This window comes from Bos mutus, chromosome 2 (assembly GCF_027580195.1).
Source record: "Bos mutus isolate GX-2022 chromosome 2, NWIPB_WYAK_1.1, whole genome shotgun sequence".
Taxonomy (NCBI): domain Eukaryota; kingdom Metazoa; phylum Chordata; class Mammalia; order Artiodactyla; family Bovidae; genus Bos; species Bos mutus.
Window position 1 is genome coordinate 20,151,272 of NC_091618.1, and position 144,179 is coordinate 20,295,450.

General features: G+C 39.3%; 1 protein-coding gene across 5 annotated transcripts; it reads right to left on the minus strand.

Moving 5' to 3' along the window:
* Positions 1-10,749: 10,749 nt before the first annotated feature.
* AGFG1 (ArfGAP with FG repeats 1) lies at positions 10,750-91,980 on the minus strand. Of its 5 annotated transcripts, none has more exons than XM_070385621.1 (15): positions 91,533-91,980; positions 68,977-69,070; positions 43,966-44,081; positions 40,389-40,551; positions 39,076-39,229; positions 33,748-33,867; positions 33,027-33,098; positions 31,700-31,909; positions 30,448-30,565; positions 27,760-27,839; positions 27,450-27,542; positions 22,002-22,049; positions 20,001-20,159; positions 19,043-19,134; positions 10,750-18,171 (listed from the first exon to the last, which is right to left on the minus strand). In XM_070385621.1, the coding sequence occupies exons 1-15, from the start codon at positions 91,697-91,699 to the stop codon at positions 18,112-18,114; spliced, it is 1,746 nt and encodes a 581-aa protein (XP_070241722.1). In that variant the 5' UTR covers positions 91,700-91,980; the 3' UTR covers positions 10,750-18,111. The 5 variants fall into 5 exon arrangements, with proteins under 5 accessions (XP_070241722.1, XP_070241716.1, XP_070241727.1 ...); XM_070385615.1 differs by having other exon boundaries at positions 30,448-30,628; XM_070385626.1 differs by lacking the exon at positions 33,027-33,098 and having other exon boundaries at positions 30,448-30,628; positions 91,533-91,978.
* Positions 91,981-144,179: the final 52,199 nt, after the last annotated feature.

Genomic DNA, 144,179 nt, shown 5'->3' on the forward strand with positions numbered 1-144,179 from the left:
AGAGTGGGTTGCCATTTCCTTCTCCAATGTGTGAAAAGTGAAAGTGAAAGTGAGGTCGTGTCCGACTCTTCTCGACCCCATGGACTGCAGCCTACCAGGCTCCTCTATCCAAGGGATTTTCTAGGCAAGAGTACTGGAGTGGCTTGCCATTGCCTTCTCCGCAACCATTTTTCCCCCCTTGTAATCACTGAGCTCAGACCCTCCCAAGGGTCCTTCCAGCTCTTAATTCATCAATGAGTTTAATAATACAGAATGATCCATTAAAACTAAAAGGTATTCTGTAACTATATGCTCACAAAGGGAATTACTGATTTATCTAAAGAGGGCAGAAGTGATTTTTATTTGATGTGGATTGAAAGTTTCATTTTTTAAACTTGTATACAACTAATTGTGAGATTTCAGTCAAATTTATTTACACGATGAGAGGTTAAACAGATAATGCTAGAACTGTGATTTAAATTAATACAAGCACATAAGCCCACATTTTCTTAAAAATTAAGCCTCATCTAAAGAAATTTAGACTCTGAACAAAAACTAGAAAATAAAACCCATGATGCTAATAAAGAAGATACAATAATTGTCACCACTTACAGAGGGCATACTGCCATCAGTCTAACTTAATTCTGGTGGTCAATACCTTGAACCACCTTTTCAAAGGGAAAAGTGAATGTTTCTCAGAAAGCTGCCCATGGTGCAAGGCTTTCTAAGATGTGGAGCTGGAGTCCGAATCCAGATTTGAGAGCTTCAACAGGTGGCTGCTAGACAAACTAGGGCAAATCACGACCAGATGCCTTCATGTATCTTAGCAGTAACTGCCAGCAGTGTTCTCTCTGGACAAACAATTTATCGGGATAACTAAATTCTTTCTTGATGTGAGCTGTGCCAAATGCCCTATCACATTAAAAGCAGCAGAGAAACCTAAATATCAGGTTCTTTCCAAGCTGAGGACAGGATGATTTTCCCTTTGTACCTTGGCCAGTCCAGCACTTGCTTTTCTCACCCACTCATAGCTTCTCTTTCACCTCCCATGCTGCCTTAACCCACAAGGGGCCTGGTAAAAGTCATCAGATTATTTCATCACAGACACAATCCACCTCATGTCTTCATCCATGTTATCATAGCATCCTATAAGAAATCTGAAAATACCCATCAATAAAGCGTGGAAACAATTATGACCAGACTGCTCATCACATCACTTGAGTAAGTGGATAATATTTGCTAAGTGGCTGATGGCAAAAATCATTCCAGGAAGGGAAGCAGTGGAACCACCAGCCACATCATTAGCAGGAAATGAGACACAGAGATACATTTCATCACTCCTGGGACATGAGTCAAAAGAATACAATTTAGGATGACATATGTACTTAGTTCACTTGTTGAACTGCTCCAAAAAAAGAAAAAAAAACACAAAATCCTACCACTTGCTAGCACCAGTGGTTTGGTGTGAGAGATTCAAAGGAAATCCCCATAGTCCAATTAGGAGAGAGTAAATTTTTGAATAACTCATGCATACAGTCCTTTTATTCTCGCATTTTCAATTGTGATGTCATTCACATAAACTATACATTTTTCCTTCTGTCATTCAATAATTTTTGGTATATTCACAAAATTCTCTATTGTAGAACATTTTTTTCACATCCCAAAGAAACCCTATGCCCATTAGCAGTCACTCACTCTTCCTCCATCCCAAGCCCTGGGAACCACTCTTCTGTCTCAGTGGATTTGCCTGTTTTGAACACTTCATATAAATGGAATCATACATATATGGTCTTTCGTATCTGGCTTATTTCATTTAGCATGTTTGCAAGGTTCATCCATGTTACAGCATGCATCTGTACTTCCCGTTTAATGGCTGAAAATTGCTCCTTTGTACACTCATACCACATTTGATTCATCCATCTACCAGTTGATGGACATTTGGGTTGTTTCCACTTTTCATCTATTATGGAAATGCTGAAACGAACATTTATGCACAAGTTTTTGTGTAGACATGTTTTTATTTCTCTTGGGTATATACTGAGCAGTAAAATTGCTGAGTCATATGGTAACTCTATGTTGAACTTTTTAAGGAACTGCCAAAGTGTTTTCCAAAGCAACTGTATCATTTTAAATTCATACCAGCAACATTATGAGGGTTCCAACTACATCCTCACTAACACTTGTTTTTGTCTGCCTTTTTTCTGTAGCCATCCCAGTAGGTGGAAAATGATACCCACTGCCTTTTTGATTTATCCTTAATGACTAGTGATGCTGAACATTTTTCATTTGTTTACTGGCCATTTGTAAACTGTTTAATAGAAAAATGTCTATTCAGATCTTTTGCACACTTTCTGGTTGGGTCATTTGTCTTTTTATTACTTAGATAAGAATTGCTTCAAATAGTTAAAACTACAAAAAGGAATGTATTACACTCATGTTTTACCAAATTTGAAATACATGTTTAAACAAATTCAAATGTAGTCATATTTTGCTTGCAATTTAAGTAATTTTTATGAATATTTAGAAAATTAAGCTCTATTGTTATAATAAAAAAGGAAAATGTAAGAAATACCAAAAGCTCTACCAACTCTTAAACAGACAGTAACAAAAAGTACCAAGTAAATTTAATTTTATTATAGGAAAATAATTTCAATACTTGATATATTAATATTATTAACTCACATATTAAGCTCTTCTTTTGTAGACTGGCCACATAATTTTTTCCAATGACAAGAAAAATTACCAATGGTTGCTAGATGTCCATCAATAATTGATTACTGTCTTCATGTAATTTGAACCACAGACTTGTTCAAAGTCAAATTAGTAACATTTTGTTATGTCAAGATTCAAAGAGAAATGTCATATTTCTTACCATTAAAATGTCTCCTCAGGAATGTGACAATTCCTAAAAAGATAGAAAATCTTCCTTGCATATAATTTTCAACCTTTTAATATTTCAGAGATCGTCCTATCTTGGAATCTTAGCGGAAATCATTTCAAAGTTTTAAGATGGTACTTCTTTCTCAAGCACCTCAAAGAGTATTTTTAAATATTTTATTCTATAGATAATTCCTAATTCCCCATTATGGTTGAGTTTTATGCATCATATCCACTATCCAGGTCCTGGTTTCCAAGTGAGTCCAGACAAAATATAAGGCAGAGGCTACCCACTGGGTGAACACAGCGATTCTTTTCAGGGTCCAGTCAGATGGGACAAGAATTTGCTCCAAGAGTCCTTGGAGATGCACTAAACCAAAGACAACACATCTGGAAGGAAGCCAAGATCAAAGCCAAAACAGAACGCACGGTGTGCCCAACTAAAAGCGTCAGGTGAAGACGGAAAGTGGATGGAAAGCTTCACTCTCACTAGCATAAACTCCAGGAACACAGGGCTCTTACTTTTCATCTACCTCCACACGTACCATCATGTAGGCACGCTGCAAATAATCTGTTATTTGCTAAACTTATGAATGAAAGTAAGGTTTGGAGCTTTATGTTCAGGGGCTGAAAGAACACTGAGTTCTCCCCTGTGTGTGCTGAGGGCCCTGGGGAGGAGTGGCCAAGAGCCCAGTCCACAGGTGCTGAGATCAGTGCAAGCAAGAACACCAAAATGAGTGGGGAATAAACAGTTCATCAATGAACATGAATCTACATCTCAAAGAACTGCCAGTCCTCCTCTGGTTGACATGCTGTCGACATTTCTCAAGTACAGGTCAAATTTTCCTACTTCTTTATGTGTATCAGGGGTTGGCAAGCTATGAGCCGCTAGTCAGATCTGGGAGGTAGTCTGTTTAATCAAGTTGTATAGGAATATAACAAGTTGTATAGGAATATGTGTACAGTTTGCATATTATCCATGGCTGTTTTCATAATACAAGGGCTGCCCTCATCAGCCTTGCACATACATAGTTGAATCAGATATATAAATATTTTTAAAACTAAGTTTGAGTTGCCCACCATGAAATCAACTGGAGCCTGCACACAGGCAAAAAGCTATAAAGCAGGAAATTCAGTGTTCCCTTCTTCTCATTGTCAACTCCTCAGTATAGCAGTTTCTGCCTGCTATTGGTTGCTCTCCAATGCCTTCAGATCACTATATCCAATATTTTTCCAGAATCCATAATTATTTCTGAGTTGGTCACACAGGAATTATTGAAAGATGGAAGTTCTTTCCTACATTTCTTCTAAATGCTATGAATGTTCAGACTCAAGGCTGTATCTCCAGCTGAGACCTTTCACTTCAGTCTCTGAAACAACCTATAGGTTTTATCTGTGTATTGAACTCTCAGTTTATATAAACTGACCTCAACAACTTTTCTTCCAACTACTTCAGCAAATGTCACTCCCATTCATCCAACTGTCTGAGCCAGAACAATCATTTGGGTTGTTCTCTTACCCCTAGAATTTTACACCATCTCCCCATTATACTGGCTCAGGTCACTATCACTTGTCACATAAATTACTAAAAACCTTTTAATTGTCTCCCTACTTCTACTTCCATCTCTTCAGTAAATTCATTCTTCACACTGCCAGGCCAAGCCATATTTCTAAGCAAGTCTGATCACATCAATCATTTCCTTAAATCTCTTAACATCTAAACACTCTTGTCCACAACTTCTAAAGTCAAAACCCCTAAGATGGCATGTTAGGTGTCTGCATGCTCAGTTGTGACCCCGTGGACTGCAGCCCACCAGTCTCTTCTCTCCATAGGATTTTCCAGGCAAGAATGCTGGAGGGAATTGGCTTCCTCCTCCACGGGATCTTCCCAACCCAGGGATCCAACCATCTCCTGTGCCTCCTGCATTAGAAGGCGGATTCTTTATTACTGAATCACCAGGGAAGCCCATCTAAAATGGCAGCAGTCCTTCAAGACCTGGCTTCTGTCTTTGCAATCTGAGCTCTCATCATTTTGACTCGTCTCTGTACTCCCTTTGAGATTCTCTAGCATTTCCCCAGATTGTTTGCACTAGATTATCTCAGTGCCTGCATTTCTCTAGGCAACAAGCTAGATGATTCTTCCTCCCTCTTCAAGTCTCAGTGGGTTATTTTCATAGAAAACCTTTCTCAGTGCTCTAGTTTGTTAGGTGTTTCTCCTATAACCACAGCACCTGACTATCCTACTTATTTTATTGAGCACTTGTGTCTACATCCCCCACTGCACTGTAACTTATATTACACTGTAATTCTAAGTTTCCCTCTAAACTTCAGAACAGGTACTGTTCCTTCCTGTTTAATCCCAGTATTTTACTTGGTTCCTGGTTCATAGTCCATACTTTATATGTGTTGATGAATCCTCAAAAGGTATGGAGTGGAATTTTTTAAAGGGATTATTATCTTACCAGTGCCAACTCTTATTTTCTCAGAAGTTGATCCAAGAAACCCTCATTCATCCAAGCAACATTTATTGAATGCTTCGCATGTGCCCAGCCCAGCGGTGGTTACAGTTATTCAGAGGTAACTGAGACAGCTATTGCTAGCGAACGGTTCACTGCCTAGTGGGGCTGCAAGTGAATAAAGGAGTGATGAATACCACGCTAGAGCAGAAGCATACGTTAGACACGTGAGAAACCCTGCTGATGGTAAGAGAGAGACGTCAGGAATCAGCTTTTGGAGAATGGTTTCCAAATAGCTAAAAAGTTGCATTTACTAACCAATTAAGAAACAGGCTAAGGACACCTCTAGGCAACCTCCTCCGGGCACAACCCCTCCCTCCTGGCTGCAACGCCAAAACACTAAGTAGACCAAGCAAATAACTCCTGGGGAAAGAGCCTGCTTCTGTGGCAAGTTAACTATTTAAAATGCAGAAAATGAGATACTGTCTTTTTGCTTATAATAATGCCTAAGACTTCTTACAAGTCCCACATCAGTAAGGATCAAGCAAAATAAACATTCACATCCTGCTGATGGGAGTATGAACTTGGTAAAATCTCTTCAGAAGGCAATTTGGCAATGTAAATACTTAGAAAAGACCAATCGCCAAAAACCTACTCCTGGAAATTAAGCTTTGAAATAGTAACATTATATAGCATGCATACAGATGTATGGGTAAGAATGTTAAAAATACTATTTGCAGTAATACCAATGGAGTGTTGGGGCATTACTTCAGCCTGCGGCACACCAGGCTTCCCTGTCCTTCCCAATCTCCTGGAGTTTGCTCAAGCTCATGTCCTTCGAGTCAGGCAAGGGTGTAAGAAGACAATTTTAAACACGAGTTCTTTAAAATCACCATACATTATCCCTCTTCAGTCAGTTTCCTGCAACCTGGGCCATAACTCAGCCAGCAAGGAATGTAACATGCACGCATCTTCCTCCTCTGAGCCACCATCCTTCTGAGTCACACACTCAATCCCAAGTGGACTGGCACAGTTCAATTACTGGCACCAAGAGATAATTCTGGTGTCCCTGGGTGGTTCTGTTCTGTCTGCAGAGCTGCCTCTTCTCCAGTGACTGGTTTCATGGTGACAGTGAAACCTGTGCTCTTCAAATTCATCCTTCATCTTATAGCATCAACCAATGCCTTATGTGCTATGAGATTAATACTGGTATGTTTCTTTACTAATCCTTCTTCATGAATAGCCTCCACACTGACTCCTAACTCCTAAAAACATTTAACCTGAACATTCTTAAGGAACTTAATTCAGAAGTGCTTCTACATAATTTCTTTTGATGGGCTTTTAGTGTACCTTTTAAGATTCTTTAGAGCAATTTTTCCAAAACAGATGGACTTTTACAAAGATTTAAAAAGCTAAAACAAAAATGACTTATCTAACATAGCGTGCTGTGGTTCATGGGGTCACAGAGTTGGACATGACTGAGCAACTGGACTGACCATAGTACCTACACCAGTGCTTCTCGATCTTGAATATGCTTACAATTTACCTGAGACTCATTAAAATGCAGCCTGTGATTACTATCCTGGGATGAGAATTGACATGACTAACAAGAGTCCAGGCAATGTCCAGGCTGCAGCTCCTCAGACCAAACTTTGAGTAGCAAGTGACCATAATCATCTTTAATGGAAAAGCTGAAATATATATGCTTTAGAGGATTCCAAACTAATACTATTTTACAATAACTTTAAATACAGTTACTGTTATTGACTCCTACTCTGCTTTCCGTGTTCTTTCTGCCCTAAGAACCTGGAAGTATTTGCAACAAGTATTCTTACACACAAACACACACAATATTCGTTATTCAAATGTTGAGGACAAACCTGTACAAAATACTGCAAATAGCTGCTTCTCCAATACGGAGTCCCCACAACACATGCTTAAGAACTGTGGTGCTGGAGAAGACTCCTGAGAGTCCCTTGGACAGCAAGGAGATCAAAGCAGTCAATCCTAAAGGAAATCAACCCTGAATATTGACTGGAAGGACTGATGCTGAAGCTGAAGCTCCAATACTTTGGCCACCTGATGCAAAGAGCCGACTCACTGGAAAAGATCCAGATGCTGGGAAAGATTGAGGGCAGGAGAAGGGGGTGAGAGAGGATGAGGTGGTTGAATGGCATCACCGACTTGATAGACATGAGCTTGAGCAAGCTCCAGGAGATTGGAGGAAGACTGGTGTGCTGCAGTGCATGGGGTTGCAAAGAGTCAGACATGACTGACTAACCATTCAGGTATAACCTAAATCAAATCCCTTATGATTACAGAATGGAAGTGACCAACAGATTCGAAGGATTAGATCTGATAGAGTGCATGAATAACTATGGACAGAGGTTTGTACCACTGTATAGGAGGCAGTGACCAAAACCATTAGAAAGAAAAAGAAATGCAAGAAGGCAAAATGGTTGTCTGAGGAGGCCTTACAAATGGCTAAGAAAAAGAGAGATGTGAAAGGCAAAGAAGAAACAAACAGATCCAACTGAATGTAAAGTTCCAGAGAATAGCAAAGAGAGATAAGAAAGCCTTAAGTGAACAATGCAAAGAAATATTAGAGGAAAACAACAGAATGGGAAAGACTAGAGATCTCATGAAGAAAATCAGAGATACCAAGGGAACATTTCATGCAAAGATGGGCACAATGAAGGACAGAAACAGTAAAAGGACCTAACAGAAGCAGAAGAAATTAAGAAGAGGTGGCAAGAATACACAGAAGAAGTGTACAAAATAACACCTAAATGGCCCAGATAACCACAATGGTGTGGTCACTCACCTAGAGCCAGACATCTGGACTGTGCAGTCACTTGGGCCTTAGGAAGCATTACTACAAACAAAGCTAAATGGATGTGATGGAATTCCAGTTGAGCTATTTCAGTCCTAAAAGATGATGCTGTGAAAGTGCTGCACTCAATATGCCAGCAAATTAGGAAAACTCAGCAGTGGCCACAGGACTGGAAAAGGTCAGTTTTCACACCAATCCTAAAGGAAAGCAATGCCAAAGATGTTCAAACTACCATAAAATTGTGCCCATTTAACATGCTACCAAGGTAATGCTCAAAATTCTTCAAGCCAGGCTTCAATAGTATGTAAATTAAGAACATTCAGATTCTCAAGCTGGACTTAGAAAAGGCAGAGGAACCAGAGATCAAATTACCAACATCCACTGGATCACAGAACAAGCAAGAGAACTTTAGAAAAACATCTACTTCTGCTTTATTGACTACACTAAAGCCTTTGACTGTGTGGATCACAATAAACTGGAAAATTCTTAGAGATGGGTATACCAGACCACTTTATTTGCCTCTTGAGAAACCTGTATGAAGGTAAAGAAGAAACAGTTAAAACCGGACAAAGAACAATGGACTGGTGTAAAATTGGGAAAGGAGAAAGTCAAGGCTGCATACTGTCACCTTGCTTATTTAACTTACAACTTGGCCACCTGATGTGAAAAGCCTACTCACTGGAAAAGACCCTGATGCTGGGAAAGATTGAGGGCAAGAGAAGGGGACGACAGAGGATGAGATGGTTGGGTGGCATCACCGACTCAATGGATGTGAGTTTGAGCAAACTCCAGAAGATAGTGAAGGACAGGAAAGCCTGGTGTTCTGCAGTCCACGGGGTCGCAAAGAGTCGGATAAAACTTAGCAACTAAACAACACATAAAAGCAGGTCAGACAGCACAGTGGTAAAGATCCGCCTGCCAATCAAGAGACAAGATCCAATCCCTGGGTCAGAAGATCTCCTGGAGAAGGAAATGGCAACCACTCCAGTATTCTTGCCTTGAAAATTTCACGGACAGAGGAGACTGGTGGGCTATGGTCCATGGGGTCGCAAAGAATCAACACTACTAAGCTTCTGAATACTCACAGAACACATAAACTCCTCTCCCTCCCATTTCAGTTCAGGCTTAGTCCTCAGTCTTACATTTTATTCCTTCAAGACTGACACTCCTTTATCAGTCTGTTGTACACAGGACTGAGATCTCTCCTAGTCTCCAGAGCCCTTTTCTCTGCTCTTGATTTGCAGGGATCACCCTTCCCCCATCAGTTGCTCCAAGGAACTGGGGTGGAGTGGTTCTGAATGTCTGCTTTGACAGCTGGGTTTAAAGCTCAGTCCTGCTGCTTAAATTCCTTGAGCCAAGTAAACCACCACCTAGTCTGTTTCATCTGGTAAAATAAAGTCATTCCTACATATAAGGTTACGAGAATAACAGGAAATGTTTAAAAAATATTCAGCAATGTGACACCAAAGTAATACAGATTAAATGGAAGATACTACGACACTGATATACAGCATTTAGCACAATTTCCTTCACCTGAGAAATCCTCGACCATTACTTAAAAAGTCAAAATTTTCTGCATTTAAAAAGATAGCTCTGAATAAAAGAAACTGAAAATAGTGGCCATAATATGAAACTATATGGTGGTGGTGTTACCTGTACTTTCAAACTAGAAAATACAATAGTTTATGCTCAACCTAACAGCTATTATTATGAAATGTCTAATTCCAATTTCCAAAGCTAATTATTCTCTAAACATATATTCCAAATGGCTGATGGGAATCATGTTTTACCATTTGGAAGATATTTCTCTTTAAAGCTGGGGAACTGGCATCTAAATTACCTGCTCATTGAATGCCGGTTAACGCAGAATTTAAAACTGAAACACAGGAAACTTGACTCTGGGTCAGTACCTTTCAATCCTCAAGTTCAGTTTTAATTTTAAAAACGTTAGCATACGACTTAAAAAAAAAATTTTGAGTCTTTCTTCACCTAATAAGACTAAACTAAACTTTAGTCTCCCTCTAGATGGAGGGGAGGGGGTGGGGAGAATAGTGGTAGTTGAGTGAAATTATTGATTCAGAGGAAAATAAATTTTCTTCTGGGTTTTGATGATTAATGAAAGTAATTTAAACAACAAAAATGTACAGAATTGGGACACAAAAAATAATGGCTACTACCAGGAAATAAGATTAGACATATGAAGAACCAAAGATAGTTTACTATGTGCCTTTTAAATTTCAGTCCGTAGTAGAGAAATTAAAATCTAATTACAAAAACCACTGTCTTAAAAATCAAGCTAGAACAATATGAATTTCAAGAAAAAATGTCATCCTTTGGGGATCGGGAATCAGTACTGGAAATTCAGTAATAAATACGTGCCTTTAAAAAGCAGATGCTTTGTAATTTAAAAATCAAAGAGAAAGTGACAAAAGTTGCTATTAATGCACAACTAATGGAACAAAGAAAGTAAGGCTGGAAGCAGATGCATCGTGTGCTTGGCAGGAACAAACGTGCACGACAAAAGGGAAATACATTACTCTTCAGTGTTCCAGATGTCTTGTTATGTTCTGTGACCATCAAAGGAAAAAGGCTACTACTTTCAAATGGTACATAAATTCAGGAGTCTTTATTTTGAAAAAATTATTCCAACAATGTTTCACAATGAACAATAAATCAAATATATCTACCATATATTTGAAATGAAAATTGAAATCAACCTGTTTTTGCCTAATACCTAAGACCACCTCTTGCAATTAAGACTGGTCTTCATAAATCTTGTCATATCAAAACATCTTCCAAGATATGCCCTGCTGACTAAAACGGCCTCGCTCTTTCTTTCAGATTTCTCAGTTATCTCATTCCCTATTCTTAGCCTTAAGTGCTGATATTATTTCTCATAAACGATTCCAGAAACCAAGACTTGTCCTTGACTAATGATAAACACAAATAAAGAAATTCTTGACTCTATAATCTTGTGAGGAATGAGAACTGGAACTTTCAGTTATTACCCAAGTCTTTTCTAAGGCAAAGGGAGTTAATTTTGGAGAAGTAATAAATAAAACATGTGGTTGTGCCAAAAGATTTTGCCAAATTAAATTCTATGTTCTCATCTCAAAAATAAGTTATATTCTAAGCTAATGTAGATAAGGAAAGGCATAATACCAACAAGTAGTAATAGAAAATAGTCCCAAACCTTGAACGTTTAGAAATGTCAAGGGTCACGGAAAAATTAAAATTAAGGTGCTAAATAGATGTGAACTTGCACAATTTTCAGTGAACTAACTGAAGGCCTTCACAGTTCAATTAAAAAGTATGAGATTTTTCAAACATCTTAAGACAGTCATACAGAATCTGCAGGTGAGATTCAAAATTGAATGACGTCTATTTTATTGAGTTTAGAGTCAGGCAGATTCATGACTAACCTTCATATATGCATAAGGATATTCTCATTTTAACAATGTTTTTTAAGTAGAAAAACTCTATAAACAAATATTCTTCAAAAGGGGCGTCCATATAATGAAATCTTGGAGCTCCAAAGAGATAATGAATTAGAGCTGGATGTGGTAATATGGAAAAATAACCAAGTTAAACAGAGAATCAAGTTATAAAACCATACATTTAGAACAACAGAGGACAGCAAGTGGCATATATATAGAGAGAAAGAAGTATATAATAAATGATAACATTTCTGAAAGACTATACAAAAACACAAGTAACTGTATTTCCCTGGGATGTGGGAAGAGAGTCACAGGAAGGAGACACACTTTTCCACTTTATACCCCTTTGTATATTGCGTAATTTTTAAACATCATAAACATGTCTTATATTTTGGTAACATATAAAAAACCTTTAAAGTCTTTAAAAAACCTGATTGTACCCACAGCATTCTATGAAACACTGGGTAACATTAATTCACAATCCTTTCATGCCTTTTACTTAACGATTATTTAGTCAAAATTAGAAGGCTTCTGGGTTGTTTGCTTTCTCTGTCCCTCAAGATTGAGGAAAAGGTGAGAATTCAAGTTTTAAGTCTCACTGGTTAAACTGTAATTTGGATAATATCTATTTAAGATTCCAGAGAACCAATTAAGAAACTAACCAATGAACATCTGAATCACCAATTAAAATATTTTATCTAGGATCACTTTTCCTGGTTACAAAAGCCTGAATCTTTAAACTCCAAAGCCCTGTGAGTTCAACGACCCTAGATTTCAAAAATATAGTTAAGCATGTTGAATCTTCCTCCATTAGCATAAAATAAGCAAAATACATAGAGGCTATCGAGTTTGAAAGGAAATACATTTTTGGCAAGTCTTCACCAGAAAATAGCATCATAAATTCAAATCCTACAGAACTGACTCCAAAATCAGAACAGTTAACAGCTGGCATAAGAGGATCCCTTTTATGTCTACTCAGAATTTGCCAATTCAAAGGCCTTAAAACGTTTTTGAACGTTTGAGGCTCAGAAAATTTATAGTAGTAGGCTAGTGGCCACCTTGAGAGTACGAACACCCTTCAAACTACACAAAATTCAAGTTTTTAAAACACGGTGATGGTCAAACAAAACACAACTGCAGAGAGAATTCAGAGTAAATGCCATAAATGTGCAACCTCTACATTAGAACAATAATTGGACTTTTTAAACCAGGGTTTTCACAACACTTGGGGGTCTTTCCAGATTAAATACTTCAGTGCCCACTACACTTCTAGAAGTAATTAATTACTATGTTTAGTCGTTCAGTTGTGTCCAACTCTTTGTGATCCCATGGACTGTGGATGGCCAGACTCCTCTATCCACGGGATTCTCTAGGCAAGAATGCTGGAGTGGGTTGCCATGCCCTTCTCCCACGTTGCGGGCAGACTCTTTACTGTCTGAGCCACCAGGAAAGCCCTAAGTAAACTAGTGTTCAAATGCTTACTGAATTAACAACACAGAAAGCTCTTCAAATACTACATACAATCACCTAATAACCAATAAATTTAATGAACTGGGTTGTGGAATTACCCATCTGTGCCCTGCTGGAGCTGGCCTGCAAAGTGAGGCTGATGTGTCTAACTCCAAGTTTAATTTAATTAACATCAGACTGGTAGCTGAAATCAGCCATGGTGAGAGTATTAATATCACATGTATCAGTAAGCACTACAGAACAGGACACTTTTTCATGAGAGAGAAGCATTCACCAGCACAACATATGACCAGCACATCTTGGTCGTATATTCAATTGTTCAAATATACCACATAAAATTTTTAATGAATGACATGTTTTAAAATATACAAGGCAAAAGTTAACTAATGAATATAAATTCAATACAATAACACATTTTAGTAACAGCACCCTTTCAAAAGTAATTTTACTACTGTTTAGGGCACAGACTTAATAGTTGGAATGTTTCTCAAAACAGGAGTTATTGTGATACTTCAAATGTCTCTTAATTTTAAAACCTGACCCACTATTTACCCCCATGAATTTACTTGTAAAGTTTAAATAAAACCCTAGAGAATAAACTACTGATTTCAGCAAATTATGAATGGAATCAAAATTAAAAATGATTTTTATTAGGTATATAAGATATAGAAAGAGATTCTCTTATAATTTCATACGATTTTTAAAAAATCTGCTTACACATAAATGTGAGAGCATCTTAATCCAGCAATAAAACACCTGCTCCCCAGAGCAAAAGCCCTGTCATTAGCCAAATGCCTTGCTTCTTTCACCCTTAGTATGAGCCCACTTTACGGACCATATGAGATAATACATGAAAAGCATTTAGCAAGTTTCTGATACACTAAAAGAGCTTAATAAACCACACTCTGTAATACCGTCACCATTATTACTTTCAAGTCATATCTTTAAACAAATATATCTTTATAAGGTCCCGTAGAGATTAACTTTCTGATATAAATCTGAGACTGCAAGTGGAGGCCAAAGATGAGGTGAGTCACTCTGAATGTGAGTTTGGAGCAGGAGCACAAACATGAACAAAGAGGCCCAAGAAGCAAGGCACAGGCCGGCCTGAGGACAGCAGAATGTTTTACTGTATGCCAACCACAGCAGCAAGAGGTGACTGACTATGTATCATAAACTACCTTTTACAAAGTCACAATGTCTTCAAAAGAATTTAAAAACATTCTGTTTAAATGAGAAACAACAAGTGTTCTTTCTAAAAATGGACAAGTATAAAAAACCACTGGGGGAAAAACCCAGAGCAAACTTCTTTCTTAAGTAAATACATCATTCCTTTAACTGTAGCCGACGTCTTGGAAGGTAATGATTTTTGTTAGAGAAATCCTATTTTCATTCCTATATATGTATATATATACACACACATACATACACAAAGTTAAAATTCTTTGTTAACTATAAACACAGTAGAGATAAGAAATTATTCTTCATTTTTGAACTTTCTTTAGCAAGGTGTAATTTTAAAATAGCTATCTGACACTCTACCAAAAGAATACCACAATTTCAAAGTGGTCAAAAGAATAAATAATTCTAATATAAGTACTAATATCCAAGAGCCAGAACTTGGAATATTCCTTTTAAAAATGAGATATTCACCAATTTCATTATTACTGAAATACATTCAAATAAAAATCAAAGGAAGAAAATCCAGAAAACAACATTTAAAAAGTTTGCCATTTCAACTGAAATTTAAATTTTTCTCATCAAGCCAACAAAAACACTCAGAAGTTCAGGGAGAAGTATATTTACACTACAACTAAACATCGTTGTCACAGAAAATACAAATTTAAAGTGTTGTGCAGTGGTTCTCAAACCACTGTAGTCTGAGAAACCCCGCGGGTCCCCCGCAAAACCCCAAGTCAAAACCATTTTCAGCATACTAAAATGTGTCTGCTTCACTCGTGGCTTCCCAAGTGCGTGGTGGAGTTTCCCAGTGCCTACACACTGTGTCACCTAAAAGAGCTGCAATGTGAAAGCAGTGTGAGAATCCCACTGCTTCTGTTGGGCCAGATTTTTAAAGAGATGTGCAAAATGTAAACAATGGTCTTCTGTTTGTGGAAAACAGTTATTTGCCATCAAAAACGGTATTTATGTTAATGTGTAATGAGTTTATTATTGTTACATTTAAATGAATAAATATGTTTTAAAACTATCTCAGTACTAATTTCTAATACACCAAATACTGAGCAATACAAGCTACATAAACAAAAGCTTTTTGGAGATCTTCAATAACTAAAAACAGTTAATAGTCCTGAGGCCAAAATGTTTGGAAAGCAGCCAGTTAAGTTATTCTCTTCATTTTACCAACTTACAGGAACTGTACCAACGAGGATATATGTTGGGAGGTGGGGCAACTCAGAAGTAAAGCAAGCACTGATGTGCTTCTTCAAATTTACAGAAAGAATTATTCTGCGGAAGCAAGTGACTACTTGATCTCTATCTTCACAAAAATAAGAGTAAAATATACCTTTAAAGTAATCAATAAAGCTTGTCACCCTAAAAGAAAATTTTCTTTCCTGAGCAAACACAAAAGGAGAGAAGATGACTCAACCAGTACAGTAAGTTAGGAAACTGCGTCTTCATGTTGCTACCACTGAGTATTTTCTCCTCTTCACTGTTCAACACAGTTCTGATAGTCCATGTAAAACCAGAAGCAAATCTGAATATGAAAGTCTGAGGATTCAAATCCACATTAAAGTTGGATCACTTCTTACACTAAGCATTTTGATTTTATAGCATTCAAAGTCAACAGGAGTTTCCACTTAATTACAAACCTCAAGGTTTACCCAGAAAAAAATAGTCTCTAAAATAATTTTAATAACAACTGTTTAATTTACTTATTTCTTAGATGGAAAGCCTGGTAGGTTAACTGGGTAATGGCCTTCAATGGTATAGCATAACTTGGTACAAGAGTTGACTGGGACCCAATACAATCTAAAACATAGGAATTCAAAGACATCTCTTAAGTATTCCCTCCATGAGGGGGCTGGAAGGTGACTCCAAAAATTTGGAGAGATTTCAAGTATACACCGACATACACCCAGACCTTTGCAGCATTCATTTAATTCTAAGAGAAGAGGCATACTGTTCAGAAAGGGGGCAGAGACTTCCCAGTCTGATCAAAGTAGTTCAGACAACTATACATTCAGCTAGATAATGCACTGGACAGCAATGCTTCAAGAAGTTTAAAACTCAACACAGATTTTAATATACTATGAAAACAACTCCTGTAGTCACCATTTGAAAAGGTATTCAGCACGAATAATGTTTGAGGAAACTGATGTTCACCTCTTTTAATACCAAAGCTTTAAAAACAATTTTAAGTATTGTAAGAAAACTTTTCAAATATGTATTACATATTTACATATGTAATTTCACCTTTTCTTGATGACACAGAGTCACAGTAATAGGCAATTTTCAGAAGATGGTGTATATAGTGATGCCCTCTTAACGCCTGGCTGTCCCTACACTAACTAGTCTTAGACAGTGTATGCTTGTCATACATTCTATCTCCTTCGTTTCAAGCCATAACTTCTGAACTGTTAATATGCCACGGTCTGGGAAATCTAATAATCAAAATTTCACATAAAAACATGAGCTCTAACATATGGACTGTGTGACTTCTGTGGGCTGCTCAAAGGCATTAAAAAAAAAACAAAAACTATTACAAGTTTTTCAGTTGTGTTCTGTTTTGATGAGATTGCCAGATTATCACTGGATGAATCAGGCATTATATAAATATTTAATCAAGTTCACTTGAATATTAACATAAAGATATAACTAAACATTAGTATCGTTGCCTTTTTAAACAAAGTATTCTATAACTTTAAGGTAACACTGGGTTCCAGTTTCTTTCCCCTAGAAATGAACATAAACAAATGTCCTATTAATATCAGTTTGTCCAAAGAAAAAAAACTGAGGTGCAATCATGTCACAGTTAATGCATGTCTGCTTCCAATACATTCAAAGACAATATTTTTTTTAAAAAATCAATAGTTAAAATAAGCCTTTTGCAGTCTGAGAATTCAAGATACTTAAAAAAATTTGTAAATACACATACATGCAAATTCTTCATATATACAAATTTTCACAAAATTAAGAAGTTGCAAAGAAATTAGAAGGATTACAGTGAATCTAACAAGCTACATTAAATGCTTTACCACTGACATATTCCTAAACATAGCAGTCATAGTAGTTTTAATAAATTTTCTACATGGCCTTTTTATAAAATTTGCTTTTAGACATAAAAGTTAGTCACTAGAAGTCTTCTGAAACTCTAATTTAAGAATTCAAGATGTTCTCAATTCACTACTGATATTTAAGGCCACTTTGGTAAAGGCATTGCAGCAAGAACACAAAACAATAGCATATTTTCTAGTATTTATTTTTTTCACCTGCAAACTGTTGCAAAACATGATCAGCTTTATTATGCAGACAGGTATCCCTCTACATTTTTAAAGAATTTAGGCATGTATAAACAGAAGAGCTCTTCAGAAAGGAAAAATTCAAGAATGACTAAAACCTTCCAATTTTGACTTTGTAACTTTCCAGTAGCAATGGTTAAAGTGATTTTAGGTCATTCATTTCCCAATTTAAGACAGCACCTTAAAAGTGGCTGATCTATTTCCCCAGTAACATTTCTCACATAACAATGTGTTAAAGTTACAAATACTGATATGCACAAATAGCTAATTTCTAAGAAAAATATGTACAGTACTGCAGCATAATGAATGTGGTATCTGCAATAACTTAATATTAGCCAATTTTTAATATACATGATACCGCTACTTTTTTTTTTTTTTTGCCAATTCACAGGTTAAAAGTTGTTACTGGAGCCCTCTGTTTCGCACATATTACCTGGTGTTTAATACACAATGCAGGCTTTTTAAAGACTTCTCTTGTGTTTAAAGCTAAGATCAGTGAAACAAGACAACAGTGCAAGAGGCGGAGAGATGTAATGTGACCATGTAAAAGTTCGTTCCAGTAAAGTGTCTATATAAGGCTATAAGAAAGGATTGGTTGATGAGCTTCCTGTTGGAAATTGTCCTGTTGGTGCACCAGTCTAAAGGAAAACATAAGACAAAATAAATAGACAGACAAGAGTGTGTGGGAAAATAATAATATTTTTTTAATTAATAGTATTTAGATTAAGTATTATTAAGTGAAATCTCTCAGTCATGTCTGACTCTTTGCAACCCCATGGACTGTAGCCTACTAGGCTCCTCCATCCATGGGATTTTCCAGGCAAGAGTAGTGGAGTGGGTTGCCGTTTCCTTCTCCAATTCAGATTAGGGTTTTATAATTACTGGCAACCATATTTATTCATTCCTATTATTAAGAAAGGAGAAGGAGGCAACAAAGGATGGGATGGTTGGATGGCATCACCGACTCAATGGATAGGAGTCTGAGCAAACTCCGAGAGACCATGAAGGTCAGGAAGCCTGACACGCTGCAGTCAGTGGGGTCATAAAGAGTCAGAACACGACTTAGTGACTGAACAACAATTACTGTTCTTAGCAACATACTGTAACACAACTATAGGTTACCAGGCACTGTGTTGTGTCTTTTATATCCATTACCTCACATAATTCTGTTAACAGATTCCAAGAAGGGATTGGTCCTAAAAAATACATTTACCACACAAACCAAATGACTGCAGGATTCCTTTTTCACATTGGTCACTAAATCGGCAGCCTCTCATAAAGCAGAATTTTGATAAGAAAGCACAGAAGTTTCATGTCTACAATAGTTTACTGTCAACGTTTTGCTTTCCAGCTGATTAATGTGTTTTCTTAAATCAACAAAGATTGTGCACAATGGCTGCCTCGATTCGTACAATCTTGCATCTGGGAGGAATTCACATCCTGCTTTTCCCACTCTGAAAACAACGCAACGACTTACTTACAAAGTGCTTAAAACTGCATCTCACTTACCATAAAAGGATTACTAGACACTCCAGCAGCTCCAACTTGACCAAAAGGGGTTACCACTGGCTTTGTTTGTCCAAATGCTGCAAAACCTGCACCTTGTTTAAAAAAAAAAAAAAAAAAAAACCAACAATTATAACCTATACCTCTGAGCGACAATCAAGGAGTTTCAGAAAAATCCCCACCAGAGCAACAATAATTAAAAAAATCAATGTTAACTTGTTGAGTCTCATGTTCTTCAAAGTAAGTTAAAAATTTCAGTGGCATGTCTTAAAGAGACATGTCGATTCCCCAGAAATGGTTAATTCCAGTCTGTCCCAGCTATGTAAGTTGCTGACAAAGGATTTAATCAAAAGATGAGTTTGTTGACTATTTAAGAGGGGATGTGACCCAAGGATTTCAAACTTCAGCAAATGAACGGCCAAAAAATAAACAAAATCCACCCAAAACAAACAAAAAAGACTACAACAACAAAAACAGAAACAAAACCTGAAAACTTTCTCTAGTGAATCTTCCTAAAAAAAGTAACAAACTCGAATTACAATACAGTTACCTTTAGTCTATGTCACCACCACCACCAACAAACAACAAAATATATACAATAAATGCAACAAAATCAACAATTCTCCAATGCAAAGCAAACACTCTAGGTCTATCAAGTTTCCTTTTAAAATCAAGAAGCATATTATAACACAGAACATACAAGAAAGATACTGGAGATCCTGAGAAAGAAGAGGTACTCTTTAGTTTCAGATTACTCCCAAATCTATAATCTGGTCACAAAAACTTACTAAATCACTCAATTTTCTGAGGCCTAACTCACCAAAGGTTTCTATATCTGTGTAATAAACAATCAGTACATAACACTAGAGCATTCTTTAGATAAATCCTTTTGTCCAAACATTCAAATTATGATAAAGGATACATGCCATGAACTTGGCACCAGCCAAATGTTAACTCTTACCATTGGGCTGTTGAGAAAAAGCTGTCTGTTGAGGAAAAGCTGCTTGGGCTGGGAAGGCTGGCTGCTGGAAGCTGCCACTAAAGCTGGTGGGAAGACTATAGGGAGCGGGAGTCCCGAAGCCCGCAGGCATGCTCATGGATGCAGTGCCAAAGGTCGCCGCTGGTGGGAGAAGGAAAGGCTGATCACTTACAAACAAAAACGGAGGTTGTCTATACTCATACTCAACAATGTAAAATAGACATCATTTACCTTCAAAATAGAAAGATGTATTTTAAATCCCCAAACTCCAACAAACTTAATAGCAAGTTTTAGTGCCATACAGTTGAATGTAAGCTATAAAGCTATCATTTGAAATCAAAAGTAAACCTCCCAAAGTAATTATATAAATGAGTCTAAATAGCAGTCTACTTTTAAAGTCCATCATCATGCAATTCACATGTATACTAGTATATATATTTTTAAGTTTTGCTTTGTTATACATAGTAAAATAGTCAAACATTTATATCTAGTGAACTGTCTGCTATAATGTAGTATATGTATTCCTGGAAAAACCTCTGCAAAATAGTTCACTTAAAAATAAAACTTACAGGAGAAATAGGGTCTGCAGCAGGCCACTCAAAACCTATGCAGCTTTGTAACCATAGTCAAAAAATGGATGGGGGATAATCCTAATAAAAACATTAACACAATTAAACTATATAGACTCTCATTCCTTTTTTGAAAAGTATAAATAAACCAAGATTTCTTTGCATAAGGGGTATAAGGAAGATAATATTAGGACCAATGAGTTATAGAAACTGGGGCAAAGTACACAAAAACTGAACAGAAAATGAAACAGGCCTTCTTAAAAGAGGCAAAGAATGTAGGGATTAATGACACTGTACCCAATAACTACCATGGCCTGCCATATCTACTCACTATAACTTCATGGAATGAAGCACTCATTCACAGGTTGGGGAAATCTGTGTGTGAACTACAGCTACACACACACACACACACACACACACGGTATGCTGCCATCACCCCCCACTTACAATGAGTTATAAATTCACATTATTATATTACTCATATAAAAACACACATAGTAACAGAACGATATATTACTTTTTCCTAATGATTCAAAACAGAAGCTTTCAACTATATGTTCTAGGAAAGAAGAGCCAACAATGTTGCTTTTAATACAGAACACTAGCAATTACATAGTAAAGCATTTTCAGCACTATGTTATCAAACAAGATAATTCACTGCATTTTCTGATTCTAAGAAAAAAAAATTACCAACTTGAATGCTGACTTAAGGCACTGAAATTAATACTACACGTGCTATATAGAATTATCTTTTATTAAAAAATTAAAAATCTGTTATGGATGTTGCTCAAAGTAATTCTCATAATCCTTATATTTGTAACAGTGCAATTCTCCTCAGTGAACCTAATTAAGATGGTAAAATTTTAAATATTACTTTTTATTATTCATAAGAAAAAGGAAACTAAGCCACTGGGAAGCAAGTGAATTAAAGAATAATAAGCACACTGCAAGGGAAACAGAAGGGTTTCAGAACAGACAACAATACACTGACATAACTTTGACAGCTCACTTTTTAAGAAAGCAGTATAAAGCAAAAGTTGGCTACAGTTAAGCAAAGCCAAACTCCATGGAATAATGTGGTAAAATGGTTTGGTACATAGAAAAGGTGTGTCACTCAAAGTACTATGAATTCAAACTTAAGAAAAATAATCAAAAAAGCTATTAACATTCTATTGTGACCATGGAGGTAAGCAATATGCTTTTCAATATTAAAACATAAATTACCACAGAAGATTTTCATGTAACTATAAAGTAAATATAAGTTATTCCCAATGCCACACATCCATGCCCACTCCATTTTAAAACATGGAAAAAACTTAACTTCACATGCAGGGATCCAGAACACTAGCAGAAGCTTCCACAAGCAGGTAGACAAATTGCCACACAAACCTAGATATTAGCTGTGGCCACCTACCAAAATGAGCGTGAGGAAACACTTGAGAATGCATTGCTCCAGAAAGGCCTTATGGAAAGCCATAAAGAGACCAGTGTCAATTAACTTATGAGTAACTATTGTCGAAATAAAAGTAAATTTATTTCATTAAAAAATTCTAAAATTAGAATACACTTACAAAGGAGATAGCATAAGAATAAACATAAAAACGCACCCAGAGTCTTTACTTCAACTATATTCATGATACTAGTATTTACAGTGTTTGAAACAAAGAGATTAGAATAATACCAGAAAAACAAATATCAAACAAAGAAACATTTATGAAATACAACTTTTAAATAAACACTAACATTTTTTTTCATGTGAAGATGCAACAATATACATAAAATGATTTTCTAGGCCTCAGCAGTTACTCCCAAAAATGCTATTCATAGAATCACCTAAAATGATCTAGTATCTACCTTTTAGCATTTAAAAAGTCAAATCTCAGAGAAAGCACCTGAATAATGTTTGTTTTATTTTCAACTCTACATTAACTAGAAACTAGTAAAGACAACTCAAGGGAACAAATTATTCAGGGAAAATTAGTCAGTGGACTCCATAAGAAAGGTGAGCAGCACTTTCAGTTTAAAATATGATGGCTAAAAAGAGAGAGAAAAGAGAAATTCATCCCATGCAGATCTTAACCTGCATGACTGAGGTCAGACAGGTTATACGTAAAGAAAAGTTCTCAACAGAAATCAAATTTAGGTTAAGTACTAGAACCACTGTTTGAACTATACCGAGTGGGACTGTTTCTAAAAATACATGTCCACACATTTTAAAGAAGCACACTTAACTAACTAAATTTGGGGAAAAACAACAACTGAGATACGAAAGTGGTTCTGAGTCTTGGGTCTGTTGTTTTCTAATTATAGGACACTACAACTTCTTTAAGCCTCAGTATCCTCATTTGAAAACAAGGGATGGAGAGGCAGATACAGTAATACCTAATTTACAAAGCTGCTGTGATTAAAAGTACTAAAGAGTAAATATTCAATGAATCTGTTCTTTTTTCTTGCTAACTTAAAAGATGCTGTTTATAGCTTCTTATACATTCAACAAAAGGTTGACTGAGGTAGAAGGGTTCTGTGATAAACAGGCTTGGTCACTTTATGTTTATCTCCTTTCTTAGAGCATGTTACAAGCTCTGAGAAATCGTGCATTAATAATACTGGTTCAACTTTGTGTTATTAACTCAGCACTTCCCATATGCTTTTGGGCACAGAACCCCTTTCCACGAAGCACTGTGATAACATCACCTCAGGAGACGTGTTCTACATAATACGCTTTGGCAAAACCTGACTTTTAGTCAACAATGATTGTTAACTAGTAGTAATTGCAATACTCAATCTGTAACACTGATGCCTAGTTCTGGGCTGCTATCAAAATATTTTAGACTTGTTTTTAACAAGCTTTTTGAGATATAATTCATGTATCATACAATTTGTCAACTTAAAGGGTAAAATTCAGTGTTTTGTTCTTTTTAAAAAACACATTCACCAGGTGTACAACCATCATCACAATTTAATTTTAGAACATTTTCACACACCTCTCACTAAAAGAAATTTCACACCTATCAGCTCTCCATTTTGCCCCATCTCCTTTCTGTCTCTATAGGTTTGTCCATTATTCTGGACAGGTTATAAATAGAATCACACATTATATGACATTTTGTGACTAGCATCCTTTATTTTCCCTGCTGTTTTCTAGATGCATCAATGCTGTACCATGTATCAGTACATATCATTACTTTTCACTTTTTATTATCAAAAAAACTCCACTGTACAGCTATACACATTTGCTTTATCCATTCATCAGTGGATGTTCACCTGGGATGTTTCCGTGTTCAGTTGTGTCCAACTCTTTTGAGACCCCATGAACTGGAGCCTGCTAGGCTTCTCTGTCCATGGGATTTCTCAGACAAGAATACTGGAGTGGGTTGCCATTTCCAACTCCAGGGGATCTTCCTGACCCAGGGATCAAATCCCCATCTCCTGCACTGCAGGCGGATTACCACTGAGCCACCTCAGTTGAGCCAAGACCATTTCCACCTTTGACTACTAGGAATAATGCTGCTGTAAATACTTGTAATACAAGTTCTTGTGTGGACATATATTTCATTTACTTTCCTGTAAGTGAAATGAGTGGCACCAGTGGAAATAGTGCTGATTTAGATAGAAGCACTCTGGGACTAATACTGCTGCTGCTGCTAAGTCGCTTCAGTCGTGTCCGACTCTATGTGACCCCACAGACGGCATCCCACCAGGCTCCCATGTCCCTGGGATTCTCCAGGCAAGAACACTGGAGTGGGTTGCCATTTCCTTCTCCAATGCATGAAAGTGAAAAGTGAAAGTGAAGTAGCTCAGTCGTGTCCGACTCTTAGCAACCGCATGGACTGCAGCCCACCAGGCTCCTCCATCCATGGGATTTTCCAGGCAAGAGTACTGGAGTGGGGTGCCACTGACTAATTAATACTAGTCATTGGTTAATCAGGCAAATCCATCTAATTGGCCTCCACCTAAATAATAAAATGGCGATGCTTGGCTAGATGCTACCATGGTTCTTTTGGTTCTACATTTCTACAAGTTTATTTCTTGGGGCAGGGGGTGGTAAATGAGACACTTTTAAAATCATTCATTCATTCAATGAATATCAGAAAATAAAGGGTACTCATTCAGGGGCAAAGGAGAGATTTAAGAGTTTTAAGAGAATGTCCTAATAACTGAAAACTATAAAATTATATTAACTTTATTAATTAAAGGGTTCAAGGGCTCTAGAAAAAATAGAATGCTAAATATTATAGAATCCTAAAAAAAAAAAAAGCCTTAGGCCACATTGGCCAGCCTTTTGAAGGTTTCTATATAATGTGGTAAAAGAAGGCCCAAAAGCTATTAAATGCAGGAAAAAAAATTATTGTTAAGATGTGCATTTTAACAAAGAAATGTATCAGCAAAACTTTCTAAATAGTTTGCATAGAACTATTATTTAATACCTCTTTCAAAAGCTACCTCAAATGGAATTTAACAATACTAATATATGAGAACAACAAAACATATTTCCTAAAGAACTAATATTAAGTTTGATGATATAGAACACTGAAAGTACTTAAGCATAGTGTATTTGTCAAACTGTTGTTTATATTTCAGCTTCAACAGAAACACATTACATAGTTAACACTTGCTTTGACTCAGTCAATTCAATAAGATGACCAATGTGATAAATCAAAATGGTTTACAAGAGAAAAGATATTTTACCTTGAAATAAAAATTTGTGGACATACTAGATTCACCTTTCAATAAATTTTGCTTAGACTAATATTAAAACTACTTTATATTATCTGAACAAGCTTTTTAAGATATAATTTGTACACTTTACATTATTTCACATCTTATATAGAACCTTAACTTTAAGGACTTTTGTACTCTAAATAACAGCGGGTGTGGGGGTGATAATCCTCAACTCTAATAAACAGAACCAGTCTGGAGGTACAATCACAAAAGAAAAATAACAGGAATGATTTACCAAGTACATGGGCTTCCCAAGTGGCACTAGTGGTAAAGAACCTGCCTGCCAATGCAAGAGATGTAAGAAACGCAGCTTCAATTCCTGGGTTGGGAAGATCCCTTGGAAGAGGCCACGACAACTATAGTATTCTTGCCTGGAGAATTCCATTGACAGAGGAGCCTGGCAGGCTACAGTCCATAGGGTCAAAAAGAGTCAGACACAATTGAGTGACTAAACACACACACATACACCCCAACTATATACAGTAACGCAAAGACGATGCAAGGTGATCTGCATCATCTAATTCTCACAATATCCCTGACAGAGAATACTGTTCACATTCTATAGAAAAAGACAATAAAGTTCAGAGGAGTTAGATCAGCATGATCAAGGTATAATATGTTTCCATCCTTCAGTTGTCAAATGGGGTTATAATAGCTATAAACATCTCAACAGTTATTATTATTACTGCAAATAATGTATTTTCCTATCACTTTTTCTCCATTCATTAAGAAAATAATATACAGAAAGCATTTTTAGAGTAAATGCTAAACCAGGATTTGAACACAGATCTGGCTCTATCCAAAACATATACACTTAACTTCCCTGAGCCTCAGTCATCTCAGCTGTAAGAGTGATTAAAACATCTGATGAGAGTTAAGAGGACTAAATGAGACAATGTACAAAATACCATATCATTAGACATTTTAAAAATTCATTCCATGAAGTCAAAATAATATGCTCAGAAACAGAAATATTATATACATCATTAGTGATGAATAGTATATTTTGTCCAAAACACAACAGAAATCTGAAATAATCACTGATTATGTTTAAGCATAGTGTATTTATATGTATTTGAATGAAAATAAATCATTACAAATTACGTGCAAAATTCAAATACTTATATAACATACATTCTGTGAGATAGCAACAGATTATGAATGAAGACATTATATGAAAATGGAAGTTATGGTTCAAACTTCCAATATTACAGTTCTCAACCTTGCCAATGACAAAAAGATGTGCTAGTAATTAGTAATTCTTAATGGTGCAAATTTATTGTGATGTAAAGCACCTTACTCTCTCAAAATATCCCATCAACATATGCTATAAGTCAACCTTAAGGCTTTAGTTCTAAAGTTATCTAAATCTAAAAATGGACAAATTCAGCTTAATGGGTACTGGGTCATACCACATGCACCTGCCAACATTCCAAGGTACTGGCAAATATCTCTGGTGTTCAGGGTAATAAGACAAAAATCAAAGAGGCAAAATATAAGAAATACGTGGCTAGCTTACAATATGAATCAAATAGAAAAAAGAGGGGGAAGGATAAAGAGGATTTTTAAAAAAAATTATAAAAAGAAAATATTCAAATTATTATATCCCAAATTAAACCAGTTTCAACAACCCCCTCAAAAATGTTAATAACCCTAAAAGAGATACACACTGGAAAAATTCCTCGTTATCAAGATCTCATATATCAATAATAAAATCCATCCATTCCTTGCAATCCCAAGCAAAGGAAAAAAACTGACACATTTTTTCAATTGAGTTATAATCAATAATTGTGAAACCTAGTCAACAAATAAGTCAGAATTATAATGTTCAAGTACCACCTCTGTCATGAACTGGCAGTGTGAAGTCAAGGCTTTAACTCTCATCTCTATGCTTGATTCCACACCTAAAAAGTAAAATCTTTCAGTGGTGGGTGCTAGGTAACTTCCATGGTCCATTTTCAACTATTAGGTTATAGGATTCTATAAACTTTCAGCTAGCATATGTTTTCATAGACGAAACTAATCCACTTCACAGTCACTTCGGTAAGAAAGGAACCTTATTTTCTAACGTTCTTCACATAGTGTCTTTGCGATATACACCTTTCCCAAAGTTTAGTGTTCTGTAATTTACATTTCTTACCTGTCGCTCCTCTGGCATTGGTCTGAAATGGATTTGTAGAAGATGCCACAGAAGGACCAGCAGCAGCAACAAATGGATTTGTGGAAGGTGTAGCTTTAAAAAATTATAAGATACACTATAAAATCCTAATGCATTTGTATTCAATTACTTAAAGTATTTGTTCATATATTTATGAAGATAGAAAATTAGAGCTTTCTGATAATAAACTGGTGCTTTGATCATCTTCTGGTATCCCTAAGAAAATGCAATACAATGTATACATATATTTGGACTCCATATAAAAACCAATATGTATACCAGAAACACATACCTCCAAATGGAGCAGGCACACTTGAAGACGCAGGCTGTGTCTGTGCAGAAGCACCCACTGGCACTGTTCCAAAAACATTACTGAAAACAAGTATTGAAAGAATTCATATTTTGAGAGGGGAAAAGAGCAAAGGTAATCTAATAACAGGGTTGCCATAAAATATGGAAAAAATAATATTGAACATATCATGTATCACATCAGCTCTCAACCTTTTTGTTTTGTTTTTTTTTATTCAGCTCTCAAACTTTTAAGTCTTAGAATTCATTTATATTCTAAAAAAAATGAGAACCCCAAAGAGCTTCAAGATGCTATAACTACCAATATATAGTACACCAATTAAAACAGAAATTTAAGAATTTTTAATTCATTTGAAAATAACAATAAAGCCATTCGTATCTGATACTTTTACAAATGTCTTTAATGGCTGGCTTAATAGATGATCAATCTGTTGTGATACGTTGTTTAGCTTGGTGCATTATGAAGAGAAAACTGGCCTCACGTGGCATCACGGTTGAACAAAACAGGAGAATTTTAACACCTTTTCCAGATAACTATGTATATCTTGCTTGATATCATTCCAAAAACAACAGTTACAGTTTCCTAAAGGTTAGCTGCAATATGGTCCAACTCTCATATCTGTACAGAGGAGAAGGGAAGGACAGAGGATGAGATGGTTGGATAGCATCATCAGCACAATGGACATGAGTTTGAGCAAACTCCTGGAGACAGGTGAAGGACACGGAAGCCTGGCATGCTGCAGTACATGCGGTTTCAAAGTTGGACATAACTTCGCGACTTGACAACAGCTGTGATATGGAATCTGAAACCCTATCAATGAACTTTGATGTACTCTCTTAAAGTAACATCCAGTAGTCTATCTTACACTTTAAATGAATCTTTTACTACTTTTGTATCATTTGGAAAATACTTGATGCCAATCTTCAAAATGTCAATATATTTCCTTATGCAAAATAAAAAAACAACAATCCTTAATATCACCATCCATCTCATCAGAAAAGCAATAGGAAGATTAATATTAAGCTCATGGTGGCTAATGAATTTTCCAAAATTCTACTTAGTTGCTTGAGAGAGTGTGTATTTTAGCCATTGTTTTCCCTAAATTGACAGACTTAAAATTTTATTTTTGAAAAAATGTCTAACAAATATCCAAATCTGAATAACCATGGTTTGTTTAGCAATCATACTTTCAAGAAAAAAATGGTGTTCCATAAAACAAGTAGCTGGTTCATTCCACAACTCAAAAAACCATACAAGTTGATTTTCCTCAAGACAGCTTTATACTTCAGTATACAGCAGAACTACTTGATGCATACCATACTTCAATACACAGCAAATTAAGACATGTTTAAGGGTCTAGACTTAATAAAATCAAATTCCTTTACACTGCTTCATCAAGCATATTCATAATAAAAACTGAATCAAAAATATTCCTAATTAAAACTGAATGTGTGGTAGCAAGGAATGACTATTAGATGACTGCTTGTACAGCTTGGCACTGGAGCCATAATTCAATGCTAAGTCACCATCAAGTCTTACCTATTAAGAGTTTCTATACCATCAATACAAACGTCAATTAATGAAAACACAAACAACCACTCCGAATTATTCTGAATTTAGTTTTAACCTCACAGACCTTTGGAATGGGTCTTAGCTACTTCAAATATTCCATGTGTTATACTCTGGGGACCACTTATGATTATAATGTAATACCAATAAACCATTTCATTACATATACCTGTGTTTCCAGACTTTATGGCCACCTCGCTATAGTTCACTATTTTTTATGTCTAATGTAGTCAATATTAGTAAAGCAAATATACAGAAACACTCTGAATTTTATTCTTTGGATTCAATTTTTCCCATCTGCCACACAGAAAATTTGTTCCTGGAGAATAAGCCCAACTAACTAGTGTTGCAATTCTATCATTTTTTTCTGGAAAAGGTGCTAAAAGGGAAAAAAAAGTTACTCGGATAAAAGAGACAATCTATAGGAATGGAAAATCAAGGGTAAGACATTGTACAGATAAGTTACCTATACTTCTGGGTCTGCTTCCTTGACCCAAAAAGAAGTCAAAAAACTAGAGTTTTTAAAGATCAAATGTTTTTAAAATGTGGTAGACTCTCTTCTGCCAAGAACTCCCTACACCAGACATATACAAACACTGTAACAGACACACCTATTTATAAATACCAGTAAGACAGAAAAGATATAGGACTAATTTTGGGTTCTGGTGCAAATCTTTCTAAAACTTTACTTACAACTCAGGCTACAACATGTTACTTTCAGTGTTTAATCTTCATGACTAAGAACTGTACCTTAAAAGTAAGTAATTCTGTAAATGGATTCTCTGAGTGTAATTAAATTTGTATTTAACAATTTACCACATCCATTTCAAGATGTGTATATACTCTAAATTACATTTCAGCATTCAAGGAGAAAAGGTGCTTTTGATTAAATAAAAAATATAAAACGATGGTAAATCCCCTATGGTAATTACTCAAGAAGTATATTTTAATTAAAAAATGTAAACTTGTAACTTTCTTCAAACTTAGGAAAATATTCAAGAATCTTTTAGATTAAGCCCCAAATAGTGATTACTTAACAACACTATTATTCAAAGTTGAAAAAAAGTTTCAAATACAAAACACAAGACAATGACAAGCTACCTGCTAGCATTACTTGTGGAAGTATATGCGTTACTGGAGGTGGCAGCAGAGCTGAAAACACTGTCCAGTTCTGCCAGGGCTGCATACTTGTCTGAAGATGCACTTGACTGACTGGGAACTGAAACCACAGAACCAACAGGAGCTTTACCTGTGGTCCCAAACCCACTACCCTGATCACCACCTATGAACAAACAAAAACAAATTAAATCAAAGACTTTAACTTACGCTTATCCTTTCAACTTACCAACAGCATTTGCCATGATGTGTGAATTTAAAACTGATTTGGAGCTTAGCAAATAAATGGACATGATTCTAGAGTCTTACCTAATAAATACTCCATAAAATACTGGACAAGTTTAGTGTTATACATTCCGCTCTGTAAAAAATTAAGTACTCTGTCTGAAATAAAAACTAAGACCCAGTACCAATGACATGTCTAGGTTATATTAAGGAAATTCTCAAAGTGCTACATTAAATCTGCAAGATGGGGACAACTCAATCAAGCACACATATACACTCATTTAATGCTGGATCTATGTGAACTCAATCTATTAACAATATCATCTTCCCAGGGTTGTTTACAAAAAAATTAAGAGATAGTACTAAGATAAGTAAGAGTAATAAGTAATAAGTGACACTTACTATGCGCCAGACGCTGTTCTAAATACCACTCATGCAGTAACACATACGACACAACTTTTTAAGTCGAATGCTATTTCTATTACTCTTGGAGGGGAGATGAGAAATCATGCTCAGAGATCAGGATGCAGAATCCAGTCTGAAAGCAGACCCCAGCTGTTCTTCTTACTACACTATGCACTTTGAGAGGCAAAAATACTAGCCTTACGACCATAACTGGGTATAAAAATACACTGCATTTAGTATTTAGTATTTAAATAAATACTAAAATAGTCATAGAAAATAGTTCACAATTAATACATCATAGAAACCACCAAATAATCCTCTAGTCATCTCTTGGCCTTTTTGGCCTTTAGAACAATAAAGCATGCTAAGACAAAATTAAATTTTTGTCGATTATTTTCTTTTAAATCTAGAAGTTTACAAACTAGTTTCTAGGCTTTCTACCGTATGGTTATTTCAGATGCAAAATGTGCTAAATAGTCACGAACATTTAATGTAGATAAAACCTATACACAATGAAGAAAAGCATCCTCATAATTTAATAAATACAACCAAATGTAGAAGACAGCTTAATACACAAATTTGTATTCTTTTCTTTAAAGCTTGATACCTTGCCCAGCACTGAAGATATTGTCTAAATTAGCAAGTGCCGCATATTTGTCTGTAGTCTGTAGACCAGCTTTGTTTGCTGAAACTTTACTAACAGCTGAAGCTGTTTGATGACTCTGGGAAGTATTGAAGGTTCCAAAATCAGCACTGGAGGATTTGGGGAAGTTATCAAAATGAGCAAAATTAGCATTTACTGATCCAGCACTTCCACCTGTAATAAAATAGACAGAAAACTTGAAACTGCTAGACTTGCCCAATATCCTTTGATAGATTATATGATCATTTCTTCCTAAACTAAGTTTCCTATAAGCAATCCTAAAATCTTAAAAGTAAAAACTGGCAAATGGCATTCAACTTGAATCATCTACACAGGACTATTCACAATGTGCAAAACTAGATTTTCAAAGGTCCTGACAACATACAGGTCAACAAGTTCCTATGTGTAATTGTGTAATTACCTATCCCGGAAAGAACACAATAATTCACAGGAGAGTCTCCATGCTACTCAGTTTTATTGTACTTGAAGAGCTACTACTCAATTCCACATAATAATTTAATGTACACACAACACTACAAATTAAATTACAAGTAAAATTATGCTAACATATATTTCAAGGAAAAAATAAGAGCACATAATTATAAATAATATAAATATTACATTTTATCATACTAAGATTTTAAAGACTGTTCTATATTCTAAATCTTCCCTAACATACTACCAAAATACTAAAAAAACAGTATATATTCATTCTATGCTTCTGATGCTATACTTTTGATGTTTGTTCTTTATACCTACACATTAGTTTCAGTAATCAAGATAGTAGATATATATGCAGTAACATGTATATGCAGTTATAGATTAAACTGAGAGCAACACGCACTTAAAGGCATTTCAGAAACAGAAAGATTACACCTTATTAAAAAAAAAAAAAAGCAACAACACTTTCCATCAATTAGTTGTTTATACATTCTAAAACAAATACATGTCTTACAGAAATTAAACTCTATTTGTTTTTGATTAAAACTAAATAATGTCTGTTTTTAAAAGACTGTGATCTGTTAAAAGGAACTGGTGAACAAAGCACATACTAAGTTTTTAAAATCTGTATGAAGAAAGTTACTTCAAATTAATAAAAACAATTATTAAAGCAACTGTTACTGTACACTATTGTGTTCTCCGAGTTTAGCAATAGTGAGGAGAGTAAAAGTGTGAATTTATGGAGAATTATCATGAAAAGATGATTAAAATGCTATAACTGAAAAACCTATAAAATATACCATTAAACATACAAATTAGTAAAAGATGCCTACTTGACAACAGAACTTACTGTTGGAAGCCTGGAGAGGAAAAGCTGAAGTAAATTCACCAAAACTGCAGCTAGATGAAAGCATTCTAAATGCTGGACAGCCAGAAATTATGTAAATGATGAAATTTAAAGAAAGAAAAAGAAAGTTGAAAGAAAAGGCTTTAAGACAATACAGAGTTAAAAGTTGAAAGAAAAGCAATCAGCCAAAGATCTAAACAAAGGTTCAATGAGTTTCTGAAAATAATACAGTTTATGTATTCAATGTTTAAAGACCAATTCCTGCACAGAAAACTATTTGAAGTTTACCAAAGTGATTATTAAATAATCTACTCAACCAATTATTTTCTGAAGCTTGTTGCCCTGAAAATTACTTACATTTTTAGTTCTATGGAAGTAAATTAACTAGCTTCCTTTATTTAGAGCCTAAATTAAATCAAAACGTATTTTGTGAACCTAAAAAACTATTAATACTTTTATGTCTCCTTGTGTAAGAAATTTAAGAAAGATTCACGTGCAGGAAAAGGAGAACAGATGTGAATTAGACAAAACACTAGTGTCCAGAAAAACAAATAAAGAAAAATATAAAGATTTCAGGTTTCCCCAGAGCTTTGTAAAACAGAACTATTTTAAAACCAGATAATCACAGAATTTAAGTTTAGAATAATTTTCCAAAACTATATCTACAGAGTTGTATTCTATTTTTTAAAGTAAACATTTAATCATAATGCTGGAGAGGCTCTACCTGTAGTTTGGGGCTGAAAAGAAGAGTGACTTGCTGTGGGGAAACCTCCAAAATTACTCGAACCACTAGACTGTCCAAATGCATCAAAGTTTGCAAAATCTGCATTTGCAGAATTCTGAGCTGTAAATGGTAAGGAATAATACATGTTAATGAATATGAAAACTATAAATGAAAAATATGATAAATGAGTTTAAGAATTTTATGAAAGTTTCCATGTTTCATAACTTAAAGAAAATTCATTTAGAAATCAGATTTTAAGTTCTACAAATGTTTATTTCACCCAATCGCAAGCAATTCATCAAAGGGCATCCAGTACAATGATAAATTTGTACACAAATAGCCTTTGAATGGCATCACAAATAGTACTATAAAGTGACTCTATTAAAGGAATCTCTGAATTAACAGCACTAAATAACACAAGTTTCAGTAAAGCAGAGAGATGTGGGATACAGGATACATTTGGAAAACTGAGATTTAAAATGGTGATTCACCAGTTACATGAATCATATGAAAATGGCTTGATTACATTAAAAATTTTTGTTGTTTTTAAGCTTGCAACTATGTTACATCATAGCATACTTTAAAAAAAAAAGCAAGTATACAAAAAGATGGACATGATCATCAAATAAACTGAAGAAACTCGTATTAGCCTGTCATTTTAAAACACATATTAACTTAAGAAACAATAAAAACTAGTAAAAATTATACCATAAATACACATCAAACCTACTGAAAAAGACCAACTGGCTTTTCCCAACTGGTAACCAATCTAACAGCAAAGTCCTAGGCTTCTATAAAGTTAATATGTAAGGTAAAACAAGACTTTTTTAAAGGCCAAAACAGATGCTGGATAAGATTTTTACAGAGGATAAGATAAGAATAAGAAGTGGTTGATATGCAGGAAAGTGAATGCTAAATGGATGAATGAAAATGAAAAGGATGTCCAACAAAATGAGTGAGCCACTTTAAATACCTTGGCAGGCAATTCTATTTCTAGGCAGTTTTTGTAAAACTACTACAAATAAGCATACAGCTAATTCTAATAGCTAAACAATGTATTTTTTACAATAATGAAAAATTAGAAACTCAAATGGCCAGTAATTAGGGATTACTTAAGGAAAATCACACGATGGAACATAATGTAGCCATTAAAAAAAATCATGTAAAGAATATTTAGCCTTATACAAAATACTTATAGCAAAGTCAACACGATAAATAGGTTAATAAATTCCAGATATATCTTCATGTGGTAATTTCGTTAAACATGATATCATGTGCATACAAAATCTGTGTTTTAGTTCAATGGAAGTAATGAGATTTCAGGTAGATATCATGTCCTGAACTTGCCAAGCTTTTTCAGTGAGTCTGTACTCTACTTGGGCTTCCCTGGTGGCTCAGAGGTAACAAGCCAAAAGAAGTCACTAAGCAAAAAAACTGTCTATTAACAAAGTAAAACATTATTCTAGGAAGAAAATCAGCAAAACTTACAGCATCTCCTGTAACTGCTGTTTTTTTTTTTTTTTTTTAATCTAAATGGGTATGGTAATGAGCAGGGGGACATGTACATAAAGATCAGACCCCCTTGTCCTACACATCTGTGCCAATCTACCACTTCTGACATGTGGAGTGCTATCCCACTTTGCTCTTGAAAACCTTTTTAAAACCAATTGTCTTGGCCCTCAAATACCACACAGAAGTACCTAAATTAAAAGACTGCTTAACAACATAAATTCTGTATTTTCTGGACTCCCTACATTATTTTGTCTGTTTTTACTTAATAAGATAAAATTCAACTTTACAGGCTGAAATTTTACTTTCCTCAAAATACATATAATAAAAAAATACTAATAGATTAAAAAATGTTTTAATTAATTTCTTGAAAAATATTTTGAAACAAGTATCTACACCAGTTTAAATTATATATAAGGTTAAACACAGTTTACTGACACATTGCTGACAACACCATAAGCAAGTGCAGTTTAGTGAAAAGGGAATCTAAGAGTCAAACAACTCCATCTTAACATAAGAAATTGTAAACCCTTGGATTAGTCCCTCATTGTTCTGGTGCTACAGGTATTCTTACTAACAATATGAGAAGACTCATTAGATGGCCTCTACTAATAAAACCAACACTATGATTCTACAACTTATAAAAAAAATGAATAATTTATCAGCTTTAAAATGCTAATCCAAAGAAAATTCTAAAAGACAAATAAGTTTATTAAGGCGAAAACAGATAATACAACTGTAAACCAAATGAAAAGAGAGCATGATATACGAAGTTCTCAAATTCAGAGTAGATTATATTCCAAAAGGCAAGTTTCCAAGTTTTTGGAACCCTTAGCTATTCGGTTGAGAACAACAAATGAAATACATCTGTCCCTTGTAGAAAAAGGAATGGGTCCCTAAGCTAGTTTGTGGCTTATAATCTCAAATATATATGACTATGTAGTCTATAATAACATATACTGAACATTTAACATATTTAGAACATCATATGGGAAAAACTTACATTTCACATGCTTTAAACATAAGGAAAAAAATTAGTTCAATGCTATCCATTTTGCTAATCAAGTCTATTTTATCATATCTATAATTTTCCAACCAGAGCACCAAACTAATCAAATACCTATTCGTTACAACAAAACAGGATTTTGTAATACTTCTATCAGTTCTTATTTGTAGATACTGAATCTACTCACTGTTTTCAACAACTTTTTACAGTACATTTTAAAAATTATAAGTGTTATGGAATGAAACTCTGATAAACACAACTTTGGAATTAAACACTGATAATACAATAAACAAAAACTATCTAGAACCTCAAACAACTTCTACACAAAGAAATCCAGACTAAAAAGAATGTGACAAAATAGTAAAGAATGCTTTTTATATACTCTTATTCAAAAAGTACAAAAGGGTCAACTCAGTTTAGAATTTAAGGTACTAAGTCAACGAGCCTGAATCTTGCCCAGAGATGTCTTTACACTTTAGTGAGCAATACAGACTCATGTAAAAGGAAAAAACAAAATAAAAATGTAGAGACCAGAGGATAGCAGCCAGCAACTCTCATCAAATCCAGATAACAGACTTCATTCCATCTATACAATATTTTAGATTATTTTCATCAATTCCTAACATTTAAAGAGAGCATTTCAACAAGATTTCTTGCTTCTCTTAAAAGAATCAATATATTAGGAACCCTGAGCCCGCATTTCCACGTGGCAACAGGAGATTACAGAACATCCGCCTCTGAAAGGGGCACTGTGGTCCCTTCCACAGTGCACTACACCACTCATCTGTGTTAACTGGGTGGCAAGGCGATTGAGTTTGACATCCCTCATATAAGAGGTGACAATAATCAGTGACAGTTTACAGTTTTTGTGATATGTTTATTACCAGGTAAGATAACTATTACATTCCATAGTAAATTATGTTTCTAACTGCCATGTATATTTCCGTAGAAGATGACTTTTTCTGAACATAATACTGACCCCATCATCGATACACATCCACACACACTAACTCAGGCAGAATGTTCAAACGAAGAAGGGTAAAGACTTCTGGTTTTTAAGCCATTAAATTGTCTGTAAAAGAACAGGATTTCCTATAAAATAATGCTAGCCAGATTGGCTTATCTGAATAATTACTGTTTGCCATTAAAGGTTCCATTTGTCACATCAATCAGTTCAGGAGAAAGTTTTCACCCAATTATTTTTTTTTTGACATGAGAATTTCAGGGCAAGAATTCAGCTATCAATGAATTTAAATCTGCAAACCATATATGAAAAAGTAAAAATTCAGAGTGCTTACAAAGGTTCTGGGAAAAGATATTTCAGATTGAACCAAGACATTGGCTTACACTTAAAAACTACGTAAGGTAAAAAGTAAAAGATGGCATCAACTATACTAGAAGGGAAAATAAATAACTAATTTTATTAGCTTTTTCTTAAAATATCCATATATATTTTTTACACTCCTGGAATCAAATAAAGTAAGAAAAGAGTAATCTGAGTGGTCCTTTGTAAAAACAAAAGAACTTTAGGCTAAAAAATTATTACTCTCAGACAACCAGACCTATTAAACTACTTCCTCACAGACATATCTGTCCTCTACTATATTTCTGTCATATGTGGAAAAAAGACAAACAATATTTAATATCTTCAATCTGATAAAATCATACATTGCTATTTTTTTAACATTTATATGTCACAATTAAATAATGACAATTATTTTCAAAAAGCATTTTAAGGGAGTTATTGAAAACATAAGGGTAATCATGGTATAAATCAGTCCGTGGAGTACATTGACTTGTCTCTTTTTTTGCTAATATGGCTACATAGAAAAGTGTAACATTAATCCCCTGACCTGCAAATATTCACAAATTGCATTCAGAGACCAAACATACACACACACATGGAACATGAAGTAAGTTGAAAATTTCTAAGAGTTTGGCAGCTACTTATCTATCATTTCAAATTATATCTCAATAAGCCTAAAATTGAGATAAGTAGAATATTCATAAGTTACAGAAGCTTCACTCTCTATTCATTGATTCTTCCACCAACTCTTTTGACCATCATTCAAAAAGCAAGAGGTAAGAACAGAGAGCTGGAGCTCCTGTCTGCTCAGAGAAGAACAACTGGCTTCCCGCCTGGAGGATGAAGGGGAAAGATTCTTTTCAGTCTCCTGGACTTCTGCTACTTGGCTAATATAAGAAATGGAAAATGTACCACAGTCCCAACAACTTAAGCTTCCTGATTTCTTACCCTTCTCAGTATAATCTCTCTTGAACGAAATCTTCATCCTAGGATCTCTTTTTAAAGTAAACACATACAGACACAAACATACATAAATCACACAACTTCCTTCTGTAGCATAGTCCTAGAAAATGTTTTTATTGATATTTAAAACAAAAATTCCTTTAATGCTTGATAGAAATGTGGCTGAAGGTTTTCTATAATTTTCCAAATTATCTCAAACAGCGTATTTTTTGATACATATACATAAAATAATTTGTACCATTATTATCCAACTATAAGCCAGGACATGAAACTGAAAGGAAAAAAAAGGCAGAGAGCATCACAATTTCACAGGTGAGTAAAAAGAAGGTAAAGTAAGTCCCAAAATACAAATAGGAAACCAATTCAGTAAGTACTGGCTTTTGTCATGTTTATAAAAGAGTGAAATACATACATGCAAAAATATGTCTCAAATTATCAAATAAAACTGCTTCAAAATGACCAAATGAATTCTTAATTTAGTGCTCCACATTTAATTTGATGATTATTCAAACACTGGAAACAGCTGCTAGGAAAAAACACTTACCTGCGTGACTGTTGAAATGTGCAAAGTTAGCAAAATTGGCTGTAGCTGTTGACTGAGGTGCTGGAGCAGCAAAGATGTCTGAGCCAAGATCACTTAAAAGGTCAAACTGCTTCTTTTCCTGCTGCTGCGCTTGGGAGCGACCTACAACAGGGGACTATAAACCACATATTAACTACAAAGAGCTTCCAGTTAGATTTGCTAAACGTTTATAAAACTACTTCCAATTCACCAAACTTAAAACAGTTCAAAGATTATATAATCTACCTAGAGTTTTGAATAAAAAAAGGTAAAGTGAAGAAGCTCAGTCGTGTCCGACTCTTTGCGATCCCACGGACTGTAGCCTACCAGGCTCCTTTGTCCATGGGATTTTCCAGGCAAGAGTACTGGAGTGGGTTGCCATTTCCTTCTCCAGGGGGTCTTCCCAACCCAGGGATCGAAGCTGGGTCTGCCGCATTGCAGGCAGACACTTTCACTGTCTGAGCCATGTTTTCTGAAAAGCACAAATTTTCAACATCTATGCCCATAATTATCTTTTAAGTACAGAGTCAAGAGCAATGAAGTATAATTACAGTAGTTGTTACACCTCAAGACACAAAACAGACTTGTTGCTAACAGAGTATGATGATAAGGCTTTCACAGAACAAATCTTTTATCCAAGGGAAGAGTACAATATACTGACTTTACCCTTCTCTTCATTTTTTACTCAAAGCTTTGGTGAAAATGGAGCAATTTATCTAGCTGCCCTAGTATATGCATTTTTTTAAAAGGGCGGAATTTAATTCAAATAATAACATGCTTCAGAATCATTCTTATGTAAGACAGACATAATGCCACACAGTAACAGATTTGTCATAACTCATCTGACTGTCATGAACTATAGAAGCATAAACTCTAGACACCAACTGCTGAAAAGACTTCAGTCTACTCAGTTTTTTAGAATAAGTTATGTAATGCAAAGCTACCTACATTTCAATGATAAACATGTTTCACCATCAGGATGGGGAAAAAATTCTGTGCTTGAAAAATCCTTTCCTGTAAAAGTATATCACAAAGGCTATACTGTTTTAAGTAACTCTGATGGTCACCACAGATTCATGTTTTACCACTATATGTTACATCTATGACAATGCTCCTGAATACCTTTACAAACTCATATTCGCAATAGCAAAACCCACAAAAATAGACACACTGCAACCACTTAACCAAGTATCTTTTAAGGTATTATAAACCATTAGGACTGTCTTAATTCCCAAATTCATTGTACTCAATCCTCCTCACGTAGAAGCTTCTACAAAGACTTAAAAATGACTCACCTGACTAGGTGTGCCCTTATTTAAGTGCAGTGCTGGTGCTGAATCTCCTAAAAGAGATTTCAGTGGTTTGACCTCAGGTGTGCTGCTCGTGCTACTGGCAGAGGACCCTGAAATAGATGCATGGACTGACGCCACCACTTTGGCTTGTTCTGGTGGGACATACCTAAAACATATGAAAAGTTGAGGAGGCAGTTAACTAAGGAAGAGGTAGGGAATACTAAGCTCAAAAAGCTTAACTCTATAATTCTGTACAAGACTGCTTCATTATTAATCTTATTTGAAAACCCTCTAAGAATTGATACCATAAGAGTACACTTAATTAAAATATTCAGAGAAAAGGTAATAAAACAGCAACCACAAAACTTGCTTCAATTATTTACTTACAGTTTTTCTAAGATAACAATATTAACTGCTTTTTTAAAAAAAGACTTGTAGTTCATCAAGTACTGTAAAATCATAAATAACATTTGAAAGCTGAGCAAAAGGAAGGAAAAATATTTATTATGTTACAGTTAATAGCCCAAAATATAAAGGTCTATTACAAATCTATAAGAATAAGATTAACTACCGAATTTTTAAATGGACAGAAGACATTCACCAAGAGAGACACAGAAATGAAAATATTTTTAACCTAATAAAAATTTAAATTAAAATGACACGCATTTGGTCTGAGTATAAACTTTACAAATTTTGTTACTCTCTATTAAAATACTCTGTGCCCCAGAAGTACCATTTCCAGTAACCTATCCTTAGGCAATAATTGGGTTAAGTGTAAATAAATGTATGTTACCACAGCACTCTTTAAAATTTCAAAAAAACAGCAATAAACCAAAATTCATCAGGAGAAAAATGCTTGAAGGGTTATGCTAGTATCTATATAATACACAGCTGCTCTGTCTTGACATGGAAAGATGTTCATAAGACCTTACAGGTCTTTTAGGTTTGACTCCAGTCACGTAAGGATTCATGGGGTGAAAGGAATAAAGGAAAGAGAGAGGGGAAGTGAGAATACAATGCCCATATATTGGCAGTGCTGTCTCCAGGGCTGGCATTCTTTGAAAGCTCTTGCTCACAGAATTTCTGGGTTTGGTTCTAACTACCTCCCTTCCCCATATCACACAGATGGGAGAAGCAGAAAAGCAGAGTTTTTCTACTGTGTTCCACATGTGTGTGCGTGTGTGCTCAGTTGTGTCTGACTCTTTGCGACCCCATGGACTGTAGCCCACCAGGGTCCTCTGTCTATGCTCCAGAATCAGAGTTCAAATCCTAGCTCCATCACTCAACAGATGTGAAACCCAGGGCAAACAACTTCAGCACTCTGTGCCTCCGAATTTTCTTCTAAAACACTAAAATATGGTTACTATGAGGTATAAACAAATTAACATTTACAAAGTACTTATACAGTGTTCTGGTACACAAGTCTTGGCTATTATCAAATTATATAACAATCACAAACAATAAAACTTCAGTTTTTTCAGTATATGGAAGAGATGAAAACAGGAAGTTACATTTTCCGATAGTTTGGCTTATCAGTAGTGATGCCAATTTCTGAGAATAGCCAAGCCTTTTTAAAGCATAACATCAGGTAAGAATCTTTGGCTCAAAGGCTTATATAGTTACAAGTACAAAAGCTAACTAAACATGTACAGCATAGGAAATGAGCTCAAAAACTTGTTAACAGAATAATTTCAAAAACCCTTTAGATGACAGCACCAGTCTCAATGTCTTAAGTGTAGCTGCCCACATTGAGGGTTTTTAGGGAGACTGCATTTGGATAATGCTTATGTCACAGAGAAGGAAATGGCAACCCACTCCAGTACTCTTGCCTGGAAAATACCATGGAGCCTAGTAGGCTCCTCCGTCCATGGGGTCACAGAGAGTTGGACACGACTGAGCGACTTCGCTTTCACTTATGTCGCATTACAAACCCACTGTACCACCCACTATGTACATGTCACAGGTGTGCAGGAACATGAGTTTAAAATGCAAAAGTCCCAGCCTACCTGAATGCTGTCACTCCCTCTCCCCTACCCACCAACTGAAGTTTGTATTTATCTTACTCTTATTACTATTCTGTTTCTCAGGACAGAAAAGATAACACAAATTATAATAATTATTTGAGGTTTACAATTATCTGGTTATGGTCTGAATAAATAATTTTTATTATTTTATTTTGTGGCTGTTATCACTAATGCAGAGAGAGGGGACTTCCGGTTTTAATTCTATCAACTCTTATTCACACACGCTTTCCTCTTATCAGCTGAAGGTAAAGCATTTGAAAACCCAGCTAAGTTCTATTCAAACTAACTCTGAGCTGGTAAAAGTGAAACTTGAGAAAATGAAAAATTAGGCCAAGGCTATCATGGAGAAAGGTCTTAACTACAGGATAAAAGGTCTGGAAATTTAGAACTAAAATGATAAAAAGATAATTATATGCCTCATTTTAAGAGAATTATTTATGGCACCATGTTTTTACTATCACCTCATCTTCCAAGTTTTTTTTTCTTTCCTGAACTAAAATCTTGCTGTTATTTTTTCTTCTATATTCATACCTAATGTTTCTAGTAATGCTGAATATGGCCCTGGCAAAAATTAGTCTCCTCCAGAGAACAGTAAGAATACAAAGTTCACAGAACATACAAATTAGAGCCACTTCTTTCTACTATGCTCACCCAATGGAGGTGGAGATACCTCACTCATAACCACAGCAAGTATTCCCTCAACTAGAACAGTTGGCAAACAAGAGGCCATTACTTCTTCATTATCCCTCTATTTATGATTCTCTCTCATCTTTTTAACCTCTCAAGAAGGAAAATACACACTACTGAAACTAAAATACACACACTAAAGAAATAACCAAGAATTCATCACTAATGAGTCTTAGTAAGCTGACTTAAATTGTTCTCATACAGCTAAAATGAAGAGCTCAAAGTAGCTGAACATTAGTTCTATGAATATACCCTTGCTCTGCTTTAAAACACTTCACTAGCCACACGTACATCTGTTTTAACTCCTTTTCAAAAATTAACATCTGACAGATCTAGTTTAAAAAGTATAAACACTTCCTTCTTAACAAGGTAGAAAAATGACTTCTTGGGTGGGTAGTTTGAGCAAAGAGGGATATTTTGAGCAAAGAATTATTGTAACCTGCAATTAAGTGAATAGACTGCTTCATGAGTGCTTTAGCGCAGTGCTTACTATATTAAAGAAACTAAAGAAACACACGCTAAACGAAGGAAGATTTTTAAGAAAGGAGGTTTTACATGACTATAATGTCTAGAGGAGCTAACAGGGGTAGTAAAGGTCTAGAAGGAAGAATCCCCGACTTCCCAAAAAAAGGTAAGAGGCCTGGTGGTGACAAAAAGGCTACTGCCAGGCACAGATGAGTTACGACAAAGCAGAATGATTTCCATTTTATTGGAAATCAAATCCAATAAAAGCCAAAGTATAATCAGTATCTACCTACTTCCTTATTTCCTGTCTACCTACTTATTTCCTTCCTTCCTGTTATACTAATCTTACCCATAATTAATGCAATCTGGGGAGCCTTTGCTCTAAATAGAAACTATTCACTCACCATCTTTTCTTTTCATATTTTTCTTGTAGGAACTCTTTCACTTTTTGTGGATCCCTGAAGTCTGGAATTGCTGAAGATCTATCATCAAATAATCCTAGCCAAATCTGTTTACAGACCTTTGGAAAGAATTACAAAAACAAAAGAGTTAAATTCAACATCTTAATGAAATTTTAAGAGATAATTAAGATTCATTCAGAAAGCTAACCTACTTTAATTTTAATAATATTGCTTTCAATAGGATATTAATCACAATGAGCAATGAAGAAGCAACAAATGAAGGAACTAAATTTATTTTAATGTTATAGCATGCAATAAAGTCTTATCAACAGCATCACAAAGACCAGCTCCTCAAAGGGAAATAAATAGTGAAACGGGATCTAAGAGGACCTCAGATTGTTTGATCTTAGAATAATCATAAACTGTAAATCATTAGCAAAGTCATGTAACCTTTATGAACCTCAGTTCCTTCACCCCATAAAACAAAGGAATTTGATCAAATTAATCTCTTAATTAATTGATCAATCAATCTCTTAAATCCTTGACAGGTTTAAAAATCAACCAAAAAACAAATAAAAAGTACTAGAATCATATATAATTTGCTTTTAAAGTATAATATAAGAAAAATACAAGGCAGCTATGACTAGCTTTATAACTGCCTCCTATACTTTCCCCCCCCCCAATGGCTAAAAAATGAGAGAGATTATCTAACTTTTTAGTAAAACTCAAAGAAACAAAATGATGCAGTACTCAAATAGGATACAAAGTATAAAGAGAACTGTACAAAAAAAGTTGATACAGTGTGCTTCATCAAAATTTAAAACTGTTGCTCTTCAGATAAGGCAAGCCACCAACTGATAAAAGGAAGTTACAATATGAAGAGTGGATAGAAAATTTGAACAGACACTTCATCAGAGAAGATACACAGATGGCAAATAAGCAGCCCAAGATCACAGGCCATGTAGAAAATGTAAATTAAAATAATACTGAGCCCCACTACACAGACACCCATACAAACCACCAGAATGGCCAAACAGACTAATCCAAGACAAAGCGAGGCTTTTTTCATGAACTATATCAATCAGAAATGTAATGGAGCATAAGTTCCTGCATTTGATCCCCAGGACCCGCACCAAAAAGAAAAGTAATGGAGAAAATGCTTTATGAAGCTTCCCCTAGAAGAATTTTCCTTTTCTCCTCTAAAGATCATTGTTTAACTCTCTTGTGCCAGTAAGTTTTTTGATACAGAACAGTTATTTCTGGACGTTCTTATAAATAAGTGTATTATTATTGAAATAGTTGGTGTTTTGACAAGTATTTATTACGATAATCCAGAAATAACTACTCTACCCAACTCAAACTACACAGAATGCTTATTTCTGAAATAACAAAGGTTCTAGCCAAAAAAATTAAAAATGACTGGCCATATCATATGCTGGTGAGAATGTGGAACAACTAGAACTCTCAGGAATGTAAAAATGGTACAATCAGTTTGGAAGATAGTTGGCAGTTTCTTAAAAGTTAAACATATACCTACCATGCAACCCAACCATCCCATTTCTAAGTAAGTACTTAACTCAAGAAATATAAAGGTACATGTCCATGCTCAGATTTGTACACAAATGTTCACAGAAGCTTCATTAACTCCAAACAGAAGACAATCCCAATATCCATTAACAGGTAAGTGAATTAATAATTTTCGAATATTCAAGTTAGATACTTGAATATTTGGCAATATAGATACTTTATTTGGCAATAAAAATGAACAAATTATTGACACAAGAAACTACGTGAATATACCCTCAGTTATGCTGATTGAGAGACATCAGAACCCCCCACAACAAAGTATACATAGTTATGTATACATGCATAGTATACATATTATGTAATTCCATTCATTTAAAATTTGAGGAAATGTAAACTTATCTATGGTGACAGAATGCAGATCAGGGGATGCACTACGAAGGAGCACAACAATATTCTTGGGGATGATGAAAATGTATGTTATCATGTTACTATAATGATGGTTCACATATGTCAAAGCTCATTAAATTGTACATTTTAAATATATACAATTTATTATAATTACTATTCCTCAGTAAAGCTCTAAAAAACAAGTCCACAAGTTTCCAAAATTATATTACTTTAAAGAACAACACTGTGAAAAGAACACAGTATATAACTTCCAAAGCTTAACAAAATTTTGAGAAATCAGAGATGGAAAAGCAGTATCCTTCTCTAGCTTACTTGCATGCTCACTGAAGTAGATGCAGGAGAAATAAAGACAGGAAAAAAGCAGTCACCCTTCTCCTCTCCTACCATGTACCCCAAGCATGTTTCAGAACATATCTTGTGGTTCCTTACTACTCTGGGCTCAATACAAATACTATAAAGTCATTACTTAAGGCAGTACAACAAACACAAAGGCAGTCTATTATAAAAACATTTCTGTGGAAAAGCCCAAGAAGTGCAAACACTCAGGAATGGTAACGCAACTTACACCGCAAGTACTATATAAACCCTATTAGAGGACCAGCTTCTCTAATAAATACTTAGCTACTTAAAAAAAAAAAAAAAAGGATCCAAAAGGGTACCTGCACCCCAATATTCACTGCAGGAGTGTTTACAATAGCGAAGACATGGAAACAACTTCAGTGTCCATCAGCAGAGGAATGGATGAAGAAGATGTGGTGCATATGTATAAAATGGGACACTATTCAGCCACACAAAGAATGAAATAATGCCATTTGCAGCAATATCGATGGACCTAGAAATGATCATACTAAGTGAAGTAAGTCAGAGAAAGACAAATATTATATGATATCACTCATATGTAGAATCTAATTTTAAAAAAAAGATGTAAATGAATTTATTCACAAAACAAAAACAGACTTACAGATACTGAAAACAAATTTATGGTTACCAAAGGGGAAACTGTAGGGGAAGGGGGAAAAAATCAGGAGCTTGGGATGAAGACACACACACTACTATATACACGATAACAAGGATCTACTGTATAGCACAGGGAACTCTACTCAATATTCTGTGACAATCTATGTGAGAAAAGAATCTAAGAAAAGAAAAATACGTATGTGTGTGTATAGAATCATTTTACTGTATACATGAAACTAACACAGTGTTGTAAGTCAAGTATACACCAAAAAAATTAATATTTTTTAAAAAGTCCACACGAGACTCTTCTCAACAAGAAACCTATAATGATTCTCCCAAAATGTAATTTAAAAATTTTAAATTCTATGGCTTTAAAATTACATTTATAAAGAAATAACTGGTAGCTCCTAATTCTTTTATTTAAAAAATTTCCAAGTGAGAAAACAAGACATTTGCTCAAAGACTTATTAAACTGCAATTGAAAGCATTAGCTTAGGATAATTTATGACATTTAGTCTTTGTATTCCAAAACCCCTATTAACTAACGCATACAGTTTTTTAAACTAAAAACAATTAATGAATAGCAAATAATAAAAATACAAACAAAAAGGAAATGGGTTAAAGACAGATCATATAGTTAACTGTCTTGGCATTCAACATGGTAACACAGAGCAAAGATAGAGTGCCTGATGACAAGTTCTATAGATACCTGAATTAGCAGCCTGTCACTCAGGGCTTCCCAGGTGGCAATAGTGGTAAAGAATCAGCCTGCCAATGCAGGAGACATAAGAGATACCTGGGCCAGGAAGATCCCCTGAAGGAGGGTATGGCAACCCACTCCAGTATTCCTGCCTGGGGAAAACCATGGACAGAGGAGCCTGGCGGGCTGTAGTGCATAACGCCGCAAAGAGTAGGACACAACTAAAGTGACTTAGCACGCACGCATGCACAAGTCACTCAAAATTTCATACTAACTGCCAGAGGGTCTGTTCTTTCTCCCTGACAGGTCAAACTGGTAGGCAAAATCATGAAAACTCACTGCCTCGGTCCACCACAAATTCATGCTATCTTACTATCAAAGCTCCATGATGTTGTTGTGTGTGGTCACTCAGTCGTGTCCGACTCCTTGCAGATCGGACAGGCTCCTCCATCCACTGGATTTTCCAGGCAAGAAAACGGGAGTGGGTTGCCATTTCCTTTTCCAGGGGATCTTCTGGACCCAGGGAATGAACCTGGGCCTCCCGCATTGCAGGCAGACTCTTAACTGCCTGAGCCACCAGGGAATCCCTTGACACTGACGATGTTGTTAGTCAGCTCTTATTTCTGACTCTGCTACCCTGCAAAGGCTACTTCCTGTATTGCTCAAAATTCTAGCTATACCTGCCACTCATGGCAGTTGATTTCTTATTCAAGTGAAGTGACTCTCAAAATGGGATCCTCCAATCTCTTGGACTTGGCAGCATCAGCATCACCTAAAAACTTATAAATGCAAATTTTTAGGAGCCACCCAAGACCTGTGAAATCAGAACCTCTGGAGGTGGTATGCAGCAATCTGTCTTAGCAAGCCCTTCCAGTGATTGTGAAATAGGCCAAAGTTTGAAAAACAAGCCTTTAGTAAAATCTAGGCCAGCAGATGGAAACTTCCTTCCATACGAATACTATATATAGTTTTCAGCATTTCTCAAATTTACTTAGCCATTAAATCTTTTCTTGGGCAAGATTCATGAAACAAAGACAGTATTCCAGAGACACAACTGGGAAAATGTCACAGTCCTACCTCCTTTTGATCCATTCACATTTTAATCCCTGAAAATGGCTTCTGCTCCTATCATTCTCCTGGAAACTGCTATTTCAGGTTTGTAGATCTTCTGATCATGAACCTATTGTGAAGTTGCTCAGTCATGTCCAACTCTTTGTGACCCCATGGACTGTAGCCCACCAGGCTCCTCCATCCATGGAATTTTCTAGGCAAGAGTACTGGAGTGGGTTGCCATTTCCTTCTCCAGAGGATCTTCCCAACCCAGGGATCGAACCCGGGTCTCCCACATTGCAAGCAGACGCTTTACCATCTGAGCCACCCAGGAATCAAAACGCTGCACACAAAGTTCTCTTTTCTCCATGTTTGTTTTGGCTTTTTTTTTTTTAAAAAGAGTAAAATAATGAACACCTTCAACTGAAAAGAGAGGGTTTCTGAGTTGAAGGAAAAATGAGAGCGTGAATAAACTACAACTATCAGACAGCATTAAGGTTTTAAGGTACAGGTATTTAAAGTGAAATTAGTCAAAACAGTTCTGTGTTTTCCTCCAGGCTCATTTGGCTGTTTAGGTACAAAGTGGGTAGAGTGCTGGCTTTAATCGGGTAAAACACAACAGGTGTTAAGGGAGTGGTTATAACAAGGGACCTACAGACCATGGGATCAAAGCTAGGTTAAGAAAAACGGGAACATGCTAAGAATGATGCACAACGAAGAAATTTAGCATCAGTGGACTGGAGGTCTTAAAGGTTATCCTAGAACTCTTGGAGTCAGAAATTAGAGGGCATGAGCTGGGAAGAGAGGAGCAGTGGTGGTCAGAAAACAGGACACTTACACTTGAAATCTAAGAATACAGTTACTAATATCTAAACTAGAACAAAGGATTCTGGACACAAATAGCCGAAGAATTCAGGAGGCTGAGGTATATTATGTGGACACTGGGACTGCCAGAAATGATTAGTAGAAAAAAAATACTCATCATGTGAAGTGTTAAAACATATACTGAATGAGAGGGGCTGACTGGTATGACAGAGCATGTGATAAATTCTACTGACAATAACATGGGGCTGGGGGCCTTGAAACATCACTGAGGACAAGGAGGACACATGAAAGCCATCATTTAAAAGGCTTCATACATGATGAAATTCGTTTTGATGATCTCTTTGGGGAGATGGATAATTAGTTTTAATTACAGAATAATATGGTAGGTGTGGCAGTTATGAGCCTAGTTGAGGAAACCAGATTGCCTTAATGTGAATTCCAACTCGGGTGGGTAAGAGAACCTGCTTCATTGAGATGCTGGACGAGTTAAATGAGTTAATATGTTTTCCACTCAGAACAGGTATATACAAGTGGATTTTAAATGGCATTAGCTATTATTACTTTGGTGCCTAGTCTCTTATGTGGTTTGCAGTGGAGTGTTATGGGGTGACAAAGTAAGCAAGGATTGGAAAGCAGAGGTCTTACCAGAAACGCAGCAAACTGTGGGTCTCTCATTCCTGCTGCAGACAGAATCAAAGTGGTCTTAACGGAACAATCACCCTCTTTGAACTTCTAGAACACTTTGTACCTCTCACAAGAAACTTACCACAAACTGCCCTGTATTAGGATTACTATGTGTCTCATCTACTTTTGAATTCCCCATAATGCTGAAACAATGGGTTGTGCCATACTAAGGGTTCAGTAGCCAGGTTGATAATATTAAAACCAGACCTTATGGAAGAATTAAACATAAAATCACACATCAACCAACGGAATAAATTCGTGAAATTGTCAAAATAATTTTCTCCCTTATTCTACTGCTAATCCACTTTAGAATTGCAATCACGATAAACACTGAAAGAATCTAGAATATTTCAATGTATATTTATCAGTCAGGGTCAGCCTTAGGAAACAGATGACACACTCAATTTGGGTAATCTGAGAATTGCAACAGACTGTTTAAAGCCGAAGTAGGCTGTCAGGAAATCACCAGTGAGAGTATAGTGTCCCAGGGTTATTACCAACAGCTGCTGCTGCTAAGGTGCTTCAGCCATGTCCGATTCTGTGCGACCCCATAGACGGCAGCCCACCAGGCCCCTCCATCCATGGGAGTTTCCAGGCAAGAGTACTGGAGTGGGGTGCCACTGCCTTCTCCATTATCAACAGCAGGGCCTGCCTATCACCACCTACTGGCAGCAAAGGGAGGAGGAGAGGAAGTGGTCTCAACCTTAACTTGATGGGAGCTTTGACCTTCAGTGAAGAGGCAGCCAGGCTACAGAAATCCCACATTAAAGAAATTAAGAAAGTAAATATCCTAACCTTTCCCTTCTTCCTTTCTTTGATCTGCTAACAATATTCTCCATCAGTTAAACCCTTCCAGGAGACAAGAAAACCCACTTGTGTACCCCGACAAACCAGGTGCTTGGAGACATAACAGGGTTAAGAACTAGGGCTAGAAGGGCAGATGAAAGATATACAGCACTGCACGTAAATCACGTAATAAATACATGCAGTGCAAGCAATTTAACAAACAATTCTGAAAACCAAAAATACTAATACTAATCAATACTAATAAATCAAATACTAATTCTCAATTACTCACATATAAAAGAAAGAGTTAAGAAAAAAGTGTTGCATCAGGCAAATAGATATGACATGTTATAGTTTTATAATCCCTTCAAGGACAACACAATAAAGAAACCTGCTTCAATGGATACTGACCTTTATTCAGACAACCTCAATATTTTCGTAAAATAGATACAAAGAATAAACAATGTGACATGACTCTACCTGTAACCTCTAGGTCCAAAGATACAAAATAAGGAAAATACAGGAAGATGTTCTGGAATTACAGAAACTTTTGTCATTAAGCCAATCTACACATATCAACTAGAGTTCAGTTTTTTTTGGGTTTTTTTCCTGCCCCTTCTCTCCTCAGTAGAGAGAGGATTACTGCCTCCTTCTTTTAAGATACAATTACAGCAATTAACAATACTGCCTATAAAATACAGGAACAAATAATAGGAGACTTAAAGAACTGAAAAATTCATGAGCATAATATCTACTTTTGAGGAGCAAAAAGAAAAGATTAACAGAAATAATTATGAACAGGAAACACTGAAACTCTCTAGTGAGTTACCATGGATCTACACAAATTCTGTCAGCAACATATCATTTTGCCCTAAAAGGGACAGAAAATAAGGGTTTTGGGGGCCTTAGTTTGTCCTAAAAACTCATAATCAGAAAAAAATATACTTCAAATATGTGTCATGACTTAAGTTAAATACTGGGGAAAAAAACTACATTATTAAAATTTCCTATACTCACCCTGACTATATGAGCATGACTATGCTAATATTTCTAACAGGTATTTCTCAGTAACGGCCTATCTATAAAGGATTTATACAAACTAATAATGCTTAAAGAAATAATAACACTATCCATATGCCTTATGTAACGATACAGATAGTCCTGCATTTATATAAATCCTTTTAGGATCATGTGGTATATTCCATCTCAAAATTTGGTTTTAAAAAATCTTTTAGCAAGAATTAGAACATATACACCTGAGTCACTGAAAACAGGCACACACAAGCTCTATGTGCAGACCACCAGGACACGAGACTTGTGAACCAGATATCTAAATGGGTAGGTGAGGGAGTATCAGATTAAAGACATTGAATCCAATTTATTTAATCCCAGTTTGTTGTTGTTTTTTAATTTAAGCAAAAACTGCCTTATAATGGCTTCCTTAGCATAGGAATCAAATTCTTCGTCACCACCTATTTAGGTCCCAAAGGATCTAACCCCTGATTAACTCTCCAAACTCATCTTACATCATCACTCTCTCCAGCCATAAAGTCTTTCCTGACCACCAATTCCAAAGGGGCAAATTCCCCACACCAAAACACATACAATATTATCACAATGTATTATTTATTTAATACCCTTTATCTAACTTTTAAATGTAAATTTCACATGGCAGGTGCCTTCTCTCCAATTCATCACCATTTATTTGTATTCTCAGTGCCTGCCAAACACAGAGGAGCCTCTGAATAAATATCTGGTGCATGAATGAAAGCAACCTCCTAACAGCCATGAAATATAAGTACAGTAGAACTTTTTTTTCCCTTTGTTCCATTTGAAATACACATGCTGACCTAGAACATTTAGCGTACCAACTTACGAATAAGTAATAAATACACCAAACCAAATTCTCAAATCAAATTTAGGCCAGATGTTAACAAATTATACCTCTCAGGCTAAATCTGGCCTATAGCCTGCATTTACAGCTGAAGTTTCACTGGAACACAGACACGTCTGCTCGTTTATCTATTGTCTAGGGCTGTTTTGCTGGGTAGCTGTAACAGGCACTGTATGATCTAAAAGCCTAACATTTACTATCTGGCTCTTTAAAGAAAATGTCTGCTGACCCCTGAACTACTTGCAAGACCCCTGGACTTACTATGATACTACCCCAGTATCCAAGAATAACAAAGATTTAAATAAGACAATAAATAAAAGCCCGTTTTTGAGGTATGAGTTAATGTACATGGGGAATAACAGAGATGAAAATAAAATGAAAGAAGTCTTTCCCTGGAGGAAGAACTTTCCAAAAGTGAGGACTATCTAAGGACCAATTTATTATATACACCCACTCACTTGAGAATAACAGAGAGAGATTAATGGGTATTTCACACTTATTCTCAAAATAACTGATAATCACAAAGAAATAGAAAAAAGAAGCAAATACTAGGACATCAAAAAGAAATCAAATGAAGCAGAAAGACCAAACTTAATTCCAAGTGTCTGTGGGTTCTGAAGGAGACCAAGAGCTCTAATTCACCAAGAGCTCTAATTCAGACACCTACAGTAGAGACTAAGTAAGTAAGTCAGCGTACAAACCTCACAGCACACTCCATGCCCTGTTCCATTTAATGTTTCAAATGTCAGAACCAAATTCCAGATAGGCTGCAAAGAATCAAAACTCATCCACATTTGATCAGATAAAACAAATTTACTCAAAGTGAACAGTAGCTCTTAAAAACTTTATGGGAACCTGGGCTGCAAACAGGAAGTCATCCAGGGCCTAGGCAGTCTGATTACCTGTTTCCTAAGGAGAGTGAAAAAGTTGGCTTAAAACTCAACATTCAGAAAACTAAGATCATGGCATCTGGTCCCATCACTTCACGGCAAATAGATGGGGAAAGAGTGGAAACAGTGTCAGATTTTATTTTGGGGGGCTCCAAAATCACTGCAGATGGTGACTGCAGCTATGAAATTAAAAGATGCTTACTCCTGGGAAGTTATGACCAACCTAGACAACATATTAGAAAGCAGACAACAAAGGTCCATCTAGTCAAGTCTATGGTTTTTCCAATAGTCATGTATGGATGTGAGTTGGACTGTAAAGAAAGCTGAGCACCGAAGAATTGATGCTTTTGAACTGTGCTGTTGGAGAAGACTCTTGAGAATCCCCTGGACTGCAAGAAGATCCAACCAGTCCATCCTAAAGGAGATCAGTCCTGGGTGTTCATTGGAAGGACTGATGTTGATGCTGAAACTCCAATACTTAGGCCACCTGATATGAAGAGCTGACTCATTTGAAAAGACCCTGATACTGGGAAAGATTGAGGGCAGTGGGGAAGGGGACGACACAGGATGAGATGACTGGATGGCATCACTGACTCAATGGACATGGTTTGGGTGGACTCCGGGAGTTGGTGATGGACCGGGAGGCCTGGCATGGCATGCTGCAGTCCATGGAGCTGCAAAGAGTCCGACACGACTCAACAACTAAACTGAACTGAAGCCCTTCTCCATGCTCCCACTCCCTGCAAATACATAGTTTACACACATATGTCTCTTCCGTGCTCATGTTTAATCTCAGCACAATTTTTTTTTTCCTGTTTACTTATTAACATTGCACATGGCCCAAGTACATACTGCCTTTTTGGTTAAGTGACTTATCTTTTCAGTCCAGCCTCTGTGAACCTTAATTCAATTTCATAAAAGAGAGAGGATCTGATTAGTCCCTAGTCCCTAGGCTTAGGCATCCAATCAGTTGTGTGTTTTGTGGCTTTCCCAGCAGAGGGAGCCTTCCCGCATTTCTTACTTCAGTAAGGGGAGTATGAGCTTGGTAAGCAGCCCCTACCTTCTAAACCCAAGTTTATTCATAAATGTAATTTGTAAACTATAAACAGCTTTATAAATGTAAGATTCATTATATTAGCCAAGGAAAGTAGTCTGGAGAAAGATTATCAACTGCCCTATTTTATCAAACTAAGATGACATATGTAACTTACCCTGTATGTGTAACAAAAGTCACCTGTCTTTTTTTATATGTCTTTAATAAGTTTCCATGTTTTAGCTAGCTAAATTTATCAATTTTACTTTTGTGATTTCTTCCATTGCTTTTAGTCTATAAATTCCTCATACGTTTAAATGTTAAAATATGTAGTCAGCTATTTTTTATTAATTTTACAGTAATAACTGCTTTTGTTTTTTGATATTACCTACAAGTGTATACCTCCTTAAACACTATCATTTAGTTTATTAGTTATAAAATAATCTGTTTTACAGAGAAGTTGCAATTGTGGTGGAAAGAAATCCCATAAATGCTATTTACCCACAGTCTAACATCTGCTTTATCATTCCTCTCTCCGAAAAAATTTTTGGAACCAGTTAAATTATAGAAGTAAACCTTTTACCTCTAAATGTGTATCTCCTAAAAAAAGGACATTCTTTTATATAACCATAACACAATTATCAAAATCAGGAAACTAACACTTCATAATATTGTCTAATCCAAAGACTAACCAATTACCATAATAGTATTCTTTAATAGCAAATGGGAAAAGTTCTCCCAGTACAGTATCCGTAACTGTCCTATTTCGTTAGTCTCCTTTAATCAGGAACAGTTTCTTAGCCTGTTTTTGTCTTTAATGACCTTGACATCTCTGAACAGTATAAGCCAGTTATTTTATGTTTCTAAATTTAGGTTTCCTCATAATTAAATTTATGTTATGCATTTTGGGAAGGAATACCACATCAGTGATGTTGTTTCCTTCCCAGCACATCATATTAGGAAGTACATGATTTGTCCCATTCCTGGTGATGCTAACTTTAATCACTTGGTTAAAATGATACAGGCCATGGGACTTCCCTGGTGGTCCAGTGATTAAGACTGCACTTCCACTGCAGAGAGTGTAGAGTCCATCTCTGCTCAGGGAACTAAGATTCCACGTGCCACGCAGTGTGGCCAAAAAACAACTGCAAAACCAAAAAAAAAAAAAAGATAGAGCCTAGATTTTTCCATAGTAAAGTCACTATTTTTCCCTTTAATAAGTATCTTATCGGGAAATACTCTGAGACTACTATTTGTATTTTTATGGCTTTCTTTATGGCTTAACTAAAATTTTTCTGGATTCTGGCATACCATGTCAGTTAACATTTTAACTGACTCTACATTAACTGAATAACCAACTCCTTTCACACAAGACTGAATTTTGTAATAACTTCATATACATATTTACTATATTTACAGGTCTAGGCTACCATGCCTTGTACTAGTTTCAGATTGCTGTAATTAATGACTTCAATTTTATATTACAAATTACTGCCTATAAACAGAGCTACATTTAGTATCTACTAGAGCCAATCCTATTTACTCTTCGCTTCATAAATTCTTTCCTGCTAGTTTTACTTTTTTGATCTTTTGAATAAACTTTAGAATCATTTTCTTAAAAAGGTAAAAAAAAAAAAAAAATTCCCACCAATGTTTTGGTTCCATTTGTTCTAAACTTAATTTGTGAAGGCTCTTAAAGCAAAGCGTTCTTATTCCCTAAGACAGTATGAATCTGATAAGCAAGCTTGCCAAGAAGGAAAAATTACCAAAGGTTTATGTTTCTCTCTCTACAGAGCAAGTTTTACATTTTTTACATTCCTAAAATATAACAAGAACACGGAGGTAAGCAAGGGAGTAGAATGGGCAAGACAGTCTGATATTTCATTTAGAACTGAAGATTAAGAAGTTTTATTCACTTGTCCTACGAAGTAAGAACTGTTCTCGGATTATCAATGGTTTAGGGACAGCACCAGCACCAGAGGGCTACCTCCAGCATGAACACGACTCACCCATTGTTCAGCTTCATCTAAGGCTCAATGATAGCAACTGATTTAGATGGACACTCTATTGTCTGGTTGTCCTGGTGACTGAAGGCATGCATTTGCCAGGCAGCTGACTAAGGTTGGGAATGTAGCCGTTGGCAAAGGAAGAGAGAGATGAACTGGGCCAAATGCAGAACAAATCTCTGAAGTAAGCTTGATTTGTACCATATTCTACATAAATTAATCATGAGAAGAAGAAACATTTAGTTTTCTTGGAATATTTGCAAATAGATGGTTCACAGGTTAATATAAAAAGAGGAAAAGGAATATTTAGACAAAGCCCTTCTAAGTAAAAATGGAATCTGCAGAAGTGGTATAAGTTATAAATAGGTTTCCAAAAAGATTACCTAACTGTCCAAAGCGGACAACTGAACATCAAGAATAACTGCTACTGACCAAAATAAAGAATTTCACAGTGATACACACACACACATAAATACCAGCTACTTATTGTTGCAGATGTTACAGAACTAACTCATTTTGAAAACAGCTAAATATTGAGGGGGCTTCCCAGGTAGCACAGTGGTAAAGGATTCGCCTGCCAGTGAAGGAGACAAAGGAGTCAGGGGTTCGATCCCTGGGTAAGAAAGATCCCCTGAAGTAAGAAACGGCAATGAACTCCACTATTCTTGCCTGGAAAATGGACAGAGGAGCCTGGTGGGCTACAATCCATGGAATAGCAAAAAGTCAGACACGACTGAGCGACTAAGCACAAGTAAGCAAATATTGAGGACCACAAATGGCTTTATTTATGTGCACTGTATCTACTGATATTTATAAGAAATAGTTTTAATGTATTTATTTTGACTCCTCAAAAGCTTTACTGAGATACCATATAATTCACCTATTTGTACCATTTAATGTTTTTAGTATATTCACAACAGTTGTGACACTATCACACCCAAATTTTAGAATATTTAATTAACATCACCAGAAAAAACCCCACACCCATTAGCAGTTGTGCTATACTAACCCCATGTCTTAGGCAATATTGTTTTTCAGACACTCAGTTGTATCTGACTCCGTGACCCTATGGACTGCAGCATGTCAAGCTTCCCAGTCCTTCACCACCTCCCAGAGCTTGCTCAAACTCATGTCCGTTGAGTCAGTGATGCCATCCAACCATCTTGTCCTCTGTCGCAATATTAATATACTTTTGACAACAATAAAACTACTGTATGCTAATGTAACCAACTTGTAATTGTAAAAATAGCTATATTTTCTAAAAAATAAAGAGTGGCACTGCTATACATTTTTACAAATTTCATTAGTACCTGGTTAAACGGAAGAGTTGATTTCTCATCAGCTGCTGCATTTTTATGTTATGCAGCTTCTGGAAAACTCCACTGTATATTCATGAGACTGGGAGTAAACACCACAAATCAAATCTGAGAATTATTATTTAAAAAATCTTGACCTTACAGAAACCCTGTAAAGGTCTCAAGGATTCCCCTCTCACAGGATCCTAGACTAAGTTATCACCATTTTACCATTCCTACTAAATGGATATCAACAGAGTATTAGCCACCCCACCCCAACATACACACAAACACAAAAATGTCTCTACAAAGAACACAACACCCAACCTGAGACACCGAGTCTTCTCCCTTCCCTCAGTTAAATGTAAATCTTAGCAATCTACTAGATCTGACTATCTATTTACAGGTAACCGAGATGACAGAGGAACACTGACACTTCATGGATGGAATCAGCAAAATCCTGACAGTGGGAAACTACTGAACAAACTACTGAGCTGACAGAGGAGGAGAAGGGGGGAGAGAAGAACAGGAATGCAAAACAGAAGGGGACTCCTACAGAATGAAGACGACTTAAAAGACAAGCGGAGCAGATTCCACTTCCAATAATGGCAGAATAGCTCATACAAAAAAAAAAAAAACCTCCCAGAAATTAACAACTATAAATTCAGCAAACATTATAAAATTTCTCAGAAGATAATAGAAAACAACCACAAGTAAACAGAATCTGGAGAGGACTCAACACCTGGAAGAAACAGCTCAAGGTATTTGCCTTTTTTAAGGATCATCATTGAAAGGAGGCCTCTGTCAAGCAGAGCTGTCAAAACTCAAGGAGAAATCCCCAAACCTTAAAGCTTAAAGACAGAGTTCACAACCACAGCATCCAGAAAGTGGGGGTATGTCCAAAAAGACAAGAGCTACAAGATTTGCATAATAATGCTGCCCGAAACTCTGGCTCACCCTTGACCTTGGCAACCTCAGGAATGATTCAAAGCAGTTCAATTAAGGACTGAAAGAACTGAGCAGAGATTTCAATTGGCTCCCACCAGGAGAGGCAGAGTTTGCTAAAGTAAAATGTGAACAAAACTAACGAACAAACCAATACTTTCTGGACAAACACAACAGAATCCAGAGGCTCTACAACCAACACTTCCAATGGTCTACATATAATCCAAAACCACTACATATCCCAAAAGAAACAAGAGTGTGATCCATGTTCAAAATAAAAGGCAATCAGTAGGTCTTTGTTGATCATCTATTTTAAATATTGTAGTGTATATATGTAAATCTCAAATTCTTAATTTATCCCTCCCCACCACCTTTCCCCTTTAGTAACCATAAATTTGTTTTCCAAGGCTGTGAGTCTGTTTCTGGTTTGTAAATAAATAAGTTCATTTGTATCAACTTTTTTTTAGATTCTACGTGTAAGTGATATCCCATGATAAACCTTTCCAGTTTATTTCACTTAGTACAGTAATCTCTAGGTCCATCCATGTTGCTACAAATGGCATCATTTCCTTCTTTTTTATGGTGGAGTACTATTCCACTGTGTATATGTACCAAATCTTCTTCATCCATTCATCTACCAATTGATACTTAGGCTGTTTCCATGTCTTGACTATTGTGAATAGTGCTGCTATGAGCAGAGGAGAGCTGTTATCTTTTTGAATTATAGTTTTGTCAGAATATGTGTCTAGGAGAGGAATTGCTGGATCATATGGCAACTCTACTTATAGTTTTTTGAGGACCTCCTACAGTTTTCCAAAGTGACTGCACCAATTTACATTTCCACCAACAGTGTAGGAGGGTTCCCTTTCCTCCATACCCTTTTCAGTATTTGTTACTTGTAGAACAAAAAAAGCACATTCTAATTTTATTATATGAGTATGAACAAAAATCAAAACAGTGGTTGCCTCTGGAAAAGGGAGGGACTGAATAGGAAGGGATATCGCGGGAACTTTGGGGATAATGGTCATGTTCATATCTTCACAGGACTCTGGGTCACCAAACTGTATACATTAATCAAAACTCTTTCAAAGTTACATGTAAGACTTTTACATTCACTGTAAGTAAATTATACCTCAAAAAAATCTTACTGAATTTTGATTAACGATATACAAAAGATTTTAGGAGTGATATGAACTAATTTTACAACCTACTGTGAAATGCAAGAAAAATGTTAAGACAGGTGGACAAATGGAGACACAGATATATTTGCTAGTGCAAATATGGCAGTGTTCAATGTCTCTGCATAATTTTAAGTTTTATGAATTTCTCATAATAAAACATTGGGAGGTGTGGGGCAAAAGACAGGCAAATACTGCCCCTGTGCTGTGGCTTGAAGCAGCCTCTGCCAGGGACAAGACCTTGCTATGACCACCCATGAGAGAAGGTTCTACAGACAATGTAGCAGATAGGCAAGCAGCCCCCCCACCAACAGAGCAGCTGCTGCACTCACTGCCAGAAGACTTAGCTCACCCTCAGTAAGACTTAAAAGCTGCATTATGCAGCACAATGCAGGTCAAGTTCTGCAGAAGATGACGGCTCAGAGCCACCCTCACTCTTGGAAAAATCCTAGCATCACAGGCCATTATGAGATCATCCTTAGGGAACTGGTGAAGTCCATGGTCCACGAGAACACTGATGAAAGACATTACCCTAAAGCTCCATTAAATTCCTACTGGGCATGACCTCTGGCTTCTTCTACAAAAGCTGATCTTGCCTGTACAGGATGGCTTGAATTTCATAAAACAGAACCAAAAAATCTTCAATGTCATCACCAATTCCTCAAAAATCTATGGCCCCAGAGTTTAAGATCCTTCTTACCAGCTTATACAGCATCCCATATCCAGATGGCATCCTCTGTTGCCAAGATGAATGCCTAGCAACCAACTAGCATCCCTGCTCTGCAGCAAGAATTCAACATCAATTTTCAGGAGTCTGGTTAGCAGGTGATGCTGGAGCAATGGAAGATTCACATGAAAGACAACAACTCAATGTGAACCAGGGGAATGTATACTACAAGTCTGACTGCAAGGCTTAGAATTCACCTCAACTGCTATGTTTTCCAGGGACTTGAGCTGGCAGGGCCAGTGGTTACAGGGTATCCGGCCCCAGAGTAACCACCTGGTCTGAGGTTCCCACTGTCCTGGCACAAACCTGGCTCTATCCCACAGACCAAGTGGTACAGGTCCCAGGAAGCTGCCTGGTTCCAGCCAGAATTATGCAAGCCCAACTCTGACCCATCTAGCCTCCAATACTTTGTCAGAGTTTCAAAACCCATATTAACCACTCATTAACATGTGAGCGTTACTTGCACCTCTATTTAAACATACGCTTAAGGGAAGAGAAAAAATGAAAATTATGAAATAAAAGGAAATATGCACACTGGCTAAAGTGAAAGGTGCTCAGTAGTGTCTGACTCTTTGTAACCCCATGGACTATACAGTCCGTAGAATTCTCCAGGCCAGAATACTGGAGTGGGTAACCCTTCCCTTCTCCAGGGGATCTTCCCAACCCAGGGACCGAACCCAGGTCTCCCATGTTGCAGATGGATTCTTTACCAGCTGAGCCACAAGGGAAGCCTAGAAATTAGATTACCATTAAGTTTTATGGATGTGAAAATGGTATGGAGTTATATATTTTTTAAAGTCTTTCTTCCAAGATAACATCTAGTTCATGAATTTATAGAGGACTTGTACGTCTTAGACCTGTTTCACATAATAAAAAAGGAATAGGAGTTTGTTATATAATTTTGTCTACTTGTGTAGCTATCTGGGAATCTCCATAACAAAAAGTTTTTTTTTTTTAAAAGGAATAATTTATATTTTTAATTGGATTCAAACAAATCTGTTTTCTTTTTTTAAGTAACATATTTATGGCAAAAAAAGAAATAAACAAGAAAAGCTGGGAGACAGATGACAGGAAGCAAGAATGAGTGAAGCAGTCAGAAGCAAATAAATAATATGACCTGGGATACCAAGGCAATAAAAAGCGAAATAAACGCTCAGAGTAGTTACATAAACTATCATCAATCTCCTTCTACAGTACCCTTTGGGTTTTCAGTAATCATTCAAAAAGATCCACGTTACAGTACGTACAAATATAACATTTCCTACATTCTTTTTGTTAATTAGTATTAGATATTTCTCTGAAAGCCAACAACTAATACCAAAGAATGCACCATGAATATTTAAAGATTACTATGTCACTACCGATTTGATTCAGAATTTTAAGAAACTCTTAACACCTCGCCTTTCTTTGAAAATAGAAGCTAGATTTAAAATGTTTCTTCACAAATATGTAGAAACTGAAAAAATAACCTATTAAATAATAGCATGTGTTTCAGTATTTTAGCTGGATGGTTTTAAACCTCAAGTATCTCACTAGAAAGCCATTCTCCCAAATAATTCCATATTTTTAGTCTAAAATTGTTTGAAATGTTACTATTATTACTGAATTAGCTTTCCATACTGATCAATACCATCATATTGACTACAGTTCTGCAAAAATCTGCCTACACTAACTGAATTCAGTTCAAAGCACATCATTTTTCTACATGGTACTCCCCCAACCCACTCTGAGCTTAGAAATCAATGAGAAAGTGTATTTGCACTTAAACTGACATCTTTTATCTACATAGTACATTGGTTTTCAAAATGTTTTCACATATACTACCTTCAACTCAACCTCATGAAATAGGCAGGACAGGTACTTCCCATGCAGTACAAAAGAAAATGAAGCTCAGGGAAAAGCAGTTCCCTCAAGTAACAAGGCTTATCAATTGGTGGTGCTGAAACTTGACTACAGAGTATTTTGAATCTAGACTCAATGGAGCCTTCAGTTATTATACTGGTTCTCTCAAAAGATGGTCAGCAACAGAATTACATAGGGCTTCTGGCTGAAAAAGCAAACACTCCTATATCCCACACCCAGGGTCAGAATCTCCGATGGAGTAAAGCCCAGGAATTTTTATAAAAATTAAATAATACATACAAACACACACACACAAAAATACACACATACTCACAGCTCTAGATGTAATGATACAGTATTTAAGATTATGCCATGGAATTATGTTTTGAGGGTAGTAAGATCAATATAGAAGAAACTGAGAGCAATAAAAAAAAAAACACCTGTGTAAAATCTTATAGTCAAATATATTTTTAAAAAAGTTTAAAGTATGAGGGGGTAGTTTCATCCCTGTGTGCTAAAATACTCCTGAAAGACTTGATGGAAGGGTAAAAACCAATAGGTCTTGGAACAAAGGTGAATGACAAATGAACAACTTGAGCAAAATATCAAGAAAACTGGGATATAAACAGCATATATAAGAAACAAACCAGAAATCATTGGGGTTTAAACATTTCTATTGATAATGAAGAAAGTTAACTAGGAAAAGAAGCAAGGTTATAAAAGGATTTACAATGAGGACTGGAATTTCATAGATTAGGAGTCTTCAATCAACCACCTGCAGATCAAATTGGGCCATTGGCCTGTTTTTGTACTGCCCCTGATCATTTGGTTCATATATGTTTAAAGGGCTACTTTTTTTTTTTCAAACAAGAATATACTATAAGCAGTTGACCTATAAAACCTACAATATTTACTACTATCTGTGCCAACCTCCGCACAGGCAGTTAGGTAACTGTAAACCCTGGAGTAATGAGGATGTAACTTAACTCTGCCACTCAATAAAGACATTTAATATGTCATTATTAAAATAACTATCAAATTTTACTAATATTATTTAGGCTCAGCATGTAGTTAAAATGCTCCAAGAGTTTAAATACTCAACCTAAATATTAATGTAACTGAAAAAAAGACTCTGATGCTGGGAGGGATTGGGGGCAGGAGGAGAAGGGGACAACAGAGGATGAGATGGCTGGATGGCATCACTGACTTGATGGACGTGAGTTTGAGTGAACTCCGGGAGTTGGTGACGGACAGGGAGGCCTGGCGTGCTGCGATTCATGGGGTCGCAGAGTCAGACACGACTGAGCAACTGAACTGAACTGATATACTACCATATTCTAAGAAAACTGAAAAATCCTCCAAAAAAAAACCACTTTGAGCAAGAAGTGGAAAAAAAAAAAGTTAATCTTCCTGTAACTTCTACTACCTCAGGTTCTGATTCAATAGATATTTGAATACCATTCTACAACAAGTATGCTGGGAACTCTCATGGTGGCTTGAGCTCAAAGCATTCCACCCTTTCCACAGTAAGATACTATCACCATTTTACACTTTTAGAAATCGAGGCTCAGAGGTAACCTGACCAATGTTCTCAACCCTCCAACTTCAAATCCAATCCTTTCTGCACAAGACCACTGAACTTCAAGTAACATTTAACAAGTCTAGTCCAAATTTTATCAATTTCTGTACAGAGTTGCAGTTTGGGATAGACTGTCTGGTTTTTAATCACACTTTAAATGAATGTAACACTTTGAAGCTATGTAATAGTTCCATACTGTGGTTCAGGATTCATTCAAAAGTTCATCATCTTTACTCCGACAATGGCCTACAGGCTCTTTCAGATATTGGCCTTCCACTTTACAGAGTCCACTATTCTGTACTGAGAGTGACCATCTCTTATTACAGTTTATAAGACAAGATGATTTAGGAAATAACCACAAGTGTCCTGTTTAACATCATAATAGGTTGAGTCTAATACTATAAAATGATACCTGAATATTCCAGCAAAATTGTCACAGCATGTGAATTTGAAATTTAAAATGTTTTTAAGATATCAGAATACTTTTCTTTGTGGCAGTGCTTATTTCTGATTATAAAATAGCTCCAATCTTTTCCAAAGATGCAATTCAACTACCCAAAAGGCCTGAAGTGCTGTCTTATAAAATAAGGCCTATTTAAGCCACAAGTATAACATCTTAAAAAATAGACTGTCTCCATAATCCCAAGCATCTACAATTCTAAACTGAAGCCCTTTCTCACTCTTACCCAAAAATAGAACTGGGGGGAATAAAAAGATTTTTATTGTCTCTCTCTCTCTCCCACTAGACTGAAAACTTTACATGAGGGCAGGAATCATAGGCAGTACCCCTAGTACCCAAAGACAATCCCAGACACAACAATAGGTGATTAATAAATCTCTGCTTCAGGAATGAAGAATGAGATGATCGTGAATACTGACTAGGGAAAAGCACAACTTACCTTATGGGTCTACCACTTTGGAAGGATTTTTTTTAAATCTTTAGTTTCTGGTTTGAGGGTTATGTTTTGAATCTAGCATAAAGATAACCAAATACTGTCAATCAACGCATGATTTTATTTCTACATGTAGAGTGCATGCCTATGAAGCATCAGCAGTAACCCTTTTACTCAGTCCTGAAATGTAATTAGGAGGGTTAATTTATTACTAGAAAAAAAAATGTATGGCTCAAAATAAAACTATTCCTACATTTTCCTTTTACTGAGTTAGCTATATAGCACTGGTACTCAGTCTTCTTTCCATTAAGTCTGATAATCAGAAGTTAACCCAATAGTGAAATTCCTTTGATTGACCCACAATACCATAAAAGAGGGCATACGGAGTAAACCACTAAAGATTTTTTTTTAATAACATATGATACAAAAGAAAGCATTATGTGATGTGCCAAAAACAGTGGACAATTCTTAAGTTCTGAATGAAAAGTGAAATCTTTCCCAGATATACAAATGCATTAAGTCACTGCACTGATTGTGTCAATGAATGGCTTCCTCTGTCCAAGCCCTCTGCCCTATAACTTGTGGTCCTCTCCCACACTTTATTCTAGACTTGGCAGCATGACTTTCTCTGACAATAAGTTGTTCACAACTGTAATGAAAGCATGTAAAACAGATTTAAGTTCTACATGCAGACTGACTGTAAAAAGGTTTCTCCCACATATAAATGTCTGGAGGAGAATTCAAAGCATGTGGAATACAAGATGATTTAAAAAAAATCAACACCTTGTGAGTCATCCAGCAACCACGGTGCTTGCCTGATGCAAATAATGACAACCAACAAGCCCCGCAGAATGTTAAAACTCTCTCATGGGGGTAGAAGACCCAAGACTTCTGCCAGTTAATATACATTTTGATCTTTTAAGTTCAGACATGAACCCACTCATTCACCAGACATATGACAATACCTTCTTTTAACCCAACATTTACATGACTGAGTACGTTCCTTTTCAGACAATGGAGAGATTTAACACACTGTTCAATACGGCAACATAATTTGAAATAAAAAATAAACATCTGCAGATTTTCTCTATGCATATTATACTTAAGATTTAAGTGTATAAGATAAACTGATAATTAGGCACTTGTACTTGAAGTCTATATAATTTTTTACCAAGCTGTATCAATCTTCCTGCATTTCATAATATCAATCCTCACCTTCTACACACCTCATAAAACTTTTAAGAATGGAAATTCTGCTAATAGTGTAAAGAATTAAATATACCTACTCCAATATTTTGGGTATAAGATGTCTTTAGGGACACAAGAAAGTATGTTTGTCTCCCTTAACAAGTAATTAGGTAGTTGGTAAACTTTCTAGCATTAAGAACTGTTGGAAATTTCTCTTTGTGCACTGTTTACTCTGCCTGTAGAATCTTTTCCTGTTAGTCTAAGTCCTAGTCACCCTCAAAAGCCAGCAAATATTTTGCCTCCTCTATGAAATCTTCCCAATCCTCTCCTTTCCACATTACTTCTGAAAATTCTTATTCTTATCATTAATTACTAACAGTGTTACAATTATTTGTTATGTATCTATCTCCTACCTAGACCATGAGCTTTAAGTCTATTGTATCCAAGTACTAGCAAAGTCACTGTAACAGTGAGGGCTTTAAATGGACTATTAATTTGCATGACTCTTTTTAGAATTTAAAATTCATAAATCCATTCCAGTCATCTCTATTGCTTGTATTCTGTTTCCACTATTTAATATAAAGAGTTGTCTAAGATTTCCTTTCATGTATTATAAATTTATCTTGATATTAGTCATAAAAACTATTTCTTCAGAAATCCTATCATATGCAACATGGATGAACCTTGTGAACATTATGCCAAATGAAATAAGCCAGTCACAGAACAGCAAATACTGTATGATTCCCCTTAAGATGAGATACCTAAACAGTCAAACCCACTGCAGCAGAAAATAGAATGGTGGCTGCTATTCACTGGCTACGAAGTTCAGTTATGCAAGAGTAAGTTCCTAACACTTTGCCTATAGCTAACAATACCACATTTTACACTTAAAAATATTTTAAGAGAGTAAATCTCATGTTAAGTGTACTCACCACAATTTCAGGAAAAATGTTTTTAAAAGGGGTCCTTCAATCATAGTATTTTGGGACCAATTTCCACCAAATCTTATCTACTGATAGGTTTGAATATTTTTTTACTTACTTCTCCAATAGATTGTTACTTTTACAGTTCTACTACTATAATTTTATCTACTGTTATTAGATTTTTAACATTAAGAATAGATGATATTCTTTCATTTCTGACTTCATTCTGATGTCCAAAATTTCCAAAATTCTAAGAAAATAACTTAAAATTTGCACTGGTAGGCTAATCTCAAACTTTATACAAACTGTTCAAATTGTCTTTTAATCGAAATACATTTCTACACTTACTGTCATTATACACCTCTGCCTTTTCATCTTGCTTCAGATTTTCCTGTAATATAGAACTTGATTACTAATGATAATTTTTTACTGACAAAATTTGGAAACTTAAAAATGTGTGCTTACTTCTCTAAATCATGTATTAAAACATATTTCATAATCTTTACTACTTTAGAACCAAATACACACATGCATCAAAAGTTGGAAAGCAAGTTTAAGACATAAAAAGAAGCCACGTACAAAATGCTTGCATACATCTTCTGAGGTGAAAAAGAAGACTGAAACTAATAAAATCTGAAGACTTATCTTCTATTATCAAAAACATGCCAAAAAAAAAAAAAAAATGCAACCACTGTAGTACAACTAAAGTACTTCCCTTCTAGGAAGTGATTAAACTGTCTTACTAAATAATGGCAATTACTAATCAATTGGGTTGACTGGTTCATCCATGCCCCAAGATTATAAAACATGCTGGCTTTCTGTTAATTTTACAGTTTTTTGTATTTGTTTTAAATAGCAGACCACCACTCTTAATAATAGCAAAACATGGAACTAAAACAAGAAAGCAAGCAAAGAGAACGGAATTCCTGGAAGCCCATTAAAGCAGAGTAGAAAGAAAAGGCTCCCCTACAAATCTTGTCTCTGTTGGGTTCCTCATGCTGCTAGGCTGCCCGCTCAGAACTACTAATCCCCACCCTATTGAGCACCTACTTAACACTGCTGTGTTGTGTGTTTATTCGCTCAGTTGTGTCCAACTCTGTGTGACCCCATGGACTGTAGCCTGCCAGGCTCCTCTGTCCACAGGGATTCTCCAGGTAAGAACACTGGAGTAGGTTGCCATGCCCTCCTCTAGGGCATCTTCCCAACCCAGGAATTGAACCGGGGTCTCCTGCACTGCTGGTAGATTCTTTACCAGCTGAGCTACCGGGGAAGCAGCTCAAGATTAAGCATCACATATACATCTAAAGTTAAAAATGTAAGAAGGAAGGAGGGGACCATCAAATGAAAGCCGATCATACAACAGCCTAACAAAAGTTTACTACAGTACCACAATGTTAATTCTCTTTCTCCCTCTTTTTGTCATTTAAAGCCATAACTAAGTTACTCCAATACTAGATGGCCTTTAAAAATGCCTTTTACATTCAATACTGACAAAGCTTAAATACAGGTTTCATCTCAGGTTTAGGTAAAGTATTTATGTAGTAGACATTAATTCCAAATACATTGCTAAATGAGTACATTCTGAAACACCTAAATACAGAATACAAAAATACCTTTTTTAGACAGTGAAAATTTCTTATCATTCTAAACAACTCAAGTTTTTTAAAAGGACTAAAACACTTACTTCATTTCCATGTTTTTGAAGGAATTCAATTTCCTGTTGTGTGAATGTTGTCATGGAGATGGATTTCACCCTGTGTGGTGGATTTAACCCTCGCCTAAAAGATAAAAAAAAAATACCATTACAAACTATAGTATTTCAAAAAGTACGTCAATGAAAAACATTTTAATTAGCACATTTAAACTTAGAACTGTTTTATGCTATAAGCTAAATTAAATATTTTAAACTACACACACAATAGATATATCAAGGTGAATTTGTTCAGACTGACACTAATTTATTTAAAGATAAATTCAACTAATCAGTTAGAAATATACAGTACCTGTAATACATTAGTTTACTGGGAACACAAATACTGCTTTAGTGTAAGTCTGATGGAAGGAGAATAATTTATATGATAGGCTCAATGGTAAAGAAAGTTATTAAATATTTTCATATTTTCTAAGAAAGTGATGATGATATGTCAGGTATGGAAATATACAAATACTCAAATCAAATAGCTACCATCTTTAAGACTGACTTAGGAAACTGAAAACTAATCCAAGGAACCTTGAAGGTATTGATGGATAAGAAAAAGTTCCATCTCTCCATCAATTCAAATAAGGGCTGATAATGAAGAACACCTTCAACCATCTCAGGAGGTCCTAGGTGTTCAAGAAGAAATAAAGGGATATGACGGGCTTCAAGAAATACCTGAATATATATGAATACTCTTAAGGTCCTTCACCACTTTGAAATCTTTTCTGTATATGTGGCCTTAAGAGGACTTTTATATTTTTTCACACACATGAAAAACTAAATAGAGATGCACTCAGAGAGACTAAGAACTACTGTGTTCCATCCAACTACCACACAGTGGCCTACTCGACCCACAAGAATGAGGAGTTAAGTAATCTATGCAAAGTAACAAGTTATCTATGCAGTTTCATCTAATCAGTTTGGAGTCATATCCTCTGACAAAGACTTCATCTGAAATACTGGTCTAGGGCAGATCAATCGTTTTACAGAATTTGCCATACTCATTTTGCAATCAACCATGATAATTAAATGAGAGTTAACAATGATGCAAAGTAACAAACTTTCAAAAATATTCTAAAAACATTTCTGAATAATTAAATATCGTACGTAATGTTCTAGAAATACAAAATATTTTACGTTAACATAATAATTCAGAATTAACAGAAGCTCAATTGTTATACACTGCTGCTTCTTTCTCTCCCTTCTGTCAGACATAGATGGCACATATTTCAGCTCACACTTTGAATTAAATCAAGTTGCACTTTATCTGCTTCACATTTCAAGGTGGAGAAACAACAGTTGGGTTTTGTTGTTTTGCTTTAAGTCTTAAACTAATAAATTATTTTTCTTTCAGCTCTTGGTAAGTCATGAAATATAGAAATGAAGATTGCACAGTAAGAAATTGAAACACAGCCATTTCATCCTAGTAAAACTTTGAGGCTGTATATTATCACCCTGCTTATTTAACGTGTGTGTAGAGTACATCATGAGAAACTCTGGGCTGGAGAAAGCACAAGCTGGAATCAAGACTGCTGGGAGAAATATCAATAACCTCAGATATGCAGATGACACCACCCTCATGGCAGAAAGTAAAGAAGAACTAAAGAGCCTCTTGATGAAAGTGAAAGAGGAGAGTGAAAAAGTTGGCTTAAACTCAACATTCAGAAAACTAATATCATAGCATCTGGTCCCATCACTTCATGGCAAATAGATGGGGAAACAGCTTTGTTCATAGTGATACCTTCTAAGGCCCACTTGACTTCCTACTCCAGGATGTCTGGATCAAGGTGAGTGATCACACCAACATGGTTAACTGGGTCATTAAGATCTTCTTTTTGTATAGCTCTTCTTTGGAGTCTTGCCACCTCTTCTTAAATATCTTCTGCTTCTGTTAGGTCCATACAGTTTCTGTCCTTTATTGTGTCCATCTTCGCATGTGTTTTCCTCTATTTCTTTGCACTGATCACTGAGGAAAGCTTTCCGATCTCTCCTTGCTAGTCTTTGGAACTCTGCTTTCATAACGGTGTATCTTTCCTCTTCTCTGCCTTTAGCTTCTCTTCTTTTCTCAGCTATTTGTAAGGCCTCCTCAGACAACCATTTTGCCTTTTTTGCACTTTGTTTTCTTGCTGCTACTGCTGCTAAGTCGCTTCAGTCGTGTCCGACTCTATGCGACCCCATACACGGCAGCCCACCAGGCTCCTCTGTCCATGGGATTCTCCAGGTAAGAACACTGGAGTGGGTTGCCATTTCCTCCTCCAATGCATGAAAGTGAAAAGTCAAAGTGAAGTCGCTCAGTCGTGTCCGACTCTTAGCGATCCCATGGACTGCAGCCTACCAGGCTCCTCCGTCCATGGGATTTTCCAGGCAAGAGTACTGGAGTGGGGTGCCATTGCCTTCTCCATTCTTGAGGATGGTCTTAATCATCGCCTTCTGTACAATGTCAGGAACCTCAGTTCATAATTCTTCAGGCACTCTACCAGATCTAATCCCTTGAAACTATTTGTCACTTACACTGTAAGGGATTTCATTTAGGTCATACCTGAATGGTCTAGTGGTTTTCCCCACTTTCTCCAATTTAAGTCTGAATCCGGCAATAAGGGGTTCATGACATGAGCCACAGTCAGCTCCCAGTCTTGTTTTTGCTGACTGTATAGAGCTTCTCCATCTTCGGCTACAAAGAATATAATCAATCTGACTTTGGTATTGACCATCTGGTGATGGCCATGGGTAGAGTCATCTCTTGTGTTGTTGGAAAAGGGGTTTGCTATGACAAGTGAGTTCTCGTGGCAAAACTCTGCTAGCCTTTGCCCTGCTTCATTTTGTACTCCAAGGCCAAACTTGCCTGTTATTCCAGGTATCTCTTGACTTCCTACTTTTTGCATTCCAGTCCATATGATGAAAAGGACATCTTTTTTTGGTGTTAGTTCAAGAAGGTCTTATAGGTCATCATAGAACCGTTCAACTTCAGCTTCTTTGGCATTAATGGCTGGGGCACAGACTTGGATTAGTGTGATATTTAATGGAATAGAACAGAAGAGAAACCAAATGAGATCACTGTCATTTTTGAGATTGCATCCAAGTACTACTTTTGTTGATGAGGAGGGCTAGTCCATTTCTTCTAAGGGATTCTTGCCTACAGTAGTATATATAATGGTCATCTGAATTAAACTCATTCATTCCAGTCTATTTTAGTTCACTGATTCCTAAACTGTTGATGTTCACTCTTGTCATCTCCTGTTTGACCACTTCCAATTTTCCTTGATTATGGACCTTGATTCATGAACATTCCAGGTTCCTATGCAATATTGTTCTTTATAGCATCAGACTTTACTTCCATCACCAGTCACATCCACAACTGGGTGTTGTTTTCACTTTGGCTCCATCCCTTCATTCTTTCTGGAGTTATTTCTCCACTCTTTTCCAGTAGCATATGGGGCATCTACCGACCTGGGGAGTTCATCTTTCAGTGTCCTATCTTTTTGCCTTTTCATACTATTCATGGGGTTCTCAAGGCAAGAATACTGAAGTGGTTTGACATTCCCTTCTCCAGTGGACCGTGTTTTGTCAGAACTCTCCACCATGACCCGTGCATCTTGGGTGGCCCTAACAAGGCATGGCTCATAGTTTCACTGAGTCAGACAAGGCTGTGGTCCATGTGATCAGTTTGGTTCAGTTCAGTTCAGTTCAGTTCAGTCAGTCGTGTCCTACTCTTTGCGACCCCATGAATCGCAGCACGCCAGGCCTCCCTGTCCATCACCAACTCCCGGAGTCCACTCAGACTCAGTTCTTCAAAAGGACTTGTACATGTACTGTTATATTCAGAGTCCCTGATCACGCAGCAGGCCACTGTTGACCCATGCCTCCGTCGGAGACTCATGGACACTCACAAACAAGTCTGGTTCAGTCTCTTGTGGGGACACTGCTGCTCCTTTCTCCTGGCTCCTCAAGTGCACAAGGTTTTGTCTGTGTCCTCCAAGAGTCTGTTTCCCCAGTCCTGTGCAAGTTCTGTCATCAAATCCCACTGGCCTCCAAAGTCAAATTCCCCAAGGGTCCTCAGTCCCTTTGATGAATTCCCAGGTTGGGAAATCTGTTGTGGGTCCCAGAACCTTCTTAACAGTGTGAGAATTTCCTTGGTATAACTGTTCTGCAGTTTGTGGGTTGTCTGCTCGGTGGCTCTGTGGCGGGGCTAATAGCACCTTCCTCCAAGACGGCTTAATGTCACATGCTGCGTGACCCAGGTCTGCTGCAGCCAGAGCCCCAGTCCCTGTGGCAGGCCACTGCTGACCCGTGCCTCCACAGGAGACACTCAAACATTCATGGGCAGGTCTGGTTCAGTCTGTGTAGGGTCTGGGTCCTGGTGTGCACAAGGTTTTGTTTGTGCCCTGCGAACGTCTCTGGTGGGTATGGGGTTTGGTTCTAAATGTGATTTCACCCCTCCTACCATCTTGTTGGGGCTTCTCCTTTGCCCTTTGGATGTGGGGTATCTTTTTTTGGTGCAATCCAACATTCTCCTGTCAACGGTTATTCAGCAGCAAGTTGCAATTTTGGAGTTCTTGCAAGAGAAGATGAGCCCGTGTCCTTCTACTCCACCATCTTGTTAGAATACAGCGGCTTAATATCATCAATACAAACAACCCAATCAAAAAAGGTAGACTTAAATAGAAATTTCTCCAAAGAGAACACACAGATGACCAAGACATACATGAATAGATGTTGACACTGCTGATTATTAGAGAAATACAAATCAAAACTACAATGAGATATCACCTCACACCAGTCAAAATGGTTATCATCAAACAAATCCACAAATGACAAATGCTGGAGATGTTGTGGACAAAAAGGAACCCTCCTACACTGTTGGTGGGAATGTAAATTGGTATAGCTACTGTGGAGAACAGTATGGAGGATCCTTAAAAATCTAAATATAGAACTACCATATAACCCTTTAATCCCACTCTTGGGTATCTATCAGGATAGAAAAATATGGTCTGCAAGGATACATGCACCCCAGTGTTCACTGCAGCGCTGTTTACAATAGCCAAGACCTGGAAGCAACCTAAACGCTCATCAACTGAGGAATGGATGAAGATGATGTGGCATACATATATAAGACAACATTTTACTCAGCCACTGAAAAGAATAATGTCATTTGCAGCAACATGGATGGAACTAGAGATTGTCACACTGGGTGAAGTAAGTCGGACAGAGGAAGATCATATGGTATCATGTATACATGGAGTCTATACAGAATCTAAACAGAAATGATACAAATGAACCTATTTACAAAACAGAATTAGACTCACAAATTTAGAGAAAAACCTATGCTGACCAAGGGGAAGGGTGGGTGGGAGGGAGAGTTAGGGAGTGTGGGACTGACAGGTACACACTGCTACATTTAAAGTGGATAACCAACATAGTGCTGCTGTACAGTGCAGGAAGCTCTCCTCAGTATTATGTGACAACCTAAATGGGAAGCTTCTGAACTGTGGTGCTGGAGAAGACTCTTGAGGCTCCCTTGGACTGCAGGGAGATCCAACCAGTCCATCCTAAAGGAGATCAGTCCTGGGTGTTCATTGGAAGGACTGATTTTGAAGCTTAAACTCCAGTACTTTGGCCACCTGATGTGAAGAGCTGACTCACTGGAAAAGACCCTGATGCTGGGAAAGACTGAAGGAAGGAGGGGAAGGGGAGGACAGAGGATGAGATGGTTGGATGGCATCACCAACTCGATGGACATGGGCTCCGGGAGTTAGTGATGGACAGGGAGGCCTGGTGTGCTGCAGTTCATGGGTTGCAAAGAGTCGGACATGACTAAGAGACTGAACTGAACTGAAATGGGAAGAGAATTTGAAAAAGAATAGATACATGCATATGTATAACTGAATCACTTGCTGTATACCAGAAACTATCACATTATTAATTTACTTCAATATAAAGTTAAAATAAAGTCAAAAAAATACTTCATTATCAAAGGGGAAATGGTTAAGTGACAGTGTTGTTATTGTTTAGTTGCTAAGTTATAGCTGACTCTCTTTGACACTATGGATTGTAGCCCAACAGGCTCCTCTGTCCATGGGATTTCCCAGGCAAGAATACTGGAGTGGGTTGCCATTTCTTACTCCAGGGGATCTTCCGGACCCAGGGACAGAACTTGCATCTCCTGCATTGGCAGGGGGACTCTTTACTGCTGAGCCACCAGGGAAGTCCTAAGTGGCAATAAAACTGGCCAGTCCTACTGGCCCCCAACCCAGTAAGAATAATGAAAAATGTTTCAAGATAGTGCCAAATGTCCCCTGAGGGTGCAGGGGGTGGAAGTGCAGAGTACTACTCAAGAACCACTACTCTAAATATACTAAATGTGTTAATCACCAAGTGAAGAAAGAAGTAGTTTCTTTGGATCACTACTGAGATATAAATTATACCTAGGTTCAATCGTCTACAAAACATTCCACACATTCACCATTCATATGTTGTTGCTGTTGTTTTAGTCACTGAGTCATGTCCGACTCCTTTGCAATCCCACAGACTGTAGCCTGCCAGGCTCCTCTGTCTATGGAATTTTCCAGGCAAGAATATTGGAATGGGTTGCCATTTCCTTCTTCAGTCACCTCATATATAACAATAATTTCAGTTTTCACATAAATTTACTATTTCCAGCATAACAAAAAATAGAAATCCTTAAAAGATTAAGCCAAGTGTCCACACACACACAAAAATATGATATTAAGTACATTTATACAAATTAAGAGGTGAAAAAAAACTTAATAAGACAGAAGGAAATTAATATCCTAAAGTTCCTAGACTGGCATGCACTTTGCATATCTAATCTCATTAATTTCTATTTACAACAGTATGGCAGACATTTTTGAAAAGTTTCCTCTGCTAAAATATGATAACTTTATAGACTACTAAAAAAATAGAAGAAAAACCCTAATTGCCAATATTTCTAGAAAAATCCTAGTTGTTAACACTTCTAATAAATCTCAAAGGACTCCCCCTTTGAAAAAAAACAAAGATAAAAAGTAAAAGTGAACTGAAACTAGAAGAGTGGCCTACGTTATACAAAAAATTCAGTATTGCTCAGAAGGCAAATATAACAATAGCTAAGACAATGTGAGAGGTAATCCTGAGCTATCCCTATTAAACCCAAGACTTTGGATGAAGAATTAAGAAGCTTCAGGGTGGCAATATACCTAGATCCCAGCAGTAGAATATGCAAATCCTCTCAAGAAAAATGCATTTATAATTTACAAATTATGCTATGAGGATTTGGAAATATTAAGTTCAATAAAAGATGAGACTACAATAAAAATCATTACATAAGAGCAAATCATTACTGAGCTTGAGACAGTAGAACACAGATGTATGCCCCCTCTTCCAATGACTTTAGTTACTGGATTTATCAAATACAAAATATAAAGTAAACATAGCATATAGGAAATGGTAAATGGTGGAATAAAAATGAACAGGAAATAAGAAATTATCAGAATAAACTGGTAAATCTAAAAGTCAGAACTTATAAAAATGAAAATTTATAAATGTGGAAATCAAAAATTTAACAAATTAGTTAAAGGGCAAATTAAACATACCAGAAGAGAGATTTGGGGAATGAGAAAACAGAAGAAATAGCCCAGAAGGCAGCACAGATGCATAAGGAGATAGAAAAGACAAGGATAAAAAAAAAAAAAAAAGAGTGGGGGACACTATTACAAGGTGTAATCAGTATTCTTGCTTTTGCAAGAAAGAATTCAAAGAATGAAGGACAAGCAATATTAAAGAGCTAATAATAGCTGAGATTTTTACAATCCAATGAAAGTCATGCATCTACAAATATAGGAAGCACAGCTTATGAAAATCAGCACAAATAAAATTTATACTTAGAAACATTTGGGTAAAACTTCAAAGATAAATAGAACATCTTAAAATCCATCAGAAAGAAAAGAAAGGAAGTGAAATCTAACTGAAAAGACTTCTTCTCACTGAAAACCAGAAAACAGTGCAATATTGTCTTTAGGAAGTTTTTTAAAAACTAAAAATTAACAGTTGTGAATCCAGCAAAAATATCTTTGAAGTGTAAGACAAAATAACAATTTCAGATTAAAAACTGAAGTTTAGCCCCAGGAGATCTTCACTAAAGAAACATATAGTTGGCCTTCTGTGTCCCTGGGTTCTACATCCAGGTACTCAACCAACTGCAGATCAAAAACAATTCCACGAAGCTCAAAAAAGCAAAATTGGAATTTGCAATGTGCCCAGCAACTATTTGGGTGGTGCTAGTGGTAAAGAATCTGCCTCCCAATACAGGAGACATAAGAGACGTAGGTTTGATCCCTGAGTCAGGAAGATCCCCTGGAAGAGGACATGGCAGCCCACCCTAGTATTCTTTCCTGGAGAATCCCACAGACAGAGGAATCTGGTGGGCTACAGTCCATAGGGTCACAACTGGGCATGCACACACCATTCCATGTTCTGCTTGTGGTGGTAGTTACATGCATCTATACAGATGTTAAGACTCCCAGAACTACACAACAAAAAAGTTGCTTTTAATGTACGCCAACTTAAGAGTCCATGTTACTATCTACAGTAACCACAATTTTCACACAAACTAAAATTTTTCATTGGCAGACCACCTTTCCTTTTCCATCTACCAAATCTGATTATTTATTTAAATGAATGAAATCCTCAAGTAACCAAAACTGAATTATTCATTTATCTAGTTATTTTCAGGATACACTCCTGAAAGCTGGTGCCATTTCCCCGTTTTTTGCTAAGCCAAGTCTAGCTATCATGTGAATCCAGTGTTTATAAAACACTTTACTGTAATGACATTAGTTATAACTATTGGATCAAAGCGTTACACAAATAAACCACATCATTTTTACAGTGCCAATACTGAAGTACCACCCATTCTGGATCCTAAAATACACATTTTAAGTCTCCAGTTTAGTGCAAAAAAAAAAAAAAAAATTAATAGTGACTATTTAATAACAGCAGTATTGATGTTTTGAAAGCATGTTTGCCACTTAATTGGCTTCAAGAAGTTTCAAAGTCATCTACTGGTAGAGCCCAATATGTTTTTGCAGCATAATTAAGTCATATGCAGATCCCCAGGAGTTTCAGTTTTAAGGACCACCACCCAGGTATGACTGCAACCAGATGGTGTGACTCATTCCATATGTCCACCAGTATGTTACTCTTAACTATGCCTCAAACAATCTTGCAAATAGCCATTTGTTCAACTCAAAAAACAATGTGTGCTGGATGAATAAGTAAGAAAGCTCATTTAGCTAGTTTTATTCACTGCTTTTCTCCTGCTGGAGGAAAAGCTGGTTCAAATATTTCATTAGGCTGTGGAAATTTAAGTGGTTTGCTAACGTTGGCATTAAGTTAAGAACGCCAATTTGACATTTAAATCTATCCCAATCTTACGGAATAAAAATATTGTATATAAATGTTCTGTATTATATAAATTATACATTTAAAATCTACAACAAATAGAAGATGCCTTTAACAAGTTACCAAAAATCTATAGATTTTTAATACCAAGATCTGTATATATTAGATAGTCCAGATATTAGTTTATCCAGAACTCAACTTTAAAATACACACACACACACACACCCCCATGGTGCAAACCATAATTTCTATTTGGAGTTTTTATTTTTAAAAGCCAGCAACACGACACTGAAAGGTCCTTGTAACATTTAGGGCAAGAACCTAAAAAAATAATACTCGGGTAACAATTTAAACCTAACTAATGCATTCCTGTTAACAGTGGACAAAACCCAAGAATGTCTTTACTACCTCTCTAAACCCTACTGAAAAGATAGCAAAGGAATAAAACAGTCATTCTTCCACAAAGAGAGGAATAGAGAACAAGGAGGGAACCCAAAGGCATACAGAAAATACAATACCAGCAGTAACCAACTATGCAGAGTAAAGAAAGCTAAAACGAAGCTCCTGTAGAGGTGGGAGAAGCCAACTAGAAGATGACTCCCACCACAGAATCCCTAAGAGTCACAAAAGCAATCAAGCCACAAGTTGGGGGATTTATGCAGGCTCAAAATTAGATTTCCAATTTCCCTACTTCCAAAAGACTGCTCCCCAGTGGCTCAGCTGATAAGAATCTGCCTGCAATGCAGGAGATTCAGGTTTGATCCCTGGGTCAGGAAGATCCCCTGGAGAAGGGAATGGCAACCCACTCCAGGATTCTTGCCTGAAGAATCCTATGGACAGAGGAGCCTGGCAAGCTACAGTTTATAAGATTTCAAAGAGTCAGACACGACTGAAGCAACTGAGCACACACACATACCAAATGCTAGGTAGGAAAATTTAATCTGCAGTGGTGGTGGTTGTAGTTCAGTCGCCAAATCGTGTCTGACTCTTTGCGACCCCGTAGTCTGCAGCACACCAGGTTCCTCCATCCTCCCCTATCTCTCAGAGTTTGCTCAAATTTCATGCCCATTGAGTCAGTTATGCTTTCTAACTGCTTATTTAATCTGGAGAGCCTATACCTAATACACTGTGGCAAGCTGAGGACTGCTACTGGGTATTATGCCAAAACCTGGAGACTTATCTGAGACTACACACTGAACAACAATAGATTCTATGTCCCCAGTCCCCTCCCTCAACCTGGCACTCAGAATGACAGTCAGACTTTTTTTATTCACCAAGAAGACTGGAGAAAAAAAATCTATGAACTAGAAAAAAAGCATGGATAGAAAGATCATATATACTCCCAAAGAGGGAGTGGAAAATGGGGCACAGAGAATGACTAGTAAGAATAGCATCAAACTTCTCAACAGCAATACTGAAGGTTTAAAGACAATGAAGCAATGTCTTAAAAACTGCAAGGGTTTTTTCACCTTGTGAATGTAGACAAAGTATTAATTTTAACATGAGGGCAGAATAAGACATTTTCAGCAATGCAGATATCAAAAATGATCTCCCATTAACCTTTAATCAAGAGGCTAATGGAAATGTGGGGATCCTGGAAAAAGAGGTTTCAACACAGGTTAGGCATGATGGGAATTTCCAGAACTAAGGTAGAAGAAGAAAGTCCAAAGACAACAGCTGCACAGCAGGCCTGCTGCTGCTGCTAAGTCGCTTCAGTTGTGTCTGACTCTGTGCAACCCCATAGACGGCAGCCCACGAGGCTCCCCCATCCCTGGGATTCTCCAGGCAAGAACACGGGAGTGGCTTGCCATTTCCTTCTCCAATGCATGAAAGTGAAAAGTGAAAGTGAAGTTGCTCTAGAGCACATTATTTCCAGATCAAAATGACAGAAGCACCCAGCATCTGACACACCTGATCATACTATAAAAAAGGTACATATCGCAGCCAGAGATAATTTTATGTGAGGAAATATTAATGAAATCCACATGGAAAACAAAGCAAATGAAGAAACCTAGACAATTATAAACTTCAGAGAGAAAAGTCTATATAAGAAAGAAAATGTAGTACTAACATATTATAGGACTTAGCTGAGACAGTATGTAGGAGAAGCCAATGGCACCCCACTCCAGTACTCTTATCTGGAAAATCCCATGGACGGAGGAGCCAGGTGGGCTGCAGTCCATGGGGTCTCGAAGGTCGGACACGACTGAGCGACTTCCCTTTCACTTTTCACTTTCCTGCATTGGAGAAGGAAATGGCAACCCACTCCAGTGTTCTTGCCTGGAGAATTCCAGCGATGGCGGAGCCTGGTGGGCTGCCATCTATGGGGTCACACAGAGTCGGACACGACTGAAGTGACTTAGCAGCAGCAGCAGAGACAGTATGTACATAACAGTAACATACTGTAGGACTTAGCTGAGACAGTATATACATAATAGTAACAAACTGTATGATTTAGTTGAGACAGTATGCACATAATGCAATAAGGTAAATACTTAATAGTGATTTAACCAAAACTGTGATAGTCTATTGAAGTAGATGCAGAGTACACATGCAAAGTGAGAGGAGTGTTAAGAGGGCCAAAGCCTTATCTTCACTCTTCCAGAGCAGAGAAGCCAAAGTTGAAAAAAAAAAGCTATAAGCCTGTTAGTTAGAAATACAAAGGCAAAAAGAGAAGGGAACAGACTGTCCATGATAAACAGAAATGGGGAAAGGGAAGAAGTGACTGCTGCTGCTCATTATAAGCCTTTTTAAACTATGTGCAAGTATTTTTTAAATTAAAATTAAATTAAAAAGTAAACAGAAAATATGGAAAATAAATGGTTCTTTCCCTTCAAAATGAAATTTGACACATAAACACACTGTATTCTTTAACTGAAGAAAAACCATTTCTAGAAAATATGAGGAATTTTTTTAAATTTCAAATTTCTCGTATTTCAAAAATATCAAGACTCTACTAGACATCAGCAATTTCTTTATAGAAGTACCTCTGAACACAAATGCTCCAAGTCAGAGCCAACAAGATTCATTAAGAGATAAAAGCTTGAAGAGAGAAATGAGGAAGTTTTCCCATCTTCCCACATTATTAGTTCTGCTGACTTTCTTACTTTCCCCATCAAAGATCTTGCAAAATTTAACACAAAAATGGGGCAAGAATAAAAATTTTTGGAATCTGACACTACAAGAAAAATCCCTCTTCTTTTCCTAAACATGTATGTTTCACTATGACTTCCATACCTGGTCTTCTATCTCCCTCTACAGAACCTAGACAGCATATTAAAAAGCAGAGACATTACTTTGGCAACAAAGGTCTGTCTAGTCAAGGCTATGGTTTTCCCAGTGGTAACGTATGGATGTGACAGTTGGACTGTAAAGAAAGCTGAGCGCTGAAGAATTGATGCTTTTGAACTGTGGTGTTGGAGAAGACTCTTGAGAGTCCCTTGGACTGCAAGGAGATCCAACCAGTCCATTCTAAAGGAGATCAGTCCTGGGTGTTCTTTGGAAGGACTGATGTTGAAGCTGAAACTCCAATACTTTGGCCACCTGATGTGAAGAGCTGACTCATTTAAAAAGCTCCTAACGCTGGGAAACATTGAGAGCAGGAGGAGAAGGGGACGACAGAGGGTGAGAATGGTTGGATGGCATCACTGACTCAACAGACATGAGTTTGAGTAAACTCCAGGAGTTGGTCATGGACAGGGAGGCCTGGTGTGCTGCGGTTCATGGGGTCGCAGACAGTCAGATATGATTGAGTGACTGAACTGAACTACAGAATAAAACCTATTACCTTTTCTGCACAAAAAGTGAAAGTGGCTCAGCCCTGTCCAGCTCTTTGCAACCCCATGGACTATTCAGTCCATGGAATTCTCCAAGTTAGAATACTGGAGTAGGCAGCTTTTCCCTTCTCCAGGGGATCTTTCCAACCCAGGGATAGAACCCAGGTGTCTGGAATTGCAGGAGGATTCTTTATCAGCTGAGTCACAACAGAAGCCCAAGAATATTGGAGTGGGTAGCCTATCCTTTCTCCAGCGGATATTCCCAACCCAGGAATCAAACCAGGATCTCCTTCACTGCAGGCAGATTCTTTACCACCTGAGATATCAGGGAAGCTCTTCTGCATAAAGGCCTTAAATTACTCAAAGATAGTGACCACATGTATAGCTCCGTAACCCCACGCCCTAGTTTTTTCTTTTTTAAGCTAATATACTTCTGGTCCCTGGAGCTATTCCGCTCATTCAGAATTTCAAACCTCCTTATCATCCTAACCAATTTTCTTACACCATGCTCCAGTTTGTTAATTCATCTCTTAAGCTAAGTAACTAGAATAAAAGCAGAGAGTAATTACGACTTCCTTCCCTGTAAAAGACAGTTATGATACCAATCAAAAGGAGACCATGTCTTACGCAGGAGTCTTTGGAAAAACACATTCTAACTTAAAAACAAAACAAAACAAAAAAAATTCATTCCCCATATATAGAACAATTCAAATAAGGTTCCCACCCCTCCTCTACTCTAAGTTAATAAATTTCATTCTAATCATGTCCAAGCAGGTGTTTTTAGGGTAACAGCTCTCATGAGTGAGGCTGAAAAGGATGTCTGGAGGAACCTATTAAACAAAGTACCCAAAGTTATGAACCATTTATCTTTTTTATATACATTAGAGGAATCCAAGGTGTATCAATCCTAGACAACGATTGATTTGATCAGGTGGACTGGGAAATGCATAACTGAGTGGGGGAAAAAACAAGCTAATGGCACCTAGTACTGAATATCTCCACAGAAGCTTCTTAAGAATGTAAGCATTATACATGTTGTACAGAAAAGACAGAAAATTATCACTTTGGGTATTTGCTTATTTTCCAAAGACTGTACTGAAACTAGACACAGAAGTTTCTAAAGAGGCAAAATATTTAAATTGAGGTCCAGAGGTCAGCAAGTTCCTTAAAAGAATGCTTTAATTCTTTTTATTTGTAAAACAACTCACTAATATTTAAAATTTTAATATAAATTTAATTAGATAAATGATACAACCACTGATTAAAGGTCAAAGTGCTTACAAACACACTGAACCAAATTCACAGACAAACGAAAGAAGAACACAGACAAACAATATAAAAATGCGTGGTAGCAAGTTAAGGTCAAATGATGTCACCATCCCTTGGGTTCCAAAGGACACCAAGACAGGAGGTGCTCACAACAGTTAAGAAGAGTCTTGCTATCTCTTGCTCCTTTCAACTGAGTTTCATGCTTATCTAGAGTCGTTTCATATACTACTAAATCATATTTACTTGGTATAGTATTTGGCAGGTTTTTGTTGTTGTTCAGTTACTAAGTCATCTCCAACTCTGAGAACCCATGGACCTTCTGTCCAGGCTCTTCTGCCAGGCTCCTGTGCACTGATTTCTCAGGCAAGAATATATGGAGTGGGTTGCCATTTCCTTCTCCAGATCTTCCCACCCAGATAAAGAATCTGAATCTCCTGCATTGGCAGGTGGTTGGTCCAACAGGGAAGCTCTATTTGATAGATATATAGTTTAATTAAACATTATATAAAACAATCACTTGAGTAAGAACTGTTTCCATGAAAATGAAGTATTTTAAAAACTCCACCAAATAGTCACTATGAAAAGCTGTTACTCAACTGTAGACAAGAAATGTAAAACATCTAAACTGAAAAGAGATCTAGAACAATTCAGCACTCAAACTGCTTTAAAAGTAGCTTAAAATTATAAAAATCTTTTATAACACAAAGTGAGTCTAAATTGTATCAAGGGGACGAAAATCTCATCAGCGGAACCATATTCAAAGAAAAGTCCTAGGTGTTACATAACGCTCTGGCAAATTAACAATTATATGCTAAAATTCAAAAACCTAAATTTTATCTGTGTGTATGTTTTTTAATGACTGTCTTTTTTTGATAAACCTAATGACTATCACTGTTTTTTTTCACTGCCTTTTTGGATAAATCTAACCACTATCAATCCTGAACACATGGTATGAGGGGTTTTAATTACAGTTCAAACACAAAAAATAGCAAAGTAATTAATTCCGGACAGGACAGATGTGCCAAATTCAAAAGAATCAATATCAGAACCAATCGCACCATAACCCATCACACTCACATGACATTAGTTTTTGAAGAAATTCAAAGAGCAGACATTTGAAGCTAGCTAAAACTACAATTTAAAGAAAAGCATGACATAACTATAAAACACAAAAATACACAATACATTAATAAACTGCCTGTCCTGCCCTTTAATATCCAATGAAGTAAAATCCACCATTAAAATCCCCCAAATACAGAATTCACAACAATTTACAATAAGCATTAGAGTGTAAGCTAACTTTACAATTTAAAGTTGTTAAGGATTACACTACTTTTCTTTATGACGGTTACTAGAATAACGCCTGACACAAGACTACTTAGTAATTGTAGCTTGTAATTATTATCTTATTTTTCATTTAAATATTTTAATTTTTGTATCCCCTGGATACACGTACTAGTGCCTGGACTTAATGAATATTTACTTAAAAAAAACCTCTGCCCTTCACAATTGAAAAAGTTATCAAAATAGCTTTCCCACTTAAACTGAAATTGTACTACACTGTCAAAATATTTTCACTGAATGTACCCATGCTGCCGCTGCTGCTAAGTCACTTCAGTCATGTCCGACTCTGTGCAACCCCACAGACGGCAGCCCACCAGGCTCCGCCGTCCCTGGGATTCTCCAGGCAAGAACACCGGAGTGGGTTGCCATTTCCTTCTCCAATGCATGAAAGTGAAAAGTGAAAGTGAAGTCACTCAGTGGTGTCCGACTCTTACTGACCCCATGGACTGCAGCCCACCAGGCTCCTCGGTCCATGGGATTTTTCAGGCAAGAGTACTGCTAGTGTACCAAAAAAAGTGAAAAGGGAATCAAAGATGTAAACTGCCACTTGTGACATCCATGAGGTTCTGAATATTATACACAGAGGTCCAAAAGGGTATTTGATTCAATCTACTCAAATGCTAGTGAATATATAAAAACAAATGCCTCTTTTCAATTGCCCAACTTTAATTTTAAAGTAAAAATTCTTATTAATAAAGATTCATCATAAGACTCAAAATGCACACAAAACTGAGTGTAGGTTACTATCTGTTTACATTTATCTACCTGTGAAATCCAAGTTTAAATGCACTGTCTACATAAAAGGGCTGGTATTAAGCAGCTGGACTAGATGTTTCTCAAATGTTATTTTTTATTTTTATCTAAACTCTCTCTGCAAACTAAATGAATCATTTTTTAAGTATAGAACAATTCTTATATTATTTACCAATTAATTAATGCTAACAATCTCCACAAAATAAATAATTTGGTCTAAACCTAGTCTTTTCATCAACTATAAGTTCGTTAACATGAAGGCGATATTTTATGCTGGCTATAATGGAATGCCATTTATAAGTCTGAATAGTTCCATAGATAGAAGCAGCAAGAATGACAAGTCAATCTGTTAGAACACCCCCTTTCTACCTCAGTGACAGTTTAATATACCTAAATCTGAAGTCTATTTTAAAGTTTCACAATCTTAATTCATTTACATATTTTAAATAAGCATCATACAAGCACAGAGTGCAATCATCTGAAAAAAAAAAAAAAACAGGAAATAAAAGATCAGCTCTGAGTCTAGTAATATTAACAAGATACTTGTTCAATTTATTTAACAAAGATACTGCTAAATAATAAAAAGGCATTTGACTATCTTAAAATTCATAATAGCAGATCAGATCAGATCAGTCACTCAGTCGTGTCTGACTCTGCGACCCCATGAATCGCAGCACGCCAGGCCTCCCTGTCCATCACCAACTCCCAGAGTTCACTCAGACTCGTCCATCGAGTCAGTGATGCCATCCAACCATCTCATCCTCTGTCGTCCCCTTCTCCTCCTGCCCCCCATCCCTCCCAGCAGCAGAGTCTTTTCCAATGAGTCAACTCTGCGCATGAGGTGGCTAAAGTACTGGAGTTTCAGCTTTAGCATCAGTCCTTCCAAAGAAATCCCAGGGCTGATCTCCTTTAGAATGGACTGGCTGGATCTCCTTGCAGTCCAAGGGACTCTCAAGAGTCTTCTCCAACACCACAGTTCAAAAGCATCAATTCTTCAGCGCTCAGTCTTCTTCACAGTCCAACTCTCACATCCATACATGACCACAGGAAAAACCGTAGTCAGTCAGTTTTCATTCCAATCCCAAAGAAAGGCAATGCCAAAGAATGCTCAAACTACCACACAGTTGCACTCATCTCACACGCTAGTAAAGTAATGCTCAAAATTCTCCAAGACAGGCTTCAGCAATACGTGAACTGTGAACTTCCTGATATTCAAGCTGGTTTTAGAAAAGGCAGAGGAACCAGAGATCAAATTGCCAACATCCGCTGGATCATGGAAAAAGCAAAAGAGTTCCAGAAAAACATCTATTTCTGCTTTATTGACTATGCCAAAGCCTTTGACTGTGTGGATCACAATCAACTGTGGAAAATTCTGAAAGAGATGGGAATACCAGATCACCTGATCTGCCTCTTGAGAAATTTGTATGCAGGTCAGGAAGCAACAGTTAGAACTGGACATGGAACAACAGACTGGTTCCAAATAGGAAAAGGAGTTTGTCAAGGCTGTATATTGTCACCCTGTTTATTTAACTTATAATAGCAGATACGATTTATTATGTATCAGCATTTTCTAGGCACATCAAGGTTTCTGAAAGGCAGCTAACATGCCTCAATTCATGTATGTATATTCCTGCTTAGCCCCATGCTCAAAAATAATATATGCTCAATTAATATTCAATGAAGTGTACCATTTAATCCTTTGAACAAACTTCAGGCATATTTTATCATCCTCTTCTCACAAATAAAGAAGCTGAGGGGATGGATCCAGGCCAACCCACACACAGTGGTCTTGCTCAATACTTTACCTTTGCTTAATACTTTGCCCTAAGTCACAAAGCTGGGCTTTCCTGATAGCTCAGTTGGTAAAGAATCCACCTGCAATGCAGGAGACCCCAGTTCAATTCTTGGGTCAGAAAGACCCGGTGGAGAAGGGATAGGCTATCCACTTCAGTATTCTTGGGCTTCCCTTGTGGCTCAGCTGGTAAAGAATCCACCTGCAATGCAGGACACCTGGGTTCAATCCCTGGGTTGGGAAGATCCCCTGGAGAAGGGCAAGGCTACCCACTCCAGTATTCTGACCTGGAGAATTGCATGGACTGTATAGTCACTCCATGGGGTTGCAAAGAGTTGGACACAACTGAGCAACTTTCACTTTCAAGTCACAAAGCTAGTGGTAGAGTTAAAATCTGACTTCATAATAAATATTCTTTCAATTACAGCATGTCATCTAAATATCAAAGACATAATTATCATTAAACTCAATAGCTATTATTCTTTAAGTACTTTCCTATATTATTGCTTTTCAAAGAAAAAATCCTCAGGAATTATTGTTCTTTCAGAATTTCTGAGTAGACATTTCATCTGGGATCCAGTCTTTCCTCCACAAGGATCCCACATTTCTGATTTGGGAATTCTATTTGGGATCTTTGTTATTCCAATAGTATCATCGTACAATGTATCCAATGAGGGTACTGGTTCTATGCAATCCATATGACCTAACCCAATCCAGAATGAATTGCAGAATTTCTGGAAGAGTTGTAACAGTAATATAAATTAAGGCAGCTGGGAGCAGCCGTCTTTGAATGAGGGAAATCTAGGCAACATCATTAAATCAGAGCATAAAGTTTCATTTTAAGACAAACAATACATTCCCCTCATATTCTTAAACCAACTTCAGTCACACTGAGTTAAATCTAAAGAATCCAAATCGATAAATTTTTTTATAAGGGTGCTTCTCATTTTATCATCTTTCATACATCGTTCCCTACTCATGGAATGTCCTGTCCCCTTCGTTAATAATGCTTCTCACCTACTGGGCAGCTATTATTAATATATATCCCAAGAGTCATGTGAGATGTCAGACATACAATATCTCTAATATTGAAAACTAACCTACATCCAAAATGCATAAGGTAAACCTCATCCTTGCCTTTCAAATGTGAGAAAATTCACACTCATAGAGGCTGAATGACATTCTCAATACTACACAGCTAATAAGTGGAGCCAGGATTCAAAACCAACTTTATCCAGTTCATAAGCATTAGTATTTGTTCTTTCACTACATAAAGCCACTGCCATGTGGCTCTTATCTTTAAAGGTCTTTGCTCAGCCATTAAGTCTTCTGTGAAGCTTTCCCTATTCATTTACATATATGGATAGCTCATTCAAAGAAATGAAATTACAATATATTGTAACTGTTTCCATACTGAGAATGTAAGCACCTGAAATACAGTGGGATCCCAACAGGACCAGTGCCTCCCATAGTACACGAAACAGGCCAAGCAATAAATATTTGTAGACTTACAACTAAAGATACAGAGTCCTATCTGTTACACATTAAACTCCATTAAAGTGAACAACTGGCATGTATGAGATAGCCTCTCATATATAATGTTTCTGAAATGCAAACACTCTAGGAAGAAACTTGTAAATAATTCTTCATATTACACATTTGTGGCAATAAATTCATACTTATAAACAGATACACAGAAAAGTCAGAAATTCAGAAGAGTAAATATATACATTGCTGTTGTTCAGTCCCTAAGTCACGTCTGACTCTGTGATCCTGTGGACTGCAGCACACCAGGCTTCCCTGTCCTTCACTCTCTCCTAGAGTTTGCTCAAACTCATGTCCATTGAGTCGATGACACCATCCAACCTCACATTCTCTGTTGCCCCCCTTCTCCTGCGGCCCTCAATCTTGCCCAGCATCAGGGTCTTTTCCAATGAGTTGGCTCTTCGCATCAGGTGGCCAAAGTTATTAGGGCTTCAGCAACAGTCCTTCCAATAAATATTCAGGGTTGATATCCTTTAGGATGGACTAGTTTGATCTCCCTGCTGTCCAAGGGGTTCTCAAGAGTCTTCTCCAGCACCACAATTTGAAAGCATCAAGTCTTCATCAATGCTTCATAAAGCATCAATTCTTTATGGTCCAACTCTCACATGCCTAAATGACTACTGGGAAAACCACAGCTTTGACTATACGGACCTTGGTCTGCAAAGAGATGTCTCTGCTTTTTTATACGCCGTCTAGGTTTGTCACAGCTTTTCCTCCAAGGAGCAAGCATCTTTTAATTTTATGGCTGCAGTCACTGTCCGCAGTGATTTTGGAGTCCAAGAAAATAAAATCTGCCACTGTTTCCTGTTTTTCCCAATTTATTTGCCATGAAGTGATGAGACTGGACATTTTTTCAAATCAAATACTTTAAATGTATTAAAGGACCTTGTGTTAAGTAAAAACACAGCCTACTTACTATGCAAAAAGTCAAGTACTACCCTCAAAACAAACTGGACTACAGCCTTCATTGTTTTAAAACCAAAGTTGCCCACAGTTTTTATTTGTAAATGTAAAGAATGAACCAGACTATCTCCTAAGCACTACCCAGCTCTAGGATTCTGTTGTAATTCAACAACATCACTAATTATCAACTTCTCAGAGTGCTTTCTTGATCCTACAATCTAAAAGTGACTTCTCAGAGAAGGTCTCTCCTCCTATCTTACTATTTCAGTGCACTCTTGCCCCTGACATTTTTCTCACTTGATTACTTACTATGTTACCATCTCCCCAACAAGAATGTAAGCACCAAGAGAACAAAAGACCTTGCTCTATTCATCAGCACTCCCCAAGGCTTTACAGAGAACCTAGTAGGCACCCAATAAATATGTTAAAGAAATAATCATCATGGGAGACATCTTTGCCCAACTTCGGAAGATGAAAAATCGTACATAACTGGGCATGCCTTACATTTTCCAAAAAAAAAAAAAAATCAAGTTTTCTCACATATTATACACTTTGCCTCAAGATTAATCTTACAAAGTTTCTGGAGGGGAAGGGGGAGACCAAATAATTGATTTCAAAGAATGGAACGAGAGAAAGAATTTGAGTAGATGTTTGATATAACAAAGGTTTTAAGACCATTTAGTAATCACCTCTTCGTTGGTAACTTACTACAAGATAATTTAGTGTATAAAAACAACTTAGTTCCAGAATCAACTATAAACTCTCAAAAAAAAAAAAAAAAAAAAAAGAAAAACCTTCTATCTCAGCAACAAACATCTTAATAGAAAAAAAACAGCTTAATGAAGAAAAGAGGAACAAATGCAAACCATTCCAGTAATTCAAGACGGCAGTCTCCCTTTTCCTGAAACAATACTGTCCTCCATCTCTTCTCGTTTCTGTGTACACGACAGGACACTTGGGTATTGATGGGGAAATCTTACAGATAACACCACCACCATATGGACAATGACACAGCTCCTAGTCAGTCCCTTACTTCCATTTAAAACTTTACCCCAACTCTTCAAGGCTCTCTTTGGGTCATAAAGCTGAAGTCCCACAATCTCACGCCTGCTTTCTCTGGCTCCTTCTCCCGCAATTAAACGCGGACCCTCTCCCCTCCCCTCAACTTTTCCCCTGGGATTCCCATCTCTGCCATCAAAACATTTTAACCCCGCTACTATTTCTAAGTGCTGGCTTTCTCAGTGTCCTAGGAACTCTGGATCCAAGAGAAAAAAAAAAACAAACATGCTAAGCGTCCCTGCTCTCTCTCCCACCCCAGCCTTACCCACCACCCCTCTACCGGGGACCCAGCAGGTGCCTCGCTAGGGACCGCCGCGCCCCGGCCGAGAGGCGGGGCACACAAAGGACCCGCGAGGCCCTCCCAGCCTCCTCCCGTCCTCCCACTGCAGCTCCAGCGGGTCTGCGCTCCCGGGCTAGCGGAGGCCCGAGGGAGGCGGGCAGGCGCCGGCTCCGCGGGGACCAGAGATGCTCACCCCGGGCGCCCTCTCCCGACCCCGACCCCGCCCACACCCCAGCCACCAAGGCTACCCACCCCCGCGCCGGGCCTGGACCCTCGCCCGGCGAAAACCGAAAGCGCATCCCCGGCCTCGCGGGCCCAGCGCATCCCGGCCCATGGTCCCGAGCCGCGTGAGGCCCCCCGCGCGGCCAACCGCTCCCCACGCCCGAGGAAGGGCCGGCCGCCCGCCCGGCCGCCCCGCACTCACAGACTGCCGGAGCAGGAGGTACAGACGAAGGAGCCGACCGTCATGTTCACGTAGGTGGGGCCGCGCTGGTCGCAGTCGAAGCACTTTCGGTTGTGCGGGAGGCCGGTCATGTCCCGCAGCATCTTCAAGTGCTTCTCCTCCTGCTTCCGCTTCGCGCTGGCCGCCATGGCCGCGGCGCCGAGCGAGGAGGCCGGCAGGGCCGGGAGCCGGGCGGCGCTGCGCCGGGGACCCTGCGGTCCCACCGGCCGCCCTGGCCGCGGCCGCCGCCCTCCGTCAGCGCGCGCCGCCCGCGCCGGACCCGGGCCGCTGCGGCTCGACTCGACCGGGCTGAGCGCGAGGCGGACACGCTGCGGAGCGAGGGCTGACGGGCCACGCGAACCGGCCCGACGGTCGTGGGACAACCGCCGCCGCCGCCTTCCCGACTTCTCCTGAGGGGAAAAGACGAGGAAGCGGGGACGGCAAGAAGAGGCCCGCCCCGGGCGGCCGGAGGCCAAGTGTCGGCTCGCGCCCTCTGCTGGCCGGGAGGAGTTACTGCGGCCGCACTTGCAGGCAAAGCGCATTAGTTGGGTTGCCTTCCTCCCCCTGCCTGAAGGGGTTCAAGGGCTGCCCAGTGCTTTGGGGATAATTCAGAGTTCATCACCCTGTGTCCTAAACAGCTCTCCATCCGTCTAGCCCAGGTTGCCTCTCTCACTTCATCCTAATCTACTCAGCCACACGGGATTTCCATTTGGATCCCGAACACAGTAAGCTCCCTCTTGAGTCAGGAACCCTTGCCGGGGCTGTACACTCTATAGCAGGGTTTCTCCGCTATGCCTCTGTTGGCATTTTGGACTAGATGATTTCTTGGTGTGGAGACTGCCCTGTGCCGTGTAGGATATTGAACGTCATCTCTGGCCTTGACCCACTAGATGCCAGAATGACCTCCCCACCCCATGCCATGTTGCTGTGGCAACCGAAAATTCCCTGAGGTTGCTAAATGTGGAGTCATGGTAGAGGGAGGTGAAATCCACCTGGCTGAGAACCACTGCTACACGTGGGAGGCTGTTATCCATGCGCCCACTGCAGGCAACTTCTGTAAGCCCAATCAACCTACTTAATATTGCAGCCCGGAGGATCTGCAACATTTCCACCTGAAAATTTCCACGTTCAGGAAAATCACCCGCAGTGAAATGGCTGTGCTGTGTTTTCTTCATAGTTCTGGCTATTTAAAATCCTGTTCCTGCTACTCTAGAAGAGATTAAGGGAAAGCAAGCCCTGCTCACTCCCTTAATCTTATCAGAGACCCCCACCTTTGACCCACTGTTATAAAGTAAATAAAATCCTACTCCTTCTTTAGTGTTTACTGTGTTTTCCCTGGGATCTCCCTTTAAGGCTCCAAATAACCTGGACCCCACTGTTTTCTTCTCTGCTCCATCCCCTAGAGCTGCAGGCTGGGTGCTTAGTATTTATGGAATGAGTGCATTATGTATCTCACTTAATCTTCACAAGATCCCTTAAGGGTAAGCCTTATGGTTCTTACAATCGGGAAGCCAACACTCTAGAGGATTAAGTAAATTTACCCTTGGATATACATGGGTTGGCCCAGACAGTCAGACTGCAGAACTCAAATCTCTTAATCACTCCAGGAATCCACAGCCAGCAGGATGTTAAAAATCATTCTTGTCCCTCGTTTCCCCAGGGAGTATCCAGGAAGACCCAGAGAGTCCAGAGTCCCTCAGCCAGTGAATAGGAAAGTAAGATTAGAATCCAGGTTTCCTATTGCCAAGGCTAGCCTCCAGATCTCCAGTGAAAGTGACTGGACAAGTCGACCAAATGAGACTTCATATTACTAGTAATAATAATGTGTTTAATAGTAAAAGAAAAGGATTGACAGATTTTGGATTGGCCAATGAATTTTTAACTTAGGCTCGACTCGTGACTCAGACAGTGAAGAATCCACCTGCAGTGCAGGAGACCCAGGTTCCATCCATGGGTTGGGAAGCTCCCCTGGAGATGGGAATGGTTACCCACTCGAGTATTCTGGCCTGGAGAATTCCATGGACAGAGGAGCCTGGTGGACTACAGTCCATGGGCTCGAAAAAAGAGGGACACAACTGAGGGAGTAACACTTTTACAATGCCATCAGCACATGTAAAAAATTAATAATTCCTTAAAATCCTCATATATCCCATCAGAGTTCAAAGTTCCAATTATCAATGTTTAAAAAAAATTTTTTTTACAGTTTATTTGAATCCCCACCTCGCAATTGAGTAATGTGTCTCATATTGTAAAATCTCTTTTAGTCTATGGTTACCCCTACATCTCCTTTTTTTTTTTTTTAAATTTTATGTTATTTTATTGGCTGCACCATGCAGAATCCTACTTTCCTGACCTTTGATTGGACCCTTGACCCCTGCAGTGAAGGCTTAGAGTCTTAACCACTGGACCACAAAGAAGTCCCCACTATCTCCTTTTTTCCTTTCAATTAATGGTCATGTCATTTACCATTGTCTATGTCATTTAACATTTTTCTCTATCCTCTGTTTCCTAAGAAATGCATTCTTGGGTCTAATTCACTTGTATCCAGTTCAATTTTTTTTTAATTTTGGCCAAATTTTATCTTTGTGTTCTTCCATCAGGAGGTACATAATGGGCGGAGGAGGAAGAGGGGAATATCTTTCTGTCTTTTTTGACATTGATAGCCCTTGATGATTAGTGTCTAGATTTATTAATCCGTTACAGTTTACAAAATGGTAACAGTCTAACTCTGTTGTTCCTTCTTCACGTATCAGCTGAAAGAAAATGTTTTTTATAAAGAAAAACTGGCCCTTAGCCACTGTTTAGCACAGTTCATGTCAGAAAGGCAGGGTGACTGTTTGATTCCTTCTGTTTATTCACAAACTTTCAAAATAATGTATTGGTTTCCTAACACCTTGCAATGGTGAGCAATGTTTTTTTCCGTGTCATTACAAACTCAAGAATTTTTAAATGTATTTGATATATTTCACATCCTCCTTGGAGCTCACGTTGTCTCTTCATGAGTGAGGGGGAGCCTTAGAAAGTTGACTTCGGAGTCTTTTTGACAAGACTGTTGACTTAACATCAGCTGGAACGCCAAGGCAACTGGATCCTTGGCTGTCTAGGAGAGGAGAGTACTGAAATGTCCAGTCCTGGACTGACCAAGACAGAAGGCTTCACAGCCCCCCTGTGACCAAGTGTGACACCCAGCCATCTCTTACTCATCACTAACAAATGCATTCAACCCACAGCCAGTGGCTTCCTTGTTTCTATATTTGTAATGCTCACTTGTTTGTATGTTTTCTGATTGTTCATCTCTCCATGGTCTAACATCTAATAAATGCCAAAATCAGAAGGCGTGACTGCAGCCCCTTGTATAAACAGTTTAATAAGTGGTTGTTGTGGTGTTGTTGTTGTTGTGTTGTTGTTGTTGTTGTTGTTTAAAGAATCAGGAGTCGGTATTTCCAGACTGTCATTCTTTAGGAAGGTGAAGTTCAGGTGACGTCCAAAGTGTTTTCTCCAAATGAAGCTGAAAGTCCGTATGACCTGCTGAATTTTAGCTTTTTTAATCTCCCATATAATATCAAAGTAGGTTTCTACTCTCTCAGATCCCAAGGAGAATTTGTGGTGTATAAGGCAAGGCTATTTATTTATTTGTCTTGACTATCACAACAAAAGGAGGTATTTTTGTCCCTATCTCATATATGAGGAAGCTGAGGCTGTGAAGTGCCGGCATACCCAAGGCCAGAAATGAAGCATGAGGCTGAATTCAAACCCAGATCCAGATGCAAGGTGCCAGCTTCTACTTCTAGTAACTGAATACTGATTCTGCTTATTGGATTTGCACAGAAGTTACCTTCAGAAAAGTTAGCTCTGCAGCCAGTGATCTTTCCCAATGCAAAAATGATTCTGGCATTCTCAGTCTCCTCTCCCTGCCTTTCAGAGACTTCCCATTGCTAGGAAGATAAAGACCCTAAGAAACCCAGAAGCCTTGTGGTCCAACCCGAGTTCTTTCACCCAACACACAGTGAGGCCAAACAAACTAAAAAGTCAGAGTTTGGAGCAGAGAAAGGTTCATTCCAGGGCTTCCCCAGTGGCTCAGCGGTAAAGAATCCGCCTGCAGTACAAGAGATGCAAGAGATGTGGGTTCGATCCCTGGGTCAGGAAGATCCCCTGGAGGCAGGCATGGCAACCCACTCCAGTATTCTTACCTGGTGGATCCTCATGGACCGAGGAGCCTGGCGGGCCATAGTTGCAAAGAGTCAGACACGACTGAAGCAACTGAGCACACACAAGCGCAAGGTTTATCGCAAGGGCCACACAAGTGCATAAGGTCACAAAGAGCTGGACACAACTGAAGCAACTTAGCAGTACGCATGCACCTCTCCTTTAGAGCACTTGCTACTGCAGCGGCTTTATGTTTTTCAGATCGGGTAACCCCACTACCCCCCAACCCTCCCCACTACACAGTGGGCTTCATCAGGACCAGGTCTGTGTTTGCTCACCACTGTTTCGGCGGCCCTTGGCATGGGGCACAGCCCTTTGAAGCGGCTCAATAAATATTGGTTGAAAAAATGCAATCAAAGAATAAAGCTTCCCTCTGGGTCCGCCTTCTATTTATTGTTGTCTCTGCTGCTTTGGCTCCCAGAATGACTACAGTTCTGTCAAAGCTGCTAAAGGTTTGTTACGGAACTTGCAAATTCTGAAATCAAACCTCCAAGAATACGAATCTAAAAACCTGACTTGCTTAGAGGCTCCTGCCTGTGCTTATCACCAGGGGTGACTCAGAGAAAATGTCCTGAACAAACCCTGGTGTTTGGAGAGGCCCCATGGAGCCAGCGACCAGGCTGCCAACTCATCCTTGGCCACCCCACCCTCGGGGCCTGTAGGCAGGGCCCGGAGAGGAGGCCCATCTGTGTCTTCTTGAGAGCAAAGCAGGACAAACAGTAGCAAATGTAACAGCCGTGGTTTGATCGCTGGAAGTACTTGAGTGAGGAGAGGAGAGTCCCCCCACTTTTATGTGAAAGACTCAAATTTAGACTATTGACAGGGGCCTCTCTGGCAGTCCGGTGGTTAAGAGTCCTCCTTCCAACACAGGAGACGCGAGTCCAATCCCTAGTTAGGGAACTAAGATGCCACGCTCCATGGGGCAACAAAGCCAGCATACTCAACTGGTGAGCCTGAGTGTTTTAGAGCCTGTGTTCTGCGACAAGAGAATATTGACAGCATCCATCACTGAGTTGCCCGCAGTGTCAACGAGATCCGCTGACGGAATAGAAAGATGTTGCCCGAGACACACACGGCCTGTGTGCATCTTTGCCACCTACAGCACTCTCTGAATTCCTACTTTTAATAAGTCCTGGATTTAGCCTGTGAATAACACAGTTGGCTCGTTTGCTTGTATATTAAAAGGGCTAATCTGTTGAGTGTAAGTATTTAAAAATATGCCACAGTGGCCCTGTTTTGACATCTGTTTTCATATACTGGAAACCTTGAAAAATTTGAAATGGCCATGACCCCCCTCTGAAATGAATCTCCTTCTCTTTCCAAGCCCCCAGACCCTTGACTGCCCCCTGCCCAGCCTCAAAACCTGAAGCACAGAGCCTCTCAGAAACTCTCCCAATCCTCCCTCAAGGCACCCCCGTGGTAGGCTAGTGAGTTGGGGTTATTGGGGACCCCACTTCTCATGCTTGGGGTCTTCAGATCTTCCTTCTGCTCAGGACCCTTGATGCCTGGAGCTGATTTTGCTTATGGAGAGGAGTTAACCTGATAAGTTAGGAGCCTTTCCAAGGTAGGAAACTGGAGCTGTGGGTTTTCTCTTTTTATTAGCATTCTTCCTTCCCCAGAGCGTGACTTTTTCCAGTTTGTGACCAGGGAGCCAATGCTAACCTTTATGGCCCATTTAAGTAATGGCAGAGGCAAGTCACATGGGCCCATTAACTCCCCCAGGCCCCCGAAGGTCTCACAGAATGAGCAGTCTCGGGGCCTGGATGTGAAGCACTGTGGAATAATACTCAGCTTGGTTTTTTGTGGGTTTTTTTTTCCCCTTTTCTTCTTTTGCTAGCTCTTTCCCTTAGCTGTGGTTTGATTATTTTTAACATTGCTTCCTGACTTGCTTTTTAATTTGCAAGAAACAGTGAGATAGAAAGGGAAGAAGGAAAGAACCTACAGAGAACAAGCAGTTGGTGTGTACTTCCTGGAAACATCAGCGTGGTTTCTGGGTACACTCTGCACAAGAGCGCCAGGAAACCGCACACCTGAAGGGCCGATGCTGTGGGGCGAACAGGCACTCGGTCACCTGGCCTCCTGCTCCCCGCAGACCTGCCCCCAAGCAGTCCCCACCACCATCAAAGCTGTACTTCTCTACCTGGATTCATCTTACTGTGGCCTTTGCGAGTTTTGTCTCGAGGCACCCAGCTGAATGGTGTCTGCTCGGAGAGCAGGGACCAGCTGCTAAACGTGGTGTCCCTAGCTTGCCAGACCACAGAAGGACCGTGCCGGTCCATTGACTGATCTAACCTCAGGTCATGCTGGAAGCCCAGAAAAATTCAACTAGATTCTAATCATCCATTTGTCAGAAAGGCACTTTCTGGCTGTTAGAGGGAAACCAGAAGTGGCTTTCAGCTTGCATTCATCCATCTGTTTGTTCATTCAAGCAGTATTTTTTGAGCACCTACTGTGTACCAGGCATTATGCTGGATGCTGGGAACTCAGCAATAAAAAAGAGAGTCTCTACTCTCCTGGAAGATGTGGTCCCATGCAACAGAGACCAGACTGTATCCATGATAATGGAAATGCACCAGGTGATGCTAAGTGTTCTAATTCTAAATGAAGCAAGGTAAAGGAATATAGTGTGAAGAGGATGCTGCTGGATGTTTGGGCAGGCCCGGAGGTCCATGAGGCAGGGAAAGCTCTAGGACGTGCACCTGTCAGAAATCACAGGACAAATATCATGTGATACTGCTTATAAGTGGAATCCAAAAATACGGTACAAATGAACGTATTTACAACAGAAATAGAGTCACAGATGTAGAAAACAAACCTATGGTTACCAAGGGGGAAAGGGAAGGAAATAAGTTGGGAGATTGGGATGATATATCCACACTACTATATATAAAAGAGATAACTAATAAGGACCTACTATATAGCACAGGAAACTCTGCTCAATATTTTGTGATGATTTAATGGGAAAAGAATCTATAAAAGAGTATCTGTGTATGTATAACTGATTCACTCTGCTATACAGTAGCAACTAACACATTGTAAAGCAACTATACGCCAATAAAAATTAATTTAAAAAAAACCACAGGTCAAACAGCCTGGTATAGAGACCCTGAGACCAAGCAGCCCCCCTCCCTTTGTCAGTTTTTACTGGAATCAGGGCCCCTGGGCTGCCTAAAGAGAACGTGAGTCATCGTCTTTGGAAGCCAAGGGACAGAGGAAAGGGCCCCGCGTCTACAGCAGGGAGAGCGTCCCGGGTAAGAAACGTTCCATTCACGTCGTCAATGGAACGTTGTTCTTGCCCGATGCTGAAAAGAGAAAGGGGACCTTCCCTTCTGGTTCGGGGGGAAGAATGGGGCTCCTGTGGGGAGAGAAACCTGCTCTGGTTTCAGAAAAGAAACCCCAGCATGGCTTGTAGGGCTGCCCAAAAGGATTATGGACCCTACCAGCAGCCATCTGTTTGGATGGGCTCAGATGCAGATATTGCACACGCGGGTCTCCGAAAACACTCATCTCCCCCCACCTTTTCTTTTTTTTCACCAAATGCCTGCAGAACAGGTGATGGTTCAACACGGGGTGAACTGAGCACAAAGAAGCTCTCTTGAGCCCAGCTAACTGAGGTGGCCATCACAACTCAGCCCCTGAAAAGTGAAGCGATCACACAGAATTCCACTGTTGATGCCCAGGAATGATGACAAATGTTTTCTGGGACTAAGCATGAGATGCTAGGCAAAGCATGCTCTGTGGAGTGACTCCATGAATTCTCACACCAGCCTTCAGCGGTAGGCTACAGACATAAAGACATACAGACATGTCCATTTTACAAATGAAGAAACTAAGGCTCCCGAGTCAAGGCCCATGCCAAGGTCTTACAACTGGGAAGTGATGGAGCTGAGATTTAAAGATCAGTGGTGGGGTGACTTCAGAACCCATGATTTAGTGTCTGCAGTCAGCACTGTGCTATCTGTTAGGTGCTCTTGTCAGTCAGACCCAGCCCTACATGAGAGCAGGAAGAGACAGGAATATGTGCTTCTTTGGTCTTGATCTGGCCTTCAGGGGTATAAACACCCTGGAACACAACCGGGCTGGTATAGCCCGAGGATGTCACACCACCCCCAGAGCGTCAGGCTGTGTGCTTGGACCTGTTTTCACTCAAGTTATTCAGATGAGGGAAATTACCTGGAAAGTTAGACACCAAACTTCCCCCGGTGAAAATGTCCCCAATATTCATTCAGGTAGTTGATGAAGTATAGATTTGTCCTTACAGAATGTGCAGAGAGTCACAGAGCAGAGTCCACTTCAGAAGTGGGGGAACCCCTGGAGCAGGTTTACAGGAACAAGCCTGTAGCCATTTTTACCATAAAGATAACCTACTGCTTTATTAACAGTCACCCTTCCAGCCCTGGGGCCAGCAATGATTCAGAAGGTCATAGCATTTGGCAAAGGTAAGGCTCAAATAAGAAAAAAGACTCAGTAGGGGACCTGACATTCAAATGTAAGCACTCCACTCATTCTTCTCCGGTATTTTAAAGATGCCTGCTAATTCCAGTTTTCTTTGCTCAGTGTGTGTTGCTTGTAATGTACAAGTCAACTGCAACTGCGGTTTAGCTAAAATTTGCTAGAAGCCACTGTAATTGAACCCCCTTGGGTACGTGGCTACTTTGACCATTGTGACGCTGCACTCTGATTGGTTGAAATCACTTGTGGTCTGTGTGGTTGGCAAGGCAGTCGGTGATGCTCATGCACATCTGTATATCACTCAGTCTTGGACTTTTCTGGTGGCTCAGACAATAAAGAATCCACCTGCAATGCAGGACACCTGGGTTTGAACCCTGGGTTGGGAAGATCCCCTGGAGAAGGGAATGGCCAGAATTCTTGCCTGGAGAATTCCATTGACAGAGGAGCCTGACAGGCTATAGTCCCTGGGGTCGCAAGGAACAACTAACACTTTCATGCTAGTCTTTATTTGTTCTAACTATCTGACAACATCCAGTTCAATGGATTCTGCAGATGAAGTGTCCCAAACTCATCTAACCATGGAAATGACATGCTCATTTATTATTGTTGTTGTATTTGGAGGGGGGAGGGGAGGATGTGGGTCTCTTTGTGTTTAGGAAGTGGTGATAGGCTGCTTTAGTCAGACCTCTGTCTCCTATGTCTGTCTGCTCATAGACAGACAGGACAACAGGGCAGCTGTGAGCACAGCTACTGAGTCACACCGTCTGGATTCCAATCCTGGGTCTCCCCTGGGAGCTTACATAAGGAACTTAAGTCTTCCATGCTTCAGTTTTCTTTTTTATTTTCTGTAAGATGGAAATGATAGTATCACCTACTTCCTAAGGTTGCTATGAAGATTAGGTGATTCAGTATACAAAAAGCACTTCTTCCCTTATTTTTTAAAGAAGAGGTCCCACATTTTCATTTTTCACTGGACCCCAAAAATTAATGCAACTTGTCCTCCCCGCAGCCCACCTCAGGAAAACTAAATTGAGTGCTTGCAGCTACATGATATATGTTCTGAACTCCTTGCACAAGGAGATAAGTTTTAATTTGCTACCTACTAAAAAAGGAGAAAGAGTGGATTCATAGCTAAATTTAAACATTCAAATTTAAATGCTGCCCTCAGAGCATGCTGGGGTCCTGCAGTGGTCAGCTGACCCATGTGCTCAAGGTCAGCAGCATGGCCAATGTGTGTCCTGGAGGACAGCACTTAAAGGAAAATAAGGAACTCATCCCGTTGTTTATGGTACCTACCATTTGCCCCCCAGGGCTTCCCTTGTGGCTCAGTCCGTTAAGTATTTCCTGCAATTAAAGAGACCCAAGTTCAATCCCTGGGTCAGGAAAATCCCCTGGAGCAGGAAATGGGAAGCACTCCTGTATTCTTGCCTGGAGAATCCCATGGACAGAGGTGTCTGGTGGGCTACAGTCCATGGGGTCTCAAAGAGTTGGATACCACTGAGCAACTAACACTTTGACTATCACCGTTTGCCCCTGTTTCTCCAAATTTGTTAACTTAATCTGGGGTGGTTAATCTTATGTTTATTTCCAAAACTAATGAAAGGGATCCTTCTAAAACAGAACAATAAACAAACAAAGCACTTAGGATAGTGTCTGGCAAATAATGAGCACTCCACAAGTGTTAGCTATTATTAGTATATTTCTCTGTCTTCCCATCAACCACCTCCACTACAATCCAGCCGGAATAAAGGAGTAAATGCATGCGTGTGTGTGTGTGTGTGTGTGTGTGGCTTCTGACAACACCCTTTGTTGTTGTTGTTTCCTTTTGTTTTTCAATATGCTAAATAAAACACAGATACAGACTCATTTTTTAAAAAAGAACTTCAGACAGTGCTAGCGTCATGGGTTGAATAATGTCCCCCATTCACCCAGGACCTCAGGGTGTGATCTTATTTAGAATTAGGGTCTTTGAAGATGTGATCAGTTAGTAAAGAAGACATGGGATCACTTTGGGAAGAAGGCCACATGATGAGAGAGGCAGAGGACAGAGCAATGAAAGCCAAGGAAGACCCAGGACCCCCAGGAAACTGGAAGAAGCAGGAAGGATCCTTCCCCAGAGACTCTGGAGGGAGCACCGCCCTATGACACCACCATTGTGGACTTTTAGCCTCCAGAACTGTGAGAGAATAAATTCCTGGTGTTTTCAACCTTCCAGCTTGTGGACATCTGTCATATCAGCTGTAGGAAATGAAATCAGCCGGTAAATCCCCCGTTACCCTAAGGCACACGCCCCCCCATCCCCCCTTCTATGTCCCTTCTCCCGCCAGAGGGTCATTTTATTACCTTTCCAGGCCTTTTCCCATGAGTCTGGCATATTTCATCTAGTTGACAACAGCATATGGCCAAGGTGGCTAAACTGTCCTTACTGCATTCTGCAGCCTAGATTGGAGCCGGGTGGCTGGACCACCTTCAGGATGAAGAGAGCTGAGTTGCCTCTCCCAGGGAACCCTCTCCTGTGTCTCCCATGAGCACTGCCTGTGAATGACAACCATTGAGAGACAAAAGAATCCTCTGGAACAATGCCTCCTTTTTCATTTTTTTAGCACTGCCTCCACCACCACCACACAGCATGTGGGATCTTAGTTCCCCGACCGGGTATCAAACCCAGGTCCCCTGCAAAGGAACTGCAGAGTCTTAACCACTGGATCGCCAGGGAAGTCCCAGTGTCTCCTTTTTCATAATTCTCATGCCCTCAAGGGTCATTTTAACAACCCTACTTCCTCTTTCTTATGCAGGTTACACTTTTGTCTACTTGAGTCATCTTCCACAGATGTGACTAAAATGGGTCTATTTAATATTAATATGAGTCCATGCTCTGTAAGAACCGGAAGTTGCCATTTGAAGAGTGCTTGTGGGCCTCATCTTCCAGCTGTGAGCATATATATAGTTATCAGTTACATGAAAAGGGATCTTCACAGACAAAAGTTTCATGTGGAAAGAATTTTAGAAAGCTCCTTACTTCTTAAGGGTTTGGGGGTTACAGCCCCCTTTTGAGGACCTGATAAAAATGCCAGTCCCCTTCCCTGAACTGTGCCCCAAGCATATCCACAAGAATCTCAGGCCGGTCCTTGTGCCCAGGTTAAAGTCCCCCTCATTTCACAGATGAGAAAAATCAGACTCTGAAACATAAAGCAAAAAATGTCTCAGAAGGAGTTGGTGGCAGACCCAGGACAAGAATCTAGATTCCCTGTGACCCACCGCCTCCCTGAGACTCTCTCAGGGGACCCCTGTGTCAACAGGTGGGGGACCAAGGTGGTGAACAACACATTGTGGGAAGGAAGCCCCAGATCGCAGGAGCCGATGGTTGAAGGCAGGGGAGAGAGTCCAAGGTCTCCACGCAGATTGTGGCCAGGACACTGCAGTAGGTTCCTCGGACATGGCACTTCTCCAATTTCCAGCAAGGCCAAGACAAAAGAACTTTAAAGCAGCAAATCTTTAGATAACACAAGGGAATTTTATTCTAAGTAACTATCTTTGCATTTCTAAAAGAAGTTTATATATTGTCCTCTGCAAGCCTCTTCAAAAATAGAATAGCATCTCATCTATCTAAGATGATTTGAATGTAGACAGTTATGGAGGCAAGAGGCTGGTCAGGAACATTAAATATGTTGTCTGGGCACACACCATTCCTGCCTCCTTAGCCCCAGGCAGACATCATTTGCCCTCATTGTACTATTTCTAAACTGATACCAGGTGTAGCCCTAGAGTCCTTCACAGCTCAGTTCCTCCCAGCTGGCAATGAGGTCTGCAACCTATATGCCATCCTCTGGCTAAATGACCTTCCAATGTTGTTCCTAGTCTCTTGTGATGATGGAATATTCACTGGAAGGACTGATGCTGAAGCTGAAATTCTAATACTATGGCCACCTGATGCAAAGAACTGACTTATTGGAAAAGACCCTGATGCTGGGAAAGATTGAAGGCAGGAGGAAAAGGGAATGACAGAGGATGAGATGGTTGGGTGGCATCACCGACTCAATGGACATGAGTTTGAGTAAACTCCGACAGTTGGTGATGGACAGGGAGGCCTGGCATGCTGCAGTCCATGGGGTCGCAAAGAGTCGAACATGACTAAGCGACAGAACTGACCTGAACTGTGATGACGGATTTCCCTGTCATCCCATTTAAACTTTCTGATGGCTTTACTCGGCTCAGCAGAGGCCTAGGGATCTCTTATTTCTAGGGCAGAAGTCTCCCCTAGGATTTTTTTCCTAATAGCTGTTCTCCTACATTCTCAGTCCTTTGAAATGATTGAGAGCCCTAAGAATTCTTGCTTATGTTTACATAGGGCTCCCCAGATGACTCAGTGGTTAAAGATACTGCCTGCCAACATAGGAAATGCAAGAGATGTGGATTTGATCTCTGGGTTGGGAGGTTCCCCCGGAGGAGGAAATGGCAACCCACTCCAGTATTCTAGTTTGGAGAATCCCTTGGACAGAGGAGCCTAGCAGGCTATAGTCCATGGTGTCATAAAAGGGTGAGACACAACTGAGCTCACATGCGTGCTTGTTAACATAGTCAGTTCTTTAAAACTGTTATTGCCACAGGTCTTGTGTCTTGATTTCAAAACCCTCTTTTGTATCAGTGATCAATCTCTCTCTCTCCCTTTCTCTCCACGACATCCCTAATGCTAGATTTTGGAGAAGAAACAAGTAGACTGACACAAATCTAAGCCGCATCAGAAAGTTCAAAGACAATGAGAAGGTGAGGTGCAGTGTGGGGTTTTACGCCTCGTCACTGTAAATATCCAATAGGAGCTCTGTGTCTATGACATCAATTAGATGCATTGAGAGTAGAGCCCAATGCAGGGCCCCGTTCTTGCCTTTGTTCTTTGCTTGCATCACCATGCAGTCCAGAACTACTTCTGGAACGTTCCAACCTTGTATCTGCCTCAGTGCCCCTTGACTTGATGACTCGTCTTGTGTGATACAGCAGTGCTTTCCCCAAAGGGAAAAACCAAGTTAACTTATGTCTCATGCTTCTTGCAAGTGGAAGAAGCCATGTGCTAGGCATGTTGCCGCCTGTGATGAGAGGGTGGGCAAGCTCTCTCTGCAAGAAAGGGACTGAGCAGGAGGTCCTGGTGTGCTTGTCTTTGGTTTTCTATTTTTGAGTCTGATGTAAACCAAGAGGGTTTTTAATATTTTCTGATGTCACTTTAAGAAATCCTTTGGTCTCCCTGCTTCCACACCTACCTCGCTCTCTGCTGTCCATTCTCCACCAGATACAAGGAGGTCCTTTTTTAAACAGGAAGTTGCACCCAGCATATTGCTACTCCGGGTCCTGTAATGCCTGCCCCCACCTTCGTCCTCCCTTGCTACAAGGCTCTGCCTCTTTCTCTCTCTGCCCGGCCATTCTCACCTCTCGCCTCCTTGGGTAGACGCCAGGCTCCTGCATGGGGCCTTTACTCTAGCTGCTGCCTCTGTTTTTAAGGCAGATAACTGGCAAACTCACCCACCTCTCTCCATCTCACTTTCTCAACAGGGCCTATCTGGATGACCCTATTTAACGTGGCAACCTGCCTCCCACACATACACACCCCAATCCTCCATCTCCTTAAACTTGCTCTCCTTTTCATTTATGTATTTTACTCTTTCCTGAGTGCTTATGAACTTCCTGGATACGGTATTGTTCTCAACAAACTCACATGTTTGTTGTCGATTATCTCACTGTCTCCCACGAGGATGTAAGCTCCAGAATGCTAATTATCCTTTTCACTAATGTACTGGAGGCGCCTTCAGTTGTGCTAGGTAGTTGGGGTGCTCAGTTAACAGTCGATAAATAAATGGTTGAACAAACAAATAAGTACATGAGTGAATAAAATCTTTGTTCTGGGATGACTGCTGATCGGTAGCAAATATTTAGAAACCACCTGTAACAGTTTCTAACGGAAGCAAGAAAATGGGATGGGGGAATCAACATTGTAGAAAAGGGTGAACACAGATGATCGATAGCATTTATTTTTCCACTTAATATATACTCACTGGGGGTGTTGACCTATTTTTATAGAAGCAAAACTGATACAACTTCCAGCAGGTAGTTTTGACAGTAATTTTATTTTACAAAAGAAAGGTGCAGCAGTTCTCTGGGTCTTTTTGGCAAAATACAAATGGTAGCCTGGACTCGGAGAAGGCGATAGCACTCCACTCCAGTACTCTTGCCTGGAAAATCCCATGTATGGAGGAGCCTGGTGGGCTGCAGTCCGTGGGGTCGCGAAGAGTCAGACACTACTGAGCGCCTTCACTTTCACTTTTCACTTTCATGCATTGGAGAAGGAAATGGCAACCCACTCCAGTGTTATTGCCTGGAGAATCCCAGGGACGGGGGAGCCTGGTGGGCTGCCGTCTACGGGGTCGCAGAGAGTTGGACATGACTGAAGGGACTTAGCAGCAGCAGCAGCAGCAGCAGCCTGGACTACCCTAGTAGCACTTCAGATTTTCCTTCATTAGAGACAGCAGAAATGCATGGGCAGGGAAGTTACTTAAAAAGCATAAATATTTTGCCAAAAGAAAGATGCTTTTGTGGTTGAGTGATAGAATAATTTATGCCAACTACCTTACAGCATCTCTAATTTTGCATGCAAAGGTGAGCTCATGTGATTAGTTAGTCAAAGTCGCTCAGCTGTGTCCAGCTCTTTGCAACTCCATGGGCTATACAATTCATGGAATTCTCCAGGCCAGAATACTGGAGTGGAAGGAAATGGCAATCCACTCCAGTGTTCTTACCTGGAGAATCTCAGGGACGGGGGAGCCTGGTGGGCTGCCATCTATGGGGTCGCACAGAGTCGGACACGACTGAAGCGACTTAGCAGCAGCAGCAGCAGCAGCAGCAGCCTTTCCCTTCTCCGGGGGATCTTCCCAACCCAGGGAAGATCGAACCCAGGATCAAACCCAAGTCTCCCCCATTGCAGGCAGATTCTTTACCAGCTGAGCCATAAGGGAAGCCCAAGAATACTGGAGTGGGTAGCCTATCCCTTCTCCAGCAGATCTTCCTGACCCAGGAATCAAATAGGGGTCTCCTGCATTGCAGGTGGATTCTTTACCAGCTGAGCTATCAGGGAAACCCCTGATGTTACTGACAGAAAGTAAGTGAAAGCTGCTCATGTGATTAGGAGCCAAAAAGCCTTAGTAAGGCATGCTCTCCGACAGTTAATGAAAAGGCAGACCCAAGGGTAACACCAAGGCAGTGTAATACATCATCATCGAATAACCATCATACCATCCAATTAACTTTTGCAGAGGAAGCAACCTTGAATCTAAATGCTAACAATACAGGGCTGTAAAAGATACAGAATGATTCTATAGAAAAGAAAGTTGACCCTGGAGGCCTCATGAAATTATGTCCATAAAATTCTGCATTTGAGAGAGGAGATGCAAAATAAGATAACAAAGGAAATGTACATTGAGTCTGTCTGCTTCGCACGGAAAATGTGCATTCTGATGGCAATTTGGGTTTCAAAGATTGAAGGGTGTTTATTGTTTGCTTCAATGTACTTTGTGGAAGTGCTTTTCACAATCTAAATGTCGATGTGATTAATTAAACATGCACACAATGACATTCTTCTGTGTGAGCTTAGAAAAATTGCAAGGCTAACCTTTTTAAAAAAACGCCTAATTGCTAAGACCTGATGGGGGGTGACACCAGTGAAAGACTTTCAGATGAATCTCTGGTTGAAGTCAAAGGTCACCAGCATTTTGTGGCCTGAGAAGGGGTTAAACTTGGTTTCTTATTTTTCTTTTGTTAACATTTTATTTATTCACTCTGCTGGGTCTTGGGTGCTGTGAGGGCTTTTCTCTAGTTGTGGCAAGTGAGGGCTACTCTTTATTGCAGTGTTAGGGCTTTTCATGGTGGTGGCTCCTCTTGTTGGGGTGTAAGGGTTCTAGGGCTCAGTAGTTGCTGTTCCCAGGCTCTAGAGTACAGACTCAAGGGTTGTGGCCTGCAGGCTTGCTCGTTTCACGACATGTGGGATCTTCCCAGACCAGGGATTGAACCCCTGTCTCCTGCACTGGCAGACAGATTGTTTACCACTGAGCCACCAGGACAGCCCTAACCTTGGTTTCTTAGACAAGGTATCTTCCTAAGGAAACAATGTGGAAAACTTGGCTTCTGTGGACTGATGTCAAATCAAGTCTCAGAAACAGAGTTCTGGGTGAAGAAGAAAATAATAGCTTTATTGCTTTGCCAGGCAAAGGGGGATGAAGCGGGATCATGCCCTGAAAACCTGTGTCCCAACCTGGGAGGATATAGCAGAGTTCGAGGGCAGAGTTGCTGATAAAGATCAGGATGTGTGCAGGGCCTGCACTCCTTTAATCAGGAAGTGTCCTAATGAGCTTCTCAAGGTTATTGAACTGTGACATTCTCTCTGGAACATCTTCCATTCGGTGGGGGTTTTATTAAGAGCTCTGAAGAAGAGCTTGAACTGTTATGTGTATCCCTTGAGGTGGAACCAGGACCCTGCCCCAAGGCTGCACTATTGTCTCTGCATCCCTTCCCTTCCCTGATTGCAACTGTTGAAAGGCTTCCATGCCCAGGAGCTTCACAAGGGTTCTGCTTGGTTTCAAACCCAGGCCATGAATTTCAGTATGGCCTCAGTTCAGTTCAGTTCTGTCACTCAGTCGTGTCCGACTCTTTGCGATCCCAAGGACTGCAGCACACCAGGTCTCCCTGTCCATCACCAACTCCCGGAGTTTACTCAAACTCATGTCTATTGAGTTGGTGATACCATTCAACCATCTCATCCTCTGTCGTTCCCTTCTCTTCCCGCCTTCAATCTTTCCCAGATTTGCAAAATCTGGAACCCTCCTTCTTACTGCCTGCACAATCAATAGACATCAGCTGGGCTCAGTGCCAGGCTGTTCTCTGTGACCTCTCTGTGTCCACTGGGGCAACCTTGTCCCTCTTGCCCTTTCATCCCTAAACTTTTTCATCACGCAAGGTTTCTCTCCGACTGTGCCTCTTCTCTTTACATGGCTTCTTCTTGGGAGAGGAGGACCCTACGTTTTCCTTCATCTTCTCTGTTCCTGTGGTGCTTCCCATCATCCCTATACCTCTTATCCAATATCCCATCTCTTCAAATTGCTCCCCGCTAAAGATGTTCTCTCCCTTTCCCAAAGAAGGAGCCACAGAATCCTAAGATGAATGTTCCCTAACATTACCTAATATACTGCCATGTGCCGTAACATACCTCCTTAACATACCTGCCCTAACATACCTCCACATGCCCAGGCCTTGTGCATCCACTGAGTGACTTGGCCTCCCAAATCCCTCAGGATTCCTAGGTGCCCTCCTAGCCATCATCATCATCAATAAAAGCTCCCGGGAAAACAAACAGACAATAACCAGTTCTGTGCTTAGGTTATGAGTTGAAGTTCAGGAGTCAGGCTGCTTGGATCTAGTCCCTGCTCTGATCCCCAAACATCCATGGGACTTGGGGTTCATCACCTTGACTCTCAGTGCTTCACCCTTCTCTTTGCAGAATAAGGATAACAACACTAACCATGTCAGTTCAGTTCAGTTCAGTCGCTCAGTCGTGTCCGACTCTTTGCGACCCCATGAATCGCAGCACGCCAGGCCTCCTTGTCCATCACCAACTCCCAGAGTTCACTCAGACTCACGTCCATCGAGTCATTGATGCCATCCAGCCATCTCATCCTCTGGCGTCCCCTTCTCCTCCTGCCCGCAATACCTCCCAGCATCAGAGTCTTTTCCAATGAGTCAACTCTTTGCATGAGGTGGCCAAAGTACTGGAGTTTCAGCTTCAGCATCAGTCCTTCCAAAGAACACCCACGACTGATCTCTTTAGGATGGACTGGTTGGATCTCCTTGTAGTCCAAGGGACTCTCAGGAGTCTTCTCCAACACCACAGTTCAAAAGCATCCATTCTTCGGTGCTCAGCTTTCTTCACAGTCCAACTCTCACATCCGTACATGACCACTGGAAAAACCATAGCCTGGACTAGACGGACCTTTGTTGGCAAAGTAATGTCTCTGCTTTTTAATATGCTATCTAGGTTGGTCATAACTTTTCTTCCAAGGAGTAAGCATCTTTTAATTTCATGGCTGCAATCACCATCTGCAGTGATTTTGGAGCCCCCAAAAATAAAGTCTGACACTGTTTCCCCATCTATTTCCCATGAAGTGATGGGACCAGATGCCATGATCTTCATTTTCTGAATGTTGAGCTTTAAGCCAACTTTTTCACTCTCCACTTTCACTTTCATCAAGAGACTTTTTCGTTTCTCTTCACTTTCTGCCATAAGGGTGGTGTCATCTGCATATCTGCTGCTGCTGCCGCTAAGTCACTTCAGTCATGCCCACCTCTGTGCGACCACATAGACGGCAGCCCACCAGGCTCCCCAGTCCCTGGGATTCTCTAGGCAAGAACACTGGAGTGGGTTGCCATTTCCTTCTCCAATGCAGGAAAGTGAAAAGTGAAAGTGAAGTCGCTCAGTCATGCCCAACTGTTAGCGACCCCATTGACTGCAGCCTACCAGGCTCCTCCATCCATGTGATTTTCCAGGCAAGAGTACTGGAGTGGGTTGCCATTGCCTTCTCCAACTGCATATCTCAAGTTATTGATATTTCTCCTGGTAATCTTGATTCCAGCTTGTTTTTCTTCCAGCCCAGCGTTTCTCATGATGTACTCTGCATATAAGTTAAATAAGCAGGGTGACAAATACAGCCTTGACATACTCCTTTTCCTATTTGGAACCAGTCTGTTGTTCCATGTCCAGTTCTAACTGTACTGTATCTCATTTAATACATCCCCTGCAACCATGTCAGGGGATGTATTAAATGAGATAATACATACAAAGTGTTTTGAACAGTGATTGATACGTTGTTGTTATGTAGTCACTAAGTAGTGTCTGACTCTTGCAACCCCATGGACTGTAGCCCGCCAGGCTCCTCTGTCAGTGGGATTTCCAGGCAAGAATGCTGGAGTGGGTTGCTATTTCCTTCTTCAGGGGCTCTTCCTGACCCAGGTTTCAAACCCACATCTCCTGCATTGGAAGACAGATTCTTTATCTCTGAGTTACCATGAAAGCCTGATTGATACATACTGATGCTGAACTCTCAACCTCTATGCACCATTACTGAATCAAATTTCAGAGACAGAGTTTTGAGTAAAGAGAAAAAAGCTTTATTGCTTTGCCAGGTGAGGGGGGACATAGTGGGCTTCTGCCCTCAAAATCTATGTGTCCCCACCCTGGAGGTTTTGATGAGGAGTTAGCAATGGACTTCCTTGGTGGCTCAGATGGTAAAGCGTCTGCCTACAATACGGGAGACCTGGGTTCAATCCCTGGGTCGGGAAGATCTCCTGGAGAAGGAAATGGCAACCCACTCCAGTATTCTTGCCTGGAAAATCCCATGGATGGAGAAGCCTGGTAGGCTACAGTCCATGGGGTCGCAAAGGACAGGACTGAGTGACTTCACTTTCACTTTCACTATATAGCAATAGTTCAAGGCTGGGGTTGCTGATAAGATTAGTGTGTGTGCAGGGCTTGCACTCCTTTAATTTCATCTCAAGTGGCAGGTCTTCTAACCCTGGTGAGCTTCTCTGGTCCCTGTAATCTTGCCTCAGGTGGTTTCTTGGCCGCCCCTCCCTTGATTAACAACTGTTAGAATCTGCCCTTTGGAACTCTGGAAAGGTCATGGAGGCTGGAGGCTTGTCTGCAGAAATGAGCAATGAGTGACAGAAAGGCTTCCCCGCTCAGGAACCCCACAGGGTCCTGCTCAGTCTCAGCACTAGCCATTTGCTACCATGTTCTTCAAAGACAGAAGCTATTTTATCCCTCAAGCCTCGGGCCAGATTTTAATCTTCTGTGAAGACTTTCTAGACTTTTTTTCAACAATATGTGATGATTCCTGTTTAGTTATTTGAACTTTTGTCATACTAGGTTGGTGCTTATCTTATCCCCTTGGAAAGATACGACTTACTAGGTAACTAGATACGTCAGGCACTGAGCTCAGGACTTCATGTGTACTGTCTTATTTGCTTATTTGTTTTTCACTCGCTAAGTTGTGTCTGAATCTTTGCTACCCCAGGGACTGCAGCACGCCAGGCCTCCCTGTCCATCACCAACTCCCACAGCTTGCTTAAACTCATGTTCATCAAGTTGGTGATGCCATCCAACCATCTCATCCTCTGTCACCCCGTTCTGCCCCTGCCTTCAATCTTCCCCAGCATCAGGGTCTTTTCCAATGAGTGAGCTCTTCGCGTCAGGTGATCAAAGTATTGGAGCTCCAGCTTCCACTTACATTTCACAGATGGAGAAACCCACCTTCACAGAAACTAAGCTAATTTTCCAGATTCACAAAGCAAATGTGAATAAACTCTTTTGTCCTCTTAAGTTCATTTCTAGAGTGAATGCTCTCTGAAGGCAAAGTCAGCACCTCTTTCTCAACTGTGTACACCCTATGCCTCAGATGAGAAGGGGTTCGTACTAAAGTATATTGATCTGAAGTGAACGCACGGTTTGGATACCAGAGTCTGGGGATGTAATAAAAATAAACAGCACTTACAAAGCACTGTACACTTGGCAGTGCATTTTCACATGCCTTATTTCATTAAGACCTGACCACAGTTCTGGAAGACATGTATTATTGGTGTCTCCATTTCTCAAGTAGGAGACTGGGAGGCAGAGAAGCTAATTGGCTGTCCTCAAACCAAACTACCAATCATAGCAGAGCGAGGACTCACATTCAGGTGTCCATCCATATGTCGTCCTTTCAGATCAGATCAGTCGCTCAGTCGTGTCCGACTCTTTGCGACCCCATGAATCGCAGCACGCCAGGCCTCCTTGTCCATCACCAACTCCCAGAGTTCACTCAGACTCATGTCCATCGAGTCAGTGATGCCATCCAGCCATCTCATCCTCTGGCGTCCCCTTCTCCTCCTGCCCCAAATCCTTCCCAGCATCAGGGTCTTTTCCAATGAGTCAACTCTTGTCATGAGGTGGCCAAAGTACTGGAGTTTCAGCTTCAGCAACATTCCCTCCAAAGAAATCCCAGGGCTGATCTCCTTCAGAATGGACTGGTTGGATCTCCTTGCAGTCCAAGGGACTCTCAAGAGTCTTCTCCAACACCACAGTTCAAAAGCATCAATTCTTCGGCGCTCAGCCTTCTTCACAGTCCAACTCTCACATCCATACATGACCACAGGAAAAACCATAGCCTGGACTAGCCGGACCTTTGTTGGCAAAGTAATGTCTCTGCTTTTGAATATGCTATCTAGGTTGGTCATAACTTTCCTTCCAAGGAGTAAGCGTCTTTTAATTTCATGGCTGCAGTCACCATCTGCACTGATTTTGGAGCCCAGAAAAATAAAGTCTGACACTGTTTCCACTGTTTCCCCATCTATTTCCCATGAAGTGATGGGACCGGATACCATGATCTTTGTTTTCTGAATGTTGAGCTTTAAGCCAACGTTTTCTCTCCACTTTCACTTTCATCAAGAAGCTTTTTAGTTCCTCTTCACTTTCTGCCATAAGGGTGGTGTCATCTGCATATCTGAGGTTACTGATATTTCTCCCAGCAATCTTGATTCCAGCTTGTGCTTCTTCCAGTCCAGCGTTTCTCATGATGTACTCTGCATAGAAGTTAAATAAGCAGGGTGATGATATACAGCCTTGACAAACTCCTTTTCGTATTTGGAACCAGTCTGTTGTTCCATGTCCAGTTCTGTTGCTTCCTGATCTGCATACAGATTTCTCAAGAGGCAGATGAGGTGGTCTGGTATTCCCATCTCTTTCAGAATTTTCCACAGTTTATTGTGATCCACACAGTCAAAGGCTTTGGCATAGTCAATAAAGCAGAAATAGATGTTTTTCTGGAACTCTCTTGCTTTTTCCATGATCCAGCGGATGTTGGCAATTTGATCTCTGGCTCCTCTGCCTTTTCTAAAACCAGCTTGAACATCAGGAAGTTCATAGTTCACATATTGCTGAAGCCTGGCTTGGAGAATTTTGAGCATTACTTTACTAGCGTGTGAGATGAGTGCAACTGTGTGGTAATGTGAGCATTCTTTGGCATTGCCTTTCTTTGGGATTGGAATGAAAACTGACTTTTCCAGTCCTGTGGCCACTGCTGAGTTTTCCAAATGTGCTGGCATATTGAGTGCAGCACTTTCACAGCATCATCTTTCAGGATTTGGAACAGCTCAACTGGAATTCTATCACCTCCACTAGCTTTGTTCGTAGTGATGCTTTCTAAGGCCCACTTGACTTCACATTCCAGGATGTCTGGCTCTAGGTCAGTGACCACACCATCGTGATTATCTGGGTCGTGAAGATCTTTTTTGTACAGTTCTTCTGTGTATTCTTGCCATCTCTTCTTAATATCTTCTGCTTCTGTTAGGTCCATACCATTTCTGTCCTTTATCAAGCTCATCTTTGCATGAAATGTTCCTTTGGTATCTCTGATTTTCTTGAAGAGATCCCTAGTCTTTCCCATTCTGTTGTTTTCCCCTATTTCTTTGCATTGATTGCTGAAGAAGGCTTTCTTATCTCTTCTTGCTATTCTTTGGAACTCTGCATTCAGATGTTTATATCTTTCCTTTTCTCCTTTGCTTTTCTCTTCTCTTCTTTTCACAGCTATTTGTAAGGCCTCCCCAGACAGCCATTTTGCTTTTTTGCATTTCTTTTCCATTGGGATGGTCTTGATCCCTGTCTCCTGTATAATGTCACGAACCTCATTCCATAGTTCATCAGGCACTCTATCTAGCAAATCTAGGCCCTTAAATCTATTTCTCACTTCCACTGTATAATCATAAGGGATTTGATTTAGGTCATACCTGAATGGTCTAGTGGTTTTCCCTACTTTCTTCAGTTTCAGTCTGAATTTGGCAATAAGGAGTTCATGGTCTGAGCCACAGTCAGCTCCTGGTCTTGTTTTTGCTGACTGTATAGAGCTTCTCCATCTTTGGCTGCAAAGAATATAATCAATCTGATTTCGGTGTTGACCATCTGGTGATGTCCATGTATAGAGTCTTCTCTTGTGTTGTTGGAAGAGGGTGTTTGTTATGACCAGTGCATTTTCTTGGCAAAACTCTCTTAGTCTTTGCCCTGCTTCATTCCGTATTCCAAGGCCAAATTTGCCTGTTACTCCAGGTGTTTCTTGACTTCCTACTTTTGCATTCCAGTCCCCTATAATGAAAAGGACATCTTTTTTGGGTGTTAGTTCTAAAAGGTCTTGTAGGTCTTCATAGAACCGTTCAACTTCAGCTTCTTCAGTGTTACTGGTTGGGGCATAGACTTGGATTACTGTGATATTGAATGGATTGCCTTGGAAACAAACAGAGATCATTCTGTCATTTTTGAGATTGCATCCAAGTACTGCATTTCAGACTCTTTTGTTGACCATGATGGCCACTCCATTTCTTCTGAGGGATTCCTGCCCGCAGTAGTAGATATAATGGTCATCTGAGTTAAATTCACCCATTCCAGTCCATTTCAGTTCGCTGATTGCTAGAATGTCGACATTCACTCTTGCCATCTCTTGTTTGACCACTTCCAATTTACCTTGATTCATGGACCTGACATTCCAGGTTCCTATGCAATATTGCTCTTTACAGCATCGGACCTTGCTTCTATCACCAGTCACATCCACAACTGGGTATTCTTTTTGCTTTGGCTCCATCCCTTCATTCTTTCTGGAGTTATTTCTCCACTGATCTCCAGTAGCATATTGGGCACCTACTGACCTGGGGAATTTCTCTTTCAGTATCCTATCATTTTGCCTTTTCATACTGTTCATGGGGTTCTCAAGGCAAGAATACTGAAGTGGTTTGCCATTCCCTTCTCCAGTGGACCACATTCTGTAAGATCTCTCCACCATGAGCCGCCCGTCTTGGGATGCCCCACAGGCATGACTTAGTTTCATTGAGTTAGACAAGGCTGTGGTCCTAGTGTGATTAGACTGACTAGATTTCTGTGAGTATGGTTTCCGTGTGTTTGCCCTCTGATGCCCTCTTGCAACACCTACCATCTTACTTGGGTTTCTCTTACCTTACTTCCCCCCCAGTGCCATCTGAGACCCAACCAATGGCATAGTGGAGGCAAAAGAAACTTTACATGACTCTTGAACGCTGCAAAAGAGGCAATGACCACAGATGAGCAGAAAACCGGAAACTATCTGCCAGAGTTCACTCTTTAGAAGGAAGAAGGCATATAGGCCAGAGCCAAGCCAAATTCAAGAAATCTAATCCTCATTCTGTGGGAAGAAATAGTCAGCTCAGAGAGCTCCTTTAATTCAATGATGGGTTTATATAAAGTAACAAGCCAGCAGGTGTTTAGGAACTCTGAAGGTTGAACATTCTCACGCTAAGAATTCAGTTTGGGAGCATTCTTCCTTTTCTTTCAGAAAGGTCAGGCATGTCATCTCTACATGTCCCTGGCAGTGGTAGCCTTACAAAGGGGTTGGGCTAGGTAATGTAGCCGTTTTTATATTACTAAATATGAAAGCGCGGGTTGGTGTGTTATACAACAGTGAAAGAAAAGGAATGGCTGAGTCTTTAGTAACAAGCCCCATTTCAAGAAGCACTCAGGGTTTATGAGAGTTTTTTCACTGCAGAAAGGTAGAAAGAATGGAAGCAAAAATGCTGACACACATTTGCAAAGGGGATGATTGCAACCTTAATCCAGGGAGTTGAACTGTAACCAGACTTTGTCTTTCTTCAACCTGACAGGGTGGAGAAGAACTTGCCTGCATTATCTTGCCATCCAGAAGAACTTGCTTGGGGTGGAACCAGATATGGACTTGGTATGTAAAAGTCTTTTATTGAACATGTGATCTGAATGCAATGTACAAAGTCCTGAGCCATGTGATATGGGAAATGCAACAAGGAACCAGAAACGTATTCTCCCTTCAGAGGGTTCCCTGGATAATGGGAAAGGAAGCATAAAAAACCTTAAAGCAAGACAGAAAGTGAAGTGTCACAAGAGCTGTGAGATAATAATGTAGTTCAAAGAAAAGTGTGGCTCCCTTGGTCTGGAAGAATAAGGGAAAGGAGACTTCTTGGAGGAGGTGGCAGTTGAGATGGGCAGGATTCGGAAGGCACATAGCCGTGGGAAGAAAGAACATCCCAGGCAGAGGAAACAAGCCAGGCTAAGGCTGAAAGCAGGAGATCCAGGAGGCAGACCCAGAACAGAGAATTTAGTTTGTTCATGATGCAGGATGCTTGCAGGTCAAATTTCTTTTAAAGTAACTTCTGTTACAGGCTTAGAAAGCATTCTGGGGCTGTCGTTCACTTTATTAGAGAAAGTTTTCTCAATAAGCCGGTTACCTGGGTGACCCTCTCTTGGCAATCCAAGTAGATGTTTTCAGACATGTAAAGCTACGTGGATGGAGCAGCCAGTGGGCCAGGCACCCCACTAAGGAAGTATTTTGTGGAATAATATTTAGTGTTTACAACCAAATACCTGTCCTTGGCTCGTACAATATGAAAAGTTCTGCAGGCTACAGAGAAACTCGTAAAATCCACGCTCCCTTCTTTATAGAACCTGCTAAGGCAGCCGTTTGATTTTAAGTGTTCAATGGAAGATTAACAGTGTGCAATACTGGCACTGACACATCCATGCCTCATGCTTGATTTCACAATCCAGATGTGTTGAATCAACTTTTCTGATACACGTGAACACTGTAATTTAAGAGAAAAAAAAAAGAAGAAGAAAAAGGAAGGAAAGAAGGGTCGGGGGGAGGGAATGGTTTCCTTTTTGCCTCAAAGTGTCAATTTCTGCATTTCATAATTCTGCTGAATCTAGGAAGCATAATGTGATGACTTGCCCAAAAAGGAAAGAAAGCACTTTCCTGCCAAACTGAATGTATAGATTTGGCTGTGATTTTTTTAAGCCACCTGGCAACATATTTCAAGCGCTCTCATTTTGTGACTGTATCTTAGCTCCATCTATGTACAAATATGTGCTGAACTTGAATACAATAAAAAAGGATGACTTTTTATTTCATCTGAATCACTAACATTTTCTGCCTTATGAAAAATGTACACTGCAATGTTGTGTTTGGCCCAGGCTACTAAAAAAGAGATCTTTCTTCAGGAGAAGCTGACCTTGTTCCCATTGTTTTCTCAGCATGTTTTCAGCATCGGCACATTGATTATGCTGTCATTAGCCAGAATACTGAGACAGGAAAGAGATCTATTAGATCATCAAAGTCCATTCCTGGAGCAGGCCTAGGTCTCCTGGGAGAGACAGACACATCATCTTACAAAACTCTAGAGGCGTCTGAAATGTTTCCCTCTACCGTTTTTAATTTTTGAGTGTTTCTGAAATAACTCCCAGAGACTGTTCAAGAAACAATGACATGGCTAAATTTAGGTCAGTGGTTCTCAACTCGGGGCGTGTTGGGTCCCCAGGAGACATTTGGCAATATCTGGAGACCTTTTTGATTGTCACAACTCAGGAGAGGGTGGGGTACTACTGGCATCCAGTGGGTTCAGGCCAGGGTTGCGGCTAAGCATCCTACCTTGCACAAGTCAGCCTCCCAGCAATGAAGCATTATCCGGCCTCAACTGTCAGTAGTCCCCAAGTTGAGAAACTCTGCTTTAGGTCTTTTTCTAACTCTTTTCCCTGAAGTTTAGCTATTCGCTCAGCTCCAAACAAAGCAGAGTTGCTTGACTATATGGCACCAATGAACATATGCTATTCCGGAATAAACTATTTCAAATGAAATTCTTACTAACTCTGGTTCTTTTTCAGAACATAAGCAAGTATTAACAATCAGAGAGAGAAAACAAAAGCCCCTTTTCTAGTTACTTCAAGCGTTAGACTGTGGGGACTTCCCTGGTGGTCCAGGGGCAGACTCTGTGCTCCCAAAGCAGGGGGCCTGGGTTCCGTCCCTGGTCAGGGAACTAGATCCCACATGCCAGAGCTAAGACAGATAAATAAGTAAGGACTAGGAGTTTTAGACTGTGTCAAATTTTGAAAGACTCCAGATCCAGTAAGTAACATTCCAGAGACTTTAGGAAAAGGAACTGTTATAGGCTTAAGGGAAAACAAACTACCGTGTTTTCCTAAACCATTAGTATCTTACTGTTCATTAGAAGCTTATATTTTTCTCTCTACACGTTCTTCAAAATTCTATAGGCAGAGTAGATCTTTAAACTCAAAGCTAGTGGAGGTGATAGAATTCCAGTTGAGCTGTTCCAAATCCTGAAAGATGATGCTGTGAAAGTGCTGCACTCAATATGCCAGCATATTTGGAAAACTCAGCAGTGGCCACAGGACTGGAAAAGCTCAGTTTTCATTCCAATCCCAAAGAAAGGCAATGCCAAAGAATGCTCACACTACCGCACAGTTGCACTCATCTCACACACTAGTAAAGTAATGCTCAAAATTCTCCAAGCCAGGTTTCAGCAATACATGAACTGTGAACTTCCTGATGTTCAAGCTGGTTTTAGAAAAGGCAGAGGAGCCAGAGATCAAATTGCCAACATCCGCTGGATCATGGAAAAAGCAAGAGAGTTTCAGAAAAACATCTATTTCTGCTTTATTGACTATGCCAAAGCCTTTGACTGTGTGGATCACAATAAACTGTGGGAAATTCTGAAAGAGATGGGAATACCAGACCACCTGACCTGCCTCTTGAGAAATTTGTATGCAGGTCAGGAAGCAACAGTTAGAACTGGACATGGAACAACAGACTGGTTCCAAATACGAAAAGGAGTTTGTCAAGGCTGTATATCGTCACCCTGCTTATTTAACTTCTATGCAGAGTACATCATGAGAAACGCTGGACTGGAAGAAACACAAGCTAGAATCAAGATTGCCGGGAGAAATATCAATAACCTCAGATATGCAGATGACACCACCCTTATGGCAGAAAGTGAAGAGGAACTCAAAAGCCTCTTGATGAAAGTGAAAGTGGAGAGAAAAAGTTGGCTTAAAGCTCAACATTCAGAAAACAAAGATCATGGCATCCGGTCCCACCACTTCATGGGAAATAGATGGGGAAACAGTGGAAACAGTGTCAGACTTCATTTTTCTGGGCTCCAAAATCACTGCAGATGGTGACTGCAGCCATGAAATTAAAAGATGCTTACTCCTTGGAAGGAAAGTTATGACCAATCTAGATAGCATATTCAAAAGCAGAGACATTACTTTGCCAACAAAGGTCCGTCTAGTCCAGGCTATGGTTTTTCCTGTGGTCATGTATGGATGTGAGAGTTGGACTGTAAAGAAGGCTCTGTGGTGTTGGAGAAGACTCTTGAGAGTCCCTTGGACTGCAAGGAGATCCAACCAGTCCATTCTGAAGGAGATCAGCCCTGGGATTTCTTTGGAAGGAATGATGCTAAAGCTGAAACTCCAGTACTTTAGCCACCTCATGAGAAGAGTTAACTCATTGGAAAAGACCCTGATGCTGGGAGGGATTGGGGGCAGGAGGAGAAGGGGACGACAGAGGATGAGATGGCTGGATGGCATCACTGACTCGATGGACGTGAGTCTGAGTGAACTCCGGGAGTTGGTGATGGACAGCGAGGCCTGGCGTGCTGCGATTCATGGGGTGGCAAAGAGTCGGACACGACTAAGCGACTGATCTGATCTGATCTGATCTTAGGTGAAAAACGTTTAGTAAAAAACAAACACCTCGGAGTACTCAACAAATACCCTTCTGCCCTCACCCCAAATCATATCCACCATCCATTCTTTTCTAGGAAGTTTAGAAAGGAGGAGCTTCCCTGGTGGCTCAGATTGTAAAGAAACCGCCTGCATTGCAGGAGAACCAGGTTCAATCCCTGGGTTGGGAAGATCCCCTGGAAAAGTGAATGGCTACCCTCTCCAGTATTCTTGCCTGGAAAATTCCATGGACAGAAGAGCCTGGCAGGCCATAATCCATGGGGGTCACAAAGCACCGGACACGAAAGAGCAACTAACACTCTCACTTTCATCGAAAGGAAAAGAGAATATAAGATAGAATGCAGGGCTAGACTAAGGACAAGGTAAGGAAAGGAAAGGAGAGAGAGAAACCAAAGTTTTGTTTCTGCAAGTTCAAAAGGACCTTGGCTGACAGAAACTTCCTGGGGGGTTGTTTAACCCCAAACTTGCTGTGCATTTTAATACTGACCTTGGTCTCACTTGAAATGTATATTTTAATAGTTCAGGTCAGGGAAGGCGGTAAAGGGGAAAACGGGATAAAACATTTAAAACAGTGATGAATTGTTACCAAAATACCAGCATCAGAAAAACAAGCAGTATTAGAAATATATTGGCTTCACGTTCTCCCATATCATAATATTTGCTTGCTTTGAGTTTCTAGGTTTGAATCTAATCGGAGTGAAAATTTTCAAAGACCAAAGGAGTTGTTATAAATTCCAGATTAGCTCAGAAGCTTTGAAAGTGTGAGAAGCAAGCTGTATCCACTGCAAATCCTTGTTAAAAACCTGGGGTTTTGTTAGCTCATTGGTTTCGGTAGCAGAATGACACGCATGCGTTTGAAGTATGACAGCTGTTTACTCTTGGCCTATGAGGCAGCCATCCCTTCTTTGAAACTGTGCCTTGACTCTGACCTTCTTCCTTCTCCGCTGTCTCAAACAGAATCAAGGTTGAAACTTTGTGTGCTATTAGGCTAAATTAAATTAAAATCTGTCACTTGTGTGCAGATACAACTCTGTTACCTCTCCTAATGAACTGTGTCCCATCTTCTGGCATTTCCTAGGGTACTTAGGAGAAGGGCAAAACTAAGGCTTAGTAGGGACTTCATGGTGCTAGTTCATATGTGAAGCATCTTTACAAAGCGCTCAGTCTAGAATCTTCATTCTTTCTTGTTATTAAAATCAGTCGCCCACACTCCTCCCTACTAAATGAGGCTGTCCAGGAGAACTCAAGCACAAAATCTTCACAGTCATAGCAGAACTAGGAACTGATAAATCCGCTCCTTTCTCTCTAAACCAGGAATACATTTAATAAGCTCTTTTGCTTTCCTTTTATTTTTATTGAATTTGTACAAATTTCGATAGTCACATAATCTCATGACAAATGAAAAAATGTCTACCACACTAAATGGTAGTGAAAACAGTTTCCTTTCTCGGCCTACCCAACCTCCAGCCCCATTGCTCAGAAACAAGCACTATTAATAGTTCTTCATGTGTTCTGTTAGAAATTTTCAGAGAATACAGAAAAATTTTTTCTGTGCCCCAATTCCCTTTTTTTTTTCTTTTTATCGGAGTTCACAGTACTTTTTATCACCACTAAATCTTTACCGGGCCAATCCCATAAATATCTCAGGCAATTCCAAGTAAATTAGAACAAGAATTAAGGAAAATAATCTCTGAATATTAGTAACAGACATTAAATAACATTCACCCCAGCCTTCAGCGATTCTTTTTCTGTTTACCTGCTTTTAATTCAAGCCCCCAAGTTCATTTTGAGTTCTGTAGCTGTTTTTCTTTCATTACAAGTAGGGTTCCATTTAGTGAAATTAATTGGAGCCTTAAACTAACATTGATCCTGCAAATCCATGGAGAGAGTGTGAAACTAGGGTATTCATTAGAGATCCCACAGACCTGCTCTGATAGCCTTGAATATCTTGTTGCTTCAAACTGCTTTACTCTCACTATTTCCTTTATTTATTTATTTATGGCTGCACTGGGTCTTCACTGCTGCGTGCAGGTTTTCTCTAGTTGTGGCAAGCAACGGCTACTCTCTATATCTATGCACATACTCTCTAGCCTACGCATGTGGTGTATAGACTTCTCGTTGCAGTGGCTTCTCTTATTGCAGAGACAGGCTCTAAAGCACAGGCTCAGTAGTTGTGACACACGGGTTTAGTTGCCCTGCAGCGTGTAGAACATTCTCACTGCCTGCGTGCCTACTCAGTCGCTTAGTCGTGTCCGACTCTTTGCAACCCCATGGACGGCAGCTCACCAGCTCCTCTGTTTGTGGGATTCCCCAGGCATGAATTCGGGTGTGGGTTGCCATTTCCTTCTCCAGAGGATCTTCCAGACCCAAGGATCGAACCCGTGTATCCTGCACTGGCAGGCAGATTCTTAACCACTGGACCCCCCACCCTCACCCCAGGAAGTCTCTCACTATTCCCTTTAAATCTTAAAACAGGAATGCAGCACTCCCCTGGCCTGTCTTCCTGGCTGATTTCCTGCTCTCCCTGGATGTATCTTGAACGTTCGATGTTTTTGAAACACATTCCACTGCTGTATCTAGGTTTGCCCCCAGCCTCTTTATGGAGTCATCTGGCCTCTGGATTGGTTTTACGGAAACTCACCAACTTCGCCTGGGACATTAACAGGCTCTGCTAGGTGACAGATCCCATCTTCCTATTACCTACGGGGCACTCTCTGGCTTCCTGTCCACTTGGAACTGAAGCTCCGCCTGGGTCTTTTCCCCATGAGCCTGTGACGTTCCACCCTACTGGTGACGTTTCAGTTGGTAACACGCCCCCTCTGGCTCCAGCCTGAGGCCTTTTAGCATATATCCTCGTGGATGGGAGGCGTGTGAGAGAAAGTTTTTCTCTTTCTTTCTTTCTGGCTCTGCTGGGTCTTCATTGCTGTGTGCAGGTTTTCTCTAGTTGCTGCGAGCAGGGGCCTCTCTTCATTGGGGTGCGCGGGCTTCTCATTGCTGTAACTTCTTTTGTTGCAAAGCACAAGCTCCAGGTGCAGAGGCTTCGGTAGTTGTAGCACCTAGGCTTAGTTGTTCCTCGGCACGTGGAATCCTCTGGGATCAAGGTAGAAACCCATGTCCCCTGCACTGACAGGTGGATTCTTAACCACTGGGCCCCCCAGGGAAGTCCTTTTTTCTTTTCTTAAATGCAAGTCAACCCAGAGTTTTAAACCCCAGTTGGGTCAGCTGGTAAAGAATCCACCTGCAATGCGGGAGACCTGGGTTCAATCCCTGGGTTCGGAAGATCACCTGAAGAGGGGAAAGGCTACCCACTCCAGTATTCTGGCCTAGAGAATTCCATGGACTGTAGTCCACGGGGTCGCAAAGAGTTGGACACCACTAAGCGACTTTCACTTTCACTTTATGACACAGTTAATAGAAACAAAACAATAGATTTGCAGAAAGAGAGAGGAATAAGTCAAAGCCACAGCATGAGGGAGGGCTGACAGGGGGATTGGGATGGATTTTATTATTAGCCTCATCACCCAATCAGAATAACCTGAGTTTTGCTCAGGATAACTCTCAGGTTCTCAGGAGCAGCTAAACCTCCAGGATGGGGGAAGGACCTGGCTGGTGCGTGGCCAATCCCATCCCCCTCTGCTGGGAGCTGGTTCAGTGATGGGCTTGGGAGCTGATGGGATGAAAGGAGAGGTTTTCTGGGGCAATCTGCCGTGTCCTCACTCTAAGGAGAAAGCGAGAGAAAGAGAGGGTCTTTTCTGCCAGAACTTCTCAATATTCTCCTACAGATGAACTCAGCCCCCAGGGGAAAACAGAGCCCCTGGAAATGGAACTCGAGCTTGTGGATTCGGTCAGCCTTGACTGTGTCCTGTGAATGTTCCAGCTGTGGGAGCCAAGAGAGTTTCTCGTTGTGTCAATATAAGCTGGTTGAGTTCAGTGTGTGTTACTGGACACCGAAAGCGTTCTATTTACATGATACAAATAGAGGAAAGCCAGCATCAAAGGAACAAAAACAGAATTTCTACCCCGCAAACCATATTTTGTCCTCCTGGGCAAAGTAACTACTTTGGAGAAAAGCACGTTGTGGGTACTTTTTAATACCCTTATGGTTTCTTTGAATTTCTGTGACTTGTATTTGTTTTGGCCTGTTTTGTTTTCTTTATGAAATGAAGATCCAAGTTGTGTGGGTTTTGTCTTCCTTCTTTTTAGTGTTGAACCCTAGGATAACAGCTAAATGTGTGTGTGTGTGTGTATCAGTAAGAATAATAATTGCATTTAAACCATTGGACTAAGTATGGGGGTTACAGGAAGAGGTACAATGAAAGATGAATAACTTGGTCCTAGGAAGATATTCTCAAACTGGTTCTGTCCCCAGAGAATCATGGAGAAAGAGCAGTTAATGTAATTCTGACAATAGTTTTGAGCAGAGGTGACCTTTAACCTAAGTCTTGGAGCTTTTTTTAAATAAAGGAAATTCAAACATTAAAAATACAGAAAATTATGCACTAAGCACTTGTGTACTCAACACATTTTTTGAATAAATATTAACAGTGCCATTTTGACTTTAGATTCATTTCTAAAGTTAATTTTTAAATGTTGAGACAATTGTGGACTCAAATGGCACCCCAGTCCCATACTCTTGCCTGGAAAATCCCATGGGCAAAGGAGCCTGGACAGACTGCCGTCTATAGGGTCGCTAAGAGTCGGACACGACTGAGCTACTTCACTTTCACTTTTCACTTTCATGCATTGGAGAAGGAAATGGCAACCCACTCCAGTGTTCTTGCCTGGGGAATCCCAGGGACGGAGGAGCCTGGTGGGCTGCCGTCTATGGGGTCGCACAGAGTCGGACACGACTAAAGTGACTTAGCAGCAGCAGCAGCACACAGTTTTAAGAAATAATACAGAGATTGATGGGGTAAGTTACATATTAAGTTTTTTTTTCCTGTGCATTTATTTATTTTTAATTGGAGGATAATTGCTTTACAATGTTGTAATGGTGTCTGCTGTACATCAGTGTGAATCAGCCATAAGGATATATATATGTATTCCCTCCCTCCTTCTTGAGCCACCCTCCTCTAACCTCAATTCCTCCCTTCTAGGTCATCAGAGAGCTCCAGGCTGGGCTCCTTGTGTTGCATAGCAGCTTCCTGCTACTTATCTATTTTACACGTAATACTGTATATATATATCAATGCTACTTTCTCGGTTTTTCCTAGCCTCTCCTTCCCCCACTGTGTCCACAAATCCATTTTCTACGTCTGCATCTCCATTTCTTCTCTGTAAATAAGTTCATCGGTACTGTTTTTCTAGATCCCCTATATATGTGTTAATATAAGATACTTGTTTTTCTCTTACTTCACTCTGTATAACAGGCTGTAAGCTTTGGTAATGACCAGGGAGATTGGTGAAGAATTCCAGTCCCCCAGTTGGATGTCTGTGTAAAGGGAAACTGTGAGAAGTTATAAGATGCCTTGTTTTAACAGCTACACGGCAGACTTCCCTGGTAGTCCAGTAGCTAAGACTCTGTGCTCCCAATGCAGGGGGCCTCGGTTTGATCCCTGCTCAGGGAACTAGATCCCACATGATACAGCCAAGACCCGGTGCCAATAAAAAAGTAAAATTAAAAAAAAAAATGCCTTTTCCCTTTCCTTGAAAAAAAATAAAGGTTATCTGACACCTTTTATAAGAAATAAATTCAAAATTAAAAAAAGAAGAAATAGTACCAACAGGTCCCCTGCAGTCTTCCCCCATTTTTCCCAATGCTAACATCTTATAGATGTAGGTAATAACAGTATCAGGACCAAGACACTGACTTTGATACAATCAAGATACTGAACATTTCCATCCCCCAAAGGATCCCTCATCGCATCCTGTTATAGCCATGCTAATATCTCTCCCTCTAGGACCCTCTCCTTAAGTCCTAGAAACCACTAGTCTGTTCTCCATTTCTATACTTTTATCATTTCATAAATGTTTTATAAATGGAATGATACAGCATGAAACCTTTGGCATTTGCTTTCTCACTGAGCATAATTCCCTGGAGATTCATCAAGCTGTTGTGTGTGTTAATAGTTCATTTCTTTTCATTGCTGAGTAGTAATCCGTGGTACGGATCTGCCACAGTTTGCTTAACCATTCATCCACAGAAGGACATTTGGATTGTTTTTTGGTTATTACTAATAAACATTATTATTATTGCTACAAATATCCATGCATAGTTTTTTTGTATGAACATAAGTCTTTATTTCTCTGGGGGAAAAGGCTCAGGACTGCAATTGCTAGGTCCTAATGCTAGAATGTTTAATCTTTTAAGAAACTGCCAAACTGTTTTCTAAAGAGGCTATACCATTCCATATATCCACCTGTAGTGAATGAGCGATCTGCAGTTCACTCCAGCATCTTGAGTTGTCACAATTTTGTAGTGTAGCCATTCTATTAGATGTCTAGTGATGTCTCATCATATTTGTTTTTTTTTTTTTGACTGAAGTAGAGTTAATTTACAGCATTGTGTTAGTTTCAAGTGTACAACTAAGTGATTCAGTTATACAGGTATATATGTTATTTTCCAGATTCTTTTCCATTATACAAGATATTGAGTATAGTTCCTTGTCCTATAATGGGAGAGTCTTGTTGTTCACCTGTTATATATATAGTAGCAGGTGTAAATTAATCCCAAACTCCTAATTCTCATTGTGATTTTGATTTGCATTTCATTCATGACTGATGATGTTGAACTCCTTTTCATCTGCTTATTTGCCAGCTGAATATCCTCTTCTGTAAACTGTTTCTTCCAGTCTGCTCGTGTGTTTGTTTTGCTTTTGAATTCTGAGAGCTGTTAACATAGTCTATATACCAATCCTTTGTCAGATGTACTGTTTGTGAATATTTTCCCTCATTCCGTAGTTTGTGTTTTTATCTTCTTAACAGGGTCTTCTGAGGAGAAAGAGTTTTTAATTATATGAAGTCTGGTGTATCCATTTTTAAGTATTTATTTTATTTATTCATTCCACTGCACTGGGTCTTAGTTGCAGCATGTGGGATCTTCAGTCTTTGTTGCGGTATGTGGGATCCTTAGTTGCGGTATTTGAATTCTTACTTGAGGCATGTGGGATCTGGTTTGCTGACTAGGAATCAACCTCAGTGCCCCCTGCTATGGGAGCATGGAGTCTTAGCCACTAGACCACCAGGGAACCCTGATATGTCAATTTTCATTTTCAGGGATTATTCTTTTGCTATCAAATTTAAGAATGCCTTGTCTACTCCTAGATCCTGAAGATTTTGTTCTATGTTTTCTTTAAATTTCTTTATAGTTTTATGTTTTGCAATATGTCCATGATCCATCTTGGGTCAGTTTTTTATAAGGTTTGAGACCTTAGGTTGGGTTTCATAATATGGCCTATAGATGGTCATCCATGTGCTCCAGCATCGTTTATTGAAATGGCTGTATTTCCTGCATTGTACCTCTATCAGACGTCAGTCAGGCATATTTGCATGGGTCTATTTCTGGGTATTTTATTCTGTTCCTTTGATCTATGTGTATATCCTTCCACAAATACCACACAGCCTTGATTACTGTAGCTCTATAATCAGCCTTACTATCAGCTAGGTTCCTTTCTCCTACTGTATTCTTCTTTTTCAAATTATTTCAGCTATTCTAGTTCCTTTCCCTTTCCATATAAATTTTAGAATAATCTTGCCTATATCTATAAAAAAAATCTTGCTGGGAATTTGATAGGAATTGTTTTAAAACAATATATAAATTTGGGGGGAATTGATATCATCATTATCTTCTTTTAAAATCATATTTGTTTATTTGCTTATATTTTGGACACACCATGAAGCTTGTGGGATCTTAATTCCCCAATCAGGAACTGAATCCAAGCCCTTGGCAGTGAAAGTACAGAGTCTTAACCACTGTACCTCCAAGGAATTCTCCATTATTATCTTAAGTATTCCAATCCATATACACAGTGTACCTCTCTTTTTTTTTCCTTAGAGTTTTAAAAATTTCTTTCATTGGCTTTGTGATTTTCAGCATACAAGATTTATACATGTTTTGCTAGATTTACATTTAAGTATTTCATTTTTTAAGCTATTGTATCTCAGTGTCCATGTGTTCATTGCTTGTATGCTGCTGCTGCTGCTAAGTCACTTCAGTCGTGTCCAACTCTGTGCAACCCTATACGGCAGCCCACCAGGCTCCCCCATCCCTGGGATTCTCCAGGCAAGAACACTGGAGTGGGTTGCCATTTCCTTCTCCAATGCAGGAAAGTGAAAAGTCAAAGTGAAGTCGCTCAGTCGTGTCCGACTCTTAGCGACCTCATGGACTGCAGCCCACCAGGCTCCTCCATCCATGGGATTTTCCAGGCAAAAGTACTGGAGTGGGTTGCCATTGCCTTCTCCCATTGCTTGTATATGGAAATACAATTGATTGTTGTAGGTTTATCTTGTATCACATGGCCTTTCACTCACCACTGCCAGGAGGTATTTTTGCTTTTTTTTCCCCCCTGTGATTTTCTACGTAGACAATTATATAATCTTCATGGGGACAAATTTTGGTACATTGTATTTCCATTTTCATTCACATCAATGAAAATTTTTTTTCAATTTCCTTAGAGACTTCTTTAACCCATGGGTTATCTACCATTATACTGTTTAGTTTCCAAAAGTTTCAAGCTTTTCATACTATCTTTCTATTTTTGATCGCTAGTTTGATTCCATTGTGGTTGGAAAACACATTTTGTTTAATTTTGATTCTGTCAAATGTTTTGAGGTCTGTTTTGTGGCCCAGGATATGACCTATCTTGGTATATGTTCCATTGGTACTTGGAAAGAATGTGTATTCTGATGTTTTTAGGTAGAATGTTCTATAAATATCTGTTCCCTTCTGTTGGGTATTGATGTTGAGTTCTACATCACTGCTGATTTTCTGTTTGGTTGTTCTATCAATTTCCGAGGGTGTCGAAGTCTCCAACTATAATTGTAGATTTGTACGTTCCTTCTCTTAGTTCTAACACTTTCGGCATCACCTATTTTGCAGCTCTTTTGCTTGATGTGTATATATTTAGGAATGTTCACTAAGTTTTCCTGGTGAATTGGTCTTCCCCTTTACTTTTAGTTATATAATATCCTCTTTATCTCTAGTAATGTTCTTTGCTCTGAAGTCTACTTCCTGTGATATTGCCATAGCCACTCCTGCTTTTCTTTGACTAATCTTTACATGGTGTGTTCTTTCCATCCTTCTACTTTCAATGCGTGTATCATTATATTTGAAGTAAGTTTCTTGTAAGAGCATGTAGTTGGGTCATGTTTCTTAATACAAACTGCCACACTCTATCTAAGTTGTTGTATTTAGGCCATTAATTAATAAGGTAGGGATTAAATCTGGCATTTTGTGGTCATTTTCTGACTCTTCTGTTTTTGTTTTCTTTTTTCTATCTTTATGTGGGTTACCTGAATATTTTTTAGAATCCCAGTTTGATTTATCCATATTTCTTTGAGTATATCTCTCTTTTCAGCCTTTTAAAAGTTTCTCTAGGGGTTACATTATATATGAAAACTTATCACTGTCTACTGGTGTTGTCATCTAACCCATATGAACAAAGTGGAGAACCTCAACCTCCTTTTACATCCATTTCACTCCCTGTTTACATTATTATCTTAAATATTGCCTCTATATGCATTAAGAACCATATTAGACAGTGTTATAATTTTTGCTTATTCTGAAAAGCGTAATTTAGAAAACTCAAGAGGATAGGTCAAGCCTGTTTTTTTCAATCCATAGTTTTGTTTACGATGTTCTTTCTTCCTTAAGCGCCAAGGTCCCTATTTTTATCATTTTCTCCCTGTAGTCATCCTTGAGGGTAGGTCTGCGGGCAACTATGTCTCTTAGATTTCTTTCATCTGAGGATGTCTTGATTTCCCCTTTATTTCTGAAGCATATTTTTGATAGATATAGGACTTGGGATTGACAGTTCTTTTCTTTCAACACTTGAAAACCATTGTGCCTCTTCCTTCTGTCTTCCGTGGTTTCTGGTGACAAATATCCTGCCTTGCAAATTACATATCCCCTACAGGTATTGTGTAATTTTTCTCTGGCTGCTTTCAAGACTTTTTTCTTCATCTTTAGTTTTAGAAAGCTTAATTACAATGCACCATGGATTTCTTTGGGTCTATCCTATTTGGGATTCAGTCAGCTTCAGTCAGAATCAGTAGGTTTATGTTCCTTGCCAAATTTGGAGAGTTTTCAGCTACTATTTCTTCAAGTATTTTTCAGTCCTGCTTTCTTTCTCCTTTCCTTCCAGGACTCCAATGATGTGAGTGTAGAATCTTTTGTTATAGCTTTAGCAGACTTTCTGTGACACTCGTAAGGCAAGGGAAGGGGGGATGCCACCTCACTGTGCCAAGTGGAGACAACAGTCCAGATTTCCCATTAGGTTTGCACTGATACCTGAGAGAGGGGTTCGTTGTTACTGCTGGTCACAGGTGGGGTTCTGGCTCCACCAACTCTTCACGGGATTGTGGGGGGAGGAGTGGCTCATGACTGCTGGGCTGGTGTATAAGTCCTAACTCCCTACTTGGCCTTCTCTGACACCATGCCAATGGGTTCTGGGCATGTGGTTACAGGCTCACAAGGACTGGAGTCTAAACTCCCTACTCAATCTTTACTGCCTGGAAATGGGTAGAGATGAGAGTACAGTTTTCAATATAGAGCTTGGCTGGGGTAGAGCAGTTATTGTCTAAACGTATTACATTTTGTTAGGCTGTCCCTTTACAGGTCCTTTGGCTGGAGAAGATTTTGTTGGTTTTTTTTTTTTTTTTTTCTGTGCTTGTTGGCATTTCCAGGTTAACAACTACTTCAATTCTAAGTCTGCTTCTATATGCAACAGAAAGAAACCCCAGAGAACGTACCACCCTGTTATTCCTTGGGTCCTGAGATTCTTAGCAGTTCTGCCTTCTCCTTAGCTTTCAGAGTCTTTTTATGTTTGTTTTACATACAATTTCTAGGGTTTTTAGTTACACTCAGTGAGGGGATTAGGGAAAATTACATATACCCCAAACTTTAAGATTCATTAGTCTTAGGGAAATAAAATGTTGTGGTTCTTTTTCAACATTTCTTTGTAAATCTTACATAATCTTATGATCTTTTCTCCTACTTAATGTATCTATCATATTTGTTTTTATTTTCGCATAGTGGCATTTTTAATGGTTTGAAGGTTTTCATGTCATATCTAACACAAAAATGAATCCAACAGTGGTCATAGGCTTAAATGTAAACCATAAATTTATAAAACTTTTTGAAAACAACACATTAGTCAATGTGTTCTTAGATATGATGCATAGTAATGATTCTTATAAGAAATAAATTAATAAATTGGACTTCATCAACATTAACAGGTTTTGTCCTCTGAAAGACATCTTTAGGAGGATGAACAGCAAATCATACATCTGACAAAGGATTTCTATATAGACTATATAGTGAAAGTGAAAGTGTTAGTCACTAAGTTGTGTCCAACTCTTTGTGACCCCATGGTCTGTAGCCCACCAGGCTCCTCTGTCCATGAAATTCTCCAGGCAAGAATACTAGAGTTGGTTGCCATTGCCATTTCCTTCTTCAGGGGATCTTCCCAATCCACGGATCAAACCTGGGTCTCCTGCATTACAGGCAGATTCTTCACCATCTGAGCCATATAAAGAACTCTCAAATTTCAACAAATAATGCAATTTTTAAAATGGGCAAAATATTTGAAAAAAAATTCTTCAACAAGAAGATATGCCAACATGCAAAGGTGTTAAAAATGTTAGTAGTTGGAAAAATTCTAATTAAACTACAGTGAAATATTACTGTACAAAGGTCCATAGAGTCAAGGTTATGGTTTTTCCAGTAGTCATGTATGGATATGAGAGTTAGACTGTAAAGAAAGCTGAGTGCCAAAGAATTGATGCTTTTGAACTGTGGTGTTGGAGAAAACTCTTGAGAGTTCCTTGGACTGCAAGGAGATCTAACCAGTCCATCCTAAAGGAAATCAGTTCTGAATATTCGTTGGAAGGACAGATGCTGAAGCTGAAACTCCAATCCTTTGCCACCTAATGCGAAGAGCTGACTCATTTGAAAAGACCCTGATGCTGGGAAAGATTGAGGGTGGGAAGAGAAGGGAACAACAGAGGATAAGATGGCTGGATGGCATCACCCACTCAATGGACCTGAGTTTGGGCAAACTCCGGGAGTTGGTGATGGAGAGGGAGGCCTGGCATGCTGCAATCTGTGGGGTCGCAAAGAATCGGACACGACTGAATGACTGAACTGAACTGAATAATAAAATGAAAATTTGACCATGCCATGACTGGTAAGGATGTTAAGCAGCTAAAACTGTTACATAGTCACTATGGAAAACATGGCAGTTTCTTATAGAGTGAAATATGTTTACCACAAGATCCAGCAATTCCACTTCTACATTTTTACCTAAGGGAAATGAAAACCTATGTTCACACAAAAACATGTATGCAAATGTTTATAGCAGCTTTATTTATCATTGTCAAAAACTGAAAATAACCTTAAAGTCTCTTGTCTTGGGATTGGATAAACGAACCAAAGTCTGTCTACCCAATGGAATACTGCTTAACAATGAAGAAAGATATTGGTACACTCAGTGACTTGGATGGATTGCAAAGGTATTATGTTGAGTGAAAAAAAAAAAGCCAGTTTCAAAAGGTTATATTCTCTGTGATTCCATTTTTATGACATCCTGGAAAAGGCTATGGTGACAGCTTATAAATCAGTGGCTGCCAGAGAGTCAGAGCAGTTTAGGGGACCAAGGTAAGGTTGACTATCTTGAGGTACCACAAGGGAATCTGTGCATGTGTGTGTGTGTGAGATGAAACTCTTCTCTATCTAGATTATGGTGGTAGTAATATAGCTGTGTGCATTTGTCAAAACTCACAGAACTGTGCACCAAAAAAGAGTGAATTTTACTATATGTTACTAAAAAGTGAGGAGAAGACATACATGAATGTTGTCTTCCTTCTGTAACCTTCTAATTTACTCATCATTGTTTTATATCCAGACCTACTTCTTCTACATACTAGGAGAAATTCTAGTATGTAGAAGATTGCATTCCAAGTGATAGAAATATTAAGAACACAGATTCAGAATTGATGTGACCTTAAAGCCATTTATGCACTTGATTCTAAAATGAGAAAACGTCATTAAATGGAGCAAGTTCCAGATGATCCCTGGGGAACATCACTTTGACACGAAGGTTGACAGAGGTTATCCATCACAAGCCATTGACTCTGACCTTAAAAGCTGTAATTCTCAAAAGGTGAATCCTTCCAGGGACCTCAGCTGTTTCAATGTTAAGTGAAAAATATGAGGAACCAGTCTCTACATTCTCTTTAATTTGTTTTTTGTCCAGTCCTGTGAAAATCAAATTTATTTGTCCATACTGCCTTGGAAAAAGTATGCAATAAATTCTAGTCCTGTTTTATCAACTAAGTAAGTGGATGATGTTGACGAGTCATTTAACTCGTCGGAGTCGCTTTCCTCTTCCTTATGCAGCTGCATTGTGTTAAATTATGTGAAGTCTCTTCCACCTATAAAGTACCATAGGATATTAATCAAACCTCCGAAGCATTCAGTTGTCCATTCAACTGTCTGACGTGTCTCAGGAAGTTATCTAGGTGCCCTAGATACACGAGTCCCTGCTTGAGTGTGGACAACCGCAGGCCCATAGTACAATGGCTTGGTTGGTCAAGGTCTTGGGAGAGAACCAGCAGGAGAGCAGATCATGAATGAGAAAATGCCAAGTAAGCATCCAGCCACTCCCAGATTCACTGCTGCTTCTCTGCTCTCCCCATCTGATTTCCTTTGAGAAAGAAAGGAGGTGGCTTTTCCTCTGCTTTCATTGGTCTGTCCATGGTTGTAAAGGAATAAGGAGCTATAGACTCTCAAACTAGTTAAAGTCCAGCTGTATATCCTCTCAGATTTTCATTTCTTATTTAACTAGACATATAATGAAAGCATCTAAACCTGGAGGGTCCTCAGTAAATGTGAGACTCTAAGAGCTTTCCCAGTGATGAGTAAGCATTTAGAATCTGGTTGTTTTGATGGTTTTTATTTTTTTGGTGAGTGGTAACAGCCTAGCTTTGAGAAATGCGTGTAGCACATTTTCCCACACTTCTGCTAAAGAAACAGCAAAATAAAATAAGTATTCTGGAAGATGATTTTAAAGAATGAACATAACTCTTGCCCATTAATTACCACATGATTGGATTCCAGGAATGTTCATTTAAAAAACAGTTAACCCACTAGTTTAAATGACAAGGAAAATTATTGTGGTAAAATGCTAAAGGTCCATTGATACAATCTCACATGTATATGGAAAAGTATAAAAATTAAATGTGGAATAAATCTTACATTAATGCTAGGAATATATTTGTCAAAGATGAAACTGGATTTCTGTATATACTAGAAAAGCACTATTAATCAGAAAGCTTTCATTCATGTTTAAATAGGAAGCAGAAATTTTTTTTTTAACACTTTTCCATCTATCGTTGAAACCATTGGTAAAATATATAAGCTTTCCTCACTTTCTGAGCACAGAAGAGTCATCAAAGTTAAGTTAACCCTTGAAGACAGGTATTGAAACATCCATGATGATAGTTAATATAGTTGAAGCCAGGACTGAAGACCAGACCTCAGAACCTCAGGTGAACCCTAGAGAATACTTTTGGAGAGATGAATTTCTGACTCAGCTTTAAAGCATTGAGTTCTCTCCTTTCACCAGGTTGTAGGGAGCCAAAACGGAGAGTTTAGCGAAGGATAACATGTCCACTTTGTTGACACTGGCCAACTGAGATTTTTCTGTCTTTAGAGAAGAAAGTTCATGAGTCGAGATATTAAATAATGTACTGGATCTCAAAGAATATTCCCTCCAAATACTTTTTAATTACAAAGGCTAAAATGGCAAACTTTTCAGTGAGGAAACCTGCAAGATACTACCTTAACCAAATGATCAAAGATAACCTTGCAGCAATGGAATAAAAACTACAGCATGTGCCTCCTGATAGTGTCAACTACAAATTGGCACTCACCATGGGCACTTGCCATCTACCTCTCCAAGGATTAAATCGCGTGCTCCTGCAGCTGCTGATTGCAACATCGGCTGAAAGGAGTTCAGGGTGGAGAGCAGAAATGAGGCACTCTGTGTTTGGGGAAAAGCTGGCAGAACACGTCTTTAGATAGTTATTTTCAGGAGCTGATTTATGAGCCCAGTTCTTGCATTTCCTCCTATCTAGAAAAGCACTAAAATCCTTCATGATGATGACTGTTTCCTTGCAGAAACCTTCTGGGGAAATATGTGCTTGATTGTGTGTACTCTCCCTTCACCAAAATCACATATATACTGACCTTCCCTCCTACATCTTTGGAGTGGCTTCTCAAAGCTGTCTGAGGTGCTGACTCACAGACTTCAGTCCTTGTTCTACCCTAAATAAAGCTTAACTGGCAAGTCTCACGTTGTAATTTTTTTTTTTTTTTTTTTAAATCAACAGCAGGGTGCTCTAGGAAGAACCCAGCCTCACTACTGTGGAATTCTTGCCTAAAGTGCAGCAGCTGAATCTACTCATGAGGAAATAGCCAACAAATCCGAGTGGAAGGATAATCTGTAAAGCAACTGGGATTCTGCTCTTCAAAAATGCCAGTGTGAGACAGAAAGAGTCAGAAAACGTCCCAAATCACAGGAGACCAAAGGGACAAGATGACGGAATTCAAGCATTGCATTGCTTAAGATAAAATCTTAACAAGGTCTGTAGATTAGATAGTAGCATTATTTCAGTATTAATCTCCTTATTTTTGATCACTGTCCTGTGGTCATGCAAGAAAATTTAAGAAAATACAAACAAGTACTCTGTAAAAATAGGGAGTAAAAGATCGTCATATCTAAACTTACTCTTCCTGATACCTCAGTTGGTAAAGAATCTATCTGCAATGCAGGAGACCCCGGTTCAATTCCTGAGTGGAAAAAATCCATTGGAGAAGGGATAGGCTACCCACTCCAGTATTCTTGACCTTTCCTTGTGGCTCAGCTGGTAAGGAATCTGCCTACAATATGGGAGACCTGGGTTCAATCCCTGGTTTGGGAAGATCCCCTGGAGAAGGGAAAGGCTACCCACTTCAGTATTCTGGCCTAGAGATATTCCATGGACTATACTGTCCATGGGGTAGCAGTCGAACATGGCTGAGCAACTTTCACTTTTGCTTTCAAACTTACTCTTAGATGGGCATTAGAGAACTTTCTGGCTAACAAAAAAGTTCCATATCTTGACTACAGTGGTGGTTACAAGGGTTATATAAATGTATTTATTTGCCAAAGGTGTCAAACTTAAGTGCATGAATTTTATTGTTTGTAACCATATCTCTATAAATACAGCTGATTTTTAAAGCTGCTGTTCACTTTGATAGTGTATAATGTTGTTTGTGAAATAGTTACATAAGTAATATGAACTAAGTTCCTGTTGTTTTTTATGTGTACGGTTTCAAAATGATTGATTGATTGATTGCCTGATGCATGAAATTCAATAAGACTGTCACTAAACTTTTATAAATTCTCTCTCTCCATTGTCATTTTATCTGATCTATTTTAAGTAGTTTGCAACTACGCAGGTAAATTCTTATTCTAATCTCACTCACTTTTTAAAGAGCTGCAAATATTTTCTGTATAAAAGCATGTCTTCTTGTCAATCAAGATATCCCCGACATAGAACAATTCTTATATTTTGTATTATATAAAAGCGAAAAAAGAAGAAAGGCATGTTGGCTGCTTCAGAGGAAATGAAAACTAGGACTGGGGCCGTTTCTGATGACTAAATAATAGGATTTCAGTTGCTCTGTGTCCCACAGGAGCTTAGCTATTAACTCAACTTAGGAAAAGGATTGCAAAACGGACTGCTTCCTGTTGTGAATAGATTCTGAGGCCTTTACATTGCGTTACCAAAGGCTCGAGGAAAGGTGAACAGTCAGGGTCAGCAAATACCACAGAAATTGGCTCCCAACCCTCAGGAGAGAAAGACTATTAGTACAAGTAGAAGCGATTCTGACCCACACGTGAATTCAGACCTGACCTACATTACCAAGGCAGGAGGAGGCTGCCGGCCGCCTCCAGGGGCCAGAGCCCAGCAGAGAAGCGAGCTGGGAGTGTGAAGGCTTTTCTTAGTCCTGCTCCATCAGATCAGCCCAGGGTCCTTGTACATATTCCTTCTCTGGGGCTCAGTTTCCCTTTCTCATCTGCAAGATGAAAGGCTGCCACAAATGTTTTTTAGAGCGAACATCCTATATAATTCTGAATCCGAGTATCTCTGGTGTGGGGCACTGAGGTCTTCTCTGCTTCCTCACTTCTGCCTTTTCTTTGCCCGTGGCTTCAGTGTCACATCCACTGTCTACAGGGCTGCTTGCGGCATTCCTGGGATAGAGGAAACATTTAAATTGTTTCCATTGTGGTTTTTGTGGAGGGGAGATAGATAATGTTTCTCTCTCGCTCCTTTTCCCCACTAATTCCTGGGAATATCCATAAAACCCTCCACAAGATGTACAGCCATGGGTTGGACATAGCTAATAAATAGAACTATTTTATGTGCGCTTAACTTACATCTCCAGAAATTTCTAAAGAACTGAATAATCCTATCCAGCAGGTAGTAATAAGATCTCTGTGAAGGAGCAACTTCAAATTGGCACTTGCCATTGGCACTTGCCACAGGCACTTGCCATCTACCTCTACAAGGATTAAATCATGTGCTGCTGCAGCTGCTGACCTTGAACACCCCCTGAAGGGACTTCAGGGTGAAGAGGAGAAAAGAGGCACGCTGTGGTGGGGTGGGTAGCAGGGAACTGGCAAGATAGGTCCTCAGATAGTTACATATTTTTGGAGTTGATTTTATGAGCCCAAGTCTTTGTATTTCCTCATATCTAGGAAAATACTAAAATCCGTCCTGGTGATGACTGTTTCTCATGATCAGCAGAAAGCTTCATGAGTCTAGCAGAAAGCTTCTGGAAGAATATGTGCTTGATTCAAGCATGTACCCTCCCTTCACTAGAATCACATGTATACTGGCCTTCCCCCCTGCCTCTTTGGAGCTGTTTCTCAAAGCTATCTGAGGTGCTGTCTCCTGGGCTGCAGTCCTCATTTGGCCTCAATTCAAACACTCGCAACTCTTACATTGTGATTTTTTCTTTAAACTCAACAGAGCCTATTGTTGTTGTTCAGTCACTACATCATGTCTGACTTTGTGACCCCATGGACTGCAACACGCCAGGCCTCCCTGTCCTTCACCATCCCCTGGAGTTTGCTTAAACTCATGTCCATTGAGTCAGAGATGGCACTCAACCATCTCATCCTCTGTTGTCCCCTTTCCCTCCTGCTTTCAATCTTTCCCAGCATCAGGATCTTTTCCAATGAGTCAGTTCTTTGCATCAGATGGCCAAAGTATTGGAGCTTCAGCTACAGCATCAGTCCTCCCAGCGAATAGAGAAGACTCTATACATGGACATCACCAGATGGTCAACACCAAAATCAGATTGATTATATTCTTTGCAGCCAAAGACAGAGAAGCTCTATACAGTCAGCAAAAACAAGACCAGGAGCTGGCTGTGGCTCAGACCATGAACTCCTTATTGCCAAATTCAGACTGAAATTGAAGAAAGTAGGGAAAACCACTAGACCATTCAGGTATGACCTAAATCAAATCCCTTATGATTATACAGTGGAAGTGAGAAATAGATTTAAGGGCCTAGATCTGATAGATAGAGTGCCTGATGAACTATGGAATGAGGTTCGTGACATTGTACAGGAGACAGGGATCAAGACCATCCCCATGGAAAAGAAATGCAAAAAAGCAAAATGGCTGTCTGGGGAGGCCTTACAAATAGCTGTGAAAAGAAGAGAAGAGAAAAGCAAAGGAGAAAAGGAAAGATATAAACATCTGAATGCAGAGTTCCAAAGAATAGCAAGAAGAGATAAGAAAGCCTTCTTCAGCAATCAATGCAAAGAAATAGAGGGAAACAACAGAATGGGAAAGACTAGAGATCTCTTCAAGAAAATCAGAGATACCAAAGGAACATTTCATGCAAAGATGAGCTCGATAAAGGACAGAAATGGTATGGACCTAACAGAAGTAGAAGATATTAAGAAGAGGTGGCAAGAATACACAGAAGAACTGTACAAAAAAGATCTTCACGACCCAGATAATCACGATGGTGTGGTCACTGACCTAGAGCCAGACATCTTGGAATGTGAAGTCAAGTGGGCCTTAGAAAGCATCACTACGAACAAAGCTAGTGGAGGTGATAGAATTCCAGTTGAGCTGTTCCAAATCCTGAAAGATGATGCTATGAAAGTGCTGCACTCAATATGCCAGCACATTTGGAAAACTCAGCAGTGGCCACAGGACTGGAAAAGGTCAGTTTTCATTCCAATCCCAAAGAAAGGCAATGCCAAAGAATGCTCACATTACCACACAGTTGCACTCATCTCACACGCTAGTAAAGTAATGCTCAAAATTCTCCAAGCCAGGCTTCAGCAATATGTGAACCATGAACTTCCTGATATTCAAGCCGGTTTTAGAAAAGGCAGAGGAACCAGAGATCAAATTGCCAACATCCGCTGGATCATGGAAAAAGCAAGAGAGTTCCAGAAAAACATCTATTTCTGCTTTATTGACTATGCCAAAGCCTTTGACTGTGTGGATCACAATAAACTGTGGAAAATTCTGAAAGAGATGGGAATACCAGACCACCTGATCTGCCTCTTGAGAAATTTGTATGCAGGTCAGGAAGCAATAGTTAGAACTGGACATGGACCAACAGACTGGTTCCAGACAGGAAAAGGAGTACGTCAAGGCTGTATATTGTCACCCTGCTTATTTAACTTATATGCAGAATACATGATGAGAAACGTTGAACTGGAAGAAACACAAGCTGGAATCAAGATTGCCAGGAGAAATATCAGTAACCTCAGATATGCAGATGACACCACCCTTATGGCAGAAAGTGAAGAGGAACTAAAAAGCCTTTTGATGAAAGTGAAAGTGGAGAGAAAAAGTTGGCTTAAAGCTCAACATTCAGAAAACGAAGATCATGGCATCCGGTCCCATCACTTCATGGGAAATAGATGGGGAAACAGTGGAAACAGTGTCAGACTTTATTTTTCTGGGCTCCAAAATCACTACAGATGGTGACTGCAGCCATGAAATTAAAAGACGCTTACTTCTTGGAAGGAAAGTTATGACCAATCTAGATAGCATATTCAAAAGCAGAGACATTACTTTGCCAACAAAGGTCCGGCTAGTCAAGGCTATGGTTTTTCCTGTGGTCATGTATGGATGTGAGAGTTGGACTGTGAAGAAGGCTGAGTGCCGAAGAATTGATGCTTTTGAACTGTGGTGTTGGAGAAGACTCTTGAGAGTCCCTTGGACTGCAAGGAGATCCAACCAGTCCATTCTGAAGGAGATCAGCCCTGGGATTTCTTTGGAGGGAATGTTGCTGAAGCTGAAACTCCAGTACTTTGGCCACCTCATGACAAGAGTTGACTCATTCGAAAAGACCCTGATGCTGGGAAGGATTTGGGGCAGGAGGAGAAGGGGACGCCAGAGGATGAGATGGCTGGATGGCATCACTGACTCGATAGACATGAGTCTGAGTGAACTCCGGGAGTTGGTGATGGACAGGGAGGCCTGGTGTGCTGCAATTCATGGGGTCGCAAAGAGTCGGACATGACTGAGCGACTGATCTGATCTCTGATCTGATATAGATAGGGCATATAGGTTCTTTAATCATCATTTATAAATTAATGGATTATGGATTTAAAAATGAGTTGCTTAATGTGGGAATATTCTTTTCATAGAATATAATCAAGAAATGCATAGAAAAAAAAACCATTCCAGCCAACATAAGAGAGCAATTAAAACTTCAGCCTCGACTTCCTATCTCTCTACTTGATGCTGAAAATGGCTGCTTTCAATATGGACCAGATTTTGAAGCTGAAAAGTGCTGAAAGGTATCAAAATCTGCCACCCCAAAACTTCTTTGGCATGTGGATTATTTTAAGAACCACAGATGCAGGGAAAACAGGGCATACAGCTTTCTTTTGTAAAGAAAATTTCCACTTATATAGATGTTTCCTCTCCTGTATCAGTAAGAGGAGGACTCAACTTTTATCAGTGGAGAAGGCACCATAATAAATGCTACTAAACAGCCCTCGTGTACCACATGTTTCCTGGTTACTTTTTGTTGCTGTTGTTTAGCCACCCAGGTGTATCTGACTCTTATGACCCCATGGACTGCAGCCCACCAGTCTCCCCTCTCCATAGGGTTTCCCAGGTAAGAATAATGGTGTGGGTTGCCATTTCTACTCCAGGGGATCTTCCCAACTCAGGAATTGAACCTGTGTCTCCTGTTAGGGTGGCGGATTCTTTACCGCTGAGCAACTTTGGAAGCCTGGTTTGCCTCCCCATAACTTGTCTCTCCTGCACAGAAGCCCAAGACCCCTTTTCCTTTGTTTGTCCTACAATGGTTTATAAGCCCAAGTTCTAACCATCCCTTTGGGTCGCTCCTCACTGGGTGCTCCCATATATATGTATGATGTACAAATCAATAAACTTCTGTTTGCTGTCTCTTGTTCATCTGTCTTTGGCCAGACTATTTTTTTTTTTTTTGGCCAGATTAATTTGTCCATCCCTACAGTGCTAGAATATTAGACTAAAATATAAGAATAAACATTTTTACCTTAAAGAAGAGAAATGTGCCCAGACTGATGGAAGAAGCCACCTTTCATTCCTTTTGTGATTGCACAGGGGCAGTTTGTCAAAGTGTCTTCCTGAGAACAACAGTCATGAAAGACAGGTGTGCAGAGAAAAAGACTCTGAGATCAAGGGGGTAGAGAATACTGCATGCTCTACTCACTATGGGAGAATCACAATCCACGTTACCCATTCTCAGAGATGTTCTGGCTGCATTAAAACACGATTAACTTTATCATTAACTTGAGCATTTCAAACCCAAGTGACCTCAGAACACTTGATCCACCTAAACCTTTCCTGTTTAGCAGGACACACTTTGGGAAACCCAGCCCAGTAGGGCTCAGTTTACTGATGAAGAGTCCACTTAAGATTTGGTAAAGAAAATAGGAGAAAAGAGGGTTGCTCATGGAATTTGACGTTTGGGCCTGAGTAGGCTCTGCTTTTTTACCCTTTTGAAAGCCATATATTACAATCCGGGAATATGTCGAAAACTGAGCTCAATTTTCTTTGCCATATTGCTCCTTCTGTTCCTCTCCCCTGCCCCACCCTCCTAGACCCCCTCATCCAGCCCCACTTCTCACCTAAACCACAAACCTGAGTGCTGGTGTGCACTGCAACTCTCTAGAAATCAAAGAGGATCCCTATATGCACGTACATTTATTAGGAGTTTTTCTGATAAGAAGAATGTATGGGGCCTTCCCTGGCAGTCCAGTGGTTGAGACTCTGAGCTTCCACTGCAGGGGGCATGGGTTTGATTCCTGGTCTGGGAACTAAGATCCAGAATGCCATGTGGTGAAACCAGAAATAAAACTGGCACTGAAGCCCTCAAACTCAGTGTTCCTCAGTGTTCCACAACCAGGTACATGCATAATACCCAGGTGGGTCCCTCTGTGTCATCCCCTTGGGAACTGGGAGAGGGAGAACCAACACAATATTATGTTCATGCTTGGTCTACCATAAGTAATAAAATCTTAAAAAGAGAAAGAACGTATGGCACACAATTTACAAATATAATAAAATATACTATGATCTTTACTGTAAATTCCATGTGGCCTGGGGACTTCCCTGGTGGCTCAGTCAGTAAAGAATCTGCTTGCGATGCAGGGGATTTGGGTTCAATCCCAGGGTCAGGTTGATCCCCCAGAGAAGGGAATGGCAACACACTCTAGTATTCTTGCCTGGGAAATCCCATGGACAGAGGAGCCTGGAGGGCTCTAGCCCATGGGATCACAAGAGTCAGGCGTGACTCAGCGACTAAAACACCGCAGCCACACACCATGTGGCCTATTGATGCTTGTGCATGCGAGCTAAGTCGCTTTAGTCGTGTCTGACTCTTTGTGACCTCCATGGAGTGTAGCCCCCCAGGTTCCTCTGTCCAAGGGCTTCTCCAGGCAAGAAGACTGGAGTGGGTTGCCATGGCCGCCTCTGGGGGGATCTTCCCGACCCAGGGATTGAACCTGGGCCTCCTGCATTGCAGGCAGATTCTTTACCACTAGCCACCTGGGAAGCCCATTGATGCTTACCAAATGCTTTCACTGATG

Coding starts and splice junctions, on each gene's coding strand:
- AGFG1 (XM_070385615.1), bottom strand. CDS start 91,699: ATGGCGGCCAGCGCGAAGCGGAAGCAGGAGGAGAAGCACTTGAAGATG. Junction 69,071..91,532: donor ACCTCCTGCTCCGGCAGTCT/GTGAGTGCGGGG, acceptor TTTATCTTTTAG/GCGAGGGTTAAATCCACCAC. Junction 39,230..40,388: donor ATAAGGGCACACCTAGTCAG/GTGAGTCATTTT, acceptor TGTGGTTTATAG/TCCCCTGTTGTAGGTCGCTC.